Genomic DNA, 144,179 nt, shown 5'->3' on the forward strand with positions numbered 1-144,179 from the left:
GAGAGCCTTCCTCTATATAGAATGACTTCTATAAAGATCACTGAGCACATCCAGACCTTTTTCATATTCATCTGAATGTGACAGGTCCTGTCTGTTGTGTCCTATGGTCCATAGGGCTTGCTGTAGAGTATCTCTCTAAATGCTGTTAAAATATCTTTGACTAAATGGCAACTCCAATAATAGTGTACAAAATAAATAAATAAATAAAAATAAGAATAAAAATCAGAAAAATAGAAACAGGTCAGAAAAAAAGAACATGCTAGACTGATTTGCAAAAAAGAAAAATGTAGGTGACATATTACCTGAGTATACCATAGGGCTATTCAGAAGCTAAACCTCGTCCTTGTCATTTATATAGTAAAAAACACTTTTCTGTGCCAGCAGTATAAAATAAAAGGTTCAAGAGGCCCCTATATAAATTTAAGAATCAAATATTCTCTTCTAAATCAGTGGGGTCAGACATCTTTTTTTACTAGTTCAGGGGACCCGTATTTTATCTAAGGATATATACTTTTTTAAACAGCAATGTAGCAGTAGGTTTCACTTAGTCTTGTGTATACACTGTCTAATAAAAGTACTGCATTTAGTAAAACAGACATATTAGGAAAGATCTTCTATGAATTCAGTGTTTCACAGTTCATATGTACTCTGATTATTGGTATTCTCTTTCCTTTTCTTCTTTAAGGGCCACATTACACAGCCTGATATGCTGTGTAAGTGAGTGCCAATATGTAATAGAGCCTATTAGAGAGCTTGATTATTGTGCAGCAAGGGCTGCACAGAAATTGTCAATACTTGCTAAGGTGTCCCGGCATTTATAGAAGACAATAAAGATATATACTTACCTCTCTATTCTCTCTGTCCTTCTTGCAACAGACACTTAATTTCCCATCTCTGCAGAGGCTGGTTAGTCAAACACTGGTCCCGTCTTAACGAGTAATAGGCTAGCAAGCTGTCACTGCATGGACGGATGTGTCAACAGTGGCTACAGTGAGTAGAGATCGCAGAGACAAGGCCGGAGGACACGGGGGAGCTTGGAGAGATAAGCACACATCTTTAAGATTTTCTTACCGTTTCACTAGCTGTCAAATGCACAGGTTTAGACTGTAGACCAGACACCAGACCAGACTCTAAAGTTACAAGGGAACTATCAACAGGTTAAATGAATGCATATGGGGAGCAGAGGAGGAAGGTAAGAGACATATGGCTCAGCAATGTTTCCGTGCAGTTAGTAGTTGAATCCACAGCCCAGCCCAATCCACACCATTAGGAGCACTGCCCCGCCCCCATCGCGCCAAGGCGTCCTGCCTGCTCCATTAGTTATTATTAGAAGGAGCAGGCCAGCTTGGCATCATGGGGGTGGGGCAGTGCCCCAGACCTTGGATTCAACTACTAACTGTACGGGAACAGCAGTGAGGAGGAAGGCAAGAGACATACCTTCCTCCTCTGTGCCACATGCACATTAGAGGGCTCTTAGCATCTAACCTGCTGATAATTCTCCTTAAAGTCAGACAGGAGAAGAGACTTTAAAATGAAATCTTTACAATCTTTAAATCAGACTTTACACCAGACGGGTACGTTAATGTAGACCACTGACCAGATGCCTAATTTCAGACCCTAAACTAGAGAATTATATTGATCTTAAACTTCTCTTTAAATCTCGGTGATCCACTGGGTCCTGACTCCATCAAGTGATAGATGAAATGATGGACAATTTTGCTGTCAAGGGTATTAAAACACCTGCCCTTGCAAGTACCATCTAGCACCCTCTACGTCTCTACACAAACATTCCTACACACTTCAGTCAATTTACTGATGTCTGTCCTATAAACAGGAAAAAGCTTGTATCAGTGAATACACAAGTGTAATTTAAAATACATCTATGTTACACTGAGTCTTCAGTAGAAAAATAGAAAGGTGCTCTTGTTTCTGCTTTGTATTAACATTAGGAATCCTTAAGCAATGAAATGTCTTCTATAATGAATCTGAATAGCATGCCTAATTAGTATGCTGTTTTAGTCAAACATTTTGGTTGCCAGTGGAAACTGGTCTCTGTAATATAGTGAATTTCAATGTGCTTTTGATCTAGGCAAATGAAAAAATATGTCATGCATTCATGTTCTATTGATGTATTTATTTAAGTAACCTTTTTAGATTTTCTCTAACGAAATCGAGACATTGTTTACAAATGTATCCGATAACAAAGAATATGTATTATTTTTAATACAGGCATTTACATAATAATACTGTGAATAACAACAGCAAATCTTTAGACACTGAGCAAATGCATAGAAAAAATATCAAAGAAATTCTTTTAGATGAATATCTAAAATTTAAATGCACAAAACTGTGAACATGCCTCCCTATATTTAAATAGACAAAGAGATCAGTGGAAACCAATACATGGCATTCCCATTTTCCTGGTTGTCATAAATATAGCTGACAGGTCATTTGTGTGAAAAACAGTATTTCTGCTACTTATCAGAAGCAGAGTAGATTCTAGTGGCTGATCACTGTGGTATTAAATCACAAGGCTCTTAAAAGGACCCAACATTCAAAGCTTGTAAATAAAAATCCTTTAAAAAGAGTTCCTTCTATTATGCAGAAATATTACATTAATATGATAAAGTAGCAGTCATGGGAGGCAGACATTTTTCTTAAATTTAAAATGATTTTCAAGCAAGAGTTTCTTTTATAAATATCTTTAGGGGCTATGGGGGGGGGGTTGTAGTATTATACTCACCTGCACTGATCCCCTGCCCCAGCTGTTCTGACAGCATCTGGTCTATTTTGCCCTCTGATACTCTCTGTTTAAAGTTTATGTTCATGCAGTAATTGGGCAGTTAGCAGTTTCTGCATGAACAAAAGTCACAGACTGGAAAAAGCTGGCAGCAGCAGGGACCGGGCACTGCCAAAAAGACAGTGGTGGGGGATCTGGGCAAATGAGTATGATTTTTTTGTTTTTGTTGTTTCTTTTTACTACACCCAAAGGTGTATTTATATAAAAAAAAAAAAAACTCCCTTCTTATAAAACCCCTTTAAAGTTTTTTTTTTCTTTTTTTGCTATATAATTGTTTTAAGTGTAAAGAGACGGCACTCCAATTAAAGTGAAAAACGGCACTCCAATTAAAGTTAAAAAAAAATTCAACCATGTTTTATTCAACCATCAAGATTGCAACGTTTCGATTTTCTCAATGAGATCTTTTGTAAGCTGTAAGTGTAAGGGAATACCTTCAACTGACTGATCATTTGATTTTGCATAGAAAATGTTGTTTGCATCTATGACTGTAACACATAAAACGTGCATGATATGTGATAAATCATTTACAAAAGTACCAGTAAAACACTAAAGCCCCTATTACAGGGGACGACTGTGAGGAGCAAAGAGCAATGTGAGCGCTTGTTTGCTCCTCATTCCCTGATCGCTACCCCAGTTATCGCATGTGGCGGTAGTGAGCAGGTGAGAGGTGGGGGGAGTTGGACTGGGGGGGAGTTGGGCTGGATCGCTACATCGTCCAGGCAGCCCATAGCATATAGCAGCGGACTGCTGCTGCCGCCCCTGCAGAGCGTCAGCAGCACATTGCAGCTATACCAGTTCATCGTCTTTCAACATGTTGAAAGACAAACGACTACAATGACCTCGCGACATTGTTCAAGTTGGCTGATCATTGTGTTCTTTTACACAGGACGATTGTCGGCCATAACAGCCGATATCAGACGAATACAACCAATAACCGTTCCGTGTAATAGGGCCTTAAGGCTATGTTCACACAATATATTTTTATAATTAATCAGGTCAGTTTTTGCAATAATCCCAGCCGGATTGTATACACATAGGGGAACATTTATCAAATCCGGCGTTTTCTGCGCCAGACTTAAAAATGTCCCCATAGCTAAGACAGTAAATCCTACAGATTTATGTAGAGGCACTACATAAATCCCTTGCGCACCAGTGTGTGTGGCAGGAAACCTACGTCAGATCAGAGCTGGCGTAGGTTTCCTGATCATTTTTCTGCGAGAAAAATGATGAATTAAGCGGACCCTGGGTCCAAGCCCCCTGTTCCGCCCCCTCCACTCCCCTTACCCACCCCCCTGGCTTACCGGGTGGAAAATGGGCAGATGCAAATATTTATTCGCAAAACGGCCATTTGCTAAAAAATTTATTCCCATCTGGCCATACGCATTTTTAGCTAGATAAATGTCCCCCATAGTATATTGAATAGCGGCCACATAGAACTGTCAGTTCACACAATGGAAAATGCGGCTCCAGCCACACTTTTCATTGTCTGCTATGGTAAATTGGAATGCAGGCACACACGGATGCGCTCGCATCCCAATTCAAAATAAATTAAGTTCACTTACACTGGGTCTAAGAACGGCCGGTGTCATACAGTATGCGAATCCGGCCTAAGGCTATGTTCACATTATGTAAAAGCACAGCCGTTGTTGCCATCGGCAACAGCGGCCGTACTTTGTACAGTGCGAAACACAGCCTGATCTTCTATGGTATCCTGGCCGGAGCATATACACGTAGTATACGCTCCGGCCAGAATCCCATGCAGCGCCGCAAAGAACTGACATGTCAGTTTTCTGCAGCCGCAATTCAGTGAATTGCGGCCATAGAAACCCATGTCAGTTCACACAATGAAGCGAGCGGCTCCAGCCGATTGCTTCATTGTGTGCTGTGGGAAGTTCTGATGCGGGCGCACGCTGATCCGTCCCCATCAGAACTCTGCGACCGGAAAGATCATCTGGTCCGTACTTAAGTACCGGCCAGAATATTCTTTGCAGAGACCGGCCGTTCCGTGGGGCAATCAGTGGAGACTCGTAAATGAGTACTTCATTGGATTTTTCGCTGGTGTTTCCCTATTTAGGTCCCAAAGTTTGCAACAGAGTGAGGACCTGAGGGACTACGTATCAGGGTAGTTTGGTGCTCTCCCCACTAGGAGGCACCATTTGGCGGGCTTCCTTCTCTGGAGAGAGGGATATCTTGCTATTCCCCTGTTTTAAGACTCGCAACTGAGGCTCCACGGACCCCTTCTTTGCATATTCAAATTTTGTAGAGGGCAATCAGTAGAGACTCGTAAATGAGTACTTCATTGGATTTTTTCGCTGTTCTCCCTGAGTTCAGTGATTGTTGTGTTATGTTGGTCTATTTTTCATTGCCCCCGGTAGCCAGAATCCTACTCCACACTGATGAGGGGCAAATACCCGAAAACTGCAGTCTGTGGATGGATGCCTAGCCTTGATAACCCTTGTCTTATGTCGTTATACTCGCCACAGAGTTGGACTTTGACTTACAGGGGCCACCCTGGTGTTTCCCTATTTAGGTCCCCAGGCTCGCAACAGAGTGAGGACCTGAGGGACTACGTATCAGGGTGGTTTGGTGCTCTCCCCACTACGAGGGACACCTTGGCAATGGGCTTCCACCACCCTGGTGTCTCCCTCCCTGGAGACTCGCAACTGAGGCTCCATGGACCCCTTCTTTGTATATTCATATGCAGTGTGCACATAGCCTAAAAGTGTGCTTATGTATTAGATTAAAAACAGTCAAATGCCATTTTTGGTCGTATGACTAACCATCTCATATATATGAGCTTATTTAATGGCGGGAGAGGGACAAGCCACTGCCAGTGGCAGTGAAATATCTCTCCAGGAATCAGCACTCAGGAGCCCCTATGCACAGTAGATGTGACTGGCCGCTAAGTGGCATGTCACTTCAGAGACAAGGCAAGAAGTGTAAGTGTGGTGACCGGGGAATCTCACAGACAAGGCTGAAGGACACTGGGGGAAGGTTTATGTTCTTATTATTTTACACCTTTAAAACAAGGGTTGCACATACATCAGTGGGGATGACCGTGCAGCACTTGCTGCACAATAATTGAGCAGTATTATAGGCGCTGTAAGCAATCTGCTTATTAAATGCTCGCTTATCTAGCCTATTACACAGCTCAATGATTTTGCAGTTGGATTACTGTGTGCATCCCTTGTTTATAGAAAATAATAAAGTATATATTTACCTCTCCATGCTCCCTGGTGTTCTCCTACCTGTTTCCCGCTCACCACAGTCACCACTGGCATGTCTGAAGCCATCTCTAAAGAGACAGGTGACTCACTTGGCCAATCACTGGCCAAGATTGGACAGTAACTGAACAGTGATTGGTTGAGTGGCCCCTACCTGCACAGATGGCTGTGGTGGAAAGGGAACAGGCAGCAGGACACCAGGAGAGCAAATAAAGTTTATTTTCTACATACTTTCTAAATCAGACGCTGACCAGGCACCTTCTATTACACAGAGCGATGCATGGTCTGCGGTCAATGATTTTTAAATATAGCGGCAATGATCAGCAGAAGCTCAGAGCTTACTAGCTGTTTTTCAATGCTAAACTCTCCTAACATTATGAGGCCATGTCCCCGCTGCGTAAAACACTGGGCGTTCTGTGACCCGGCCGGGTCACAGAACTGCCGCTGTTTGTGAAGATCATCCTGGCCGGTACTGAAGATGATCTTCCTTTGTGCTGAAATGGGATGCGGGTGCATCTGTGCATGCCTGCATCACAATTCACCATAGCCAACAATGGAGCGTGTGGCTGGAGCTCCATGCTCCATTGTCTGACTTGTCAGGCTAGTGCGGCCGCTTTTTAATAAATAGCGGCCGCACAAAACTGAAAAATGTCAGTTATTAATGCGGCCACTAGGGATCCCGGCCGGAGTGTACACTATGTGTATACACTACGGCTGGGATTCCCTCTAACTGCACTGCACGTAAGTTTAGAGTTAATCACGGCCGTTGTTGCCAATTGGCAACAATGGCCATGGTTAATTCAAAACTTACATTGTGTAAACATGGCCTGAAGGTGCAAACATCTATTTTCATTTAATGTTATAGATGCACAATGCATTGGTTATTTGGCTAAATGTCTTTGTAATTTGGACTTATATGTATTTGTTTCCAATATTCTTACCTGTCTTTGATAACCGTCTCTTTATAAACTTAAATGCATATAACAGGGCCATCATTATTTGCAAGGGGATGCTTATAAACGTTGACCTTTTATCATACAGGTGAACTACTGAAACATTATCCTTGTTAAGAACACTCATAAGTGGATGAGATGATCCCTCTATCCTGAAGTGTAGACACATCTTAGCCTTGTGTTAATATAAAGGACAGTCAGACTATAGATTCACTCATTGTATGTTTTATGTAACATAGTTTTATGTACATAATTACTACTATGTAGTGTACATAAATGCAACCCTATGGCTGGCATTTAAGTCCGGCAGTTTTTGCAGCAGGCTTAAAAATGTTCCCACAGTACTGAGACTCTGAGATATTATGTAGAGGTGCAATGCCTCTACATAAATCCCATGCTTACCGGGGCCCCTCCATGCACAGAGCTGGAGCAGGTTTTAATTAAACTTTTTTAGCAGAAAAATGTTAAAGGCAGTGCGCTCAGAGGCCCCGCCCCCTCTGCATGTGGCTGCACCTCTTACTCTGCCCCCTCTCTGCCCCTCTGGTGCAGGCGGTGCAGATGGACCTAATGCAAATAAAATATTAGCAAATTCAGCATTTGCAAATATACTGTATATATATATATATATATATATATATATATATATATATATATATATTTGTGTGTGTGTGTGCATTGGGCCCATCTGCTCCATAAAAAGGCATTTTAGCCCTATAATAAATGTCCCCTTATGTGTTATACATTTTTAATGGGAATATCTTTTTAGTCTGTTTAATCCTCTTAACTTGGCTATAAATGACATATGGCTTCTATGAGAAAGCCCATTGGAACAAGTTTACTAATACTGGTGCAGCACCTGCATTTCATAAAAAATACTGTTTGGTCTGTCTTAGAGACAACTACTCTTCCTCAAAAAATTGCCAGCCAATATGGCTAGCAGTAAAACTGATTCCTGGATTTGGGGTGTCCTGAGTAAGGGCCCACCTGCATGGCCTTATGACTTTCTGGTGTAGATCTCCTAGATCGACCCTCGCTTACTGAGCCCATACATTGCCCATACACTAGCGATGTCCGTGCAGGCCTCATAAAAAAATTAACTCCTACATACCTCTTCACGCTCCCTGACATTCTGCTACAGTCGGGCCGCTCATGGCACTGTGTGAAGTCACAGACGTTCAGCCAATTACCAGGACAGTGCTGTGGCGCTGTGCCGATGATTGGCTGATCGGCCTGTCACTTTAGACAGTGCCAGGAGCAGGTCGAAGCTAGCAGAACGTCAGGGAGCGTGAAGAGGTTTGAAGGAGGGACAGAAATGTTAGTGGCAGCTGTGAGCAGGAAAATCAGGGAACAGGAAGCAGAACATTAGGGGAGCATGGAAACAGGCAACTATACTGTACACTTTATTATTTTCTTTACACAGCCATCAGCTATTGGCTGCTCATCATATTACATATAGTGATGGAAGGCCAGCGGTCGATGATTTTTAAACCTGCTGAAAGGCAACAATCAGCCAATGATTGGCTCTCTGGCTTACTGTTGTCTTTATTACATGAGGAAAATCTGCCTGAATCATCCTGATTTGGCAGATAATCACGCCGTATAATAGGGCCTTAACCATCTACTGTTTGTAGTGGCTCCTGAGGTCTGATTCCCAGGGAGATAGACTTTTCTGGCAGTGGCTTGCCCCTCCCCCCTCCATTGAAAATGCATACACACGCTGCTAAGCATGCATATGTATATGTCGCTCCATGTATTAGGGCCCTTATTTAGTTGGCTTTGCTGATTTTGCAATCCTCTAGTTATCTGACCTATACTTGAGTGAGCCATTAGTATTATTATTGGCATAACCTAAATTATCTATAAAGTCTATAGTTCTTCAATGGATGGTGAAGCATGTAAGTCCCTCCTCAAATCACAAAAAATATGTTTAAATAATAACATGTAATTACTCATTTTTATATTTCCATCAGTGCTTGCTTACAGTGTAGGATCGGGCCAATAATATGTCTCTTAGCCTCTGCCAAAGGTACTACATATCCCACACCTTTAGGTCATCTTCACACGTGGTATGAGACCAGCCATGGTCACAGAAGGCCGGTGACAGAGAAGATCATCCTGGCTGATACTGCAGTATTGACTGGACAATCTTCACTTCTGTTGAATTGTTGCACACAATGGAGTGTGTGGTCGGTGCGGCCGCTATTCAATGAATAGCGGCAACAGAAAACTGACATGTCAGTTTTTCGTGTGGCCGGATGGAATCCCAGCCAGAGCGTATACTATGTGTATATGCTCCGGCCAGGATTCCATTCATTCAAATACGAATGTTTTGTATAAATCACAGCCGTTGTTGCAAATTGCAAATTGATTTATGCAAAACATATGTTGCGTGTTGCGCTGTCTATCTTTTCTGGTCAATTGGATGAGGAAGAGTAGGTCCTTAGTACTTCCTTAGGTTAGTCATGTTGTGCCATATGAAAAGTTTATTTACATAGAAAGCACCTTAATATGTTCTACAAGATGCAAAAGTTCAAGAAGTTATTGCTTCTACCATTTTTAGACCAGTTAGGGACTGGCTGTAGTAGTTATTGGTTTGCAGTTTTGTGTGAGCCACTGTTTTAAGAGGTGTTCTTTTTTGAACATTATTTCTTTTTTGGTTCATGTAAAAGTAATACATTTCTAAATACCTTCAATGATGTTATATTACTGGTTGGGAGATCTCCTGGTAAGGTAATTAGTCCTATTAGAGATGAGCAAGTCAGCCAGAAATTCATTTTTCAAGCTTCACAAATTTTGGTCAAACTCGTTAACGCCTTCAAATCATCCATACAGCTATATACATTTCTGCTGCACATACCACATGCAGCAGGAACTTATATAAACGTTCCTGACTTTGAAGGGGTTTTAATTTGTGCAGGATCATTTCAATGTAATTGGTCCTGCACACATTACTGTCGAGGCTCAGGCATAATGATAGACAGCCGTGGTCTTTAAGGTAGTCAGTGACAGGACAAGAACCTGTCACTGACTTACTGCCATTTTTCGTACCTCCTTCCTGTCGGATCTTCGATCTGTAGATAGAGTCTGCTCTCAGGCTAACCATTCTTCAGTATATGCAATCAAAGCATTGCATATATAAGTCCCCTAAAGGAATTAGATATGCAATAAAAAATGCATAGAAAAAAAAGCTTTAAAACATATTTTTAAAATAACCTTAAAAAAAATCTAAAATTCCATACTAGACCTAAACAATACCAACATACTATGACTGGATAACAATGCCATACCAGACCTAAACAATACTGACATACTGTGACTGGATAACACTGCCATACCAGACCTTAATAATTCCACCATACCCCCCCCCCCCCCCCCCCTCGAAAAGACAGCAGAAACATGGTACATGAAGAGATGGGTTTTCAGGTTATCTTTGAAGGACTTCATGGTGGATGACAGCTGGATATGTCAGGGTAGCGAGTTTCAGAGTATGGGGGAGGCTCTGGCAAAGTCTTGGATGAACCGAATACAGCCGATAATCGTTCTGTGTAATAGGTTCTAATTTGATAGGTGGCCATCATTCTTTTCAATCATTTAGGAGATTCAATTAATCAATCAAGAGAATTAGGGGGAAAAAGAACGGAGTGTGTTTTATAGATATTTTTTGTGCACTGGCCACTAGGGACACATTTCTTTTGCAGGGGTCTTGCCATTTTGTTTGGGTGGGTGGGGTAAATGGGGGGTACACAATTATCACAATGTAGAGGAGATGTAGAGGGAGGAAAAAACTACCAATTTTCCTGATGATACAGTGTACTGCTGTGCACCATATTGAGTGGAGGGGTGGGAAGAGCGCAGGGTAGGGGATAAACTCACATGGGGTATTAAAATAGTTTATTTTAGGCGCATAAAATGTAGGGTATCCAGTGTTAGACACTGTCAAAGTAACCTGAGGGGTATGAATGGGTTGAAATGGTCAACTACTGGGAGGGCTGTAGTTCAGTGTATTTTGAGAGCTGACATTTTTCTGCCATGCCGGCATGTGTTTTAGTGTCCCTAAGATCAGGATCTAAGTAAAAACAATAGACATTCTTTAGAAGGCAACTGATTAGTTGGTGTGGTCTTGTGTGAAGTAACACATATCAAAAAGGGACTCATGTAAAGAGAATATGATCCTGGGATTAATCTGAATATACAGTCGGTATAACTGTGCTACCATTGAATTATTTGTAACGCTTACTTTATGTGAGGGTAACTGCTAAGCTTTTATGCCTCACTTGAGATTTATTTTTATTTTTTATTTTTTTTAAGGGAATTAAAGTGAACATGGAGAAAGAGATTGAACCCTCATGCTTCAAGTCCATCTGCTCTGTTATTACAGTATAGCTGAAGAGCCCTTGTAATTGCCATATACAGAGCAGTGATAAATATATTAATTTTCTATATTTTGTGAATTCCTTAATAATATAGAGGTTTCACAGACATTTACATCCATATCTATAGTGAATTCACCCTTTTAAATAGACTTGAGCTACTTGTTTTGTTTGACTGGCAACTGTACCTAGCAATTACATATGTGTTTTTGGCATATTCACTTTCCCCAGCTAAAGCACTGCTCAGAGCTGTATTGTGACAGACAGTCTCTTTGTGCTGAGCAGGTTTGCATTTCACACTGCTCATAATTCAGTTAGGAACATGTGTTTATTGCTAGGGTAATTTTTTCTGCAGCCTGCCGTGTAACTGGCTTCTCCTCTTACATGAGTGTTTGTTAGAAGTGTATACACAGCACTATGCTCTTGTTTGCCTCCCCCACTGTGGCTAAAGAAAAGCACAGCCAATCAGCAGGCTGAGTTCCACAAATGCTCACCTCTGATTGGTGATACAAGAAAGGGCATTAGGAACAAAGAAAAGTCCTTTCAGGTAGAGACACTGCTCAATTCTCTTCTTCTCTCTTTCCCAGTTGTGAATTTCCCCAGTTCTGCTGCTCGCCTAGTGATCATTAAGAAGAAGTAGCAATCTGTAATGTACACACAGGAGGGATCATGGGCACAATATAGGTGTATAATAATCTCTCAGCGGCAGCACCATAAAACATTGATGCAATTAGAAGCAAAGGTCATCTTGATCCTATTCAGATCGTAAGTACACATGTGTGAAACGCTGTGTCATACTGAACTGTTAACTTGTCCAGTAAAATAACTGGGAAGCTGTTTGTCCAAGATCAGAGGAATGAAAGGGCGAGTGTGCAGTTTCTCATACATCTACACTCGACATATTACCCTGGAAACTAACTCCACGCTACTAATATAGACCTAAACAGAATATTATTTTATCCATAAGACAGAAAACCTTGAGTGGATTTTACTGTATCTCTCTGTTCCATGCACTGACAGCAAGAATTAAACTTTTCCTTCCACCTCTCATATATTATAACCCATAAAGCTTGGTTGCATTAAAAGGACATTAACCCTAAACTAGACCGTTAAATGCAACCTATTTTCCCTGTTCTAAACCATTGTCAACAGCTTATTTAGGAACCCCCTCCTCCCCACCACCTCCTCCAGTTCACTACTTTATTACCAATATCTCCATTACAAGAACATCTACAAATTAAGAGGTGCGTGATACTTTTACAAGATTTGCACTTTAGCTATAGAGGGGTTATGTGCAGTTAACATTTTAATGACTGGTGTTTTTTTTTATAAAGATGACATTTGGCATTTGGATCTTTCATTTGCTTAATACTTGTACTAAATGTTTAACTTACAATATTGAGCCCCACAGGACGGCACTAATATACTGTAAGTGCATTCTGTGTACAGTGCTGCCGAATAGATTGGAGGCTTATAAATGACAGATAATGAATCCATTAATATGTATATATCTCTCTCCCAGACACATGTAAGCTCCCATTAAAAGGAATAAAAAAACCTTTCCATGCAGGCATAGCACGTTGTCTGTTTTTTTTCCCCCTGAGACACAGATGTACAGCTGCAGAGAGAACTGTTTCGCATTCATGAGTAATAGTTGTGGCAGGGGAGGAAGGGAGAGCAGTAGAAACCTAAAGAGGTTTGCTTGTGTTAAAACCGAGATGAGCATTTTCCTGATATTGCCTGTCACCCATTTTGTGTTTTCACGTCACGACAAGCAATTGAGCTCTTGATCCTCACGTGATGTAAAAGCTTGAGCTGCAACAAAATAGCTGCTTTCAGATGGCTGCTTGTTGCTAACTGCCCTTCCCCCTCCCTCCCTCTCTCTCTCTCTCTCTCTCGCTCTCGCTCTCGCCTCTTCTAACAAACCACTCTAGACTTTCAATCTATCAACAATTCATTACAGCGTTTTAACTGGGAATGTCAGCTAATTAAAAATACTAAGCATGCACAAAGATCACTTCACTGGCACCGAATGAAGAAACAGATTAATCTAAAATACATGAAACGCTCCTGTTACCAGCATCGGATCCTGATGTACACATAGAATCAGCCAGCTGTAAAGTCACAGAGGTAGGAGCATAGCCATTGGCCTCTCCAGATTGACCATAAACAGTTAAATGCCACAATGACTTGCTGAAGCAGCACAAACAAATTACAGTGTGCAGAGGATAAGGTTCACATCCCTCTGAAGATTGAGCATCACACTTAAAAATGTTTTGATAATAGGTTTATCAGATCACAGATCCATCACTGTTCCAAGCAGCAGCCCCCACCCCCTCCCCTTCTCTTCATGTGTTTTTCAAGAAAGCAGATTTGTCAGAAAAACTAGTGGTTGGGGGAGGGTGTGGGAAATGCCACTTCCTGAGAAAGCACAGAGCTGAATCCAGACCAGAGTTTCAGTCCCTCTTTTTTTCTCTCCCTCTCTCTCTTTCTTCACCCCCCCTCTCCCTCTCCCTCTCTCTCTCTCTCCCTTTCACTAATTTATCTGGATGTTAGCACATTCTGTCTTGTTACAACCGGACGCCTGTAGGTTTGTTCATAGGGATCATTACTTAACTGATCAGGATGGCTGTGAAATCTATGTTTAAAGGAAAGACGTGATTCATGTGGTGTCAATGAAATAAACCCTACAACTTTTTTTCCCTCTATCCATTTTTGGGATTTTTTTTCTCTTTCATGGATGAAATTGTGAAACAATTCCTCCTTGTGCTTTTCTCTTCAGTGTGAATCCCAGATGTAAAACTGAAAGGAAGGAAGACTGCAGAGAGAGAGAGAGAGAAAAAGGAATAAAGTGGAAAGATTCTCATGTTTATGCTAACAAGGAATATTGTGAATTACATGGTAACCCTCTGCTCGGGATATATGACTTGTTTTCTCCTTGAGAACTCATGGTGCTTAAGTAAAATGAGGAATCAACCGGGGTTTGATTTCCATGGGTTGTAGGATTCTATCTTGGTGGCCTTATTAACTAAATAAAATGACAAAAGGTAAGTTATTTGTTTCTTCTTATTGTAAACACCAGTATTGAGCATGATGTTTATCCTTGTAAAATATAATATTTACTCATCTTTGTCATTAAACACAACCTCACTGGCAGTCACCGTGGCCACCTTGGTGCAGAACACTTAAAGTGTATGTCTTAATCTGTTTCCTGTGCAGTCAGAAATACTATATGCAGCACACCTAACCATTCTTTGCTGCTTCATTACATTGCAGTTTGCTTTTTCACCCCTGGTATCCCTCACCATGTCATTTTCAAAGCAGAAAACTGATACATTTGTTAAAAGGTCACTATTATTTGTTTGAGACAATGCATTTTGTTACAAAATTAAAGTGTAAATAGTGACTTTTAAAAAGATATTGATGTGTCATGTTGTATAATACATCAGATATTTAGGTTCATTTGTGTGTTTGTGTAACCCTGACTGTGTTTACTACCCCACAGGAGCTGTAAATCAACCCGTGTCATATTTGGACAGTTAATGGAATACATTGGACAAAAGACTTAACTTTTTTGCTTGGAATAACTTGGATTTCTTAATTTTTTTATAATTAAGTAAGAAATTTGGACAACATCACAAACAAATAGACGAATGTCCACTTTTCTCCAAAATCAAGTTTATGGGAATGTAATACCACCTGTCTCATCTTCAGGATGTCAGTGAGCACTTCTACTGTAGTAAAAGGTGTGGATCCAACTGCAGTTGATGCCTATGACAGTGGTGATGACTGGGAAATTGGTGTGGGAAATTTAATTATTGATTTGGATGCAGATTTGGAGAAGGACAGACAGAAATTTGAGATGAGCAATTCAACAAATAGTGGCTGTGCTTCCAAGGACAGTGGACATTGCTTGGCATCAAGTGGATCAGTTAACTCTACCTCCTCTACATTAGCTGACAGCCTCAAATTTGCTTCAGTTCAGCAATCATCCAGCTCCCAAGGGAACAGCCACAAAGAGACTAGCAAATCAAAAGTGAAAAGGAGTAAAACTTCTAAGGATGTTAATAAGTCATTGCCTTCTGCATCTTTGTATGGGATGCCTGAGATTAGCAGTAACACTGGCAAAAGACAGCAGGAGGCAGGGCGCCTTGGGGAGGTGGCATCTTCAGCTGGCATGAATGCAGCACTGGGCCATAGTACTAATGGAGTTAGCCTTACTGCAAATACTACTTGTGGGAAAAATGTCAAAGAGGAGAGAACTGGAAGTAAAAGCCAAAGCACCAGGGGCTCAAAAAGGGATAAGGATTCTGGAAAGTCTAGAAAGGACAGCAGTAATAAATTGTATGACCTTGGGCATTCCAACACTGGAGTGAATAACCAAGCAGTTGTGCATTTGTATGGTTTTGGAGGTGGAAAGGCCCCTGGGAATGGCAGCCCTTTTCATTGTGGCAATAGCCTTGCAGGGGAGTTGGCTAAGAGTACAGTTGATTCAGGGATAATGGGGAACTCTGTACTAGGCAAAAAAGAAGAGGAAGACGAAGAAAACCACAGGAGAAATAAAAAGTTAAAAACCGAAAAGGTAAAGTAAAATCATTTATTTCCCCTTACTAATCTCTATTGACTATATTAGACTGCAATATATTATGATTTTCTTCTTTGTAATATTTAATATGCATTTGTGCCTTGTGGCTGAAAGACTCCAACCTTAACTTCTTTGTGTTCCCACTCTTCAAGACAAGTGCTTTAGAAAGAAACATTTTCGAGAAACTTTTTTATGTTTATGACTTTTCTGTCTCTTTAAACGCTGAGCAAATCTAAATGTTTAGCAAACAGGTTGCCACCTTTGCATTGTGTCTACAAATCATCTCTAACTTATTTGCATTCATTGGCTTTTATTTAGAAGAACAAGTTTTTTTTTTCTCTCCATTGTTTTGTTTCCTGTGTTTATCTGGTGTTAATGTAGCTACTATTCCACCCCTCCCCCATAATTCTTATTGCCTGTAGCAGCCAGCTCTATTTGCACAACAGGCTAGAGTATAAACAACCAGTGAGAGATGACATGGTTACAATAATCTGCTCTGTTTGCCCATTGGGTGGGGGAGGTGTCTAATGTATCCTCTTGCATTGGCAGAGCTGTGCTAGATAGGATTGCAGTGAGAAAAAAAATATATAGTCTTTTTTTTCTTCTTTTAAGTATGTAACAAGAGAGCTATTTCAAGAAATGCAAGACAGCACTGTTTCAGGCACTCCTTTGATTTCAACCAGTCTGTCTTGAACTGTGTGAATGCTAAGTAGCTTGAAAGCACATGAGCAAATCAAATGTTAGGACTGGTTATAGAGAATGGCTATTCTTGCTGCTCATTGAGGCAGGTTATTTACTAGCAGTTATCCAGAGGGCGTAAGGTTTCTCTGGGGAACTAGTGCTTTTGTTGATTGATAATTAAGGGTCAAATGCATTCTACAGGCTGTGAACTTTGGTGTGTGTGGTGCGCTTTTTTTCCTTCATGAATTAAGTACTGTGAAGATTATGCATTCTGTATTCATTGTTCGACCCATTTGTTTTAACTCTTACATAAAAAGTACATTTAACAACAAACATTTTAATTAGAGTCAATTAGCATGACAACTCCTATGACAAAATAAATATATATATAAAATGCAAAATAAAGGTGAATGTGTGCAATGACATGAATTCATTTGTATTATCCGGTTATTATTATTTTTGTACACGGACGTGTATACCGTATTAGAAATCTTTTTGTTGATGTTTTTAGAAGCACCCAATGTGTGTTCCACAATAGGAAACAGAATGATAATCTCATTTTACATGCATTGCGTACATTTGTAGGCCTTTGTTTATGCTTTAGAGCTTTTTTACTGTAGGTATTTTGCCTGTCAATAATCTGTAATGTGCAGTTTCTTAATCAGCCTTAACAGTCCAGATAAATTGCCCTAATCCAGTGATTATAATAGCACTGGTTAAGGAGTCAGGTCTTTTCGATTGGATTTAGTGGCTTCTTGGAATGTGGGAGGTACCGCCCTTTTATATCCCCTTTAGCCTTTTAATCTTCCAGCCAAATGTTCACAATCAACAATTTTGTTTAGCTGGCAATCTGTACATTTCAGAATCTCAAAGGCTGCTGTCATGGCAACAAAGATTAGCATGCTGTGGTTTCTCTGCTTCTCTTAATAATTCCTTTCACAGTGCTCTTTCAGAGATAAAATGTGTGTGAGAATTATATTTTATCCATTGTTTTGTTTTTTATGGCTCCGGTTATTAACTCTGCAGTGAATTCAATTACCAGGCAATCTCTGAAGCTTTCTTTGGCATTGAAAGAGTAAAGTCATGTTTTACATCACATTGTTGTATTCTTTGTCACCTTCCCCTCCTGGCCTGCCTCAAGCAAATATTTCCTTTTAAACCAGTCAGATTCTTGTGATATCTTATTGCTGTTGCCTTGGCTCGATAGAATTATTAGGAATCATCCAACCAACTGCTCTTAAAATGGGGAGAGATGGTTTTTCTTTTTATCTGCTTTTATTTTGTTATGGCATCTGTAGCAGATGTTATATAGACCCAGATATAAGATTGTATGTAAGCCAAAATATACTAAATCTTTATAAAGAGGTCATCAGAAACATTAATATGGATGTTCTACCTTGAAAATGGCTTGATCATTGGAGAAAAGGAGTCTTCTCAAGCTAAATGAATTATGTTCAAATGTGTGGGCAATAAAAAAGACAAGCTACACATGCGGCTCTAGACTAAGTGACAAATGAAGACTCTCATTGGGGCTGGGATAATTGATTGGTTGGTTGTCCAAGGCTTACATCACATGAAACCATTTTATATTGTCTATCATCAGGAGTGTTTTTTAGCTGCTCTATGATTGCTCAAATGGTTCTGATATGTAGAGAAAGAGACATCTGAATTAGTAGGCTCCACTTTAGCTTTTAATATGCTCCCATTATGGGAAAAAAATAGTTGTACCTTTTTATTTCATTAGGTCAAATGATAATGAGCACATATGAAATGTTCTTGTGCTTATGCGTAACTGTAAAGTAAGTAAACCAAATGGTGCATGTACTGGGGCAACATTTTTATTCCCATGGTTCAAAAGTAACTCAAATCCTTAGAAAATCTTTTGTAAGACCAATAATTGTATCAGGTGAATGTGACTTTGTATCCTAAGAATTAAGAATACAGCTAAAGTATATTCCTGTTATTCTAGATATCCACTTGACCAAAGTAATGTGTATCACGAGTAACGTTAGGAAGTTCAGTTGGAAACATCTTAAATAGTCATATTCAATTTGCTTTGTTCTTGGTCGAGATAAAATCTATTTGGAATTATATTTATATCCATGTTCTCATTTCATCTTTGTTTTGTTCATTATATAACGTAGATTACGCCTTTTTAGGCTTTTAAATTTGTTTTTTAAAGTAAGGTTTTCAGAACACTTAATATTAGATTGTTCCAGCCCTGAAATCACTTTATACTTGCACGTCCAACTCGATTAATGCATTGATGGCCTTGATTATGGTGTGACTAAGGCTTCAATGCCTTCCACATAACATGCAGGTTTTTTTTTCTCCGACCAAAACACTGGGTCAAAAAGGTCACTGACTCTAATTGAAATACAAAGTCTATTGAGGCTTCACAGCAGCCACTTCTTAAATCTACATAAGCGATTTAGCAATTAAATGCACTGCTAAATATGGGTGCCTGACAATAAGCCTGGTTCAAGATCTTAGTGGGTTTTTACTTAACCATACTATTCAATAATGCAGCATCTGAGTGCTGGCAAATCAGTTCACAACCAAAACTGTTGATTTCAACTAATACATTAGTGTCAGCCAATGACTATATATATATATATATATATATATATATATATATATATATATATATATATATATATCCTTATTTGTAAGAAAAAGTTGGGTTCTTTGCTGTGTAGCAGTAAAGAACTAAATAAAGATATGTAAAACAAATCCTGCTGAAGGTTTGCCACTGACAGCTCCCCCAGGACTAACTTGCACAGTGTAGTTTGGTGACCTAATCATTGAGATACCTTACTCAACCTTTGGCTACTGGAATAGCTTGACTCAACACTTGGGCTGAGTTCCATATCCACAAAGAGTGGTTGTGCTATTTTAAACAGCTAACACTTGGATTACAATGTAAAGAGAAGATACTTAAAAAAATATCATAAACTGTCATAGACTAGACATGGGGAAAATAACCCCAACTGCAACTTTAAAGTGATATATTGCATGTACTTCATTGGGTATAACATGATTTTATTTTAATCTATATCACAGTATAAAGATATACTTTTGTATAACAATATATTTAGCTTTAGTAACAACAAATGATATTCTTCTGCTAAAGGCAATATGAGAAAAAGTCACATCTGCTCTTAATTTCCACCTCCCTGTCTTGAACCACACAAGGGTTTTATTATATCCTTGGTTCTTTTGTGATGTTGCATACAGTTTTACTATTACAAAGTGTGTACCACATCAATGAGTGAATTTCATGGAATTGGACAACATCCCATTTCATTGATTTTTCAGAATAGTCTCATCTGTTTGTGATTTCATTCTTCTCCAAATAGCAGTATATATATGTGGTATACATCAAATCCATTATTCAATGGGAAAATTAATGTTTTTAGCTTTGTGGTCTGGTAAGTGGCAAATATCCTAATAAAAATGTTATGTCTCCACACTCCCCATCCCCCCCATTGAGGAGGTTTAGACTTAAATTTTAGTCATTCATCCATTACAACTGTGACCTGCCAGCATACAAGCATTGAAAAGGAAAACATTATCTGGCCTTTGTTTGAGGTCTTTTATTGAGGCTAATGACTGGTCTTGTGCCACCCTCAGATAAATGACATTATCTTTGAGTGGTCTGACAGGCAACAGACATGTTAATGGTGAAGCTGCAGGGAGGGTTTGTCATAGCTGTAACAAAAGGGAAAACACAGATCTTTTGACATGGTTATAATAGGAAAGCAGTGTCTTTAAAAGTGTTAAACAGTGTGCATTGGTCTGATACATGGTGTAGATATGCTTATGCTAAAAATGTGTATGCAGGGATGTCAACGTGGCCTCTAAGAGCAGCAGTCAATTGCATTTATAGTTCAACCTGTCTATTAAATTTTATTGTTGTTCACTGCTTTTATGCTGTTCATTATTTCCTTTGAGTTGTGATGTGAAGTTGTTGAAATTGTGTTATGTCAATGTCAGCATTGCTTGCTCTCAGCTCCAGGTATACACTGTCATTTTCCATGGAAACAATCTTGTTGCCTCTGCCAATTATTTAGAGTGCTTCATATATAACAATATTTGACACCTTTTGGATTTTCTCATACATAATGATTAATGATGAGCAATTTGTGGGCTTGTTACTTGCTGGCCCTCAATATTTTGGTTAAAGAACACCACTTCTGCTATATAAGACATTGGAGACTATAAAACATACCCTTATATCAACCTCCATTATCTAAATTGATTAATACAGATTACAATAGTGGGAATTTACCATTTGGAGGACCAACAAAATCTTAACGTTTAAGAAAAGGGATCAAATTTTTCTTCTGTTGAGTGCAATAACAGTTTATATAACATTTCGTTTAAATTCTTAGAATTGAATTTTAGCATTTGTCCCCTGGATCTCTCTTGTGTTTGTGATTGATGCAAAACCACCAGTAGCCTATGGATCCTATTGCATCTACAGTTACCAACTTGTACTTAATAGAGCTTGATGTCATAGTAGATGCATGTGGTTAGCAACTGTGGTTGCTTCTGCTTATGGAAAATGACAGTGATGACGCTGCCAAAATTGAATAGTTACTATTTTCTATTCACATTTGCATATTTGTTGGATTGTATGGCTTATAACTGGCTATTTCTTCTTCTTCTTCTTCTTCTTCTTCTTCTTATTATTATTATTATTATTATTATTATTATTATTATTTCTACCTATGGTAAGAATTTTAATAATATTTATGGTATATGAACATACAGAAGAGCTGCACATTCCTCTCTTGAGTAGAATATTTATCTTGATGTGAAGGAACTTTTACCTCCAGCAGTGTTATGTACATTCTTCCTTTGTGAATGACTTAAGAGGATAAAAAGGCTGATTACACCTTAGTTCTCACTGTAATTGGAATGGTATGTTTTGCATTTGAATACACGTTGTGCTCCAATTCAGGTATAAACACTCATGTTACACTGTGAAGACAACAGCATGGGGAAATGGCGAGGTCTTATTTCTCACTGAAACTAGTTTTGAGATCTTGACTGAATGGTGTCAATAGATTCTTTTATTTACTTGTTTTTTTCCAAGGCCCTTTTTTTCTGTAAAAGCTGTAAGAGGTGACAGATGTTTGAAAAGACAGAACAGTACAGAACAGAACAGATAATGGAGCCCAACATAAAAATGGTAGTCTATGATCAGCCTATTTTATTTCCCCACCTGGCTACATTTATGGGCCTTACACCACAATCCATTTTACATGTTTTTTTTTTTATTATACTTTTCATTATTTACCAAATAATATGAATTACTTTAGCTTTTAGTATCATGGGTGTTATGATAATATACTTTGTAACATATATATATATATGTATATATGTATATATATATATATATATATATATATATATATATATATATTATATATATATCATCTCATAACCTAGATTTATCTGGTAGGTTATGAAATGGAGGTGAAAAGTGCTGACTGACAGCCACAATTTTTACTATGTGCATAGTCTACACTGAAGAAATAATTGACTCTTCTTTGGATCCTTAAGGGCTGGTTTATGAACAATTGTTCCATGCAAGTGTATGAACAGTTTAAGATCTATACTCTTGTTTGACCCTCAGATGTCAGGGGGCAGAGGTTGAGGGATTAAAATCTGGTTATGTTTACCCTTTATCAGTGTACAAAAAAGAAAGGATCAGTGAATTGTGAATTTTATAAATCTATATACTAAACTTTTATTGCAGTTTATTAAATCATATACTGCATGATATTGTCTTAAAGAGATTATTAGAGATATTAGAATACTTAACTTTATTTCTGTTGAAAGCAATTAAATATTTTCCGTAGTTGCCCACATAATCTCTCAAAATTTGTTGTCTTAAAATGTCATTATTTATAGCTCATCACCTTGAATTATGACCTGTAGCTCAGTTTTAGCTTGCTGGTCACACATGCTCAGTTGCAGCACTGAAACTCGTTCCCCAATCAAGGAGTCTTTATTTTCTATCAAATTTCTTTATTTTTCAAAAAGACAATTACACACGTCACCCCATTACAAGATCTGAAGTATTAACATATCTTTTCGTCACATACATTCTGGTTTTCCAATCATTGCACTTCCTCATTTCCGCAGAAGGCAGGTTTGGTTTCTCCGGCCTTAATCTCCCTTTACTTTAGAACTGTGCTCTATGCCCCCTTTAACTCTGACATCCCTCTCCTTGCCCTGTCCTACTTAAATTCCTTGTTGATTCTCCTCTTGATCTGTGAGAGCACAGGAACAGAATAGAAAATAGGAAAGACATGGAAAGAGCAGCCCCCGCCATCTATTCTTCTATTTCACTCACCCACTTTACATTGTATAGTCTTTTCCTATATCACCTTTAGCCTCCCAGCGGTCTGGGAAACATAAAAAAGCAACTTCCAGCTCTTTACATGGCATAGATTGTAAGCCCTCGCGGGCAGGGTCCTCTTCCCCATGTATCAGTCTGCCATCTGCCTTCATGTAATGTGTTTTGATCTTGTAATGTTCTTGTTTGTTACCCCTGTCGCCTGTATAGCACTCTGGAATTAAGTGCGCTTTATAAATAAATAATAATAATAATAATGGCACAATCAGTATGCAGGATGGATAGTCGCTGGATAGTTCATGTGGCCCTTTAATTTCATTATTCATTGTCAGGCATGCTTTGCCCTGTGTGAACAGTAATATGCATAAATGATACAATCAGCTGACAAACAAACGTTTTTATTTTGTCAGCAGATTACTATCCCTGTTACACAGGCCTGTTATCGGGAACAAATGTTCCTACAAACATTTATCTGGTCAATAATTGTTCTGTATAAAGACTGAGGAGACGAGCAGTGAGGGAGCGCAATATAAAATGCGTAAGGGGGAAGGGCAGTCTGGAGTACATATCAGCAATATTTGATGGGAACTGTAGCCTGCTGCCCAAAGCCCTGGTCACTTATCTTACACTAAAAAGGTACAGATAGGGACCAACACATCACATTAAAAGGTAATTGTATATGTTTAGGATGTAGGATTAGGGTTGTACGCTTGCTTTGTGTCTAATGACCCTACAGCCTGCTTTCAAGTACGTCAAAACATCAACACTAAAACTTATGGAATCAACCCTGTTCATACTTCAGAAGACACAATAGGCATCAATGTCAGGAACTTAGTAACCTAGACAAGAACCTTGCAGGTGTTCAGACAATTGGAGAATCGTTTAGAGCTAATCAACAGAAAGGGCCATTCACAAAAAAAAAAAAAAATATATATATATATATATATATATCAAACCAGCACTAAAATTCCCCCTATATTATACAATTTTTAAACTCCTGAACCAAGGGCTGTGCATCGTATGGGGGGGGGGGAATCTTTAAATAGGTTATCCTTAAGAAATTAATAGTGGGTGGGTCCCTAAAAGCCACCATCATGGTTACTTATTACAGAAGACCATTTGCCTAGCCACACCACTGCGCAATTAGTAAAACATGGCAGAAATGCATAAGCCTCTATTGATTCTTATAACCTCCTAGGGCAAAGAGCTATGCTGTTCACATATCACCACTAATACATGGCAGTCTGCAGTTGGGTCCTCACCTCTGTTGGCTACAAATGTTGTAATTGTTCATGTGACAGGGGTTGATGGATGTACACAGCTCCTAAAATGCTGTGATAACAATTTACTCATTTACTCCACAAACACTGTTTTTTAAGGGTACAAATATTGTTAAAATAAACAGGAGGAAACTAATTAGGTAAACAATAAAAAACCAATGAAAAGTAACTCCAACGTACATTACTGCTTCTGAACCTTTTATTGAACATGCTGAAAACTGTTTTAATGAATATCATACAGTGTATGATTTCATCACACTAACCTTTCATAATGCTCTCCAGGTTACTTTCTGAAAAATGTCCTTTCAACCATCAAATAGCTTCCCATCAAAGAAAATCATTTCAAAACCTTTTGAAACCACTTTCGCTTCAAGCCTAAACTTAGAATACAGATGTAATATTTATACTCTCAAAAAGGGATAGGTTTGCAGGAAAATATCAGCCTTCGGTCTATGAAAGCTCGGATTCTGTAAACATTATGACATTTCCACAGGTTGTTAATGCTCTAGCCATGGAAACACATTTGTAGAAGGAATTATCAGTTTCTAACAACCATGAACTTTAACCCCATGAGATGGCTTTTATAGGGCACATTATAAAAGGGTTAAGTAAGTAGTAAGTTTTATTTAACAACCTGCAGTTTCAGTTTACAAAATATTCAGGCAGACCAAATTATTTTTGGATTTCCTTTCCCCTCTTTCTGGCTGGGTAATTTCAATGGCTCATGTTAAATAGCAATAATGATGTTTGAATTGGAAGGGATTGGCCTTACGGCTCTCATTCTTCATACCGAGCTGTTTGTTTGTGTGTGGTTTACCACACTACATGGATAATGCTATCCAATCTGAGCTTTATTATAACCTTATAACTGCTGTGTTTCAATACTTTTCTTGTTGTGTGTTCAGAATGGGATTCTCTTTCGTGCCAATAGTAGCTCTAATGGAAACTAAATGAACACTTTTTGTACTTTTTGAAGAATACCTCCACTTTTGTTACCCAAACTCTCATTTGCAGTTAGTGGTACTTAAAATGAAATTATATATTGTATACTGTAGTCTCTGTGGGTAGAGACTGCCTTTATAGATGTTGGAACCAGAATAGCAGTGATGTTACTGGATTGTCTGGAAAGCCTGAAGAAAAACATAATGTATATTAGTCCACAGTTGAACAACAGACAATATTCATAAGTATCAGTTTCTAGCTTCACATTTTCAGTGTCTGGTGTATGTTATATTGTATTAGTAAATGCAAATGTTTTGGATTAAAATTTTCGTTTATTTGGTAGCAATCGTTAAGCCATTGTGTCCCCATTCAGCTAAATGGCAAATTTACCTAATACTCTTGCTAAAAATATTAATCGTTTCCTAAGTGGGTTTACTGATATTTGTAAAACCCCTATCACACAGGCTGATCAGCGGGAGCAAAAGAACGCCAACCTCTCAAATCAGCACTCTCTTGCTAGCATTCCCCGCTCACTGGCAGCACTTTTACACGTGCCAACTGCAAGTGGGTTAGTTAGGGGGACATCAGGGAGCTGCGGGAGGGGCTCCCGAAACGATTTTTTGATTGTTCAGGGAACCCATAGAATATTGGCATAGTATATTGGCACATTGGTTCAGTAGTAAATTATCGGGATTCAACTTTCCTTTGGGCTATTAAGCCTATGGGCTCATAATTGTCCCGTGTTAAGTGCCTTTTACGCTTCATAATGTCATTTAGACATAATATGAAGACTCTTCAATCTCAATTTTTACCATCATGTATCTTGCGGTAAAAAGTCCAAAATGGGTCTATGCTAGCTGAAATAACAGAATACACCACAATTAACTAACTGCTTAATTACTTCATTTTTCTATATACATGATATATATTAATGATTGTAATAATCATAATAATAATGGTCATTGACGAAGCTAATTTTTGCTAGCTTCATCTTAAGAATTTGTAAAAGGGACAGTGCAGTGCTGTCCTTTCTAATGACCCTATTCCACGGGTCGTTTTAGAGGAGCAAACGAGCGCTATTAGCGCTCGTTTGCTCCTCGTTCGCCGCTCGCTGCCGCCGCTATTCAACGCGGCTGCAGCGAGCGGGTGAGTGCGGGAGGGGCGGCGGGGAGCTGCGGGGGGGCTGCTCGGAGGATCGCTGATTGTCCGGGCAGCCCATAGGATATAGCAGCGTCTGCTGCCGATGCTCCTATTCAACGGAGCGACGGCAGGCAGATCGCTGCTATATCAGTCGCTTGTTTTTCAACATGTTGAAAAACAAGCGACTGCAACGATCAGCCGACATGAACGATGTCGGCTGATCGTTGCACTCTATTCCACGGAACGATTATCGTCCGTAGCGGTCGATATCGTCCGAAAACGAACGATAATCTTTCAGTGGAATAGGGCCATAAGTCAGTCAGTAAGTGATTGGCTGAGTGGGCTGTGACTCTCCGCTCAGCCAGTCACTGGCTGCCACACTGTCCCTCAGTCAGTGATTGGCTGAGGGAGCTGGAGATAGCTGAAGACACCGAAGACCCAGAGGACAACACCGGGGGAGCATGGACAAGTATAGATGAGTGATTTTTGTGAACCTAACTAAAATAGCTACACACCTGCAATTGTTTATCTGTTTAAGTGTGGTTCTTCAGGTTCAGTAAAAAAAAAAAAAAAAAAGGTTTTGCGGTTAAAAAAAACCCCTCAAACCTCACAAACTGAATTTTTTAGCTAGTCACGCATCTCTAATAATTACTTTGTTTTGAATGTTGAATGGATTTCCACATTTGCTAAACAAATTTCTATTGGTTAAACTCATTTACTTTTTCACGCATACACTTGTCCTTACAAATGATCATTTGGATCTTTCAAAAACCTCTATTTCTTTGTGTATTTCCTAACATCTGCTTTTGACAGAAAAATCTGTTCCTTGTTTAGTGGAGGCAATCCTGAGGATTTCAGAACTTTTGTATGTTTGTACTCATTAATTGAAATGTCCTGTGATCTTTTAGACGTGTGTTCTAAACTGACAGTTTATTCTTCCGTCTCCACTTTATAACTTAACCTCATTGGCCATAGTCAAACACACAAAGTGTGGGTTAGTTAGACTAATTTGTTGAAGTCATGGACCACCCAATGAGCCATGATACTTCCTGCTTGGAAGCAATCATGTTGAGAGCAGGCAGGAACCTGAATGATAATTAGGTAATAGCATTTAGGGCATACACTGAGCCATTATTATTCTGTGTCTTTCCTACTCTGAACACAGCTGAAACAATCACATTGAAAGAAAAGGAAGGGAGGTCACTCTCAAATAAGCATCCGAAGAGTAAAGATTGAAGACCATTAGTTGGGGATCATTGCTTTTGCATGTTCTTTAAGAATTTTCTCAAGGACAAATACAACGACGTACTTGTTTTTTTGTTTATTATATTATTTTTAGCACAACGGCTATATATTTAGCACATAGATTAAAAAGGTAGTGGTGACAGGTCTTCTTTTGTGGTTTTAGGACTGTACAATTCAATAGCCTATTATATTTCATTTGCTCTAGATACATTTTTATGGAATGACTCCGGTAAATTTCCATCATGCCCACACATTTCCATTGTGCCTTGTGCTACAGATTTTGCCCATTAAACTCACACATTGCACTACATAATATTTTGTTTCTCTGGTTTGTCTTAAGCTTACGCAGTATTAAATTACCATTTATTTTACTTAACATGCAGGTCGGAGCCTTTTTTAAAATAAGCTAAAAGTCATTGTTTCCTAGTTGTATGATGTTATGGCTCAGATGTGACTGACAGAACTGCATGCATTACAGTAAAGCATATTCATTTTCATCTAGTACCCGTTTATTGCCTTGAGCACTGTAAATCTGTCAGCTCTTCACAATACTTTCACCTCTTTCTTCATTTGCTCCAGCTCCTAGTTTGACAACATTCCCCCTAGGCAGAATCCTAATCTGCTTCCAATTAGTTGCAAAATGTGACTGAAATTTCCACATTCTGACTGTACTGTGCACACATCTAGTAAGAAATAATAATACTGTGGATTTTTTTTATCACATTTTTTTTATTTTTATAAAGAACAATAATTTTCATGTTATTTTTATGGTCCTGTCCCTGATGTTGAATCCCCCCTTGCCTACTGACAAGACTTAAGATGATTTTGCACTGATCCAGCCTTCCGATCCCTAACATAATTAAACTGTATCATTCATGCATAATTCAAATATATATCATTGTGCAGCATTAGTGAACCTAAAGGATTCTTTAGGAAGCAGGGATTATTGCCCAAAAATTGGTAGATCCTCTAAAGGCACATAATCTCTCAAGTGTATACTTGAGATGACTGACCTTTTTGGAGAATTGCAATCAATACTAGATTTTTTTTTTTTATTAGTTTTATTTAATGAATTGAAAAAAAACTCTAAAATAAAAGATCACACTATGTTTTATTAACATAAAAAAGTAAACTGCAACTATGGGAAAAAGGTTATACACCATTATATTCTTATATTTTACCAAATTTCCTTAATTATTCCATAGAGTAGTGGGTTTGCTGGGCTAACAATATATGAGCATACACTTTAAGAGCTGTGGTATATAATATTTAGTGTAAGGGTACTATTACACTTCCCGATATGAGGAAGCAAATGAGTACCAACCTGTTAGGTAGGCACTCGCTTGCCCCTTATTCCCCACTCAGTTTTTGTTATTACACGCACTGATATGAAAGGGGGGGGGGGAGCAGGCAATCTTTAGGGTGGGAGGGGCTGCCTAGGCAATGTTTAGGGTGGCCCATAGAATAGAGTGGCAGTCTGCTGCTGCCAATCCTATTATACAGAGCGACGGCCAGCAGACCGTCACTAATGTTATTGTGATTTTGGTTCATGGTTTAAAACAATGTTCAGCCAACGTCATGGATGTCGGCTGATTGTTGCCTTTCAACATGAAACTATTATGGCCTTGAACAGTTGATAATTGGCCAGGTATGGATGATAATTGCTTCGTGTAATAGTACCCTAGGGGTACTAAGGGTCCTAAAAGTACTCTAAGGATCTAACAATCATCTGGGCAGTCCCTCCTGCAGCTCCCCAACCCCCTTCCCCCTGTTTGATGTCTGTGTGTAATAGCACAGACAGCGAGTGGGGAACAACAATCAAACAAGCACTGACATGACAGGTTGGCGCTTGCTTGCTCCCTAAGGCTGGGTTCACACTACATATATTTCAGTCAGTATTGTGGTCCTCATATTACAACCAAAACCAGGAGTGGATTGAAAACACAGAAAGGCTCTGTTCACACAATGTTGAAATTGAGTGGATGGCCGTCATTTAATGGCAAATATTTGCTGGTATTTTAAAACAACGGCTGTTATATTGAAATAATGGCAGTTATTTACTGTTATATGGTGGCCATCCACTCAATTTCAACATTGTGTGAACAGATCCTTTCTGTGTTTTAATCCACTCCTGGTTTTGGTTGCAATATGAGGACCACAATACTGACTGAAATATACGTAGTGTGAACATAGCCTAATATTGTGTAATAGTACCCTAAGTCCCATATTGAAGATTGGTATTCCAAGTATTTTACAACTGATGTAGAGAATGAACATCTATAAAAAGCTCATCATGAAACAATGAGATCAGTGTTTAATAGTGTAGCAATGTTATCAAACTTAACAGTGCCCCTTCAATTTTAACATAACAATGTAAAGCTTTAAGCTATTGGCCATTAGTATGCTTGCAGCAGAAAATGATTTGTTTTGTGTAAAAAAAGGCTGGGAAGAAGCTATGGTAATTTCTTATTCCCATGTCAACAGTGTGCAATAATGCTTGCAATGTTAGAAGCTTTTTGATGTCCTTTCCCACAATCATGTAAGTTGTTACTGGAACTTTCTACACTATCCCCCACAGCCTCTCTTTTTGAATATAGATATTTTTAGAACCTCCAGGTATCACAAAACTATCACCAAGCAAGATATAATATTAAAGCATAGACAATGACACAGATAGCAGTGCAATATCCTACTGTTACTGAGAGCAATGAAGCAATAATTTTAGATGTTTAGGTGTGACCAAACCACTTTGATACATGACTATGTATCTCGTAACCTAGTCTTGCTGTCTTATAAACTTTGAATGTTTTTGCTATATAGAAACTTTATTCTGACTGTGACAAGAAATGCAAATCACCCTATGTTGTATTTAGCCCCAAGTCTTGTCCTTATAAATAAAGTCTGATGATAACAGGAATTGGTAAAGGATATAGAATAATATCAAGCTGAGTGTTAAGTGGTGCTGGTAAGTTGGGAATACCCCTTAAAGTTTGAGTAGGGTTGAATAAGATAGAGATTTTTCTAGGCCTGTAACCATTACAAGGGGTTATTTGAGATTGGCGAAAGGATTTTTGTTTCCCCAAAACAGGGCCACTCTTGTTTGCATGTTTTAGTCAAATGGAAACAATACGAGTTCATAATCATAGTTGGCTTTTATAAGGGACATGACCCAGTCAATGTTTTATTGGTCTCAATAAGAAACAAAATAACAGTCTTACATACGTGGTACATCTTGTAAAAAAAAGTTAAAGAAATTATGTAAAATATCCAGGTTTTAAGGCAACTTAGGTTTGTTCGTTAGAGAGAATAGAGAGGCCTTGAAAGCTTGCTTTTTATTTTCTGAGCCATTATTTTGTTTTACCCCACTGAGAGCAATACATTTTATTTTTAGATATTATTCATTAGGTAACAGGGTATCTTATGTTTTTTTCTCATACCCAAGTCACATGACCAACATTATTTCTCTTTTACATTGTCAGAACATGTGAAATGAAGCGCAATGATCTATTAGCCATTTGTTTATTGTAGCTCTCTTTTGCATAGTAAAATGACTATCATTCAAAACTGCTCTGCTTCTAAGATGTCAATGCTTTCGACCTGGAAACAACAAAAATATGTTTTACAGTTCAAGTAGATTGTCTGTTTTGTCATTTGCGACTCTCAGCACTTCAACAGTGCAAAGTACATTTGCTTTTTTTTTTTTTACATTATTAATTTTGTAAGCAAAGGCCACGGTGCTTCTGAGAAGCATTAATGCTTTTGTTGACGGCTTACAGTTTTATAAACTCCAAATGAGCTTATTGCTTTTTAACCATCATGAGTACTAAATAATAGAAAAACCTATGAGCCTTCAGATTGGAGAGCTGCCAACCACCTCCAAGAAGAGACGGAAAAAAAGAAATGAATAGTTTAATTGTAGAGCAAATCATTTGTTTACAGATTAAAACCTAGTTGGTAGCCAACTGCAATGGACAAAGGAGTTAAGAATAAGTGCCGAGGTACAGGAAATGAATGTCTGGCTATAGATTTTGTCACTGTTGTGGTACTGAGCCTTCTTTGCACAAGGGAGGTTGGGTAATGAATTGTGAGGACACAACTTCTAAGCCTACTGTGTCTCTTAAAATAACAAAGGGGTTGGGGGCAGGGAAATGTGTTGGTTTGTTTATGCTGTCTGACTGGAACCAGATAAACCTGGTTACACCCAGCAATTGCACTTTAGTTATTGGCAGGGTTGCTTGCCTCTTTTAACTTTCTGAATTGAGCTAAGACAAAAAAGCAATGGAAAGGAATGCTTGTGAATTTGCACAGGCACAATAGTCTCTCTGACGATTGCAATTTTGTCTGTTCCCAAAGATGGGCAAAGATAACTGTGTGTGTATGGGGGGAATGTTTTGCTTTGGCTAGATTTAAAAAAGCCTATGCAACAAGATATGTAAAATGTATCTATTTAACTGTCCATTGCAAGGCGGACTTTTACCCATTAGATACTTTATGTCCTCTGAAGACAAATGTCAACCTCCCTTTATTGGCTTGAAAGGTTAAGGGGAAATATAGTGGATTGTTTTAGCCATGGTGATTTTTCTGGAGTAACACAGAATACAGAATAAAGTGATAATGAGGAAATCTATTGGGTCATGACTATTCTTCATCTCTGTTATGTTGTTATTTTTTAGAGCACATTTAGATCCTGGGTGGTGTATGTGTAGCAAGGGGTTATAATACTGTACATATAATAACAGAAATGCAAGTACAATGAATGGGAAATGTTGAGAGGGGGTCTCCCTGTCATGAAGAAGGGTATAGATTTACTTATATAATACATGGCTAGTATCTATTTTTTTTTTCTTTAACCTTTAAAGCGTAACGTTCATTTCAGGGCCATTTTTTGAAAACATTAAATATCAACAGTACAAGCGATTTTAAGAAACTTTGTAATAGGTTTTATAAACCAAAAGAGTTTCCTTCTGGACTGAAAAAGCAATCTCCCAGCCTCCTTCCTCACTTCAGAAGAAGAAGGATTTTTGTGTCCATTATGTGGCTATGGAGAGGGGAGGGGCTGTTAGGAGTGACTGAGCACGAAGCAGTCTTGCAAAGCACAACACCCTGAAATCTTCTCTCAGTAAGTTCATAGATAAGCACTGACCTTTCTGACCCCTGAAATTAGCGTTTTAGGTGCCCAGACAGTCTACAAACAGCTGACCTTAATGTCACCTCTTCCTGCTCCCTCATCTCCCTCGGCCCCTCCCCCCTCCATAAGGATAGAATGGAGAGAACAGAGCCCGTCTTCACTGGCTTCTCTGTAATGAAGACGTGTTTGCCTGATAATGCACAGATAAGAAATGAGGGGGGGGGGAGGCTGGGAGATTGCTTCTTGAGTACAGAAGGAGGCTTTTTTGGCTGATAAAACCTATTACAAAGTTTCTTAAAATTGCTTATACTACTGATTTCTGCAATAAAAAAAAAAATATGACAGTTACGCTTTAAGCATTTTAGGCCAAAGCTGATACAACACAAGAAGCCTATTGCATTTTCTCTTTAAGACACATGTCTCTGACATTGGCATACTGGATCATGCATCATGGTAAAAACTACTCCAAGCATCCTTGTTGGTTGTGTTATCTATGTTAAAGTAAGCTGGAAATTAGCTATATATGCTTAAAATGTCCAATATTTCCCCAAGGGTCTCCAATACTAAATACATATAGTTGTTGCTCGGAGCTGTTGTATACAGTGGGGTTGATTTCTCATTTCAGTGACTGAAATGCCATGGTAAGTTTTCAGCTCCCTATTAATATTCTTTATGATGCAAGCTTGTAAAACTGAGCATTGGAAGCTAATTTTCAAGATCTCAAGGGCTTTTGGCTGTGGTCCATAATTGATGTGTTCACGTAGCTGTTGTCTGACTACTCATAATTAGACAGCAATGTTATCCTGCAGCTAAATCCGTGCTGCTTATAAATCATACTTGATAAACTCTAGCATCTTTCTAGCATTAAGCTGTTCTTTCTTAACTTTTCACTACTCGTTCTTTTTTTTAATATTATTATTTTGCTTAAAAATTGTGTATTTTGAGAAAAAGCTAAAAGCCAGAGGCATTTTATGATTCTGTCATTGTGAATCAGCCGCATTTTTATCATCTTCTGGAGACCAATATGATTTGTTATACCTTTTCTCCTTGCAGCTTGTGTGATAAAATAATTAGCATATCCCTTGACAAATATGGGGCTTAGGAACAGTTTGTTCCACATGTCTTTTGAAACCATAATTCCTTCAATGGCTTGTAATGTTTCTGCCATTTAATTACTTGATCTTTCATGTGTCATATGTATTGGTTCTGCAATTTTTAATTGTTTTTCTGGGCTACCATGCAAAAAGTACCTATCCTATCTGACCTCTGCAAGTCAATACATTAAGCACATCTCCACTCATCAGCAGTCTCCTTCAGGATATTTTACATTTTATATGGTTCAATGATAAACAAGTGGTTAAACAGTTAACAGTGACATTGTATTTCTAAAGAATTATTTACTGATATATGATTATCTTTCATACAACCTCTGGCTGCTTTTGTACAAACTTTAATGTAAAACATTAGACAAATTTAAAAAGCATGATTTTTGTACCTATTTTTACAGTTTTTTTTTTTTTAATGGCTATTTTGCAGTGTAGGAACATATCCTGAAAATGGAAATACACATTATATCAATATTGGCAGAACCCACTTAGGCGGAACCAGTCAACCATCTAGTGTGGATTGTGGTGTCTCAACTCTACCCTGATAGCAGATTTTGATCGAAAGAAGAGCATATTACAATTTCAATACCTCATGTTTTAATAGCTCAATCTTTTTGATATTGTGTGTAAGTCATTGGTAAAGATTCTGGCAGTGGCTTGCTTCCTTCGAGAACACATGTACGCTCAGCTGAGCATGCAAGTATATGGGGGAAAATAGCTGGTCTGAATAAGTGTTTAGCATTAACATCTACAGTGTATTACCACTTTTACTCTGCCAAAAGAATGTAGAGTATATACAAGTAAAAGTCTGAGAATATGTACACAGCAATAAGAAGATAAAGGGGACCCTAAGGGCCCTATTACATGAAGCGACAAGACAAGTCAACGATCAGCTGAAGAGACGATCATCGGTTGATCTTTGTCTTTTGGCAAGTTTAAAGATCATTGGCCGCTAACTGTACATCACTACATGGGAGACAAGGCAGCACCATGGCCAGTGATTGGCTGATTGGCCTATCACTTCAGAAGTGAGAGCTGCAGCTGCTAAGACCGGGAAATCCCACAGACATGGCTGGAAGACACAGGGAACTTGATCAGGTAAGTATTTCTATTATTTCACACCAAAGAAAGGGTTGCATGGACATCGCTAACGATGTCCTTACAACCCTTGCTGCACAGTAATCGAGCCATTTAATAGGCTCTGTAAGTGAGTGATGATCTAGCATATAAGCACTCCCTTATTAGGAATATTGTGCAGTGTAATACAGCTCTAAGCCGTCATCTTACATATTTTGTAGCTCAGTTCTAACCATTATTTCATGACTATAACCTTATTGCTGTAATATAACCAAAATACTTCTCCCACCCTCTGAAGTAAATTTTGTAATAAGGTTATTAGGCTATATTTAAAAAAAAAAAGTCTACAAGCTGTACTTCACCCTTAGTTATTTATAGTTAGGATAAATACCCAAGATACCATATTTTCAATATTTTAGATGTTTTCACACCTACACATTACTCTGAAGAAAATGAAATTACATTGACATTAAAGCCAGTTAACAATTACTGAACATTTGCTTTCAACCTTTTCAGTATACTTTTATGTTAGACAAGTTGGAACTAAACTGCATTCCCAATTTGCATTTTAGCATTTGGATTGCTTATGAAAAAAAAAATATATGTATATATATATATATATATTTGCAAGTCCATCCTCTAGTTACTCCTCTGTAAACACATAGATGTATATGCAGCCTTCACGTCGACAATCCTCTGATTAATATCTCTTGCCAGGCTGCTACTTTACAGCAAGCATGAACACCTGGCAGACATCAAGTAAAAATAACACTGCAAGACTGTAAAGAGGTTTTTTCTTACTTTGCTTGATTTGTCACATTGCCACCAACAGCTGTTAGACCAGTGTGTATTTTCCACTGTAGATAATTGCCTTCCCTTGCCTATCCCTGTAGCATTGTTGCAGCTGGGGTGATTGAAAAAAATGAAAAAGAAAAAAGTCAATTTATAATGACCCTTGCAAATAAATAAATATATATATATATATATATATATATAATCTTAGGTACCTATATGTGTTAGGAATGTATACTAAATGTATTAAATCTAATAGTAAAAATAATATGTGTATTGGTACATAGTGTATAATCGATCCTTCCTTCTCCAAACTCTCTTCATTCTAGTTGAATATTGCCCTTTGACAGAAGAAATTCTCCATTAGACTATAGTATTGCTAGTTCTGTGTTAGCAAAGACTTTAGAATAGAAGGATTTAGGGGTAGTGATAGCTGACCGATGAGTCAGTGCAGCCAGGCACTAGGGAAAGCTAACCAAATGCTGGGCTCTATAGCTAGAGGTATAATCAGTAGAAGAAAGGAGATTGAGACTGTACTGTACGTACATTTGTACATTTATGTTCAGTTCTGGAGGCCACATCTACAAAATACATTTCTAAAGTAGAACTGGTCCAAAGATGGGCTATATTAGAAAATTTTATTCTACTGAAAGGGTAGTATTTTAGAGATGGTCGAACCTTAAGCAGACACGAGTAATCAAATGCTGCACGCTCGGATTCAGATTATCCCCAGCATGCTTGAGGTTTACTCATCGCTTTAGTACAAACTTCCAGCAGATGTGGTTGGAAAATCCACAGTAATTGAATTAAAACATATCTGGTATAACATATATCTATTTTAAGATTTAAATAAAGGAAATATAAGGACAAACTAGATGAACAAGTTGGTCTTTTTCTGCCAACACTCTTCTATGTTTCCCCCTCCATGCCACTAAGTACACTGCTTGCCCATTCAGATCAGAAAGTATCCACCATTCTCCCCACATTTCTTTCCTCATCTCTGTCTACCACCCTACCTGGGCTGTACAGTATGTTCTTCTAACGACTTATAACCAACATCTTCCATGATCTTAACCTTTCTCTCATGTCTTCAAGGTTTTACTCATATTGCACCAATTCTCTGGAATACCTTGTTAAGAAGGCTTATAACATAGCGTAATCAGGCTACCCTGCTATCACCCCATCCCCACTTTCATTTAGCATTGCCTTCCTATACTCCACGCTATCCATGTGTAAAACCTTATCCTTGTATAGACTGTAAACTGTTTTGAGAAGGGCCCTCATTTTTTTCTTAATAATTGGTGTATGGGCATATATATATATATATATATATATATATATATAATTATTATTACTAAAAGGTGTATAGATATATACACATCATACCGTATGTCAGTTTGTAACATTGCCCAGATTTCCGTCTGTAAGAAATAACTAGCAGATAACCCGTCCCTTGTAGATTGTAATCCTTCACTGCAGGGTCCTCTTTCCCTATGTACCAGTCTTCGATTTACCTCTTGTAACGTTCCTGTTTGTCACCCCTTATCGCTTGTATAACGCTCTGGAATAAAGGGCACTTTATATATAAAGAATAAAATAATAATAACTGGTATGAGTACTGGGTATCTGTTGTATTGTTTAAATGGTCTAATTGTCTATGTCCATTGATAACCATCCTTTAAGGATTATGGGAGGATTTTCATAATTACATACCTCGCATGTAAAACATCCATTTTCTTCATTACCATACTGCACTTATTCCATTTACTTTATCAGAACTGTTGTCTAGAAAGTTTTCTGGTAAGAGGGATTACAGCCTTCCCTGTCAGTCTGACACTTTCAACAGCAGGTTTTCCTGCCCTAGTTCTCAGTAACTGCTCATTAAATTATTCTCTGCAGGGAATGCTACTTCTCTGCACCTTTTTTCTTTTCTATCAAAGCTAAGCCAAGGTCATTGCATCCATAATTTTCAACAAAAAGTGGCAAAACTGAGGATAGACAACACAGTTACAAAGTTAATGGCTATACCAGTGTCGACATTTTAAGTAAAATCTCCATTTAACTGACCAATAGGAATGAAATAAAAAATCCTATACATTTGAAATCATATCAATTAAAGTTTATAATGTGCAGTCAATAAAACTCAATATTTTTTTTTAACAGGTTGATCCCCTGTTTACAGTGCCTGCCCCTCCACCACCACCAGTTTCTAACAACATCTCATCTCCAATTCTGCCATCGTATTTTTCACCATCTTCAACTATTGCTGCACCCGTGGAGCAGCTTTTAGTAAGGACTCGGTCAGTTGGTGTAAACACATGTGAAGTTGGAGTAGTAACAGAACCAGAATGCCTTGGACCTTGTGAACCTGGCACCAGTGTCAATTTGGAAGGGATTGTCTGGCATGAAACTGAAGAAGGTAGGTGTAAACTAGTATGAATTTTTATAATGTTGTGATTGAATATATCAAATTGTAGCTCAAGGAAGAGTCTTTTGCTTCCAGTAGACAAAATGCAACATATGAATTTTATATACACAAATGTGATACAGAACTCTTTGTTTTGTGATGATGGTTGGTTTATTGCATGAGGTATAGTGGAGCCTGGATGGCTCTTTGAAAAATATTACATGGGCACTAGAATTGGAACTTTAATCCAAGGATTTATTCTAATAAATATTTGGAGTCAGGAAGGAATATTTCCCATAGTATGAGACTCTTGGTATCTGCCACCAGATTTTTTTTCCTTCCTCTGGATCAACAGAGAAGGGGTATAGGTTGAACTTAATGGACTCTTGTCTTTTTCAACCTTATCAACTATGCACATATGCAACTTGTATATCGCATTGATTTTTTTCATTGAAATGATAACATTTGTGTTTGTGTTTAGAGACTCTTCCTACCTTGTCTTTGGCCTCCCCCGCTGAGGGCCCTGTTAAAATGATTTATGCATGGATAGTTTGCTGACTGTACCTTTTCAAACGTGATTAGAATTTTTATGGAATGAAGCAATCTTTGGAATATTGATTCTGGTCTCTGATTTAATATCTTTCTAGTGTTTAGTGCACCAAGTGTTTAAGAAATGCCTGTTTGTGTATTTGGTCAGCAATACCATGATGCCAGTGTGCATTTTTAGCATCTTGGGATGTAGATAAAAGAGCTTACAAGGTATAGTTTGCCTCAAAATGTAATTTAGATATTAAAGTGGATTCTGTTATGACTGCTGGAAGAGCATTTTATATTCAATCTGTAATTTAATGCATGGGTTTCTGGATGTGGCTCTGTTAAGACTTGATATATGGATGTAAAATTAATATTCCACTGTAACCTGATTTTTTTCACAGGTGACAGATGGATGTTATTAAAATGCACCTGTCACCTATATACGGTGGAAACATGAATTTTATGGTTAGAAGCAATGTAACCAGACTATAGCAATCAATTAGCGGGGAACTAATGGCTAATACATATTGCACTTGATGTGCTTCAGATTTCATTCTCATAGTTAAATTGTTTGGTAACTCTCTTGCCGATGTTGGTTAATGTTGGATCATGGCTTCACTCATGTGGCTAAGAAGGACTTTAACAATGGACTTATGCTAAGACTTTGAGATGGTAAAATCAGTTTGAACTTCGGAGATTTGCAGTAACTATAATTAGTATTTTGCAGAGTAAAATATAGAACTAAATGGATCCCAGCTTACCTTTGCTAGGCCTGCATGCAGATCAGGAAGGACACTGCCAATATAGCACCATGGGGGGGGGAAGACTAGCCCTAAATGAGTCAAGTGTATATAGATACATTCAAATTCATAATACATGCAGAAAAACATATTCTAATGTGTTTTGTCCTCTACAAACTGTGACTAAGGCCTACAATGCATTTTTTTTATGGATTTTAATATGTCCAAGTAAAATTAAATATTTTATTGGGAACTTTGCATTGGATTAATTATTTAATTATTTATTCATTTATTTATTTTTAAAATATAAAATAGCTATTTATATTTACATTTCTAGATTTTTCTATGATTTAGCCAACAGGGATAAAAAAAAAAATCAGGAAGGTAATTTATTATTATATGACCTGAGACTCGGGGAGGTGTGGTAACTTCCATAGCTAACCTTCTATAGCACTGTACACAATATAGAATTATCCAATGTCTAGCTCATAGTCCGTGTATACACTATCACTTAGCTGAGACAAAATGTATGCATGTTTTGTTCTTGTTTAAAATGTATGGCTTTGCGGAAGTCTAAAGGCTAACATTAACAATTCTTCATTTCTTCAAATTAATTAAAAAGCGACTATTGAACCCATGTTCTGCTCATCTCCTTGATGTATCTTCATGACATATCAGCTAATATAGGGATCTGACCTTTCTGCTTCTCCTGTTTTCTCATGCTAGCTAAGCAGGACTGTGATAAGATGATGTTTACCATAGTAAAGAAAAAGCAGGTTAGCTTTTGGAGGAGTTGCTCCAGTTGAATAAACTAAACTTCTGACCTTTGTTAAATTAAAAAGTGCATGTTGTTTGCTGGACCATTTCTATTTACAGATCAGCCAGAAGCAAATACTCATTGTGCTTTGTAGTCTGCAATTTAATAACAGTGAAACGTCTGAGGCAGCAGAAGAATTTCCCATGTTGCTGTAATTACAGCAGTTCACTTAGCATTGGGATGTTGGGATGAAGGCTTTGGTGCTTTTCATAGAGTAGATTTGGAGCTCTTAACCTATTCTTCATCATGCAGATACCAGGCCATGTATGATATGGGCTTATGATCCATCTTTTGTCTACCAATAGGCATCTCCCATGCTACTTAGATAATTAGAGTAATAGCTTACAGGGGATAGGGCATGAGAAAAATGTTTTACTGATCCACAGGATAGGATGGATTCCACCAACCACTGAAACTCATACTAATCACAGAAAAATGGGGTCTAGATTTTCCCATTTGAACAGGGCACAATAGCGCTTTATTATGGATCTCTTATAATGCTCAGTTATCTCTGTACATCTCATTGATGAAAGGGAAAGGAGAAGTAGTGCACATACAGTAAGTAACTACCTCTTCAAACAGGGGGCTCAAGACCCTTATTCTTGTAGTCAGCAGGGCACCAGTGGTCAGACTCCCCAGCAGTCATATACAGTGTATTACTAGCATGAAGTACGCTAAAATATTAAACTGTACTCTGGGTTGCTTGATATTACTCAATGAGGCAATAGTTATCTTTTCTCATAAGAAGTGGAAGGATACCATGCCTGTTGTGCAGCTGGGTCCACAAATAGAATTGTGTATCACCAAATAGAAGAGCCAGAAGCAAGGTGTTTGAATTGAGAATTGAGGACATATCATACATTTCACACATGTACCAAAAATATTCGTGCAGGTTATGTTGGTGCTTTTCTTTTCTTTTTTGCAACATCTGGGGACAGGACTATCTATTTGGCAAAAAGATCAATGATGCCAATGTCAAGCTCCATCTGTGCTGCACTTACCATACGGTGGAGAGCTTCAATTACTTTCCATCCCACCACAATCTATTTTAAATGCTCTGAGCTTTGTAGTGCAAAGAATGATTATAGGATCGAAGTAAAACCGGTTGTTAAGTGACGAATAAGTTGTTTTTGTCTCAAAATGTAACTAGTTGTTGCATTCATCTCTGTAATTCAAATGGCTGGATATTTCACATTAGGAATTTTGAAATGAAACACCCATGTTACTCTAGAGGGTAAGAAGAAAAATTGTCTGAGGATGTTTTGGATTTCCATCTTTTTTGATCTACCCTGTTTAAAAAGTTCTTTGCCACAAGAAAATATTGTGTAAAATTGTTCACAGATGCATAGAGGAATTTCCATAACATTTATGTTGTAACATTTGGGGCACACATGGCATGGTAGAAATTTGTGTAGTCAGATTTCCTGGTATTGGCTTACTCCCACCTGGCTTTTCATATTATGTTCATTATTCTCTAATACAGTCTTATCCTGGTTCATGTTGATAGTTTTTAGCTCATTGGTTTGCTATCCAATCTAAAATCAAACATAATGCAATTCAGCAATAGCCCTGTTATTAACAAACCCTTCTGTTTTATTTCTTCTTTCTACAAGCCTTTGAGCACTGAATTGGTTATATGAGCTCTGATCACCATAGATGTTAACTGCTGTTGTGCCTATTCCACTTCATCTGTGTAAAACCAATTGCACTGTTTGAAGTTATGTAAATGAGTTGTTTACTGCTAATTAAAATGTGTCTGTATTTGGGCCAAGGGGATCCTAAACCATATGATTGCTCAGAGCTGTGCTTCAATTGCCTGTTTACAGTTACTGAGAACATGGAATTGTTCAGCTTCAAAAACAGTGCACTAAAATAAAACACTACATTTTGAGGTTTCCTTGACCTCTACTAAATCCAGAGCTTGCTTCTGTCAGAAACGTGAGCCTGGGAATGGAATACTCTGGAGGTACTTCCTATTAAATGAGACCTGTTACTCAACTTGTCACACACTGCTGTATTTTCTCATTTCCCTTCAGGGAGATAAAGCAGCATATGCTTAGAGCTATATCAGTAGATTTTTTTTACGAGAAAAGTCTACACAATAGCCAAGTATTATAAATAGAGATCTACTATGGGTATATTTTTAGTATGTGTTTAGCGTTATCTTTAGGAGCAGACAAGATATATTTACTGTACCACAATGGTATTTACCGCCATGCACAAAAGATTAAAAAACATATATATTTTAAGAAAGCTTATACTATACATTTGATTAAAGTTGGCAAATTCAACTGTTTTTGGATAGATCAGTGGATCAAGAATTGATGATGGACTCTTTTAGACACCCTCAGACATTTGTTTTTATCAGTAAAACTAATTGAAATCTTTTTTTAATTTTATTATTTTCCCCTTTGTTCTATTTTGCTCCTGATGGAGTCTGGCACCAGAGGTATCTGGCAGGTGTTCACCCCTTGCACGTCACAAGGAATAAAATGTACATATGTATTTAAGAACTGTGTTTAAACACTGTGAATACATTCCAGGAGAACAGAAGATCTCCCAAACCTTTCTTTTATCCTTTTCTTTATCCTTCCTTCTCTCTTGGGTTATAGTAAGGTAGCGTAAGACAATGTTCACTATGATTTTCAGTAAACCATATGCTTAAAATATTTGTGAATTTTTTGTGGCTTTTCCTTTAAGCCATGCTATTGATGCTGTCTACTTTTCCTTTCTGCTACAATGATCCATCCTTCATATGGCCATATGTTGCTGGGAAGTACATTTTTCATTGCTGCAGTCAGAGCTTTGTTACAACTGGTGGTTTAGATTTAATGATTAGGAAATTACATATGAAAACCATTAAGAGAGGCTTGAGTACTTAGAACATGAGTATATTATTTTGAAATATCATACAGCATATTATAAAATCAATATCAGCGAGCCAACTTAAACTTTGTTCTCTCTATCCTGGTTGCGGAAATTGCTTTTGAGATGTTGTTTATAGGTTATATCTCTAAGAGCTTTTATGTCATATTTAGTGAAAATGTATGGAGCAATTTAAAGACCTTATGTGAATAGATGGCAATTGTGAACAATGGAATCATTTTTATACAAGCCTTGCAGAATACTGAATGGAAGTACAACATTGCTTCTCTAGCAGAATCAAGGAGGTTTGGAACACTGGAATCTGTGTGTGAAACACAATAAATTTGCATTTGTGTTTGCTTTCCAAGAAGGAAAAAGAGAAAAAGCCTGAAATGCAACATTTCTGGCACTGGTATATGAGCACTGAGGGACGTTTGGGGGAATTGTTTACCAATGGCATAAGCCAGGTTTCCTTTGGCTGTGAGGTTAGTATGTGGGGATTCTTGAGGAGATTGTCTGCTTTGGAAATTTTTATTTCAAAGATTCCATGGTTTTATTCTTTTCAGTGTATCTTTCTGTTGGGCATTCAGTCATCATCTGTAGTATGCAGGCGGACCTAGGGTTTAATTTCCCCATTGGTTTTACAATGCATTTATATGACAATTTTATTATTATTTATTTTTAAAGCACCCTTTAGATCCAGAGCCCAGTACATGTGTTACGGAGTTAAGATACTGAATGTAACATAAATAAATAAATAAATAAAAAATAAAAACAACAAGAAAAGTAAATGACAGACAAGTACATAGGGAGAGAGGACCCTGTTCAATGCTCAAAATCTGTGGGTAAGAATGAACTTGGCAATGATGACACCAATGCACTAAGATTTTATGTTCCCTAAACTTTATGTATCTCTATGGAGTAACAACCCAATCATTATAGAAATAGTCACTATAAAATTGTTCAAATCTATTACTTTATATACATTTTATGATCAAGGATGAAATACTATAGTTATATCCATAATTGGGAAATATCAGTATATATATACACCAAAGATCCCATATATAGCTTTTTATTTTTAGAGGTTGGCCAAGGAAAATTTGCTACCAGTCTAGTGTTCCACGATGTAAAGCTGTAAAGATGCAAAGTTCTGTTTCTGTATGGACCTCTTACAGGGTATCTTGTTACTGTAATACAGTGATCAAAATAGGCCTTATATCTTTAACAACTTTAGTCCCTATATAGAGGTCCTTCATTGAAAAGAACACCCTCACACTGTCCCATATGCTTATGCTACCTCTGCCCCCGTGTTAATATACTTTAATTGTAACATCTCAAAGAATCTCCCCACTATTTGGTTCACCAGAGTACTTAGTTAAAAATGACAGTAGGGAGTACGATAGATGAGTTGCAGATGACGGTGCAATTAGTAACGGATCTAGATGGTAATCCCTCACCAAGCGCTAACACCGATCATGTCAACCAGATTTGCATCACTAGTTATTCAATAGAATAACAAGATGCAAAACCTGATCTCCTAGGGGGAAACTTATCAAAGGGTGTAAATATACACCTGGTGTAAACTGCCCACAGCAACCAATCACAGCTCAGCTTTCAGCTCTGGTAGAACAAAAGTGGAGCTGTGATTGGTTGCTGTGGGCAGTTTACACCAGGTGTACATTTATACCCTTTCATAAATCTCCCCCCTAGTGTATAATCTGTTGGCAGACCTGGCTTTTAATGTCCCTACAGCTTCACTACAGGAGATGACGCATTACAAGATGTCCCTGAAACCAATGATCTGGCCATGTAAAGGGTCAACCAAGAGTAACACTCCCTTCTATTAAGCTGAATTTATTTTTTTTCTTTAGCAACGAAAAAAAATCTCTATTGAACTCTAAACTCTCATTTAAAACATTGTACTAGGGAAAATAGAATTCTCAGAACATTTAATGCTTTTTTGCGAGAACTCTCATGAAAGATTCAGCTATGCTTTCTGTTACAAGCCAAATAATACAACAAAGAATAACTGCAGTTACCCAACCAATGGTTAGAGCTGTTCTCTGGCTCAGATTGAATTATAGTATGTCTGATAATTTGTGCGTTTGAAAACTGTTCAGCAGGCAGCCATTTTTCACTTTGCAGCCTTTGTGTGCTGAACAAGCTGTCAGCATGCCACACACTTCTCACATCCACAGATTGACAGTCCTCTCCTATCAGCACACCCTGTTTCTGTTATTGGAGTTGGAGGAAAACGAGCAAAGAAAAGTAAAGTGTCAACTTTGTTTTTGTATCAATTTTGCAACCAGCTGAGACAATGTTATATTATCTGAGGTCACAGGGGCAAAATAACAAAACTTGCACCACTGGTTCTTAATGCTTTTACATATAGGTTGTAAAGCTGGTATGACATGATGGTGTAAAAGTAAAACATTAGCTATCATTGTCCATTCAGTTATAGGGCAGGGGAAAACATATGCACACAACAAAAGGAAATACTTGACAATTAAATACCTCCTTCATCTGCACTGATCAATAACATTTTGTAACATTTCTTAGAATAGAAAAGTGATAGACACTGCATTTCTCATGGTATATTATTCCATTTAAATAGATTATTTATCATGTATAGATGGTATAAAATGGCTAATGGGCTTGAAGCTTAACTGTCATTTATATGTCATTTTTCAGAAATCAAGTATCAATAGTACAAACAATTTTAAGAAACTCTATAATAGATTTTTTTTTTTTAAACCAAAAGAATTTCCTTCTGTACTGAAAAAGCTGTTTTGCAGCCTCCGCCCTCACCTCAGGAGAAGCAGGATTTCTGTGCCCATTATGCTCTATGGAAAGGGGAGGGATTGAGAGGTGAGTGAGCACGGAGAGGAGAAAAGGCAGAAAACACTATATCCTGCAGTCTTATCCCGCCAAGCATCCAGATAAGCTCTGACCTTTCTGACCTCTAAATACAGCGCTTAACGTGCCCAGACAGTCTCCAAATTGCTGAGCTGCTTCTCTCCTCTCCCTGCTCACTCATACCCCTCTACCCCTCCATAGGTTATAAGGGACTTAGCAAAGCCGTCTTCACTTTGCTCCTCGGTAATGAAGGTGACTTGGCTTGATAATGTACAGATAAGAGGGGAGAAAGTGGTAAAATGGCTTTTCAAAAAGACATTTTTTTGCCTAATAAAACCTATTACAAAGTTTCCTATAATTGCTTGTACTGTTGATTTCTGCAAAAAAATTTAAATGCCAGTGACACTTTAGGCTATGTTCACACAACGTCAAAAATAAAGAAAAGGCGCCCGATTTTGATCTTTAAAGAAACATCCATTTTTGCAGCAATTTAACTGACTGCATAGGCAATGCATGGAAGCCAATGGGAAGACGGACGTCCAATGCACACAATGCATTGAATAGCAGATTTTTTTACCGCGGAAGATGATCATTATTTTTGGACGTCTTTTGCAAACAGCTGCGTTTTTTTATTAGTTGTTTACACACAGTTTTTCTTTTGTGACCGTTCTTTCTCCGTTTTTACTATTAAATTCAATGGACTTTACAATTAAGCCACACCCAAAAGCCAATTAGTAATTCCAAACTAAAATAATGTGCAAACACCAGTCATTGCACTAAGGGGAGGCCAGACAGCTACTGACATCCGTTATTTTAGACTCAAAATAACGGACGTCATTTTAAACGGAGCTGAAAAAAATGTGTGAACATAGCCTTAACTAGAAATGTCTACATCTGTGTCATGGCCATAGATTTACATAGTCACTGGCTTTTTTGTGTGTTGTTCAGCAATGTTATGTTTACTAAAATCTACCAATGTTCCCAGTGTTGTAGGATTTATATGGTAGGATTATTAGGATCCTTAGTCTTGGTCTCAATTATATTCAGAAATATAACTATAGAGAAAATACCCCTTTTAGGGACCTAATCATCAACATGGATCACTGTTGTACAATTGTTAGATTGACGTCAGTGCACAGGTTTAGATGTCTAGACGAGGTTGCTCTTAATTAGAATCTATTTCAATAACTAGTGTAGTGTAATGCATGCAATGTGGTGAGGTGTCAAACTAGGTCACACATTGTAGATCTGTTGCTTCGGCATACCTTTATAGACTTTATAAACATAGGTACACTCTTTGCTCCCTTAATATGAGAAACCAAATGACTCCTCAGTATCTAACATTCTCTTTTACATAACACAATAATTTAAATAGTTTCTTCCCTCAACTTGCATTTATCTGCAAAACAGGGAATATTCCTCCTGTTTGTCTAGGTTTTGGTAAATTTATTACATAAACTATTTTCTAACTGCTGGTGAAATCACAAATGTGAGATGACTGCTTTTACTGCTCCCTGTTGTAAAACTGTTGGAGCAGAAAGTCATTATTCTGCACACACTAGTCTATGCTATAAATGTGTCATCTAGTTTTCATCATAGGTTCCTCAGTGCCTGGATCACTTTACCTCATTTGTATCCATATTGTAGACAAGACAATTTTAGCAGCAGCACAGAGCGTTGCACAACACTTGACTGCTTTTAGATGAGCCTAATTTGTTTCCATGAGATGCCTTCCATTTACAAAGCAACTGCTCGAGATGTGTGGAAATGAGAGTTTCTTTTTATTAGGGATAAATATGATATTTACATTTGTACATGTAAGGCCTGGGCTACACTGGGGCATTTTGCAACGCTACAGATTGATTTTTTATTTTTTTAAATAAAGTGACAGCTGCACTCTACAATTACTCCACAGTTTAATGTATTACTTTAGACAGCAGCCTTCAATTGGGCTCATGCACACCAACATTACACCTCCATACAAACCTCTGAGTTGTAACTGCCTCCACAAGCTGCTAGTTAGCCCCTAATGTACCATACAGATTAATTTTCTATTACTTTCTGTATGTGTAGCATACTCCATTTCACACTGTATTCTGAAGCTATTCTCTGATTGGTTGGGAAAAAAACTGTACACAACATGATCTGCTAGATTTGTCACTTTGTGGCATTTATTCAAACCACAGTGATTTGTCAGTTTGGTCTGGCATGTTGCTGTCACAATCATTCGTATGACCAACCCAGGGACTAGTTGATCAAAGTCCCATGTGTATGGCCAGGTTTAAACATTATGGTCTTTGCTATACAATGCATTTTAGATTTAACATTTTATTATAACTTGGTTCCATGCTCATTTGTGTTCTCCTATGAAATCCAATAAAATACCAAGGAAATATCCTTAGGAAAACCTTAAGTGTTCCCAAACCCTGTTAGGCTCTGCCCAGGGGCGTAACTAAAACTGTAGCAGCCATAGCGGCAGCTATGTGGCCCGACGCATCAGGGGGCCTGTAGCTTGCTCCTGCAATACACTGGGCCCCCTAAACTGTCATCATTTGCAGCACCAGGTGGCCGAGCAGGCCTCCCTGGAGCTGCAAAAATCTCTTTAACTAAAGCTCTCCTGAACAGCGTTTGCGGTTATAATACACTTGGTGGTCAATCGGAGGGGGGGGGGGGCAATCAAAAGCTTGCTATGGGGCCCAGCCATTTCTATATACGCCCCTGGCTCCACCTTCTCTCGTATATAATTATGATCTAGCTGAGATTCAAAAAAAGTACCCCTATTTATTTTGTTTAAGAAATCTAAGATTAAGGTTAGGTTTCCATGTTCAAATGTTTGACATGAGCCGACCAAGTTAAGTGCCACTTCTGTTGGTGGTAATAATGATTTAATCTTTAATGTTTAAATAGGTTAAATGAGATTTGAATAATATCACCCCAAAGTCACTCTGCATCTGATATTGTAGCTCAGCCCACAGGCGTGGCACTGTTTGGGGTCGGGGAAAAAAATAAATATATATATATATATATATATATATATATATACATACTCATACATACATACATACATACATATAATTCAGATGGTGCTTTTTTATATTACTGCTATTCAATTACCTTTTTTTCCAACTCAAATCTGACTATTAAATAACACTAATCTAGTATCTAGGTTTCATGCCAACATAATAGGCTTTTAAGCAGCTGTTGACATTACATTGTAGCATGGAAAGATTGCCAGAATTATGTTAGATTCGCATTTTCTTATTTTCACATATATGAATGAACAGTCTGCACTCAATTACAATATACCAAGGCCACAGGATTTGAGAGTGAGGTTTGCCTTGCTAACAGAATGTTGACAATATAATACTTGTTGCTTGATGTATGAGAGCTTTTTGGCCTGTGGCCATGTGAATAGTCAAGGCATCTTTTCTTGTTCTGTTGCTGAGGTGCTTTGGCTTACTCTTAGGATCTCTGCAAGTGCCGGAAGACTGTTCTCTATGGATCACAAGCTATGCAGTCATAATAAACAGCACACCAAGACTTTTATGAGTCCCATTGAGCATTTGTTTCTAAAGTAGATATTAGCATGTATATTCCAATGACTTACAAGCCAACCAGATGGGATAACAGATCAGAAATAGTTCTGCTGGCTGCCTGCCACCGTTTAGTGTGTTTTGATTTGAGCGGATAAGTAACCATTCTCCTTTTCCCTGTTTGCATTAGTTTTCCTGTAAGGTTTTCAGGAAAGCTAATCATTGGTTTCCTGTAAAATCTGTGCTTGTTAAATAGATGTTGCTGCAATGTGCCATACTGACTGCAAATTGTAGAAACTTATGACATCATGCAAGCTGAATGGCTTGTACAGATTGACATTTACTAGAATCACATAGAGTGAACTATCACACAAAATACAATATAAATAGATTGTCTTTTAATTGTTCAGAACTGCTTAATTTCCCACCCTTATGACTGTCACAATTTGAGTTGTCACACAAGATCTGGTCGGGACAAGGTGATGGTCTTCTTAAAGAGGTGGTCATTTGCAGAGGATTCATTTTTTTAACTATACTTTAAGTGTTTTTATTAGAAGGTTTCTTGAGGGGAGGGGGTCTTATCTTGTTGACATGGTAAAAGAAAGAATGTATCACTCAGTTGAACCACAGGGAATCACTTCATATTGTGTTAATTTGCCAGAAAATTTCATTTTCTTGACAATTCAACACTAGTCGTACAATCACCCACCAAACAAAGGTAGGATGCTGCCTTTTCTAACCTACAGAGCTTGTGTATTCATGTTTTCCTTTTCCATTCACAGAACCCTCCAGCTGGGAAAATATAGTGTGTACAATTCTCTGTGCCTTCAACTGACATTTCTCATAAATTGCAACAGAAACACTGTTATCAGCAGCTTAATAACAGCTCTACAGATCAAGTCTCAGCATGACACAGAAACTATGGTAACCACATTTTCCAGGCAGATAAAGGAGGAGGAAGGTTTAAGTAGAAAAGTAGCTGAAGCAAAATTGTAAATAGAGCCCAAATTACTTAAGAGTTGATAAGGGTTTGATGGATTAATAGTATTGTTCCGAAAAGCCTCGGCTATGCATGTGAACTATTACTTAAATCTATTAGACATTAGTCTTCTACACACAAATGTATTTCCGCAGCTCTTAGTTCTTACTGTAAAACTGACGTCTGCTTCCATATAATACAGATAAATGTACACTCAAGTCATCTTATGAATGTTATACCCTAATGTAATGTAAGCTAACTCTGCTATAACACATAAACGTATAAGGATTAAAAATATATATTTTTAATTTGTTATATATTCTTTAAAAATCGCTTAAATGTAGCTGTCCCCACCATTGCTGCTAATATTATTCTGTACAGTTAAAAAAAAAAGAAAAGAAAAGTGCTACTGGGAAAAGGGTTATATAATAAAAGAAATTGATGGGAAATTAGCCATTTTTTACAATGAATAGAGCAGGTTAGAATGGTTTATAGAGTAAAGGTATAAAGACAAATGCTACATCTAGTAGTGACTTTTCCATTAGAAAATTAACTTTTTTGTAATTTTTCTTTTTAAAGGTGCTTAGGCAACAGTATCAAAGAATGTTTCCAAAAATTAGCATACAAGTTTCAGCTCTTTAGCCAATGTAACATTTTTAGCTGTTCATTTGGATATACTGAGTGCTTTGGGGGATTGAAAGCACAAAGAGATTTTCCAACATGTCGGGAAATCTCTTTGTAGTGATTTGATCCTTCCTTTCTCTCACAAGGGTTCTAAAAACAGGAAGATGTCTTACCAAGCCTGGGTTTTACATATGAGATACATAAACATATATAGCCAGTAGATGCATCAATGAGGTCAAATGAATGAAATACACATAATATACACTGGGGCATATTCTTTGTGCCAGTACAAGAGCTTACCTTAAAACATAGGATTAAAAGAGTTTTGCTTAAAATGGCATTTATTTAGCAATGAGAAGAGACATCTAAAGGACAAATAATTCATTTGTATAATTATGGAAATGGCTAATAGAAAAATATATTTAAAAAAATGTTCCATGTAAAATTCTTCCAGAAGAAAAGGGGAGCAGTCTCTCCATCTGGGGAAAACAATTGATAAAGGTGTAAAGTTTTCTTTATCATAGGAGATATCAATCTGTGGAAGAGTTTTCCTCTCCCACTTGGGCTGAGAGAGAAACATTTCCCTTTCAAATTGTCTCAGCCATTAATGTCTTTTTGGATCAAAAAAGCAAAGGGACTTTGTTACCTCCAACCCACCCTCCTCAAAAGCCTAAATTTAAAGTCATCTGGAAGTAGGATAAAGGATGCTGATTACAAATCTGTAATTTGTAGTTTTCTACTCCTTTGTATTCACCATTGTAAGCCTTTAAAACTGGGCATGTTCATAAATAAAGAGGACTACTTGGCTGAAGAATATAATACAGAGGACTACTTAGACTCCTTTATTTGTGGCTTATAGCAAAGGAATGCAAGAACATAGAAAGATAAAAAAATTGCAGGAACAGAATCAGCGTTGTATACTCTACTGATGTATAATCTACTGATAACTTAAGTTTAATGGGCGTTTTTGAGGTGACAGAGTCCCTTTAAGTCCAACCATGCCCCTTCCTCATCCACATCCTTTCTCTTCTTTTGGTTGAATTCAGCAGACGTAACATTTTTCAATGTAACTATGTAACATGTTCATCTATCAGTGGATGATCATATACTTTAAAGCTTATCTTGCATTTCTGCAATCTTTACCCTTAATGTCTACAGTATATTTACTCAGAAAGCATATCATGGATATTTATTTAAACTAGTGTAGAACATAATGTTTAATTTATCATAACATATTTTGTTGAACGTGATTAAACTTGGCATGAAACGTTGATAGATGTTGATAAAGAACATGTTATGATAAAAAGGACAGGTGTTCTTTGCTTGCCTTGAAAGTAAATAGAAGCCTGTATGGGGGAGTGATGTGTTCTGATGCTCTTTTCTCACAAAGAACATAATCAGAGCTGCAGGAAAATCCTCCATAAGAGATGTGGCTGTTCTTCTATGACAGTAATAAAGGATTGATTTGGTACTTGGCTCATGCTTTGTTTGGACAATAACATATTGTGCATTTTATTTAGGCTATTCCACATCAATATCAAAATTTAAGAATTGGATGGGATAAAAGTCTAGATTTTAGTAACCAATATGTTTACATATCTACAAATGTATGTGGCTGTAAGTGAACCCTACTGTCCCTATATCCCCAGTGAAAAATTTGACTGTTGACTATTTTATTTTTATATCTTTAATAAGCCCTATTAAACAATATTGCACTTACATAACATCACCCTACAAAACATGATTATGATAGATATCCACAGTTTTCATACTACAGTTAAATATCTGAAGTGTTTCTGAATGGGATTACTGACAGAGGGTCCAGAATAATCCCCACCACAGTGGTTACCACTTTATATCCAATCCCTCCAGTGCTAAAAAAGGAGAGGGAGAGAGAGAGAGAGAGAGAGAGAGAGAGAGAGAGAAAGAGAGAGAGAGAGAGAGAGAGAGAGTAAATGAAAGTCGCAGCAGCTGTTTTTCTTCACGTTATATCTTTAAAATTGTATATTTCTTCTGCTGATTTTACACAATTTTTTTTCCACAGTATAATAACTTTGTTATCTGGAAGCTAAAGCGTGCTTATAAAAGGTTTGAAAATGCCAACCATTTCCTTATCAGTTCAACTCATAGCTTTTCGGTTAGCAAGGTTTGGTGTCAGTATGTTTATTGCATGTAAGAAATGATGTTGGTATTTTTCCGTTACAGCTTTGTGGTTGTATTTTAGTGCTGTCAGGCATCCCTGATGAAGTGAACAGCAAACTGCTCTCCCTGGTAAACTGCCACTTCACTTCCTCATGTGAAGCATTGAGATTAAAATCTACAAACTGACAAAATTATAGTTTGCAATGAGATATATATTTCAGATATGTGTCTGTATTATGCCAGGTTTGTAGAACATATTGAAAGAATACATAAGATGACACTACGGGGAAGAGATAGAACAAATTCTGAGAACTTATTCTCTTTGAAGCCTTTTGGAGTGTATTGGAGTGGAAATAAAGCTTCTTTTTTTCTACTCCAGTAAAGAAAGATGGTTTTAATATATCCAAGTATATTTGTTTTTAACTTATATTATATGGATGCATGGCTGTCTGCATTGGAACAATAATTTTATATACATACACAGTATAGTAGTATTATAGTAATAGTAATATATATCTATCCTAAGACAATAAGAAAGGAATTACTAAAACTGCTAACTACTAGCAGACTAGATAAACCAGGTAGTCTCCTTCTACCGACAATCTTCTATATTTCCAATCATATTTCTTGCCATGCTAAAACATCTTTTTTCATCAGCCACACATGGAATAAATGATAGCAATAAAGGGCCACATAAACAAGCATCATCCGTAAAGCTTTCTCAGCATAATAATCAAGCCTTAGAATCTCAGGCTCAGTAAACAGGTGCTGATTTACAAGATCAACGCTGGTTGCCAGTGCATTGGACTATTCAATAGGGCCCTTGCTTTACATCCTGGCAATGACCAAAAGGTCTTTTAACATGGTCTAACACTGCCCCAATAACTAAAAAACCAATGAAGGAGATTGCTTGCTCAATCAATTGTGCGACTGGGCACAGAAGATTGTTGGGTCATTTGTGTGGAAAATAAATACTGCCTGGTCATTAGCTTTAGAACCCTATTTAGTATATAAAGTTGTTGGATCATCGAACAGAAGAATCACTTTTTTGTGCCACACCTATATCCTCAGCTTATGTAAGCTCCTTAGAGTAGAGCCCTCACTATTAATGTTTAAATTTGGGATTACTTTGTTAGGCTATGTTCACACAATGTCTAAAAAAGGAAAAAAGCGTCTTTTTCACACATTGTATTGAATAACAGACGTCTTTTGAGGCGGCCGCATTCAATACAATGTGTGAAAAAGACATCCATTATTCCATAGACTTCAATGCATTTTAGTCAGGCCAATTAAGGCTATGTTCACACTGCGTATGATTCCGGGCGTAGTGCATACCGCGAATATATGCACATAGTTTTTAGGTTGATGCGTTCGCTTGAAAGTATGCGATATACGCCTGCACAATGCACACTACGTATGAGCTTACGGCCGGATCGTATACGGCGCCGTGAAAAATGAACAAGACCATTGTTTGAGGACGGAAATTTTGAAACTCACGGCTGTGGATTTCCATACGGTCCCGTACGGAGTACTTATTTCAGCCAAATTGAACTTGATTTTTCGATCCAAAAGGTTCTGTGTGATTTACAGGGCTGGGCGAAGATTTCCAAGTAAATGACCTGCCTCACATCGCTTCGAAACAAGCTAGGGAAGCATAACTGTACTACGGGTGTATGTTCGTGGTTCGTACGCATCCGGCCGCATGTCTATTTTTCCCACGCCCGTAGTTTCAGCCGCACATGTATGGCGGTGTACGAAAAGCGGCCGGAATCATATGCAGTGTGAACATAGCCTAAAATTATGCAATAACTGACGTCTTTTTAAACACAAAAAGCGGACAATTTTTTCCTTTTTTGGACATTGTGTGAACATAGCCTTAAACTATGTTGCCACAATGCTTTTTCTTGTCCGTTTATCATTTTTTGAAATTTTGAGTTAAAAATTACATCCATTATTTTGAGGATTGGCCGCTTATCAGTGCAATAACAGCTGCTGGTACATTATTCTAGTTTAGGTTTACTAATTGGTCTTTGGGTGTGTCTCTAACTGATAATGTCATTGAATTTAATAGTAAAAACGGAGAAAGGAAGGTGAAAAAAAAGAAAAAACTGTGTGAACAACTAAAAAATAATGTCCACTATTTGCAAAAGACGTCCGAAAATAATTGACATGATCATTAGTTTAACATCCGCGCAGACATCCGTCATGCCATAGACTTTAATGCATTGAATTGCAGTAAGTTGAATTGCGCCAATAATGGATGTCTCTTTTGGACGTTGTGTGAACATAGCCTTTCTCTGTAAAGTTTTATTTTATTTGCACCCTTTGTATTGTAATGTGCAAAATATGTTGGCATTGTATAAATCAGGGGAAGATAAGCAAGTATGGGTGATTATCCAAGTTTATACCATTGTTCTTGTAAGTTATAGAAATAAGCCTTAATGACCAGAACAATATTCCTACTCAGTGACTGCTTTTTAGTTATTGGCTGAGTAAACAAACCTTTAGAAAATTTCCTCAGAGTTGACCCTGGAGGGTAATTCAGTTGACATAATCTAAACACCAGACTAACAAGGTTCAGTTGACTCACTTCAAAAAGTCAAGATATTTTTATCCGGGAACTCAACTGAGTAGCCAGAATGACATTGTAAATCTTGTCAAAGCCTGCGTAATGATTGGTCTCATGCAATGCAAGATAGGTGGTGGTGATAGGGGTGTCAATCCTTTTTTTTCTCAGTTAAATAAACCCTGACTAAAAGCTAATAAAATATAAGTTGTCCCCTATGCTCTAAGTTTTAATGTATGCTCATTTTAGTCCTTACTACAGAATGTACCAGCCTGATAAGGTCTATAATATTTTATGCCTTTGTGAAATGCAATACTTATGCGCCTTTTGAGTTTTGTGTCCATTATTTCTATTTTGTTGAACAAGGCATAGATGGAATAGGTGAATAAGTAGAATAAATAAAGCCAATCCACAGTTCTGCAGATGTTATAGTAGAATGTCCAGGAGTTACTCCTACAAAATGGATGCTCTTAGCTATATCTAGGCTTTTTTCTACTGGGGCACCTCACACATTTCTAGTATCGTATTGTATTGCTGTAGGAAATATTGTGTAATATTTCTTTAGGAAATATACATTACACATAAATATATACTCTATACACATATGTACATATATGCATAATTACATACACATTACACACATATTGCATATGCACAAGTGATGAATACATTAACCACACATACATATTACACACCCACAGCTGGTTTATCCCAGCAGCAGAGAGGAGCTATAGTGAGCAAATCCTATTTCATGCCTAAATTGTTCTCTCCACTTTCTCCCTCCCCAGCCCCCCCACCCCCACTCAATTCTGTCTGTCTGGACTGAGCTGCTGCCTACATAACATCAGCAGCCAGTAAGAAGCTCTAACTGATGTAACTTACTGCAATACAGACAAAAGGGGAGACAGTACTTTATGAACTGCATGTCCTGTGTCCCTCTTCTGCCCCCCACCCCTTCACCCCACCTTTCTACAACTCAGTAGATGCTGTGGCTATATTACATTTGCTTGACACCAGTCTAATAGTTTTACAGATTGTTATATTAAAAATAATTTATTCCTGGATCAAAAGTGCATGTGAATCCAGCATAGAAGAGGTAGTATTTAGCCTTTATGTGATATTTATCCTCCTTGTAGGCGGCTTGTATTATGTTGCCTTTGTCAAAGGGCTACATAAATCTAAAACAAAAGGCATACTTTACTTCTTTTAATAACTGAAGTGTTCACCCCACAACTTACTGAGCATGCTTCAATGAAGCAACATAAACATCTTAACAACATGTTGTCAGTTCATCTAGTTAATATGTATTTAGCTTGGAAAGCAACAGCTTTCTTATGTCTTAAGCTCTTTTGCCATTTGTTTTACAAAGAACCCATTTATATGAGAAGTATGCTGGCATGCATGCAGCTGCACTAATCCTCAGTTGATTGAATAAGGAAGGATATTGTTCTTATATTCACATCTTATTTTATGCATTTTGAAATGAAAACAGAGCAACAAAATAATATTTAACGTGGTAAGAATATTTAAAAGGTTGAGTGGTGTAGGATAGCATCAGTCTTTTAGGGGCTGCTTATAGGTGTAGAATCTTAAAAGGTTTTTTTCCTGAAATATTTTAATTTTTGACGTTTATGCATTGCTCTAAGGCTCTGTTGGATCCAGCTTTATAGGAATTACATGATGAATAGTGCCTGAAAGAAAGAGTTTTGATTTTCAGGAACATTAAAGAAGACTTTATCTCTCTTGGCACTTTCCAATATGAAAACCCTTTGAGATTCTGCCAGTTTCTATACTAGAAAGTATTTGGTGAATGTTATATCTGTAGGGTAGAGGAGAAGAAATGTGAGAGATAGATGCCTGTAATTACACTTGCATTAAAATCAGGTTTAATATACTTAGTTCCTGAAGCATGAGTATATTTCATTTTTTTATTTTTTATTTTGGATGTTCCATTTCTCTGTTTTCTGTCCAATGTATAGATCTAATGGCTACGTACTTGGTAAATGCTGCACTTTCTTCCAAAATTGTAGATGTAGATGCTACATTTAACATACTTGTGTGTAGAATGCATGATGGGTTTCCGCATTAGACTGCTACTGGGGCTACTTTTGTTAGACCAGATTTAACTAATGTTGTGTCAAGTAATCTTGCATATTGCATGTATTCTTCACTCTTCACTTCCTTTTTGTCACTTATAATGGAAACATTTGTTCCTTAAATACCAATAAATAGTTATAGTATGACATAACTCTCCACACCAGTTTATGATGTTGATAAATATCATTATTTCAATAAAATTACAGTTACTTATTTTTCCCTGCATCCATGTAGTCAGCCAGGGAAGTGTAGGAAAATTTATTACAATTTGTTTTCCAGGATCCTTGGGTTTCTCTCAACTTCAGTCAAGAAAAGGGGAATAACTTCTGAATAGAATCCTGCTGTTTAAGTTAAGGCCTAATGGGCCAAGGCTGCAAAAACTGTCAAAGGGCTTGATTGATTGGCGTCTACACTGCAGTCCCCAGAGCAAAGCAATAATGCTCTTGTTTTCTTTCTGAGAGGATTTCATGTGCCACTCAGGGTTACAGATTATCTACTGGAAAAGCCGATATTGTAGATAACAGTGCATTATGGGTAGTAATTTAGACTGAAATAAGTGCTTGGAGTGCATCTGTCAGATGAGTTAGCATTACTTGCATACCTACTTGAAAAACCACAAAAATGACTTTTGTACATTGTTGTCAGAAACCTCTGTTCTTCAGATAATATGGTATAATATTTCTTCTAGCCAATCCCATTTCATTTCCACCTTTTCACTTCATTGTTTATGAAGTACACTGTGTGTTTTTTTTCCATTTCCATGTTAGGATTTTAGGCTTTCATACATGTTGCTGCCATTTTTCCAGTTTTATGATTGTATTATGTATATAAATGTACACAGGCATGGGATCAGCTTGTGAATAAACTGGTGAACTGTAGGATATATGTTAGGAGTATGTAGAAAAAAAATTCAGCTGAAACTCCTTCATAAGATTGTGCTGATTAAGGAAACAGCAAGTTAATCATTGTGAAGTACCTTGTGCATAATGTAATGATAAACCAGTCAGATATCAGAGGTGTTCCATCTGCAGCCAAGGATTATTGTGTTTTCTCACCAACTCAAATTGCTGTGCCAGCATCATTGCCTGTGAAAGAAACCCTCATAAGACAATGGATATTTGTAGTATACAATCTGTAGATGTTTATAAGCATAACATAGGCAGTACAAAAAACATGATTTAAGGCCCTATTACACGAAGCGATTATCAAACGTCCTTGGCCAATTATCAGCAATTACAGACGATAATCGATTCATGTAATAGGAGTGATGGCAGCAGACCGCCGCTATCTCCTATGTGCTGCCTGAACAATCCAAAGATTGCTCGGACAGCCCTTCCACAGCTTACCTCCACCCCCACGCTCAACCCATCCTACTTACCTGCTCGCTGTCAGCACATGTAATTGCGCCGGCAGTGAGCGAGGAAAGAGGCGCTCGCTTGCTCCCTCTGAACGCCCCTTGTAATTTAGTTACATCTATAGGCTATGTTTCCACCACAGGAAGGTGCCATACTGTATTTGGGAAAGGCAGATGTCTATTGAAATGATGGCCACAATTAACTATCATAACCATTATTTGTGGCCATCATTTGGCACTAAAATCTTGTAGTGGGAATATAGCCATAGCCATAAAGAATGACAATTATTAGTTAAAAGTATTGGCCATAATACAAATCAGTGGAAATATGTAAACTGTAACACATCTAGCTTCTAATATTAATGCCCTACAGCAGGTTATTACAAAATTACATAGCCCTTCAAAATCAATTTATGTGATCTCTTGTGACATTGGCAGTCCTCCAAAACCAAGGGCTGCACAGAACTCTGTTCTCGCCTATGAATTAATGGGAGGTACTCCAAAGTGAGGTCCTAGTAGAGCTTGTGGAAAAGAACATATCTCTATAACGCTGCTTTCAAATAACAATATAGCAAAACAACATTAATCAACCTACATGGTGCCATAGCTTGACTTTAAGCCTTGCTTGACCCATGTTATGCTTCTTGAATGAATTATTACAGATTTACTAAGGGCATATAAAGGAAAATGAAAACCGTTTAGACACACTATATAATAAGAAACATTACATTTTGTTTATATTATTTATATAGTTATAATAGATAGATGTAACTTGGGTTTGCTTCAGGAGACCATGATTAGTCATACTCCATTAGCACTGTTTAGAGAAGAGAACTAGTACCTACACCTGGCAGTAAAACATTTGCTGCTTTTTTTTTTTTCTTTAAAGATAAGGAGGTCTGGAATGTACAAAAGGGGCTTGTTGACAAGGCAGCATTTACAGGGTTCTATCGTGAGAAAAAAGGCAAGTGGAAAGAAAAAGAAGTTTAAAGATGAACTGCAAAGATGAAATATTTGATTCTATTTATTCTGAATTGATGGTACATGATAAGATGGCACATCTGCAGAGAGACAAGCCCAGGTTTTTACTTCACAATGGCATTATTTTTCCCCACAGCTTTATTCCTTCTTTGTTTTATCTTGTGATGCTTTGTTGCTTTAAAAACCTGCCACAAATCTGTTTCTACAGAGGAGCCCAGCTGCTTGCTGGGAGGAATTTGAGTACACAGGCCTGTAAAGGACATTCTCACGCAATTCCTAAGTGGTTTAGATTTCTCAGTAATGTGTTACATACAGAATTACCTTAAGTATGAAATTGAAGTAACATTGCTTAATGTGTTAATAGTAGGCTAAAAGCTTGGAATAAGAAAGGCAATGAATGCCTTGCTTAAGGGCCTATGAATTACAACAAATCAAAACAGTAAAGAGAGAAATAATGGGCATACATTTTGCTAGCAGTTCTGCCTTTAGGAATTGGGCGAGGCAGTAATGATCAAGCCATAAATCACAGGGTTTGTTAGGCAGAAACATTAAATCCCTTTAAACAAAGGAATCAATTGGCTCAACTAGATTCTCTTTCTCCTTGCTTACAGTACCAAAGAAAAAGAGCACTTTTACCATTACTTTCCCACCCAATGAAAATGTAAAAGACAGTGTCAGTGTGTGCACTTCATCACATTGCTCAATCAATTTTATTAAATAATCAGCACTTTTTCTGTAAACAAAAAAATCACATTCCTGATTAGACAAAATTCCTTGTACTGTAATCCATCTTGTATTTTTATTGATCTCTTGTTGTATAGTAACATGGGTATATATTGTTGTATAGTAAGATGGGTATTTATTGTCGAATAGTAACAAGGGTGTACAGTATCCTAGGAGAGTATGTTTTTATCTCATTACCAATCATATATCAATGTTAGTTTTAATGGTTTTCTAGTGCGTAGAATTCTCTTGAGAAACCAAATGCTGTGTCCCTTTGGGGATTTTGAAATAATGGTGACCTCCCTCCTTGATTACTAGAGCAATTATGTGCAAAAGGTCTACATTCAGTCCCAGTGGACTGAATGTATTACAGTTTGTAATACTCATTCACTTACTCAAATAATCTCTTTTTGACAGAAGGTCCCATAGACTGGTCACTTTAAGGCTATGTTCACATGGCGTCTTTTTTCTTTACATTTCATTTTTTCTAAAATGATGACTGGCATTTTGAGTTCAAAATGACGCCAGTTATTTCACGTTTTGGATGCCCATCATTACAATGAGGGATGTCTTTATATTATTCTAGTTCAGGTGGACTGATTGCCCTTTGGGTGTGTCTTTAATTGAAAAGTCATTTGAATTTAATAGTAAAGACGGTGAAAGCACGGTGAAAAAAGAAAAACTGTGTGTGAACTAAAAAATTATGTCTGTTGTTTGAAAAAGACGTCCGTGAATAATTGTTATGATCATTATTTTGATGTCTGCACAAACATCTGTTATTAAATACACTGTGTTCATTGAGCGGCCGTCATTCAATTGACTTCAGTGCATTGCATTGAGGTGAATTAAAATGCAGTTATAACAGACAACATTTTTTTTTAAAAAAGCAAACACCTGTTCTTTTTTTTTTACGTTTTTTATGTGTGAACATAGCCTAAGAGTACCACATTTATATAAAAGAAAGCATACTTTAAGTGGAATGGACATATTTTGATCATTATGGATGTAAATAATGACCATGCTCTTTATTTATGGCCATATTTTGCGCCTCCCAAAAAGTTTTGAAAAAGTTTTGTGAACATAGCTTAAAACTAGGCAGTCCAGCACAGAAGCTCTGGTGGGAATGCTGGTCTTTGTCTACTAGCAGCCGACATAACTGGTAGCCAATCAGTGGCCTCAGCGGTCATGTGCCCTGCTACTAGCATCGTAGCAGAAAGTATTTGACAACTGAGGTTACTGATTTGCTGCGGAGGTTAAGTCTCTGCTGCCAGTAATCAAAGACCAGGGAACCTACCATCAACCCTGGGATTACAGAGGTGAGTAAAGGTTGTTAGGATATTTTATTACATTTAAACATCTGTTAGGTGGATAACCTATTTAATATAATCCTACACATAACGTTTCTTAGAACTTTAGAGAAAGATGTATAGTAGCACAATTAACCCTTTCTGTACCAGGCCAATTTGCGATTTTGCTTTTTCATTTTTTTCCTCCTTGTGCTTAAAAGGCCGTAGAACTTGCATTTGTACACCTACAGACCCACATGAGCCCTCATTTTTTGCGTCACCAATTGTACTTTGCAATGACCGGCTGAATTTTTGCATAAAATATGCAAAACCAAAAAAAAATTATATGCACGACAAAATTTAAAAAAAAAATAATTCTTTTTATTTGGGGGGGGGGGGGGCTTTGTTTTTATGCCGTGTGTCCTATGGAAAAACTGACTTGTTATATATGTTCCTCAAGTCGATACGATTACAACGATATGTAACATGTATAACTTTTATTTATACATGTTGTGGTGGCTTGTAAAAAATTCAAATCATTGTTAACAAATATGTTTCTCAAAATCGCTCTATTCCCATGCTTATAACGCTTTTTTCCTTTGGTCTAAGGGGCTGTGTTAGGTTTCATTTTTTGCGCCATGATGTGTCCTTATTATTGGTACCCTGAGGCTGGGTTCACACTACGTATATTTCAGTCAGTATTGTGGTCCTCATATTGCAACCAAAACCAGGAGTGGATTAAAACCACAGAAAGGCTCTGTTCACACAATGTTGAAATTGAGCAAATATTTGCTGTTATTTTAAAACAACGGCTTTTATATTGAAATAATGGCAGTTATTTACTGTTATATGGCGGCCATCCACTCAAAATATACGTAGTGTGAACCCAGCCTTATGGCGCATATGCGACTTTTTGATCACTTTTTATTACAATTTTTCTGGATTTGATGCAACAAAAAAAAGCAATTTTGTACTTTGGGATTTTTTGGCGCTTACGTATGTTTACATCTGGAATGTGATAAATAAATATTTTGGGCGATTACACACGCGGCAATACCAAACATGTTTATTTATTTATTTTTATTTATAAAATGGAAAAAGAGGGGTGATTCTGACTTTTATTATTAACAACACCTTTTTTTTTTTTTTTTTTTTTTTAACTCATATACTAGAAGCCTCCTTGGGGGACTTCTAGTATATGCACACTGGTCTCTCATTGAGATCTATGCTCAGTGTTCTATTGCTTTTGGCTGCTGCAGCCAAAGGAAATAGAATGCTGAGGCGGGATCAGCGCCATTACGACTCAGACCCCGGCCGGTACCAGACAGTGTCACAGGGGAGCAATCTCCCCACTAGAAACCAGGGAATCGGCTGCAGTAAGTCTTCAGATGCAGCTGTCAATTTTGACAGCTGCATCTGAAGACTTATTTAGCGGACACGGCAATCATACCGTGCCCGCTAATAGCAGCGGCTCCGGGCTACATGCCGCATCCGGGACCGCGGCGGTTCCCGCACTGAACTCCCCCACCCGCGCGAGGACGTACAGTTACGTCTTTGTGCGGGAAGGGGTTAATAGCTTTTACTCATCCAATAATGTAGTCCAGTTCCAAGGGTTTTAGCTTCTGTTCATATTTCACAATCCTTTTCATCCTTTGTAATGGACAAGGGAGGCTTCCGTTGCAACACCCATGTTCTGTTACAATGAAATCCACCTAAATACCTAGTAGGGAATGATCATACTTAGTAAATGCAATTTACAGAATTACTTATTAGAAGTCTTTATGATTTAGCAAGGTCTCAGCTGGCTGCCAGCAGAGGTTTAGGAATGTGTTCTCTAGGGCCTGGTAGCAAAAGATGAAAAGGACCCAGAGCTGGCAAAAAAGCAAATAAATGCTTTGACTTTAACTAAAACATCATAATTTATGAGACTGCTTTCACACTCTCCAGCACAGCGTGAATAGATAACAGCTTTTGCTTTAGCACAGAATATTTGCTGCTTTCCAATGTGTCCCTTTTATGCTGAGCACCAAATGTCTTTCTTTTCGAACGTGAACATTTAATGTGTCATTCCTACAATAATATAAGTATTCAGACTTTAGCTCTGATCTTTTTTTCATGGCACAGCAGAGTTGGTTGAATAATTTAGTCGATAATATATAGAAAACTCTTTCTGCTTTCCTATAGGGAAGAGAGTTCTAAAAGTATAATGGCCAGCCTTAGGAGTAGGATAGAGAAAATCTATGAACAGTCGCTATGCTGGAGGTTCCTATTGTGGAGCAATAGCACAATGGATAAATTAGGTTCTGTAGTGGGTCTGTCATAGGAAACCCAATCATTGGTGAGACACCTGGAGCTGCGGGGCAATCTCAGGGGGAAGATGTTATTTAACTAGTTTCCTACATCTCCTTAATCAATCCATTTTAATGGGCTATTATTGCTGTGTTTTTCCCACATTGGAAACAAAACACATTGGACAGCCATTTCCCTTTAACTGTTCCCTGCAGCATTTTATGAGAATGTCAGCTAGAGTATTTTTCTATGGCTTTTTGAGGCTTTTAGGAGTGAATAACAATATGATGTGTATTTGATCAGTCCCTTTGTTGAAGAAAAAGAAGTGCACAGGAGTGGCTTTCAGCTATGAATACACATCAGATCTGTAAACTACTTTGCTCATGTTTCAAGTGGATCAAATTGTGAAAAGCAGTTTCTTGGCAATAACTTTGACTTCTAAACAATTCCCTTTTTGAAAAGTCCATTACATGTGACTAAAAATAAACAGGCACTAAATAATATCATGGTGCACACATTATTTGCTTCATAAGCAGATAAATTACTCCCCCCTAGGGTCAACACTTGAGGGCAAAAAAAGCTTTGTCCTTGTTCCTAAAGTATTTACTATATAAACTAATATGTCTAGAGAACGCTGCCAAGTCTATTAGATATTGAATAATTTACTTTGTACAGAGATATATGTAAACCTAGGAGAGTCAAATTATTTTATTGTGGCCACTAATTCTTAACATTTGTTGTTCTTATAGTGAAAAAACACTCAAAAATAGTTCAAAATGTAAACATAAGTTAATAACATGACAATACTTTAATGTATTCAGTCACTAAACATCAGACTTAAGGTCACCATACATCTTATACTATCATTAGACATACCCACCCAGACAAAGCCCAGGTGTGTGGGTCTCTCTTGACCATCCACTGACCTCGGTGGAGATGGGGGTCAATGGGGAGAAATCACTGACAGATGCTTTTGTTCTGGGATAGATAAGCCACGGTCAGAGCAGTCAGGCTGTGGTTTAACCCTCCCCTCTCCATAGAGAAAACAGGAATACTCGGCCATGCTCAATGTTCCTGTGTATGGGGGGGGAGTCGGTCATGGGGACAAGACGGAAGGGATAAAGGCCCTATTACACGGAACGATTTTCGGCCCTTACAGCCGATAATCATCTTGTGTAATAGAAGACAACATTCATGTCGGCTGATCGTGGTAGTCGTTTGTCTTTCAACATGTTGAAAGACCAACGACTAATATAGCATAGATCTGCTGTCGTCGCACAATAGAATAGGAGTGGCAGCTGCAGACCACTGTTATCTACTATGAGCTTCCTGGACAATCTAGCGATCACCCGGGCAGCCCCACCCGCAGCTCCCCACGCCCCCCCCCTGCACTCACCCGCTCGCTGCCGATGCATGTAATAGCGATGTCAGCGAGCTGGGAACGAGGAGCAAACGAGCACTGATAGCGCTTGTTTGCTCCACAATATTGCCCTGTGTAATAGGGCCTTAACTGATGGCAACAATTATTCTGCCTTAAGGTGTTGAAGGTGTATAGCCACCCTAACATTCCTTTCATCTGACAAAAGTAGAGTCCTTCACTGGTTTCCTATCAGTTTAGATGTATAAGATAAGACTCTATTTACATAAGCATCATGACTTCCATTTCCAACTAAGGTCCCTTAAGACTCTGTAAACATGAGCAGATAGATAGATCCTCTCCTCATAAGCCTATTACATGGTAAAAGCAGTTTAAGGGTCACACAAGCAATCGCTTTATTGTCTGGGCTGCCCTTTTCTGCAATTAGCCATCAGCTATAGATCCACTCTTGTATGTGAAGATGTATGCCTGTCACCCAATGATTCCTAAAGATGACCAGATTGGGACAATTTGATCTGCTAAAAAATAATCAGTTCTATATCTCCCTGTGTAACAGATGATGTGTGGACAATAACTGGTTGCAGCTACAGGTTGCATGAACGATCCAGCAATCGTCCACATGATTGCTGGGCGGTGTAATAGGCTTTGTAGATGTAGATCTCTTTGAGATCCTTGCTCATTTACACAGCGGCTTAGGCCATGAAACGTGGTCCTAAATCATGACCAGGTCTATTTTCAACCAAGTTCCCACAGAAAAATTGAAACAGTAAAATTCCAGTAAATACTACAAAAGTACATGTTGCTAGTTTGACTGATAAACTAAGGGCAACAAAATATCCATTGTTATAATTAACTTAAGAGACTTGGACTTAAAATAAAAGCTTTTTTTTTTTTTACTTTCTTCTGCAGCTAAGAACATAAAGTCATGCACTGTTCTTTAGTAATCCAGCTCAGATAGAATATTTATTTGTTTTTGCTAATTTGTTAATTGTGTCATATGTAAGTATAAGGCTTCAGATAAAATGTCTCTGCATGAACTTCCAATATGATATTTCTTAATCTGTGTCAAAGATTAATACACTAACATAGTTTAACCATTGCAGCACAAGATTGATTTCACACCAATTATTAAAAACCTTTCAAATGGACATCTGCTATCTTGTCACATAGCAGCGCTTTGCACAACTGTAACAATATGTTTTGACAGCATGAAAGCTAGAAGAACATTATGTTCTTTTCAATGTTTCCATTAACAATATTATCTATCAGTGTAGAAAAGCTGAATTCTTCCTTTAGTATTGAGCTAGATGTATAGAGTCCTGTTCTTTAGCCACCAAGTCACATAGCCTATTGACACAATGTAATTCATTACATCTATGGAAGGGGGATACTGTTACTATGGAAGCAGGGAAAAGGAAAGCAGCAAGAGATGCTTTTAGCTGACCAGTCAACTGGATATTGACCAACTGTCTTTTCATGAGGAAGAAATAGATGGTAGCGAAAAAGCTTGAGTCTAGTTTTCCAAGAAGCTGAACGATTTTCCCAAATCAATGCAGCTCATCAGGCTTCAGAACAAAGGCTGCGGGGGATGCGACAGTGATTGAGGTGGTGATAGGTTCTTTTGTGTTTAAGAGCAGGCAGACCCAGAGGAAAGCTAAGTCTGTGTTATGCTTTTCATTGCCTTCTCTGTGTGTTTCTTTCAGAGGAGGTCTTCAAAGATCTTGTTTTTTGTGTAAAGAATACATAAAGGCGAGTAAAATCTCCCCCCCCCCTTCCTTTGTATAAAGCCTTTCAATTCAGCATACTTCATTGGCTACATACAAGCTTATCCATTTCCCTGAGCAAAGACTAAGAATATTGAAGCACGATCATCCGGACAATAGATATTCCTATATATCGCCTGCCTTTTTATAAATGGCTATTTACAAATAATATGGGGAATTATGCTGTTTAGCCCCTTCACTGCTTAAGGAGATGTAATTAATAAATGTCAAATAAAGTCCTTCCTCCCGAGCCTCCTACAGTGCAAGCCTATCTAAACCAGTAATTTCTAGTCCTTTCAGTGATTTTAATCTGTGCTTAGTACATTAACACCAGAGCAATGTGTCTCAAAGGTTTATGACTGTAGTAGCAGCAGCTCACTAGGGCATAAAGTGTTTCATTATGTTTCTCTTTGTCAGCTCTGCCCTATCTCCTGAGCTCTATTGCAGTACATTATTTGTTCAGATAAAGCCCAATGTTCAGGGTGACTAATCGCAGCACTGTGTTCCAGATGGTTTGATTACAGGATGTGGTTAAAATGACTCTTCAAACATTTGGCTCAGCAGTAGGGCTCTTAAAAATCTCCCTGAAACTGTTTCTAGTCACCTGACACACACACACACAAACACACACATTTCTTATTTTGCCCTTTTTCACATTAATCCAGCACTTAAAATGTAAAATTAAAGAATTTTACACAAAAAAAAAACAACTTCTAAAAAAATAGCAAGTGTCCTCCCTGACATTGACACTTAAACCTTACTGTCAAATGGCTATAATTCTTGTGGTTTGTAGTTTGCTGTCAAATGGTTGTAATTCTTGTAGTTTGCTGATCCTACTTATTTACATTACGTTACCTTTCTGGTATGTTTTTGTTTAAATGGGAACATCGGTATTTGACCTAGTTTTAAAGCCTACAATTGTACTGCCTTTGCTATAGCTTGTCTTGGTATGTGTGATCTCTGCTGTTTTGATTTATTGCGTTACAAAGTGCCTTTGAGCGAAGAAAAGGTTAATTTGATGTATTTGCTTGCAAGCTTTACTATTGATCAAAACATTACCCTTCCTCCAATCCCAGTTTTCTATGTTTCGAGAAAACAAGATAATGATTTTTTTTTTCTTGTAGTAGATGATAGTGAATAAGTCGACTTTACTGGTAGTTAAAGGGAAGGAAGTATTTTATTTTATCTTCTTGGCTGTGGGTTTGAGCTCTTTTGATTGCCTTTTTTATGATTATTTTATTGGTCTGTATTTCTTAGTATTTATTAGTGTATATGCGTATTTTAAAAATGTACAGTATTTTCTTTGATCAATATATTTATGTATTTAACACTCATGTTCAAAATATGCCTTCAGTAAATTCTTAGTATTCATAGAAATGGTGCTTGACATTGGCTGTCTAGGTTCTAAAGGTTTAGTGGAAGAAACCTTCTATTTTACAGTAGCAGAGTGCTGTTATTATAAGCAGAAGAGTATTCTGAAGATATTTGACAAGCTATGATCATTGCTGGGACTGGACATCTGTGACATGGATATGCTTTTACAGTTTTTCACACCTGGGTTCCTCTTGTTAAGCAATTATCATCATGTCCAACAAGGTCATTAGTGGGTCACCAAGCTCAGCATACAAGTTAATGCAATGTCAGCACCAAAAGTCAACTGCAGATTATATGTATGTATATATATATATATATATATATATATATATATATATATATATTACTTTTTATATAAAAATTTAAACAACTCTAACATTTCCTTTTTCTATGAGAAAAAGTGTAAAGTAGGCTTTCCATTGTGTTGGAATATCAGTAGAAATATACATTTTTTTACCATGACCTTATTCTTAATTCATTTGCTCAGAGCATAAAAAACTAATCCTTGGCATAAACATGAGAGATTTGTTAGTACATCCCATCAATGTTCTTATGTCTATGAGTTTCATATTAGAGTAAACAAGAATCAATTTCTGATCCTTTTTTCCCCTAGAGATCCATATAGTAATAACTTATCTCACACTAAATACGAATGCTTAGTTGAGTGTATGTTTGTGGAGAGTCAGACACCAGCTATTGTATCTCAATGGCTACTTTTAGTATTTCACTGTCTGCATTTGTTTTACTTCATATGATTGAACTGCCTTATATCTATTCCAACTACTTTTTTATTTTTAATAGTTATTGAACTAGTTATGTAGTCTTTTATAGATAGACCTGGTCTTAGGTTTTTTTTTTTGTTTACTATTCTTTCGGAATCTTAAGTCGAGGCAATAATTTTCACATTGTAAGATTATAAACAATAATGTAAATGACAATGTTTTTAGGTACCAAAACCATTAACATAATATGTGTCTTGTTGCTGAGACTTTAGCTTCAGGTCTCAGTCACACAACATTGTCTGCAGCAAGCATCAACCAATCTCTGGTTAGCTTGTGTTGAGAATGTTAAAACCCTGAGGGAAAGGGAAATAATAAAAGCCTTTTACTAAGGATTTAGTTTAAGTATTTGTGCAAGCTTTCTGTTTTTTATTAAGCTTTGAATGCTGTACTTGTTGTGTCTTTTATGTTCTCTTTTAAAGCAGTGTTCACTATACATATGTGCTAGATCAGAGACTTTGCAACACAGCTATCCGGTTTACTCTATGGAGTTCAAAATACATAAGTAGTATTCCTGTGCTATAAATATAAAGGGGTTGTTGGTTTTAAGACACTCTAGGTCCTAAAACATTCTTGTCTGGAAAACAGCTGTTCTAGATGCAAAATAACTTAACACTTGGAGTTTAAACAGTTTCCATGCTATTTTCTGAGAATTTTTTTAATGCATATTATGATATTTAGACAAAATAAAAAAAACACTTTAAGGGTACAAACCCACTTGACGTATTTGCTACGTGAATCGGTCTTAAAAATAAGCAGGCAAAACGCAGGTTGGCTTTATACGATTGTTCTGCGTTAAAATACGCAATTGCGTATTTTTGAAGCATGAAGCTTGTTGTTAGCAAAGCATCAGTTGTTAACAACCTGTGCGAAAAACGCATGTAGCTTCATGCTTTAAAAATACGCAATTGCGTATTTTAACACAGAACAATTGTATAAAGCCAACCTGCATTTTGCCTGCTTATTTTTAAGACTGATTCACGCAGCAAATACGTCAAGTGGGTTTGTACCCTAAAACCATTTTATTGTTTTATGAGGCACCACCTCTGGTGGGGTTTTAGCTCCTATGAGATTGGTCTCAAAGAAATCATTGGGTTTGGCCCAATGATCTAATGTTTATACCCAGCTTAAGTTAGAAATGTTATTGCTTTTGACATTCATTTAGTTTAGCTACAAGATTATATATCGTTGTAATAAATAACATAGAAGAAACTCTTGTCTCAGCGATAGCATGAGAGCATATTAGGCATATATCTCTGAAGAACTCCTTAACATACCAAAAAGAAATCCCAAATTAGTAGAGTGTTAAATAGCTGAACATGAACGCATGAACGCTTGGCACACAAAGTATGTGCAAGATTTATTAAATATTACTTTAAGTTATGCACAAAGTCAGTATTGTTCAAATCTCTATGGGTCATTGGTATGAAACTAGTTCAAACAAGAACTAGAAGAATTGCCCATAAAGGGTTAAAACCTAATAATATCCACAGGCAACACCGATGGTACTTGTACAAGATGTCACTGATGAGACCTCATGAGAAACCCTTTTATAACTTTCAAACATTTTGTAGCAAATTAATACTATATAGTATTTTTTTCAACGTTAGAACAATCAGGTAATTGTTTATACTGTTATTGTGCAATGATGTAATATAACCACACTTAAGAATAACCATAGAGGCCAATTCAGTTTTTGCGTGGGCTAAAATCCCTCCAGGAAAAAAGTAAATGTTCTTACTCTTTATGTGCTAAAAGCAGGAGATTATTTGTGTATTTTTTTTTCTTTCAACTATTACATGAATTGTGCTATTTCAATGTTAAGTGAAAGCAATTATGTGTAATAATAGTAACACTAAAAGGTAGTGTTTTACAGCAGGACATGGCAAAAAATATTTCCTGCTGTCAATTCTATCTTGATTCTGCATACATATATACAGTTTCCTGTGGGTTTTAAACTGAGGTTGCTAAAACCAAAAAAGAAAGCAAGCCAACCACAGCTATTAAAAACTTATTCAACTGAATCTCTGAATGTGCTTCTGAACTGACAAACTACACAAACTCAATAGAATTTTCTTTCCATGTGCAGGAGTATTGGTTGTGAATGTCACATGGCGGAATAAGACATACGTCGGTACTTTATTGGATTGCACAAAGCATGATTGGGCTCCACCAAGGTAATCTTCCATTTTTGTAAATAGTGCTAAAGTGTGTCTTAATATGCTATTGTTTTATTTAGTTGTATGTTTTTCTGCTGTATGAATTGTATAAAATAAAAACTTATCTAAACAAGTATTTATATTTATAGGTTTTGTGATTCACCAACAAGTGACCTTGAAATGCGTGGAGGTCGTGGTAGAGGGAAAAGGGCAAGGTCTGCAGCAACAGCATCTGCCCCAGGCGGTGATACAAATTTTCCAGAGGTGAGAGGACTTCAAAATAAAAATAGAGGCGGCGCCAATGGGAAAGGAAGGCGTGGAAGCATTAATACAACTGGACGTCGGACACCCCCAAATTGTGCCATAGAGGATATAAAAGCAAGTCCTTCTCCTGTTGGTAAAAGAAAAAATAGGCCTGCCATGGAGCTAGATCTGAATTCCAGTTCAGAGGACAATAAATCAGGGAAAAGAATTCGAACTAACTCTCGTAGCATGCCAAGTACCCCACAGGGAAAAAATGATTCTTTTTTGGACCAAGGTTGCTCTTCTCCAGTTTTAATAGACTGTCCACATCCAAATTGCAACAAAAAGTACAAGCACATAAACGGACTTCGATATCACCAGGCACACGCACACTTGGATTCAGACAACAAACTGGATTTTGAGCAAGATAGTGAGGATAAAGTCTCAGACTGTGAGGAAGCACTAAGCAATGTGGCACTTGAATGCAATGAATCAAGCACAAGTATGGATCAATTAAAAGCCCCTACATCTCCTGGTTTACAAAGTGCACCTGGTACACCAAAGGGCAAAAGAGAGTTGACAAACAATTGCACCAATCAAATTAGCAATTCAAAAACTGTCAAAAATTCGGGGAAAAAGAAAGGATTAAATGTGGAACTTAACAGCCTTCCTATAATTTCTAACATGTCGGTTACACTGGACAATTGTGCATTGGATGGCAGTCTTACTGTAGAAATGCCAAAACTGGAAGCAGAAGGAATGATTGATAAGAAAAATGAAAAGAGCAAAAAATCGAATAACTGCAAGGTTGATAAAAACCTTTCAAAGCTAAAAAACACTCGGCCAATTGCTCCAGCGCCAGCTCCCACACCTCCTCAATTAATAGCAATTCCTAGTGCAGCATTTACAAACACTACTACAGGCACAATACCAGGATTACCCTCTTTAACTACTGCTGTTGGCCAGGCAACACCAAAGAGCCCCCCATTAAAACCTATTCAACCAAAGCCGACAATTATGGGAGAGCCAAGCAGTGTAAATCCTTCTCTTACATCACTTAAGGACAAAAAGAAAAAGGAAAAAAGAAAATTAAAGGAGAAGGAAATTAAAGATGCACTAAGTCCTCAAGAAGAATCTAAAGTTTGCAAAGTAGAGGATTTAAAAGGATCTGCTAAGGATTTATCTGGACATTTTTTAAAAGAGCATATTAATAAGAGTGATCCTCTTACTAATGGACTGATGGAAACTCAAGAAAGCCGAATGGCTAGTATTAAAGCTGAAGCGGACAAGGTGTATACATTTACAGACAATGCACCAAGCCCATCTATAGGAAGTGCCTCTAGGGTTGAGTGTAGCACTGTGATTAATGGACAAACTGCTATTTCACCATTGCATGTCTTGACACAAAATGGTGGGGATAGTTCTACTACAAAGACAAACAGTCCAGCGTACTCTGATATTTCAGATGCTGCTGATGATGGGGGCTCCGACAGCAGGTCAGAAGGCATGAGGTCAAAGACTAGCTCTCCTGCAGATATTTTATGTAACAAAGACACTGTTGTTAAGGGCCACTCTACCCCCATTTCCCAATCATCTCAAGGAAAAGAATCTCACTCTCCATACTACCATGGTTATGACCCTTACTATTCACCATCCTATGTGCACTCGGGACAGGCCAACACTCCAGTAAATGGAAATGGTAGCACTACACAAGGAGGGAAAAGTAAAAAAGAGTCAGAGGAAGACATAGAAAAAAAAGAAAAGAGTGAAAGCTTAGATACTAAAAAGGTTGACACAAACTCCAATAATTTGCCACCTCAACATCAATCTGTTATTACACAACGGCACCCTGCACTAGCCCAGTCACTTTATTATGGACAATATGCATATGGTCTCTACATGGACCAAAAGTCTCTAATTGCATCTAACCCAACCTATAGACAACAGTATGAGAAATATTATGAAGACCAGAGAATAGCTGAGCAAAAAATGACACAACCAGGAAGAGAATGTGAAAGAAAACCTGAGAATTCCCCTAAGGAGTTAGTTAAAGAGGAAGTTAAGCTAAAGAATATACCATCAGCTACAATTTCAAAAGCACCTTCAACTACAGAACAAGCCAAGATTAATACAAAAATCAACATTCCCAGTAAGATGGAAGAACCTGTGAAAACTCAAATCCTACAAAATCATCAGCAAGTTTCATGTGATAGCTTCAAGGCAAAACAAATGGAAAACCACCAGCTTATAAAAGAGGCAGTGGAAATGAAGTCTGTTATGGACTCTATGAAACAAACTGGAGTGGATCCGACTGTAAGGTTTAAACAGGTAAGAGATCAAATCACCATAAGTAGTTATCGGTTGGCAATGTTTAACTAGACTATTAACTGTCTTTAAACAATTCAGACTGCAGCTTTTGTAATATATAGGGTATAATAATGTTATATGGACTTGTACCCATAGTGAATATAAGAGTAACAAAAGGCATATACTTTTAATATCTATAATGCTCTTTTTAGGTATCTACTCGTTCCTAAATTATAATGATATATCATAGGGGTTTTCCAGTGAAAACGTGTTAGTGCCTTATACTCAAAAGAGACCATCAATATCTTATCGACAGGGTGCAAACACCAAACACCATGCCGATTAGCTATTCAGCAAAGCTGTACCACTGCTGAACAGAGCCATAAGGAGACATTACATTTTGTAGTGGCTGTGCCTGGTTTCTAGAGCTTAGACCCCATTAAATTGATCAGATATTACCTACTGTAGGAGAGCATTGAATGAACACGCATGATACCTGCAGATTTCCCTTGCAGGGTCTGGGAGGAGATGAGCTATAAGCTAACCTTTCATCAGTGATGGATCATGGGGGTATCTAAATGTAGGTGTTGCCTATAATAATTATAATGAGGAGAATGCTAAAAATGATCTCTACACAGCAAGAAGTATTAAGTTATTGTAAAGCTGACCAGCAAGACTAAAAAGGCTTAATTTTGTGAACATATTCAAATATAGCTATTAAGATTAAAAACTAGAAAATAAACCAGCAAAACATTTTAAGAAAAAATGGTTTAACATCAAAACTTAATTTCCTGATGATACAGTTCCTTTAATCATATGTTCTCTTTTTCAAGGAGTCTGATTCCCGATCATGGCATCATTATATTTACCAGTCAAAGTATCTTGAGCAGCAAAAAGCTGAGGAAATGGAACGAGATAAAAAAATAAAAGAGGAAAACAATAAATCTCCTAATAAAGAAACTGTATTGCCAGTTCCATTACAAGTCACAAAAGAGGAGGTCAAAGAGGTCAAGCGCCAAGAAACTCCGTTAATGGAAGATAACAAGAATAAAAATGATGATCGCAAAACGCCTGTAAATTGGAAGGATTCCAGAAATGCAAGAGTTGCCGTTTCATCACCTATGAGTCAGCAGCATCAATCCTATATTCAATATTTGCATGCCTACCCATATACACAGATGTATGATCCAAATCATCCAGCATATCGTGCAGTATCTCCAGTTTTAATGCATAGTTATCCAGGTAAGTCTTGATTATGCTTATATGTGGACTTAAAATTGTCCAATGTGCTCTTCTATCTTTTGTTAAACACATTGTTAATGTGCATTTTTTTCTAAAAATATATTGGTATTACCATTACCCAGGGTTTCAGCATGATGCCTTAAAAATATGTTCCTAGGATGAATCAGTAGATTAAAGAGAAGGATTCCAAACATCCAGTATCCAAGGATCCAACCCTGCAGATCCAGTGCTTTATTTGATTTTCAGTGCTGGGTTGCAAGAGATGCTAACTCCACTGGGAAAGGAAAATCATGTTACTAGTTCTTAGTATTGGACAGCCACATTTTTTTTCTTATTGAGGGGTTAAAAGATACCTCTCATTTGGCAGGATCGCAACAGGATCCTGTGAAAAAATCCTGCGGGTGGGCATTTTTTTCTGACATAAGCCATAGTATGCAACTCCCAGAAGCGCCGTAGACTGCATTATAAGTGTGTTAACAATGCAGTCCATGGCTCTACTGGAAGTTTCATACCATGGATCGTGTCAGAAGAGGACCGCTCACTGGTTATATTTTTTTCATAGTATCCTGCAGCTGTCGCCAAGTGATAGGTACCCGTTAAGTGGAAACTTTAATTTGTATAATTCATGTCCAAAAAAATAAATAAAAATGTGAAATTCCTTTTATTTAAATTTTTTAAAGTTTATATAACTTAAAATTTTGTAATGTCCTACAAATAACTATGACATTTTGTCACATTCTTGTTGCGCAGGAGCATATCTTTCCCCGGGCTTTCCTCACTATAATGTTTATGGGAAGGTATCAGGAAGAGATGAATCTGAGAAAGCAAGCACCAGCCCTAGCATTAACTCCAAATCATCTTCTGAATCTAAAGCACTAGATTTACTGCAGCAACACGCAAATCAGTATCGCACCAAGTCCCCAGCTGTAAGTTCTTTTTTTCTCTGTCATGTCGTATTGTTGATTGTTTATATGGTCTTCTCAGCACTGACATATTTTTACATTAATCTAATCTACAATATATAAATCCACATCTTTATAGTATGAAAACAAGTAGTAATAATAATTATAATAATAATAATAATAATTTATTTCAATAGCGCCAACAGATTCTGCACCACTTTACAATTCTAGTATGTGGAAGATTTTTTTTTGCCATTTTCCATTCTTTTTATTGGATGCTTGAAAAAGTTAATGCAATTTCTGTAAACTTTTAAAGTTTCTTATTCAGACTTTGTGTTACCACAACATGTGTTACATGTGTTAAATATAAATACTAATAACATCTATTTAGTTAACTTGCTGTAAATACAGTAGACTAAGTCGTATATGGTTGGCATAGTGACCTGAGCCTTTTTCCCTAATATATTGTTCAGGTAGATAGAAGTTCTTGAAATGCCACCTTGAGGCATGGGAATTATATTACCTATAGAAGAATGTGGGCTGCATCCTCTAATTCATATTATGCATTGGACAAACTAATGTTTTGTTGAAAATTTATAGTAGACTGATCCTAATCACCAAGATAAAGTATTTGTGGTCTAATCTTCATGTATATTCCCATTTATTAATATGCTCACCAATAACAATAAAAAAAAATTCAAAGGATTTTCCATAGGATTGATTCTTCATAGTAACATAATACTAAAGTGCTCTGTCTTTTGGTCTTACAGCTGGCAGAAAAAGCTTCAACTGAACGAGAGCGAGAAAGCGAGAGAGAAAGGGACCGTCATTCTCCTTTTAGCCAACGGCATCTCCATACACATCACCACACACATGTTGGCATGGGATACCCCCTGATACCTGGGCAGTATGACCCATTTCAAGGTTAGTGTACTTTCAGTTTCTAAATTTATGTTCCTTAACAAATCAGTTGATTTAGTTATTATAGTTTTCAAAATAAGGTCCAAATAGGGCTAGACACACACCTGTCTGAACAAAATATATGTGTTATATGTGGGAAGCCCAGGAGAATAGGACATGAGACCCTGTTGGACCCATTTGAATGCAAACATAGTCTAAAAGTGACTACATTCTGCATCTTGGCAAACATATACCATTTTTGTATGGGACTCAAAAGTGTGGCTGACCATGCTTTTGAATTCCCCCAACAAACTGTATACACTAGGCAATGTGTGAAACATAAGTACTTTTAGACTACATTCAGCACATTCAAATGATGAGTCATGCTGTGTGTGGTATATGCTGAAATCCCATTCTACAGGGTTGCAAGCAGATAACATCAATTTGTGTTGGATAAGTGTGAACCTACCACAAGTCCTACTAATGTATATCTATTTGTGTACTGTACATGTTGCCAGCGGTGCACAAAGCAGAGTAAATTGCCTTTGACCTCAATTGCTATGTGTATTGCTAATACACTTTATCTCCTCTTTATAAAAAAAATACTTTTAAAGGACTATGTTACAAAGTGCTATAAGTACTCTGCATACATTAAAGTAATTCAAATAGTGAAAAAATGTCCCCCCAGATGCATAGATTCAAAACATTCTTTGTGTTCTTTAACGGAAGTTACCCCATTAGCTTTCTTAAACCGGTTGCAATATGTAAAGTTTTTTTTTTTTTTTTTTTTACAAAATACCATATTACACCCATGTCATCAAAGGCACATACCCCCATTTTTCTAATTAGATATCACAACTTAAACCTAGTTAAAAAGAGGTTGCGTGAGATTTTCCACAGCTCCCCAGCCCCAATAAACATATGACTGTACTTTATTACTTTTGAGGGTGTTACTTACTATTATATATGTAGAAAGGGGACAAAGTTTGTGATGCATGTGCACTGCATTCAAGTGAATGTTCTCACATGGGGCTTTTCCTCTAGGGTTGACCTCTGCTACCCTTGTTGCCACTCAGCAGGTAGCTGCTCAGGCATCTGCATCCGGTATGTTTCCTACACAAAGAAGGTAAATAGAGTGTATCCTAGTAAACAATGTCATGTGTGTATAATATATGTATATAAAGCATATATATATGATATATGTACACACTCACTTATTCATACATGAACTTACAGAGTTATGAGTGGTGGAACTTTTCAGTATTGGGAATTTGGCAGGTAAATTAATAAAATCCAATTTCAATGTGTCTGCTCATTCACTATATCTTTTCAAATGCCAATTCTAGGCATTCAGACACCGAAGAGATGCTAATGAGCACAATTTGATTTGATTTCTTTTTTATGAAAGATAATTTTTTCCTTTTTTAGCAATGCCATTGTAAGATTTATTCAGTAGCCGTGAGCTTTGTAAAGTAAAATATAGCCAGTGATCCCTGTCAAGGACATCTTTTTATCCTAGTCCACATCTTGCCTTATAATAAATTAAGGCTTTTCTAAAGCAAACCTTACATAATTTAAGTTTCCTTGGAAACTGAAACAATTTATGAAGCTGTAATTTGAGCCACTGTTAAAAGAAATGCTTAAAAGTTCCCTATGTGTAGTTTGTTCTCATTTGACGTAATACATATGTACATAATGTTTCTGTGTTATGTAGGTCACCCATATCAGTAATATATGATCTTTGTCTAGTCATAGATCTAATAAGCATGTAGTTTGTCCTAAAGTAGGCAAATACAACTACAGGTGAACTATTGGATAATAATCTTAGTAGTAATGCACCACTTAATGGGAAGCTTCCAATACATTCATGTTCCTTTAGCTGTGCAAAACTATGACTTAATAGATACCATTGCTTAAACTTTGGTGTGTGTGCCCAGTGTAAAATTCCAGGTTTTGTGGGGTAGAGAAAATGTGAGGGTTGTATTAGCATAATGGCTGATTGTTTTTAAGATTTCTATCCTAATCTACCACTCTACCCCTTCTAATTACATGGCAAATAATGCTTGAGGCATATTTTTAATATAGCTTGTAATGTAGTCATGGTCAGCTGACACAAATGCTTAATATTTGGATTTCGTTGTCCAAAATATAATTTTTTAATTGTTACCCTTAATAGATTACATTTTAAGTTTAACTCAGTATTGCACAGGTTGTACTTTGTAACAACTAAAAAAGGCTTAGTTCCCACAATAGGAAAATGGCGTCTGCTTTTCTGGAAGGCCATGATTTTAGCTCCAAAATGTTTATAATCATTATTTGTAGCTGTCATTACCAATCGATGGCTTCTCTTTTGGTGCTAAAATGATGGTTGTTCGGAAAGAAGGCTGTCATTCATTTTCCTGTTGTGAGAACATAGCCAAAATGTGGAATTTCCAGAGGTGCTTTAACACCTTTAAATGTTATGGACACCTTTGCACTAATTTGTTCTATTGTTTTTTTTTTTATTTCCTGAAGCAACTTTTAATTTGTCTTAATTAGATATTTATAACTATTAAACTTCAAATCAAAGATAAGTCCATCAGAGTTTGACCAAATTTCTGCTCTCTCAGTGCTAGAGGTGTTAGCAGGGTAAAGGTTGCACAACAGTTCAAATAGTAGATAAGTGGAAGAGAGACTCTGAAGGACAGCTCACACATGCCAGAAAAAAAAAAAAGAAAGCAGGGGAAAATCATAAAAACTGTGTACAGGTACAAAGAAAATGTTAACGTCATACAGCAAACTATTGATGCTGTGAAGACAAAAGTAACTTTTTTTTAAAGACCTAATGTAAGTCTAAGTATAAAATGAAAAAAATAAATAAATAAATAAATAAATAAAATCAAAGGTGTCCATTGCCTTTAAATCATGATCTATTTGAGATCAGAGCCACTATTCTGTATAGAGTAGAACACAATCTTGCTGTTGGGTTGGGTATTAATTCCTATTCCTATTAATTTCTTGATTACAAATATATGCAAATACTAAAAATGCTGCAGACAGATACATAATGTACAGTGCAGAAAAACGGTTACAAAGTCTTAAAGCCATCAGTTACAGCATTTTGAGTACTTGAATGAGAAATGTTTCTACTTTATACCTTTTTAGTTAAATGTCAAGCTGAAACTCTTCCCTGCTGTTTGATCTTGTACAGTCTTAGATTTTTGTCACATGGATTTACAATGGCCAGTAGGTTACATTACACAGATTTGTATCTAAGATGGGAACTATTTCAACAATGAAACTTTATATGTCTGAAGTTATCACTGAGTAAAGGGCACCCAAGAGACAGCAGGGAATGTATTTCTAAACCTTTAGCTATCTTATGTTTAATTATATGTGAGGCAATAATGTGCTGTCAATGTGAATATTAGCTTTCTGGCGACCTGAATAATAAATTGATCTTTTCTTTCTCCTTTTCTTTCAGGGAATGAATACATTGAAAATGTACATTAAATCATGTGACTGGATCACATGGAAGAGCAATTTATTACAGACATCAGTTCCATGGTGTTTATATAACAATGCCTAAGTGGCAGGCAAAAAAATCATTTCATTTTTTTTTTGTTCATTTTTTCTTTTTGTAAATTTCAGATTTTTCTTTTTATAACAGAGTAACATGTTCCTGTAATTAGATATTTGTGCGTTTTATATATATATATATATATATATATATATATATATATAACACTGCTCACAATCTTGTTTTGTATATTAACATGCACACACAAATATATATATAAATATATAAATATATATTCTTTACTTTTTTTTGTATCGGTAACCAGGCTCGCACATGTGTAGGGTCTGCTGCTAAACTGCACACCAACCAGTAAAATGTATTTGTCATGTTGAATAGTGTTTACTACAAATGGCTGTTGATTATTTTCCCCTAAAAATGTAAATAATGTTATGTATCCATGTGCCTGAAATTTGCAGAAACTAATCATATTGGCCATAGGCTAAAAAAAGCAGGCTGTAATAATGATACTTTGGTACAATGTAGATGTCTATTTGGTGGCTCCCTTTAAGATGCATCAGTGTAAAATGTTACTGTAATAATTGTTTTATTGTAATTGTGTATTGTGAAAATATACATATGGAAGGCATGGGGTTGCCAGTACCACAGTTAAAGTAAATACAAGGGTTGTACATAATGTATAAATTAAAATAAGTAAATAATGAACATCTGTGAATAATAAAATGTCTCTTTTAATCTTGAATGACAAATAACCTGAAACCTGCATACCACAAGACATCTGTGATTGTTCTATTACTTGAATAGTCCTGCAGTCTTTTTTAATGTTTACAATTATCCAGTTTTAGAAGAGAGAATATAATGCCATTGCCTGGTTACTTGTTTTATGCTGTAATCTAGTTTATTTTATGTAAAATGTATATTGAATGCTTTCTTTTTATACCTGCCTTAAATAATTTGGCAATCAGAATAAAAGAAGTTGTTTTTGTACAGTCTTGTCTGTTGTGGTTGTGTTACTTTGAATGTCCTAAACTGGTGTAAAATTGCTTTACTGGGAAGTGTTTTTAAACAGTAAGATGTAAAACTGGAAACTCAAATTTTACACCAATTTATTTTGAATATCTTCTTTCTAGTTCTGTAAAGGTTGTCATTGTAGGCAACAAAAATGTAAGTTGCAACACTGAATTGGCAAATGATTTTTTGGGTTGCTCTGTGATCTGGGTTGAACATTTATTGATAGGATGAGTAAACTGTAGGTAGCCCCATATTATGGAGTATTCCCCATGGTGCATATCTATACACATTTGATTTGCAATGATAAAAAAAACATCCAAGTATGCTAACATCTGCTATAGCAAAGACCAAGTATTTACCAACTTAACTTCTCCATCTTATTCACTCAGTGTTTATCACATTGTTTAACTTGCTAGAGGATATGAAAATATAATTTAGTACATCTCAGTGGAACAAGTTAATTTAGGACCAATAAAATAGGTAAAAAATTTCCTGGGGTTAAAATACCGCCTTAGGCTATGTTCACACTACGTAAGTTTAGTAATAAAGACGGCTTATGTAGTGCTGCCTTCTAAGGAATGATCCTTAGCGCCGGTGCAAGAAACTGACATGTCAGTTTTCTGCTGGCACTGTTCACTCAATAGCGGCCGCAGAAAACCTGTCAGTGCACACAATGGAGCGTGCAGCTCTGGCCGCCCGCTCCATCGTGTGCAGCGGGAAATTTGGATGCACACGCATGTATTCGCCCACATCCGAATTCAGAGGCAGTGAAGATCATCAATATGTCTTCATGGTAAAAAAAAATAATTACAAAAACATGCTGTTTAAAGTCTCCCCACTGTACTACCCTACATTTAGTACAGAGTTACTAAAGGTAGTTTAGTAGTACAGAATATGATGGCATGATAATACTACACAGAGTTAATTTGTTGTCACGTAGTGTCAGGGCCCTGATGGACAGAAAGACACAAGACAAGTGGGCCCTATGGCTGGCACCCCACACACTGTCCCTGCCTACTGGGCGACAGTCCCTGCTCTAAAATAAGTGCAGACAGATAGACAAAACATGGACAAGTACAGACAAAAGGAGGGAAAAAAATGACAGTAAAAACAAAAAACACAGAATAGTTGGGTCAAACAGGTCGAGGTAAATACCAGACAAGCAACGTACGAAAGCCAGAGATTTTGTAACAAAGCAGGTAAAAGGGGTAAGTGTAAGTGGAAAACGAAAAAACCGAGACCAGATAACTGAAACAAAGCCAAATGCAGAGGGCACAGAAAAACCAGAAACGGAATTTAAGGCCAAAAACGTAATCTTCGGCGTAGAGGTCAAAACTTCATCCTATAGGACAGCACTGATGCCTTATAAGGCACAATCACAACAGTACCCCCCCTCCTTTTATGAGGGTAAACCGGACTCTCACTAGATGAACCAGGTTTAGGAGGAAAATTACCTCTTACAATGCAAGTCTTAAGATCACTAGGAATATCATTGTCCATCTCACACTTATCAGGCACAGTCACACCACGTATAGATTTGTAATTTACTTTTATTCTTTAAAAAAATCTCAAGTATTCCCATACTTATTAGCTGCAGTATGTCATGTAGGAAATGCTGTTTTATTTTCAGTCTCACACAGTCTGACACATTCATAGAAAACCAAGACAAAGTTCCTGTCTCGGCCAGGGATGTCAGCAGAGAGCACTGTATCAGACTGAAAATAAAACAACATTTCCTGCATGACATACTGTAGCTAATAAGTATGGGAGGACTTAAGATTTTTAATAGAAGTAAATTACAAATCTATTTAACTTTCAAACACCAGTTGATTTGAAAAAAAAAAAAGTTTTTTGCTGGACAACCCTCATAAGGATACAAATAGTTATTTTTTTAAATTATTTTATCACCTTCTAAGAGCCACAAGTCTTTTACTTTTATATCTACAGAGCCATATGAGGACTTGTTTTTGGTATAAAATTGATATAAAAAAAAGTTTTGATACTATATGGATTTCACCTTTGAGAATCGCACCTTATTCTAAAACAGAGCCCTGTCTGGCTTGGTTGCAGTGGTGGCTGGTTGGACAGCAGAGTAGGCTCTTTTACACAGCTTATTTAAAGCATGCCTGTCATGATGTATGCTGACCTGATTTGCATGCAATCCATTCTGCAGCCAGAAGTTTGGGTATCCATGGATATGACCAGTGGCAGATTGTAAGCAATTCAGGTGCCCCCCCCCCCCCCCAGGCCCAACACTTTGGAGGGAAGGGGCCATGACCGTTCAGACTGCCCACAGTATAATCTTGTGCTGCTGTTGCACATCACTTGGTGGCCTACTAAGGCATCCTTTTATCCTCTGGTAGTCCCCTGGATGATGTGAAGCTGCAGCACATTCTCTGAGTGCACGCACTGATACAATGACAGACAGTCAGGACTTTTGGAACAGTTAGTATCTATAATGCAAGCTGCCTGTGCCAGAAGACTGATAGGAGAGTGACAAACCGGGAGAGTAGCAGCAACAAGGGTACATGAGGGAGGTAAGTTTTTTTTTTCATCTATTGTTTGCATAGGACCATCTACTAACAGGAAGACAACAAAGGGGCCATATATTAACGGGGGAGGGGGGACTACTAAACAGGGGGCAATTAGTGGACTATTATATAGGGAATCGTACACCAAAAAACATCAGGCATAATCTTCATATTAAAAACACTTTCATTAAATACTCAGAAAGATCATAAAAAAATTGAGGTTTTTAGGGGGTTGCTTTATATGTTTTTTTTAAAGATCTTTCTGAGTATTTAATGAAAGTGTTTTATTACGAAGCTCATGCCTGATGTTTTTTGGTGTACAATGTAGTAGTGGTAAGGCATTGTTTATAATGAATTTTTGGGCACATATATTATTATATTTCAATATTGATACGGAGTAGCTATAGAGTTGTTTGTCCAATGAAACACTTGTACAAAAATACTATATAGGGGATAGACAAAGGGACCTAATAGTATATTAAAGTCGCACAGAGATGTGTAATATTATATGGGACCGGCATAGAGAGACCTGATATTATAGGGGTGTTGTACCAAGGGGTATAATACTGTATGGGAGCTTCATGGAGGGGCCAACTACTATATGATAGCTGCAGAGAGGGACCTAATACAATATGGAAATATTGGGGCATAAAGGGGGCCTACCCACTGCATAAGAGTACCCCATTTAAAACTAAAGCATTTAATCAGGTGTCCCCTGCTCGGTAGAGCGGAGGGTATCGAGGTAACCTAAAATCTTACAAAGTGACAGCCTGTGGGGGGGGGGGGGGGGGAATTATACTTACAGCTTCTGTCATTTTTCTTCTAGGTGTTCGGTTGAGCATTAAGCTCAATCAAGCGCCCCGATGCTCAATCGAGCACCATGCTCGACCGAGCTTCCTTGATCAACACTAGTGGTCATATTCATGGATACCCAAACTTCCAGCAGCAGCATACATAGGTATGCTTTAATTCTCATTAACCCCTTAAGGACAGAGCCTGAAATGGCCTTAAGGACAGAGACAAATTTTATGAATATGACCTTTGTCATTTTAGTCATTAATAACTTAGGGATGCTTTTACCTATCCGGACGATTCTGAGATTGTTTTCTCGTGACTTACGGTACTTTACATTTCTGGTAAAATGGTTATGCCACATAAATTATATATTAAATAGCATTAGCAACATGTCTACTTTATGTTGGTAACTTTTATTAAACTATATTTCATTTTTTTTTAAATAGGAAGCTTAAAACATTAGCAGCAATTTTCCAAATTTTCAGTAAAATTTCAAAATCAGATATTTTTAGGGACCTGTTCAGGTTTAGGCTATGTTCACACTATGTATGTGTGCGGCTGTATTTTGTATGCGGCTGTAAATGTGCGGATGAAACTACAGCCGTGGGAAAAAATAGACATGCGGCTGAAAACATACGTTCATTTACTTGGAAATCTGGTTCAACTAAAAATAACAAATAAAATTTCAAGAAAGTGATGCAAACACCTCTGGAATGCATCTGGGAAAGCAGGGAAACAGTTTACATGAATTGCTATTACCGGGGTTTGCGATCCTCTGCAGTATGCCGATGCCGATGCCTCTCATGGTTAATATATTAAATTAATAAAACACATTTTCGTTGTAATAAAGTCCCTTTCATTGTTCAATAATTAAATTTAAACGATTCCATCATTTTGCAATTAAATATACTGTTAAAATAAATATATATATAAATAAATGTATATTTATATATATATTTATTTTTTGACAGTATATTTAATTGCACAATGATGGATTTGTTAGAATTAAATTATTGAACAACGAAACTGAATTTATTTCATCGAAAATGTGTTTTATTAATTAAATATTAATTAGTGGATAGAAGAAAATAGAAAAGTAGTAGGCGCTCTAGAAGAGGGTGAGATAATCTATATGAGATAATAATCTATGTAAGATAGTATGCAATGTAGGATCATATACTTGGAAAAATCAAATATAAGATGTATACTTGAATAAATCTAAATTGTAAAAAGTTTTTTTTGCTGAAGAAAGGAGCGAGCAGCCCTCCTGAAACGCGTCCTAAGTTTTAAGGATAACAGAGCCTCTTATTCACACGCAAGCTTGTTTAAAAGATCCCGAATCGTAGCCATACTCTCCACGGCATCTATTCCAAACATCAGTTTGAAAGAGCGTGCGCTCATCAACACGCGGACGCCGTAACATCTCAGAAGACACCCCAGACGTGATACAGCATCGTGCCAACTCAGAGCACGGAAACCTAGACCTCAGGGAGACCAAATCCATCTATGGTCAGGTCACTACGGCAGCACCGCATCGGTCTACGAGAGCCGTCTTCAGAAGGGTGAGAGGTGGACTATTCCACCACCATTGTTCCAATCTATTTTATATGATTCTAAATAACAGCTATATTCACAAGACATCCGATAAAGACTACGGCCCGTATCACAACATAATATCATTACGGAGCCTTATCTGAGCTATTTTTATTGCAACAACCTATAAAATACATAGAACTTGCAAGATAGACTGTTTCTATCATTGCACAGTGGAGATTACGACAACGCTATCTTGCCGACAAATACTAGCATACGGCACAAGGATTCGGGATCACTTGTTTATGTGGATTGACCGCGCTGGGCCCGGCGCAGCCGAATTCCACTGGGCTCATATTGACATTTTATATATATATTTTATATTTTTATCTTTTAATTAACATTTCTCATCTATTGGTATTGAATTATTTTTTCTTTAAATTTATGTCTTTTATAAAAGTGCATTTGTAGACATTGATTCACCAGTCCATGAATTTTTTGTGACATATTAAATATTTAGTATTACTCGTATATATGGTCCATACTATTACAATTTAGATTTATTCAAGTATACATCTTATATTTGATTTTTCCAAGTATATCATCCTACATTACATACTATCTTACATAGATTATTATCTCATATAGATTATCTCACCCTCTTCTAGAGCACCTACTACTTTTCTATTTTCTTCTATCCACTACTCTTCTCCTAGCGCTGAGACAGTAGTGCACTCAAAGTAGGTGTTTTTCCATATACATTAGTGAGGTGCAGCGAACCCTTATCACTGTATTTCAAAATATTAATTAGTACAGGAAGCTCCATAAGCCGTTAATTCATATTGCCGGCAAAATAGCATTCTGTACTAATCATCACTTTACTTTAATGAAAACATCAAATGTTTCTTCTAATTATGTTATCACAATAGCATTATTAGAAGAAACATTTAGAATTATATGTGCGCTCAGCTGATTGGCTGATCGGCTGAGCGCACATATAATTAGCGGGTCCGCAGCACAGTGACTTCATTGTGCTGCGGACCAGCGAAGAGACAACATCGGGGTGAGTATAGAGCACTCCCCACCCCCTCCCCAGCACTGCACCCCTCCCAGCAAGGAAGGGGGGTCAGTTAACCCCTTCCTTGCTGGGATGGGTGCAGTCTGACATCAGTCTGGCCCCCAAGGGGTTAAGGGGGATGCAATACATCCTCCCTTAACCCCTTGGGGGCCAGACTGTAAGCAGCGATCTGTAAAGATGCTGCATAGTGTAAGGTGCACAACACCGCTCACAATGATGGGTGTTGTGCTCCTGTTTGTGTGTTTTTTGTGTGTTTCTCCCTTTTTGTTTTTCAGATATCGGTATCCTGGGGATTACGTCGGATTCCGTGGACTACGTCGAAGACCAGCGTTTTTTTAATGTTTTTTTTTTTTAATAAAATGGTCAATGAGGGGTGTGGGGGTGTTTTTATTTGAATAAAAAATTTTTTTTACTTGTGTCTTGTCTTTATTTCTTTACTTTATAGACTTAGTAGTGGAAGCCGTCTAATAGACGGAATCCATTACTAAGTTGGGGCCTAGTGTTAGTCGGTATAAAATGGCTAACACTAACCCCCTATTATTACCCCAGTACCCAATGCCACCAGGGGTACTGGGAAGAGCCGGGTGCCAGTGGTCCCGGAGCGTCAAAATTGGCGCTCCTGGAGCGGGCGGCAGCAGGCTGGTAAGATTTAGGCTGGGGAGGGCCTAAACCAATGGCTCTTCCCACCCTGGTGTTACCAGGCTGCTGTCGTTTGGTTTTTAACCCGGCTAGTTATAAAAATAGGGGGGACCCTATGCGTTTTTTTTTAATTATTTATTTATTTAAAAAAAACGCATAGGGTCCCCCCTATTTTTATAACCAGCCGGGTTAAAAACCAAACGACAGCAGCCTGGTAACACCAGGGTGGGAAGAGCCATTGGTTTAGGCCCTCCCCAGCCTAAATCTTACCAGCCTGTTGCCGCCCGCTCCAGGAGCGCCAATTTTGACGCTCCGGGACCACTGGCACCCGGCTCTTCCCAGTACCCCTGGTGGCATTGGGTACTGGGGTAATAATAGGGGGTTAGTGTTAGCCATTTTATACCGGCTAACACTAGGCCCCAACTTAGTAATGGATTCCGTCTATTAGACGGCTTCCACTACTAAGTCTATAAAGTAAAGAAATAAAGACAAGACACAAGTAAAAAAATTTTTTTATTCAAATAAAAACACCCCCACACCCCTCATTGACCATTTTATTAAAAAAAAAAAAAAAACGCTGGTCATCGACGTAGTCCACGGAATCCGACGTAATCCCCAGGATACCGATATCTGAAAAACAAAAAGGGAGAAACACACAAAAAAACACACAAACAGGAGCACAACACCCATCATTGTGAGCGGTGTTGTGCACCTTACAGTATGCAGCATCTTTACAGATCGCTGCTTACAGTCTGGCCCCCAAGGGGTTAAGGGAGGATGTATTGCATCCCCCTTAACCCCTTTGGGGCCAGACTGATGTCAGACTGCACCCATCCCAGCAAGGAAGGGGTTAACTGACCCCCCCTTCCTTGCTGGGAGGGGTGCCTGTGCTGGGGTGGGGGTGGGGAGAGCTCTCTACTCACCCTGATGTGTCCTCTTCACTGGTCCGCAGCACAATGAAGTCACTGTACTGCGGACCAGCTCTTTATATGTGCGCTCAGCCGATCAGCCAATCAGCTGAGCGCACATATAATTCTAAATGTTTCTTCTAATAATGCTATTGTGATAACATAATTAGAAGAAACATTTGATGTTTTCATTAAAGTAAAGTGATGATTAGTACAGAATGCTCTTTTGCCGGCAATATGAATTAACGGCTTATGGAGCTTCCTGTACTAATTAATATTTAATTAATAAAACACATTTTCGATGAAATAAATTCAGTTTCGTTGTTCAATAATTTAATTCTAATGAATCCATCATTGTGCAATTAAATATACTGTCAAAAAATAAATATATATATATAAATATACATTTATTTATATATATATTTATTTTAACAGTATATTTAATTGCAAAATGATGGATTAGATTAAATTTAATTATTGAACAACGAAAGGCACTTTGTTACAACGAAAATGTGTTTTATTATTTTAATAGATTAACCATGAGAGACATCGGCATTAGTGCAGAGGATCGCAAACCCCGGTAATAGCAATTGATGTAAACTGTGTTCCCTGCTTTCCCAGATGCATCCAGAGGTGTTTGCATCACTTTCTTAAGATTTTATTTGTTATTTTTAGTTGAACCAGATTTTCAAGTAAATGACCGTATGTTTTGAGCCGCATGTCTATTTTTTCCCACGGCCGTAGTTTCATCCGCACATTTACAGCCGCATAAAAAATACAGCCGCACACATACATAGTGTGAACCTAGCCTAAGGGTACGTGCATACTGTGGAAAGGCGAAGGATAACCCTTTGTGCATTCCGCAGCTGGCACCCGCCGGCGGACTGATGCAGGCGTGCGTCTCCGCTCGTGTCACACTCCATTCTATGCAAGGGCGGATTCTGCCCTCTGTCCAAAGAATGAACGTGTTCATTCCTTGGACGAACAACGGAATTCGCCCGTGCATAGGATGGAGTCTATGAAACCGGGGGAGACACGCACCTGCATCAGTCAACCGGTGGGTGCCAGCTGCAGAATGCACAAAGGGTTATCCTTCGCCATTCCGCAGTGTGCACATACCCTAAATCTGTAAGTGTACCCTGAGGTACTCTCACAGAGTTTGTAGAATTTCACGCCATACCATCATCTCTTATTGGGACGGTACTGGCGGAAAAAACGTGTCTGGGGGGCAGCGTACGCTACGCTACCCCCGGACACGTCACTGGATGATGAGGATGATGAGGGTGAATGGAGGAAAGTAGGATCCCCCCATTCATCCTCACTGGCTGTTTCGGTGTCGGAGGCAATAATAACGGATGCATCTGACGCCGAAAACACCCTGAGGGCCATCTTTATACGGGGACTAGTATATGGGGTATGTAAATGTGTAGTGGTGTAGTGTAAAACTTTATTTCATGTAGTGTGGTGTAGTGTAGTGTTTTTCACGTGTTTTTTTGACAGTAAGAAAATAATATCCCTACGCCAAGAAAGAAGCTGCTGATAAATGCCGCACTTATGTGCGGTACTTATCAGCAGACAGTGGCGATAGGATATAGGGGGGAAAAACGCCCCTACGCCAAAAAGGAGGAGTTGCTGATCAGCGGCGCACTTACGTGCGATGCTGATCAGCACTCAGCGGTGTTTGGGCGCTAAAAAAGAAAAAAAAAATTGAAAAAAAAAAAATTTTTTAACCCAAAGCAACTGATCAGTGAATGATATTCACTGATCAGCCTCTAGGGGGCAGTAGAGCGATGCTGCCGGAGATTGCCGAGGCCCGCCGAACCCGAGGACCCGAGTAATTACGAAGATTTCCGACGCTGCACGACCGAACCCGGAAGTGACCCGAAGAAGACGCGAGGACGGCGTGGACCGCAGATCGTCGCTCCGGATGCCCAGATCAGGTGAGTATGGTACACCTGCACCACACACACCTGTTCTGCACCCCTCAGCTACCTAGCTGAGGGGTGCAGAACCCGACAAAACTGTGTTTTTACAGTATGATCGCCGTGATGGGTCGGCCCGTACTGGCTGGCCTATCACGGCGAACGTGGGGGTGGCATCGGCGCCATCTTTCTTGGGGACACTTATGGCGATTGGTGCTATATTGGACAGCACCAATCGCCATTGCTTTCCGGGTCACCGATGACCCGGAAAGCTGTTTTCAGCTGCTATATGCTGATCTGTATTCATCAGCATATAGCAGCGATCGTCGGCACAGGAGGGGTTAACGTTAAAGCCCACCCTGCGGGGGCGTATACTTACGCCCGATGTCAATAAGGGGTTAATGTGAAAGGGATTTAAAATGCCTATATACATTCAATAACTGTCGGCTGAACGATTATTTCAGCAGTCATGGAGAAGTTAAAATCAACTTGCTAGCTTGTTGTGTATAGAATAATTTATCTGATATATTTAGCTGTTCCCTAACCTTGTTCAGTGGCGGATATAGAATCTAAATATACCCCAAACATTTTTCTTCTATAAATATTCAAAATGATAGTGCTATAGTGCAGTTGTTTTATGTTATTATTATCCATAGCCAGTTATGGCTGCCTTTTTTTTTTTTTTTATTGGCACCCCATAATATGCAGTTCTGGACAGCTGCCAAATGCATCTAAGTGCTTCCAAGCTATTTTCAAAGGGGCAGGAACTGATGTTTCCCTTTATGTTGTATAGATCTTTGCCTTTTCCTGCTCTTGATTTTCAATGCTATTTCATATAAGAATAGGATGTAAATTTTGTTATAAGAATGGGATGTTAATTTTCTAGATTTGTGACAACAAAGTTGCAAATCCCCACATGTTTTTGTGTTCTCAGTTCTTTTTTTCCAGGGCCTTTTGCTGTTTTTCTGCTCTTTTTGCAGTTTTGCTCAATTTGCAGCAGGCAATATTTTTTTTCCAATTCTGTAATAGAAACGGTGGAATCACATAACTTGCAATAAATAAAAAATTAAATGGGGATAAAACACCAGAAATAAAATCACCTATCCTAATTTACACTAAAATGAATAAGAAAAAATAGTATAGTACCGTGTTAGCAAAAAAAAAATCCATGTGATGATAACTACTTTTGAGTATTTAAAGAGTGATAACTTTAATGGGCAACAATTTTTTTTCTTATAATGCGAGCCTTTGGGATTCAAAAGAACCCTTTGTCAGACAAGTTCACAAATTACCACCATACTAAAATGAGAAAACACCAGACAAACTGGCAGAAAAATCACAAAAAACCTGCTGGGCACACTTTCTGACTTTTTTTCAGCCCCCCCCCCCCCCCCCCCCCAAAAAAAAAAAAAAAAAATCATGCAAAATTCGTATCTAAGGTAAGCCTCGATAGAAAGAGTAGATTTATTTTGCTTATGATTATATAATTGTAAATGCAATTTAGAACTTGATCTATCTTCTGTGAATGACTTACCTGAAACATTGAACCCGATGTTACTTCTTACGTTTATTTTCTTTTGCCCTTTACTTAGTTTGTATAATTTGTTATACTCTTTATACTATTGTTCTTAATAAGAATTTTATTGAAAAACGTACATAAAATGTATTGAAACAGAAAGAGTAGATTTACAAAGATATTCCTACAGAAACTAGCAGGGGGAAGGAAAAGATTACACCCCGCAACCAATATATACCTCATCTAATACATACATACAGCCAACTTAGGGGTGATTGTGATTAAATGTTACACAAGATATAAGAGGAAACCACTTTTTCTAGTCAATAAATGTTTGTGTGTTTTATGTCTATATTTTACTCATACAATCTACTAGCAAAATAAAAGACCAGCGGTTACAGCCCTAAGACCCATAGAGAAAAATAGATGTTACAGCCCTAAAACCTAAAGAAGATAAGTGACATGAAACACCAGCTAGTGTTTATAGTGTGTTTTGACCAGCCATATGTGAAGACAAAGAGAAATTATAAACATTACATGAGACACACAGAGAATCCAATATTTGTACAAGAACAGTTTTAAAGTGCACTGAGAAGCTAGGAATATGTAAAAGCTGACAGAAAAGGAAATTTAGTGTTATAATGGAGGATATACAATGTAAATTGCAAGCTATTACTGTGCTGACCATATACTGATAAATGTCTCAATGTCACTTAACAAATGCTGGTGAGACATCTTCACCATGACTGGAGATAAGCAAAGCAGCTGTAAATGTGTTTCACAAGGCTTGCGAATTTTGAGTCAAAATCATTTAGATGTGTGAATCAAATGCAAACGAATTTCAATAAAACAGCAAAACTATAGTAGCTACAATAGTGGGACTATTACAGAGTTGCAAAGTTGTTTACACATGTTTTTTTTAAAAATTGTCAAAAAAAATTCTATTTCAGCCATGGACAGCAATGGACCTTGGTGGATCTGTGATGTAATATCAATATTCCCACAGAACAGCACTGGATATTGGTAAATGGGAAGGGTAAGATGAGCCTCGTGAGGTGACACTTTCTCCCAAGACAGCACTGGACATCACTGGACCAGCAGCGTAATATGAATTTTCTTCCAGGACAGCAGTGGATATTGGTAAATGAACACAATGAAATCACCGTTTCTCCCAGGACCCCAGTGGCGTAATATCAATTTTCTCCCAAGACAGCAGTGGATATCGGTAAATAAGGGGCGTAAATTTTTACTTTCTCCCAGGACAGCAGTGGACATTGGTAAATAAGAAGGGTAAAATGATACTTTCTCCAAGGACAGCAATGGAAATCAGTGGACCAGTGGCATCAAATCAAGTTTACTTCTAGGACAGCAATGGAGGTTGGTGAACCAACGGCGTATATTTACCTCTATCCATGGACATCATTGGATGCTGGTGAATTAATGGAGTTAAGTGATACTTTCTCCCAGGACAGCATTAGACATTGTAAAGCGGCAGCTCCATCAGGGCAATGTCTTAGCCCTAGAAGGCTCTAGAACAGACAACTGGATGTGGCAGCGGAGCCTGTCTAGGGCTTTCAAGGTAAAGTTTCAGTAAAAAAAAAAAACAGTGGCACTATAAAAAAGGCACTCTAAGGCTATGTACCCACAACATTATTTAATTCCTTCCTGATGAATATTGAGCATATCATAGGTCAGGTGCTGAAGTATGCTGCAGTCTCAGGAGCTGGGCCTGTTTCATACACAGCACTTTTAGGCTATGTTCACACTACGTATAGAGACCGGCTGTTCCGTGACCCGGCAGGGTCACGGAATGGCCGGTCTCTGCCCGGATCATCTCGTCCGGTACTTGAGTACCCGCCGGATGATCTTTCGATCCTTCACCAGAAGCCAAGCCTGTCCAATAGACACCAGGATGGTATGTGAAGTTGACAGTGAGGGAGCAGGGACAGTTAAGTATCTTTTAATTAGCTTAAGCAATGTCATTGTCAAGCTGCAAAGTGCATACTTAAAGGGGTTGCCCAGGATAAAACAATCATTACCCTGTCCATAGATTATCAAAATACATTTTAGGGGCAATGTGATCACAATGTACAACTGTATGAATGGACAGTACAGGGATCTTTCTAGTGATCTTTTTATTCCTAGACCTGTTACCATGATAAGGGAAAAAAGGAGGTTTCACCATTTTACATTATTTTAACTATAAGAGCAGTGAAACTTTGCTGCATAATGTTGTGACTGACTGACCTAATAAACAAGTTTAAGGGAGACCTGGATGCTTTTCTTGTGATAGGGCATTGATCCAAAGATATATTCTAATTGCCATATTTGGAGTCGGTGAAGAAATTATTGTCCCTGCTATGGAGCGAATTGGCATCTGTCTCATAATGTTGGGGTTTTTTTGTGTTTTTTTTTCTTCTTCCTTCCTCTGAATCAACACAGTAGGGTTATAGGCTAAACCATTGGGACTCTTGTCTTTTTTCCAACCTTATTAACTATATAACTATGTAACAACAGAAAAGACATCCCCTGTGAGTCACTGAATGTACTTATACAGTCTTCAAAAACTATAGCGCTAGACACTAGTCTGTGTATAGTATGTTTTATTTAGTAACAGTATGGTGTTAATGTGCAGTAATGGAGTAGAAGTATGATTATTTTTAACCCCTTCCCTGCAATAACAAAATCCTGCATACTCCTCGCTAAGAATTATTATGACTTTTATGTCTGAGCTTATTATTTATATCATTCTACACATAACAGACAACTAAATAAATCCATTCTACATGACCGTGGGCGTAAATGTGCGCCCCCGCAGCCCAATCGCCATTAGGTTCTCTTTCCCCCTTTTTTTTCTATATCCTACCGCCACTGTGTGCTGATAAGTACCGCACATAAGTGCGGCATTTATCAGCATCTTCTCTCTTGGCCTAGGTTTTTTTTTCTTACTGGTAAAAAAACGTAAAAAACACTACATTACACTACACTACATGAAATAAAGTTTTACACTACCCTACATTACACCTTTACATACCCCATATATTAATCCCCATATAAAGATGGCCCACAGGGTGTTTTCGGCGGAGGCATACACTCTTATTGCCTCTGACACCGAAACAGCCAGTGAGGATGAATGGGGGCATTCTTCTTTCCTCCATTCATCTTTATCTCCATCATCATCATCATCCAGTGATGATGAATATCCACATAAATGTCCAAGGAGGAAGCCTTGGACTGCCCCCCAGACACATCGTCACATCTCACCCCCTGCCCCCGACAGGTAACCCCATCCCGCCCTCAGCCCCCCAACATTATGAGCCCAAGATTCCTGACTTTGTAACACAAGCAGGAATCCAAAATAATCCCACAGGCATCAGAGAAATAGACTTTTTCAAACTCTATTTCTCTGATTATGTTATAAATTTGATGGTGGCACAAACAAACTTGTAAGTACACCAATTTATAGCAAACAACCCTTTCCTCTTCTTTAGTTCATTTCCGCTGCATCAAAAGGGGTCCACGCCATGCGTGGACGCCTGTTGATGCAGCGGAAATGAAAAAATTTTGGGGGCTCCTACAGCACCTGGGCGTCAGGGTACACTTCGGCAGATTTAGACTGGAAGGGACACCGAAATCGAACCCCCAGAATGCCCCCCCCATCCTCGGAGTTAGTAGGAAGATCGTCTGGGAACTGATCTTTCCACTGCTGGATAAAGGTTACCACCTGTACGGGGATATACCAGCACCCCCTCTTCCGGTCACTCACTGCCCCAGCTACTGTAGCTTGTGGCACGATCTGAAAATATCAGAAGCAGTAATTAGAGCCCTAAAGTTTAGCAGCCATGGAGCGGACCTAGCGCTTTTGGATATGAAGGACCCCGTATCGTACCAGGGCAACAATTTCCAGTTGACGTCCCCCACACTGGAAAACGGGAGGTCCCAGAAGAAGTGCAGAGTGTGCTGTAACAGGGGGATCAGGAAGGACACCATTTTCCAGTGTGACACCTGACCTTATCACCCCTGCCTCTGCATAAAGGATTGCTACAAGGCATAACACACATCATTGGAGTTCTACATTTTCTAAATTCTTTCCCTTACTCCTATTTCAGGGGTCACGTTGATCTAGGGATTATTCGGATTGCCATTTTGGAGTCGGGAAGGAAATTTTTCCCTGTGATGAGGCTACTGTCGTCTGCCTCACAAGGGTTTTTTGCCTTCCTCTGGATCAACACTGGTTGAATTTGATGGACTCCTGACTTTTCAACCTTGTAAACTAATAATTGGCATAACATCCCCAAATAAATTAAAAATTGTCCCTTTTCCCCAACTAAATAGGCATGGCCTCCATTCCCATTACAGGCTTGCCATGATGAATTACAAAGCCCCTGTGCTGCCAGGACAGTAGAAACCCCCCACAAGTGACCCCATTCTGGAAAATACACCCCATAAGGAATCTAAAAGGAGGGCAGCGGGGATAAGTACCCCTGGTGATGGGCACATTTGTGCTCTGAAAATAAAAAAAAAATGGAATTTTTTATTTTCACACCACATGTTCTACTTATGTGCCAGTCACCAGTGGGGTTAATATACTTACTGCACCCCTTGTTAGATTCCTTGAGGGGTGCAGTTTCCAGAATGGTGTCACTTGTGGGGGGTTTCTACTGTCCTGGCAGCACAGGGGCTTTGTAAATATGACATGGCCTTCATCCTCCATTTAACCCTCTAAATCGTGCTCTGTCCCTTTGGTGGCTTGCCTTGTGCCCTTATGGCACATTGTATCCACATGTGGGATATTTTCATACTTAGGGAAAATTACCCAACACGTTTTGCATTTATTTCCTTTTTTAAACTCTTATGGAAATGGAAAGGCTAGACCAACATTTAGTGTAATTTTTTTTTACACTAAATCATTGATCTCGTCTTGATTTTCTTTTCATTTTCACAAGGGGTTAAAAAAGGAAATAAACCCAAAAAGTGTAGTTAATATACTCTGAGTACGAAAATACCCCACATGTGGAAATAATGTGCCATATGGGCACAGGGCAAGCCACCAAAGGGACAGGGTGCGATTTAGAGGCTGGAATGGAGGATGGAACCCATGTCGCATTCACAAAGCCCCTGTGCTGCCAGAACAGACAAAACCCCCCAAAATTGACCCCATTCTGGAGTAAGAAAATACCTCACATGTGGACATAAAGCACCATGCGGGTGCAGGGTAAGCCTCCAAAGGGAAGCTTTTGGAGGCTGGATTTGGCTGGAATGTTTTTCGAGGGCCATGTTGCATTTAAAAGGCTCTGTGTTGCCAAGACAGTTGAAACCCCCCACAAGTGACCCCATTATGGAAACTATACCCCTCAAGGAATGTAACAAGGGGTGTATTGAGCATATAGACCCCACTGGTGACGGGCACAAATGTGGAACAATGTGGCGGGAAAATGAAATATAAATTTTTTTTACACTATAATGTTGGTACTGTCTGCTGTTCCACATTTGTGCACGTCACCACTGGGGTCCATATGCTCATTTCACCCCTTGTTAGATTCTTTGAGGGGGTTTCCACTGTTTTGGCAGCACAAGGGCTTTGTAAATGCGACATGGCCCTTGAAATCCATTCCAGTCAAATCCAGCTTCCAAAAGCCAATTCGCGATCTTTCCCTTTGCAGGCTTATCCTGCACCTGCTTGGCACTTTATGTCCGGCACTTTATGTCCACATGTGGGGTATTTTCATCCCCATTCATAGGAGAAACTGGGCTACACGTTATGTGTTTTTTTTTCTTTTATCCCCTTGTAAAAATCAAAAATTGAAGGCTAGGCAATGTTTTAATGTAAAAAAAAAATATTTTTACTTTTCCACTCCACATTGTTCACACCTGTGGGGTCCAAATGCTCACCACCCCCCTTGTTACATTCCTCGAGGGGTGTAATTTTCTAAATGGTGTCCCTTTAGGTTTTTTTTTATGTTTTTGCACACCAGAGCATCTGCCAACCTGAAGTGGTACAGTCAAAAATGACCAAATATAACGGAGGCGTTAAAATTCACAAGGTCCTTCTTTATATCTGAGGCTTGTGGTTGCGTCAAATAGCGCAATAGGGCCACATATGGGGTATTTCTGTAAACTGCAGAAACGGGGCAATAAATATTGGGGTGCATTTCTCAGGTAATAGGTTTATAACTAAAGGGTTAAAAAAAAAAACTTTCTGGATGTGCTTTTGCAGAGTTTAGGGGGGAAGGAGGTGCAGTTTATGAAACCTGAACGATCCCTAAACAAATCTGATTTTGAAATTTTACTGAAAATTTTTAAAATTGCTGCTGATTCTTTAAGCTTACTATTGTCTAAAGAAAATGAAAGATAGTTTAATAAATGCTGCCAACATAAAGTAGACATGTTGCTAATGCTATTTAATATATAATTTATGTGGCATAACCATTTTTTGTATAAACAGAAAAGTATTAAAGTAACCAAATTTTCACATTATTTTTTTTTTTCCCATTAAGATTCGTTATAAGTATCGACTCCAATTTACCAGAAATGTAAAGTACCATATGTCACAAGAAAACAATCTCAAAATCAGGTAAAAGTAATCCCAAGTCATTAATGAATAAAGTGACAGGTCATATTCATAAAATTTGTCTCGGTCCTTAAGGCCTTTTCAAGCCCGGTCCTTAAGGGGTTAATACCCACCTTTCATATCAAGTTTTTTAGTTGATCCTGGCAACAGCTTACCAAGATCAGACATTATTTTTTACTGAATCTTGTATATTAAAATGATAGAATAATCAGATCAATTAAAAAATCCAAGGCTGTTGTAATTGGTGCTAATATATTATTGTGGCAAATCTGTCATTAATAAACCCAAATTGATATTCTTTCTTATACACAAAATCAATCTCTACTGTGACTAATATAGCTTATTGATTTCCTGTGTGCATTATTAATCTGTACCTCATTCTATTTCATCTTGACCCAAGCAAACAGACATAATAAAGGAAGATAAGTATGTAAGCTTCGGTTCATCTCCCATCTCTCCATCAAGTCAGAGTATTAACAATGTTTTAAATTAATTCAAGTAATTTATTCCCGGTTTGAAATTCTGTGTTAACATATGGAAAGAATATTCATTTTATGTATCCCCTTATGCATGCTACATATGATAGCATTTTAAACCAATTTTTTTTAACGTTAGAAAATAAATAATATAAACTTGTATCTACTATAGATGAGAGAAGCAGGCTTTTTTTGATTATTTGTATTAAGTAGCCCGCTCAGCATTTAAATCCTGATGTCTAGGCACCCTGTGGAGAAGGTGGAAACTACAAATTTTAACAGGTAGATTGAAATTATACATAACAAAGTAAGAAAAATAGTACAAAGGACTTTTCCTTTCTTGGTCAAATGGGTAAACATTTGTCCAAAAACTGTGTCAGCCAACCTAGCCAGCCTTAAAACACTGGTCCAGTTTTCAAACTGTCTAATTCTTGGAGTGGAAACTTTGATGGCCAGTGCAAATGCACCAGATGCCCCTTGTGTTCTGTCCAAATGATTTGGCTCCTTAGCAAATAAACCAGTCAACTGAAGGTGGCCACACAATGGCACACCATTCTGGTTTGGCACATGTAAGGCTGGTTTCAACTACGTTTTTGCAATCTGTTTTTTACATCCGTTTTTTTGCAAAAAACGGATGGGGAAAAAGAGGCGCATGTGTGTGCATCCGTTTTGATCTGTTTTTCCATTGAATTCCATTATTTAAAAAGCGGATAAAAGCAGCAAAAATTCACAATGAAAGGCAGGTAGCCATAGATAGCAAAAGAAACCCCCAAAAATTCTTTAAATATATTAATGCAAAAAACCCAATGTCAGAGCATGTAGGACCCCTAAATAATGGTGATGGGGAGTTAATAACTGCGGATCAGGAGAAAGCTGAGTCACTTAATGGGTTCTTCAGTTCTGTATATACAAAAGAAGAGGATGGAGCTGTGGTGGGTGGGGCCAGTACTAAGGTGGGTGGGGCCAGTACTGCTAACACATGTAATGTACTGAACTGGTTTACTATAGATATGGTCCAAGATAAATTAAATAAAATCAATGTAACCAAAGCTCCATTGTGGGGAAACTATTTGAGGGGCTTATAAGGGACTACATCCAGGAATATGTAGTGGCTAATAGTATTATAAGTGATAACCAGCATGGTTTTTACTAAGGACAGAAGCTGTCAAACCAACCTAATATGTTCTATGAAGAGGTAAGTAGAAGCCTGGATGGCGGTGCGGCTGTGGATATCGTGTACCTGGATTTAAATTTTGACACAGTTCCTCATGGGCGTCTGATGGGTAAGTTAAAATCTATTGGTCTGGAAAGTTTAATGTGTAACTGGATTGAAAACTGGCTTAATAATCGTACCCAGAGAGTGGTGGTCAATGATTCCTACTCCAAATGGTCCCCGGTAATAAGTGGTTTACCCCAAGGGTCAGTACTGGGCCCCCTCCTGTTTAACTTGTTTATTAATGATATTGAGAATGGAATTAACAGCAATGTTTCTATCTTTGCAGATGACACTAAGCTTTGTAGTACAGTACAGTCTATGGAGGATGTGCAGATCTTACAAGCTTACTTAGACACACTGAGTGTTTGAACGTCCACTTGGCAAATGAGGTTCAATGTGGATAAATGTAAAGTTATGCACCTGGGTACTAATAACCCGCATGCATCATATGTCCTGGGGGGGAATTACTCTGGGAGAGTCACTGATGGAGAAGGATCTGGGTGTACTTGTAGATAAGAAACTACAGAACAGCACACAATGTCAGTCAGCTGCTTCTAAGGCCAGCAGGATATTGTCATGCATTAAAACAGGCATGGACTCTCGGGACAGGGATATAATATTACCGCTTTATAAAGCTTTGGTGCGGCCTCATCTGGAGTATGCTGTCCAGTTTTGGAATCCGATTCATAAAAAGGATGTTCTAGAGCTGAAAAGGGTATAAAGACGGGCAACTAAACTAATAAGGGGAATGGAGTATATTAGTTAAGAGGAGAGATTAAAAGAATTAAATTTGTTTAGTCTGGAGAAGAGACATTTAAGGGGAGATAAGATTAATTTATTTAAATATATAAATGGCCCCCTACAAGAAATATGGGGAAAAGATGTTCCAGGTAAAACCCCCTCAAAAGACAAGGGGGCACTGCCTCCGACTGGAGAAAAAAAGGTTCAACCTTCGGAGGCGACAAGTCTTTACCATGAGAACTGTGAATCTGTGGAACAGTCTACCACAGGATCTGGTCACAACAAAAACAGTAGAGGGCTTCAAAACCAGCTTAGACTAGTTTTTAGACCAAAATAATATAAATGCATATTTATAGAACCTATCACCCCTTCACCTTCCCTGTATCCATCCCCTCCTTGGTTGAACTTGATGGACATGTGTCTTTTTTCAACCATATTAACTATGTAACTATTAACTATGTAACTATGGATCAGTTTTTTTTAACGTACACTAAAATGTAGTCGACCTTATTTTTGTGTCCATTAAAAAAACGCATCCGTTATGACCTGTTATTTTTATAATTAGATTCAAAGGAAAAACGGATGCATACACATGCATCTGTTTTTTTCCATCCATTTTTCTATCTTTTTTTGCAAAAAACTGATGTAAAAAAACTCATTGCAAAAACATGGTGTGAACTCAGCCTAAGCCAAAATGTCCACTGGGCATAGTTAGAGGGATGTATATTTTTCCTATACATTAATTAACCTCTTAAGGACCCATGACGTACCGGTACTTCATGGATCACTGTCACTTAAGGACCCATGACGTACCGGTATGCGGGTCCTTTAAGAGGGCGCCGCGGACCGGCCGCATGCGATCGGGAGACATGGCCTGCTGAAATACACTGCAGGCCATCTCTCCCTGTCGGCAATAGCCGACGATCGCTGCTATTGGCTGATCAGTTCAGATCAGCCAATAGCGGCAATCGGAACCTTTCCGGGCCATCGGTGACCCGATGACCCGGAAAATAATGGCGGCCACGGTTACTGTTAAAAGTAATGGTGGCCACGGTACCACGTCTGATCGCCGTAACCACGGCGATCAAAGTCCCCAAAAATGATAAATACCTGCTCTGGACCCCTCAGCTAGGTAGCTGAGGGGTCCAGAGCAGGTATTTGGCCATACTCACCGGATCCCGGGGTCCCGATCGGTGTCTTCCGGGTTCCGTGACGTCACCTTCTTCCGTTCGGGTCTTCGGCCTTTTCCATTGGCCCTTCGGATGTCCTCGACTTTTTTCCAGCGCTATAGGGATGTTCAGCATGTAGTACTTTTTTTTTTTCTTTTTCCTTCAAATTTTTTTTTTGTATTTTCCACACCCTTACACCGCTGAGTGTTGATCTGCATTGCACGTAAGTGCGCTGCTAATCAGCAACTCCTCCTTTTTGGCGTAGGGTGTTTTTTTCTATATCCTACTGCCACAGTCTGCTGATAAGTGCTGCACACCAGCAACACCATTTTTGGCGTAGTTTTATTTTATACTGAATGTAAAAAAAAAAAATGTAAAAAACACTACATTACACTACACTACATTGAATAAACTTTTACACTACACCACTACATACCCCATATACCAATCCCTATATAAAAATGGCCCCCAGGGCGTTTTCGCTGTCGGACGCATACGCTATTATTGCCTCCGACACCGAAACAGCCAGTGAGGATGAATGGGGGGATCCTTCTTTCCCCCATTCATCCTTATCATCCAGTGACGTGTCTGGGGGTAGCGTAGCGTACGCTGCCCCCTCAGACATGTCTTTTTCGCCAGTACTGTCCCAATAAGAGATCACAGTATGGCGTGAAATTCTACAAACTCTGTGAGCATACTTACAGATTTAGGGTACGTGCACACTGCGGAATGGCGAAGGATAACCCTTTGTGCATACTGCAGCTGGCATCCGCCGGTGGACTGATGCAGGCGTGTGTCTCCACCTATGTCATAAACTCCATTCTATGCACGTGCGGATTCCGTCGTCCATCCAAAGAATGAACACATTGGACTGAGAGCGGAATCCGCCCGTACATAGAATGGAGTGTGACACGGACGGAGACGCACACCTGCATCAGTCTGCCGGCGGGTGCCAGCTGCGGAATGCACAAAGGGTTATCCTTCGCCATTCCGCAGTGTGCACGTACCCTTAGAGTGTATGAAGGAAGGGACACCCGAACCCAGACCACAGATGCCACCTGATGCCCCCCCCATCCTTGGAGTTAGTGGGAAGATCGTTCGGGAACTGATCTTCCCACTGGTGGATAAAGGTTACCACCGGTACGGGGATAACTTTTATATCAGCATCCCCCTCTTCCGGTCCCTCGCTGCCCAAGCTACTGTAGCTTGCGGCCGGATCTGAAAATATCAGAAGCAGTAATAAAGCCCTAGTATTTAGCAGCCATGGAGCGGACCCAGCACTTCTGGATATGAAGGACCCCGTTTCGCACCAGGGCAACATTTTCCAGGTGATGTCCCCCACACTGGAAAACAGGAGACCCCAGAAGAACTGCACAGTGTGGCGTAACAGGGGCATCAGGAAGGACACCATTTTCCAATGTGACACCTGTCCTGATCACCCCGGCCTCTGCATACTGGATCGCTTCGAGGCGTACCACACGTCAATGGAGTTCTATATTTTCTAAATTCTTTCCCTTATTCCTATTTTAGGGGTCACGTTGATCTAGGGATTATTCTGATCGCCATTAAGGAGTCGGGAAGGAAATTTGTCCCAGTGATGAGGCTACTGTCGTCTGCCTTACGAGGTTTTTTTTTTGCCTTCCTCTGGATCAACACAGGTTGAATTTGATGGACACCTGTCATTTTCAACCTTATAAACTAATAATTGGCCTAATACCCCCAAATAAATTAGAATTGTCCCTTTTCCCCAGCTAAATAGGTATGGCCGCCATTCCCATTAGAGGATACCATGATGCAATTACAAAGCCTCTGTGCGGCCAGGACAGTAGAAACCCCCCACAAGTGACCCCATTCTAGAAACTACACCCCATAAGGAATCTAACAACGGGGGCATCGGGGATATGGCCCCCTGGTGACGGCCACATTTGGGACGTGAAAATAAGAAAAAAATTTATTTTTTATTTTCACGGCACATGTTCTACACATGTGCCCGTCACTAGTGGGATCTATATGCTCACTGCACCCCTTGTTAGATTCCTTATGAGGTGTAATTTCCATAATGGGGCCAATTGAAGGGGGTTTCTACTGTCCTGGCAGCACAGGAGCTTTGTAATCGTGACATGGCCTCCATCCTCTATTCCAGCCTCTAAATGGCGCTCTGTCCCTTTGGTGGCTTGCCCTTAGCCCATATGGCACATTATGTCCACATGTGGGATATTTTCATACTCAGGGGAAATTACCCTTCACGCTTTGTGTTTATTTTCTTTTTTAACCCTTGTGGAAATGGAAAAAAATCAAGGCTAGACCAACATTTAGTGTAATTGTTTTTTTTAATTCTTACTCTAAATCATTGATCTTGTCTTGATTTGTTTTTCATTTTCACAAGGTGCTAAAAGATAAAAAAAAACACAAAATATGTAGAGCAATTTCTCCTGAGTACGGAAATACCCCACATGTGGACATAAAGCGCCAAGCGGGTGCAGGGTAAGCCTCCAAAGGGAAGGAGCGCCATTTGGTTTTTTGAGGCTGGATTTGGCTGGAATGGATTTCGAGGGGCCATGTTGCATTTAAAAGGCCCCTGTGTTGCCAAGACAGTTGAAACCCCCCACAAGTGACCCCATTATGGAAACTACGCCCCTCAAGGAATGTAACTAGGGGTGTAGTGAGCATATGCACCCCACTGGTGATGGGCACAAATGTGGAACAATGTGGCGTGAAAATGAAATATTACATTTTTTACAGTATAATGTTGGTCTAGCCTTGAATTTATAATTTTCACAAGGGGTTAAATGAGAAAAAAAAAACACAAAATGTGTAGTGCAATTTCCCCCGAGTCCGTAATTACCCCACATGTGGACATAAAGCGCCTTGTGGGTGCAGGGCAAGCCTCCGAAAGTAAGGAGCGCCATTTGGATTTTGGAAGTTGGATTTGGCTAGAATGGATGATGAACGCCATGTCGCATTTACAGAGCCGTCGTGCTGCCAAGACAGTGGAAACCCCCCACAAGTGACCCCATTCTGGAAACTACACACCTCAAGGAATCTAACAAGGGGTGCAATGAGGATATGTACCCCTTGATGATGGGCACATTTGTGCCGTGAACGTGAAAAAATGAAAATTTTCACTTTCAATTCACATTTTTCCACATTTGTGCCCGTCACCAGTGGGGTCCATATGCTTACTGCACCCCTTCTTAGATTCCTTAAGGGGTGTAGTTTCCATAAGGGGGTCAATTGTGGGGGGTTTCCAGTGTTTTGGCAGCACGAGGGCTTTGTAAATGCGACGTGGCCCTTGAATTCCATTCCAGTGAAATCCAGCTTCCAAAAGCCAATTCGCGCTCCTTCCCTTTGGACGCTCGTGCTGCGCCCGCTTGGCACTTTATGTCCACATGTGGGGTATTTCTGTACTCGTGAGAAACTGCGCTACATGTTTTGTGTTTTTTTTTTTCCTTTTATCCCTTTGTGAAAATGAAAAATTGAAGGCTAGAACAACGTTTTAGTGTAAAAAATAAATTTGTCTTTTTTCATGCCATATTGTTCGGAAAATCTGTGAAGCACCTGTCGGGTCCAGATGCTCACCGCACCCCTTGTTACATTCCTCGAGGTTCGTAGTTTTCTAAATGGTGTCCCTTCAGGGGTGTTTTTTAGGTTTTGGCACCCCAGAGCCTCTGCCAACCTGGTACAGTCAGAAATTACCAAATATAACGGAGCCATTGAAATTCACTAGGCGCTCCTTTATATCTGAGGCTTGTGGTTGCGTCAAATAGCGCAATAGGGTCACATATGGGGTATTTCTATAAACTGCAGAAACGGGGAAATCAATATTGGGGTGCATTTCTCTGGTAATAGGTTTATAATTATGAAAAATATTGGATTACAATAAAATCACTGCACAGAAAATTAAAATTTTCTAATTTCTTACACACTTAGCTTTTATTTCTGTGACTCCCCTAAAGGGTTAAAAAAAACTTTCTGGATGTGCTTTTTTGTGCAGAGTTTTGGGGGTGCAGTTTCTGAAATGGTGTGCTTTGTGGGGCTTTCTAACATACAGTCCCCTCAAATACACTTTAATAAACCTGAACTGGTCCCTAAAAAAATATCTGATTTAGAAATTTTACTGAAAATTTGGAAATTTGCTGCTAATGTTTTACGCTTTCTATTGTCTAAAAAAAATTAAATATAGTTTAATAAATGCCGCCAACATAAAGTAGAAATGTTGCTTATGCTATTTAATATATAATTTATGTGGTATAACCATTTTCTGTATAAGCAGAAAAGTTTTAAAGTTGGAAAAATGCATTTTCTTTTACAATTTTTCACGTTATTTAGTTTTTTTTCATAAAGATTCATTATAAGTATCGACTCCAATTTACAAGAAATGTGAAGTACAATATGTCATGAGAAAACAATCTCAGAATCAGCCGGATAGGTAAAAGCATCCCGAAGTTATTAATGAATAAAGTGACACAGGTCATATTCATAAAATTTGCTCCGGTCCTTAACGCCATTTCAGGCCCGGTCCTTAAGGGGTTAATGAGAAGGGTCACTGAGATACCACTCAACCAATCAGTGCCTGGGGCAGGACAGGCCCTTATTGGCTGAGGGAGCCATTAGTGACCCAGGAGCCGGAGAAGCAGAGAGGAGACCCTGCTTTTTCAGCAGGCCATGGGCAGTCACCTTTTCAACAGTTATAAATCTGCCCCAATTTACCCCAGGCCCCAAGAGAGCAAGGAGTGAGAGGGAAGCTACATACAAGTCTTATCTGTATATACTGTATAGTGCTTCTATCCTGCCTTATTTTGGCTTCTAGTAGCAGAGCTGTCATTAAAGGCCCTATTACACCAAACAAATGTCAGCTGTTATGGCCGATAACTGTTTTGTGTAACAGAAGGCAACGATCAGCCGACATGAACGATTTCGGCTGATCGTTGCAGTTGTTTGTCTTTCAACATGTTGAAAGACAAATGACTAATACAGCAACGATCTGCTGCCGTTGCCCTGTGGAATAGGAGCAGTGGTAGCAGACTGCTGCTGTATGCTATGGGCTGCCGGAAAATCTAGTGATCACCCGGGTAGCCCCCCTGCAGCTCCCCGCGGCCCCTCCTGTACTTACTCATTCTCTACCGCCGTGTGTAATATACAGTGCTGCCAGCGCTCGTTTGCTCCTCTCAGTCACCCCATGTAATAGGAGCCTTAGTCCCTCCTTACACCTATTTGTCCCTGTCTCAGTTTATATAGAAAATTTTATTATTTTTACATGACTTTATTTAAATGTGGATAGTCCCATTATTTTTATTTTTTCCAACTTAGATATGTTATAATAAAATCCTTCACTTTAAAATAGCTTTAGTTTTTCCTGACATGGCTTTAACCTTTGTTTTTTAGACAAAACAAGTATTAAAGCAAAGGCAATGCTTTAAAGTATTCTTGATAGCCAGAACAAAAAATTCACCAATTATGCAGTCTATTCAGTATGCAATGAATGTGTGGTTCTCAATTAATCTAGTGTACCTCTAGGCAAGGACTGAATCAGCTGGCTACTGCTAAAGCAATTTGCACACAGAAAAAAACAAATTGGAAAATAAGTGTTCTACACTGTGGCTGCTGATCTCTCCAAGCCAAATACACAATCAGTATTCTGGCAGTAACCTTCTGTCATGTTATTGCAACTATCAATTTTAATTATAACAATTATCGATTAGTTGAGAAAGTAAATAATCTAATGTTCACACAAGGACTCAAGGCCGTTTTGTATGTGTCTCTCTGTTCATTATATGTAACATTTAAATAAGTAAATAAATGAAAGGAAAGCTTTAAAAAAAAAGCTTGATAGGTTTGGAGTTACATTTTCTTATTTTTATTTATTTACATTAAATTATTTGCAAACCACAGTAGACTGTAAAGTATGTATTTTCAGTTCATTTCCCAATATTGTTTTATGAAAAAATGTTTATTTTACACACATATATATATATTTTATATATATACTAGAAAATGTACCCGGCGCTGCCTGGGTATAAAGTGTCAGTGTGTCAATTAGATTTGTTCTAAGGTGCCCAGGAGGCCAAGCTAAAGGTATTGTTTCATCTGAGTTAATCAGTGAAATTAGTGTATTCCTGCAGTGCATAGTTGGAGGGGTTCTGTATACCCACAATGTATAGTTTTTAGGGGTCTCGCATATCTGTAGTGCATAGTTGGGGGGCTGTATACTTATAGTGTATAGTTGGGGGGGGGGTCCTGTATACCTGTAATGTGTAGTTGGGGGGGCTGTATACCTGTAGTGTATAGTTGAGGGAGGTCCTGTATACCTGCAGTGTACAGTTGGTGAAGGTCCTGTATACCTGTACTGTATAGTTTGGGGGTCCTGTATACCTGTAGTATATAGTTGGTGCTGTATACCTGTAATGTATAGTTGGTGGAGGTCTTGTATACCTGTAGTTTATAGTTTGAGGGTCCTGGATACCTGTAGTGTATAATTGGTGGAGGTCTTGTATACCTGTAGTATATAGTTCGGGGGTCCTGTATACCTGTAATGCATATTTTGAAGGTCCTGTATAACTGTAGTATAGAGTTGGTGGAGGTCCTGTATACCTTAAGTGTATAGTTTGGGGTCCTATATACCTGTAGTATATAGTTGGTGGAGTTCCTGTATACCTGTAGTATATAGCTTTGGGCTCCTGTATACCTGTAGTATATAGTTAGTGGAGGTCCTGTATACCTGAAGTATATAGTTGATGGAGGTCTCGTGCATCTGTAGTGTATAGTTTTGGGGTCCTGTATACCTGTAGTGTAAAGTTTGGGGTCCGGTATACCTGTAGTATATAGTTGGTGGAGGTCTCGTGCATCTGTAGTGTATAGTTTTGGGGTCCTGTATACCTGTAGTGTAAAGTTTGGGGTCCTGTATACCTGTAGTATATAGCTGGTGGAGGTCCCGTGCACCTGTAGTGTATAGTTTTGGGGTCCTGTATACCTGTAGTGTCCTGTATACCTGCAGGGTCATATTTACCATTAGGCACCCATGGTCTGGTGCGTAGGGTAGCACCTTGCAGAGGGGCAGTACCCTCCCGTTGTGTCTTTTCGAGGGGGGTATGGCGGTATTGGTCAGGTCTGGTATAGCGGTGTTATTCAGTCACAGTATGGTGGTATTGGTCAGGTCTGGTATGGCAGTGTTATTTAGTCACAGTGTGTGGCGGTATTGGTCATGTCTGGTATGGCGGTGTTATCCAGTCACAGTATGGCGGTATTGGTCAGGTCTGGTGTGGCGGTGTTCTCCAGTCACAATGTGGTGGTATTGGTCAGGTCTGGTATAGAGGTGTTATCCAGTCACAGTATGGAGGTATTGGTCAGGTGTGGTATGGCAGTGTTATCTAGTCACAGTATGGCAGTATTGGTCAGGTCTGGTATGGCAGTGTTATCCAGTCATAGTATGGCGGTATTGGTCAGGTGTGATATGGCAGTGTTATCCAGTCACAGTATGGCAGTATTGGTCAGGTCTGGTATGGCAGTGTTATCCAGTCATAGTATGGCGGTATTGGTCAGGTGTGATATGACAGTGTTATCCAGTCACAGTATGGAGGTATTGATCAGGTCTGGTATGGCGGTGTTATCCAGTTACAGTATGGCGGTATTGGTGAGGTCTGGTATAGCAGTTTTTTCCAGTCATAGTATGGTGGTATTGGTCAGGTGTGTTATGACAGTGTTACCCAGTCACAGTATGGTAGTATTGGTCAGGTCTGGTGTGGCAGTGTTATCCAGTCACAGTATGGCGGTATTGGTCAGGTCTGGTATGGCAGTGTTATCCAGTCACAATATGGCGGTATTGGTCAGGTCTGGTATGGCAGTGTTATCCAGCACAGTATGGCGGTATTGGTCAGGTCTGGTATGGCAGTGTTATCCAGCACAGTATGGTGGTATTGGTCAGGTCTGGTATGGCAGTGTTATCCAGCACAGTATGGCGGTATTGGTCAGGTCTGGTATGGCAGTGTTATCCAGCACAATATGGCAGTATTGGTCAGGTCTGGTATGGCAGTGTTATCCAGCACAGTATGGCGGTATTGGTCAGGTCTGGTATGGCAGTGTTATCCAGCACAGTATGGTGGTATTGGTCAGGTCTGGTATGGCAGTGTTATCCAGCACAGTATGGCGGTATTGGTCAGGTCTGGTATGACAGTGTTATCAAGCACAGTATGGCGGTATTGGTCAGGTCTGGTATGACAGTGTTATCCAGTCACAGTTTGGTATACCTGTAGTGCCCTGTATATATATATATATATGTACTGTATAAATGGAGTAGGGGGCCCTTTATACATGTACTGTATAGATGGAGTAGGGGGTCCTGTATACATGTACTGTATAGATGGAGTAGGGGGTCCTGTATACCTGTAATGTATAGATGGAGTAGGGGGTCCTGTATACATGTACTGTATAGATGGAGTAGGGGGTCTACCAGTTATTACTGTGGATGTTGTTAGGCAGCTGCCCTAGCAACCATTTCTCCCTGTGAAAATGAAAGCAGTAATCCTATTGGTTGCTAAGGCTCCAACTGCCGTTTCCTCTGGGCAAATCTGCAGCTAATTATATCACCTGTGTTTGCAGTGAGGAGATTTTCCCATTCATCTCTATGGGGCGCTCTTTCCCCTCCCCCTCCCCTCCTGTACATCTGGCAGGGACGGGACCTTCGCTAAAACCTTCCGGGGCACCCAATGTATCTGTGTGCCAAATTTGGGGTTAAACGGTTCAGGCGTTTGGAAGTCTATTTGGGACAGACGGACAGACAGACAGACTTTCATTTTTATTATATATATATATATATATATATATATATATATATATATATTTATATATTTATTTATTTATTATTTTTAATTGTCAACACAAAAATGTGATGGCTGTGTTCACACATGCAGTAACACAATAAAAATTTTATGTAATGCAAAATTTTATTGTTGTAGGACTGTTATAGAATTTGTGCCTTTTTTTCAGTGAATTTGACTGACAAATAGTGCAGTTTTACCGAGATTGCACAATTTGTGCCATTATTGCAGCAAAATCATGGCAAAAACACATAGTTAATGATTAAGCACCATGTGTAAATATAGCTACTGCCTCACTTCATTGCAGTATTTAATAATATAATTACTGTCCAGCTGTCTTCCATTGTATTAACGCAATAAACCAGCAACATTTGTGAACATACCCTAAAAGGCTCTTTTAAAGCGTAACTGTAATATATTTTGACCATTTAGTTTTAGTTAGCTTAGGGCATGATAAGAATTTTTGCAATATACATTAATAAACTAAAATGAACAGTTTTTAAATACATGAAGCATAAAGTCCCCATTAAGCTGTGTTAGCCTTTGACTTATTTCTGCATTCCTGCTGGACACGCCCCCTCCCTGCAGACCCGTACCTAGAGTACAGATTCTGACAGGAGGATCAGATAACAGCCCTGACACAGAGAGAAACATAAATAAAACCTCCCCCCCCCCTCCTAGCAGCACGCTCTCCCCCCTCCCCTCACAGAGATCACATAGCAGAGCTGAGGGTGTTGTGTGTGAGGAGCTGTGCAGGGGAAGAGCTGGATGGAGGGACAAGTACCCAGTGCTTCACCCAGGGAGGACATCCCAGTCATGACTCCAATGTACTACATGAGGGAGAGTGGGTGAGTCACTGGGGGGAGGACTACAAGTCCCAGCACAACACAGCTGTAGTCCTTCCATAGTACATATAATATTCACTATCAGATGTCTGCAGCAGGTGCCGCCACCTCCATGGCTTAAAATATCCTACAGTGTAATGAGAGCAGATGACTGTATCTAATCCCACTGTGTGTGATACCATCTGCTAGGGCTCTGTATCTAATCTTACATTGTGATACTGTATGCTGGGGCTGTATCTAATCCTGCTATGTGTGATACATCTGCTAAAGTGCTGGTCAGTGAATGGAGGGACCCAGCCAGGGAGATGAGGGATAGGCCACGCCCACTTTCTCTCAGCCAGAAGAAAAATTCATTTATTCTTCTGAGCCAAACAACTGGGGATATCTCAGCGAGCGTACATGCTATCAACACAGTTTATTGCTCTTTTTAAAGGGTAACACATACAGGCTTTTTATTTGAGGAATTTCATTTTTTGGCTACTGAAATTATAGTTACGCTTTAAGGCTTTGTAACACTTTGTGACTCTTTAACTCTTTAACTTTAATATTTAGCAGGGGATTTATGCTGGTCTTATATTACGCCCCATCCCCTTTTCCCCGCAGGATTCACTAAGAGGGGCACGCCCCTTAGCGAATCTAGCCAACGTACTAAATCTACACCACAAAGCAGTTCTCTGATGCCACCTGACAGGGAATAAAATGAAGCAGAATCAGAGATAACTCACCTGTACACTGCTGTTTTTGTGTTATTTTCATTTGTGAGCACTGAGAAGGGTCTTGGCTGGCTGCAGAGATGCCTTTTGTTGTTGAATCAAAGATTTGTTATATTAAAAGGAAAGGTTCACAAAGGATATGGAGATTCATAAACCATTATGCTTCCATAGGAACTCTGTGAAAAAGGATATGCATAGCACATTTTAAAGCAACCATCAACGCTTAGCTTTAATTTTACTATACTGCTGCGGCAATTTACAATTTCTATCGAATATAGAGATGAGCGAACATTCTCAGTCGAGTTCACTATTCACTTGAGTATCTGGATAGTCTCCTCCTGCATGTTTGGCGGTTTTAACTAGCCAGTAAACATGGGAAGGTGCTGGGAGATCCTGTTATAGAGCAGCTATGTTGGCTTCTGGCATAGCAGTAAGTGGCCGGCTGCATCAGATAACCTAAGCCTATACAGACCCAGATCTCCAAATGCTCCACTCATTTGCTTTCTGTTAGTTGTCAGGGAGAACTGCTGGAGCAGGAAAAGAGGTATTGTATAGCTTAAGGTAGTTAGTCAGGCAATCGATTAGGTTCACCAAACACCCAACAGACCTTTTAGGTTCTAGTAGTCTGTCAGTGTGACTGAAATAGCACTAATTCCATTTAATATGCCAGTATTGTATGGAATAGTATACTGGCATATAGCTTGCAATACTCAGCTATATCCAAAACTATACAAAAATCAGTTTTAGGGCTAGTGTGTATTTTTTTTTTTAAGCTAATTCTGTACAATATACCAGTATTGTATGGAATAGTATACTGCTATATAGAAACAATGGAAGAAAAAAGATCGGGCACTCACCGTCCAGTAGCCAGGTCCGGTTTATTCACAATGCATATTCATGAGATGCAGGGAGGGGAGGTGAAGGAGCAGGCATGCTCTCACTGAACGACTATGCACGTTTCACGCTTAGCAGCGCATCTTCCGCTCGTGCCTGCTCCTTCACCTTCCCTCCCTGCATCTCATGAATATGCATTGTGAATAAACTTGACTTGGCTACTGGACGGTGAGTGCCCAATCCTTTTTCTTCCATTGTTTCATTACATTGCTTTATCGGAGAACCACCTTCAGCCTTTCAGATTTTGCCTCAGATACTATTGCCTTTCTTTTTTTTTTTTTTTTACATCCTCTTTATTTAACATAATCTTATATAGATAAAACAAAGCTCCACTGTTCTTAAAATACAGAGATTAGAGTTTCCCATTTTTTTGTGAAAGAAAATGTCTTTGTTTCTCTTGATTATCTATTGTTCCTGAGGAATACATTAATTCTTTACCATGGGATGCACCTCCCCGAGTTCTGACCCATATACCTCTAGATATTACTTTTATGATTATATCTATGTTCTATTATCATATTTCTCCTTACTAAGGAATGGTTTGGAGGGCTCTGACTAAGAATCTGGTTAAGGCCCCCCCAATCTCTTTCCACATCCCCTATGGGGCACCTCCAACAACCAGTAGCCCAATACCCACCCAGAGGGAAAACACCTATTTAATTTTAATAACCTTATTACATATACTTTGTTATATATTTGTACAAAATAAAAATGAAATAAATTATTCAATCTTAATAGACTGCTCCATATATTACAACTTCCATGTATACAGCAGTCTTTGAGCGATCCAGACCTTATAAAGGCCCCTCTCCCTATTTCCGACTCCTCTACATTCACTCCGATACTCCAGACCACATTTATAATGTAGCCTAGGGGCATCTTCCTGGGGTGGCTATGAGTCAACAGTATTTGTACACCATGTCTTCACCACCTATCCCAGTAACCATCCATCCACCTCTCCCAAGGTACAGTCATGTGTTATATTCCATTTGTTATTGTTTTAACTCAATATTTAATTCCTTCCATCTCCAGTATTTACCCTTTCCAGATGAGGTCAGTCCCCTTGGTTGGTAAGCGCCCCATAGTAGGAATAGTCGACACCGGGAGTCTGCCCCAGTTCCCAGAGTCACCCCCGCCCCCTCCATACTATCATCCCCTTTTCTTTGTTATTACGTAACATCCTCGGTTCTCGGTGAGTGCATCCCACGTTTAAAATCACATACATTTTATTATTTATATCAATCTTCTATCTCCTTTTTGAGTGCTACATAGTATCTTTTGCACTCATCTCAGGTAATCTCTAATCTCCACTCTACTACCTTTCTCCTTACCCCCTCTCCTCCCTGTCCAACCCTCCTAGAAAATAAAAAAAAACAAAACAAAAACAAAACAAAAAAAACACATAATAACTATTGCCTATCTACTAGAGCCCAGGTGCGTGAGAGACTGTGCCGTAGTTCTCCCCCACCCAGTCTACCTTCCCATTTCATACTTCTATATAGCTTGTAATAGTCAGTTATATCCACAACTATCCAAAACTTTTTAGGAGTAGGAAAAAAAATCTGCCATACAGTATTAGGCCAGGTTCACACGGTGAATGACACCGGCTGTTCTGTGACCCGACTGCGTCACAAAATGGCCGATGTCAGTGAAGATCATCCTGGCCGGAACTGCAGTAACCGCTAGATGATCTTCATTTGTGCTGAATTGGCATGTGGGTGCATCCATGTGTGGCCAACAATGGAAAGTGCGGCTGGAGCCACACTTTCCTTTGTGTGACCTGTCAGGCTTATGCGGCCTCTATTCAATGAATGCAGAGCAGTGTGAGCAGATGTTGACAGGGATGACAGATTACACAGCCTGTTTGCCACCACACTCTGAAATTTTGGTTCAGTAGGCACTGGAGGAGATTGTGTTCACCGATCCACCCAAACATTTTCCTTCTGCTGTCTCAAGGTAGTGAGGAGGGGGTGGACTAGAAAACGACTTGTCTGATTGGTGAGGTGACTGGACCCAGCGTTTTAGACGGAGAGGAATCTGAAGCACCAGCTGCAAGAGGCAGTGTTGTGGCCAGAGGGAGACGGCAGGCCAAACCAGGTGGTCCCCCAGAGCACCCACTCGCAGAGGGGGAGGTCTTCAGCCATGTGGCATTATTTTGCTAAAAGTGCAGAAGACAAACAATTTGTCTTTTGCAAACTGTGCTGTGTGAAAATCAACACGGTACCACCAGAATGTGCCGGAACAGCTAAGCACTTAAATAGCTGAGATGAAGACTCTGCTCTTCCATGAGCACCTGGGGATCACAACACTGTCTTCCACCTAGAACAAAAATCTCTAATTGTATATATTCATACGGTTCATGTACTATAATAGCTCAGTTACCTCCCCCGTTGCATAGTGCTTTCTTGTGTTGGAGTCAGGACAAGTACCTTGTAAAGTAAAGCAATAAATTATTGTATCTAAAAAAGGCTAGAGAAAAATAACCATATAATTTATGTAAAACTCTAAACTAAAGTTTTCACAAGGCTATTTTTACTAGTTGCCTTGAAGTGTACCTGTTGTACTTTCTAAATCTAAATTAACAGTAGATGTGATATTAAGCAAGTTTGCAATATTCATTGATTAGTTTTTGTTGTTCTTAAAGAGGATGTACCACCAGGTACGTCCTCTTTAACATGACACAAGGATAGAACGGCACCGCCATGGGGAAGCCGTTGCCGTGGTATGTTTTTCGAATTTTGGCCCGGTTTCCCTGTATGGCGCAGTTCTTTCCACGGTTACCGGACGGTGCTCAAGCACTGGAAGTAGACCTGCCCACCCCCAGTGGGAATTCCCTCTCCTGTATGATGCGGCTCCTTTGATTCTAATGGAGCCGAGCCATAGAGGGGAGGGAATTCCCTCCCACTGAGGGCAGGCCGGCCTACCTCCAGTGCTTGAGCACCGTCTGGTAACCGTGGAAAGAATGACACCATACACGGGAAGCGGGCCGTGAAGGTGCCGTTCTATCCCTGTGTGAGACTAAAGAGGATGTACCTGGTGGTACATCCTCTTTAATATGCGTAAAACAAAGCTGAACTTACAAGAAATCCAGGTCCAGTATCCTGAAGGCAACTTTTTAGACTTGTGCTGGTTCGAGAAAGCAGACTAAACACAGGAATTCCAGCCAGTATAGAATGTCACATCTCAATGTGTCCATCAATCACATGACTGCCTTCTCTGTGAGGGCTGAGATGACCTGGCAAATACAGGATTTGCTTTTTTTTGAGAAAAAAAGAGTCAGAAAACAGGAAGTGTCATTTTTTCCATGGTAACTAAAAAAATAAAATAAAAAAGGAATGTAAAAAGCAAACTTGCTTTATATTACATCAACGGTTAATTTAGATTTTGAAAATTAGGTACACTTTAAATACACATTTTATAAAAAGTTCTTTTTAGCCTTAGGTTTAAAGAATATAGATAGTACTAAGATGCAATACTAGTCATAAATCTCTGAAAAGAATGGGGGTGGTTCTGTGGGAAACCCTTTTCGTGCCCATTTTAAATCCCTTGACTTGGAATAAATATATTATGTATTCAACAGGAGCCATTTGTCCATTTATTTTGGGCTACTTGAAATATGTATGTTATGTTTCGTATAAAAGAATACATTGCATTCTTTAGTAAATCCTTTGTCCTATCAGTTTGTGAAAATATGTGAACCTTTTTTTTTTTTTTAGATGGGACATGTAACAGATCAACATGTTCTTTAGCTAACACTTCAATCGGCCAAATAATTTAGCAACCAGTATAATACATACTGAAAGCAAACTAATCCTTGGATTTATTAAAGTGTTTGCTGTAAAGCTGTTTATCTTTGTCAGCACATCTGTTATAAGATTGCTGGTGTTAAATAGTGATTTATGGTGCCTTAGAAATGCATTTGTAAAAGTGAAAAGAATCATAATGTTAAAAAAGTAAACTTTATCACAGGAATCAAATACTTTTAAAAAGCCAAAGTATTGGCTTTTCAACTATATTGGTTAAAATGTTCTATAAAAAGTCTTTTCTATACAATCTCCACATGTTATTAAAATGCTTTAAATAGCAGTTGGCTACTGAGGAAATAAATAAAATAATAAAAAAATTAGTTATTATTATTATCATTATATTTTTATTAAAAAAAAGAAAAAAAAAGAAGAAGAAGCAAGCTTATATGCAAAGATATGGCATTAGTACAGTAATGTTGAGACTTTATATAAAGTAGAAACCAGAACGTTGATTACAATATCATATGACTACATCAAGGTAGCGAATGATGAAGAATAGTACATTTTGTTATGCATTAATATATACTCAAAATGCCAACATTTTATTTACTATAGAACAGCAAGACTAGAAGGGTAAAAGAGAAAGGAAGGGATAAAAGGGGAAGGAAAACTAAGAGCATGGGTTACATGTATCAATAGCCAGGCTTCTTTTGCTCTACACTTTTTTGCGCAGGGAGGAAACACCTCCCCGCGCAATGACTTGCCCCTAATAAAACATATATAATAAAGCAATTTATTAACCAAAAATGAGTCTTTGGGGTACATCTTTAAGTGTTCTTAAAGATTTCTTAAATCATAGACCAAACTGTCTCAGTAAATGTGTTCTATGTCTTTGTAACTATGATTTTGGAATACTTCATATTCTAAGGTGTCTGTTATGATTTGGTATATCTTCCATGTAAAAAGTCAAACGAGAAGTAGCTTGGCATTCAGTATAACTCATTGCAGGGGAATGGCTCCATGTACTTATAATGAAGTCTGTCTCCTGCGATGAGATTGATTAAGAGGCAAGCTTGAGAGGACTAAGCTGTGCTGCCACGCTCTTCTCCCAGCTATTGCTAGAAATGGTTGGGGATCTCAACATTGAGACCTTGACCGTACCAACTCCTTAATAATGGAATAGAATTCTGTCCAAAGATAAAAAACATTTTAACTGATAAGATAAAGCATAGGTAGTACATTAATTCGAAAATAAAAAATATTTTAAAATAATTTCCTAATGTCTCAGGTGCTTTTTTGTTTTGTTAGAAATGAGATTTTTTTTTATTTTTAATCAAAATGTATAAACATTTGGATATGAAAATGTGTACTTTTCCATAATCGGTGTAAAAATATTGTAAAGCCTGTTAGAAAATCTTGGTTACAGTTGTAAAAGAATATGTAAAAGAATATATATTTTCATTTAATTCAGCGCATACACGTTAAGGAAATAGTGCTCCCAGGCTTTCATGAGAGTCTGTATGACTTAATTATTGTTAATACATTTTGTCAACATGAATTCATTTTTTTTACAATTCATTTTTTACTTTCCAAAAATTATAACCCCCCCCCCATCTCAACCCTCCCTCACCCTGTGCCCTAGGAGGTGACACACACAAAAAAAAGAAAGCTTATTACTAATCACTTTTCTTTCCTTTTTTCCAATTTTCCCAGTCAACTTCCCACACACATAATAAGGTTCATACATTCTTAAACAACACTCCCAAGCTTCTCTTCTGGGTACTATTGGTCTAATCCAATTACGAGTTATTAATAAACATGCATGAAATAATAATCTCAAAACCTTTCTTTTTTAATTTCTTTCAAATCCTAAGGTTTGTAAAATGGCCAAGTACCGCCAGGACTGAGGTATAAGGCAATTTAACTTTTCCTTTTTCTGTATCTCATTATAAATTTCCCTCCAAATCTTCTGGATTTCATTACATGATCATACCATATGAATAAGGTCTACATCAGGTATCTCACATCAAGGGCAGTTACTGTTAATCCATTTATAAATCTTTTTTTAGAAGGAATGGGGTGAAGTACAGCCTTTGTATTATATTAAACTGTATTAGGCAATGATTCCCCGATTTAGATATCATAATAACACTACTATAGATCTAGACCCATTGAGTTTCAGTTAATCTACCAACCTTCTCCTCCCATCTCTTTAAACTTTTTAATTTCACCTCCTCTCTGCTTTTCAACTGTGTATAGATGTTCGCTATCACTTTTTTCTCAATAGATTGGCACATGGTGTTGTCAATAAGAATATCAAAGTCGAATACCCCCCTCTCCAGAAGTGTGATTTTCTTTAGTGACACTGTCACCCCCTTTCTGAGATTCTGAGATCTCTACACAGGTGTAAAGGGTAAATTTAGCGTTTTTCATAACTTTTTTCATATCATACGTCATGGTGTTTGTTCAAGTAAAAAGTGTCCTTTTATCAACTGCAGATTGTATTAAGTGGGCGTGGCCTCTTGGCATTAGCACCGTTGGCCCCGCCCCTTGACACCCATTGGTTGGCCGACGTAAAGGGGTCTAGACCTGTTCCAATGGCTGGCGAGGGGGGCGGGGCCAACTATGGTCCCGCCCACTTAACATAATCTGCAGTTGATAAAAGATGACTTTTTACTTGAGCAAGCACCATGACGTATGATATAAAATAAGGTATGAAAACCACTAAATTTACCCTTTACACCTGTGTAGAGATGTCAGAATGCAAAAAGGAGGTGACAGTGTCACTTTAAGGCATTTCTCCGCCATAAGTAATCAAACCATAACTTGACAAGTCATATTTCAGCTTTATCTCCTCTCATTTCTTAACATGACATCTTTGTATCACGTCTCCAAATCTCACAATTCCACTTCTAGCCAGGCTCTCTATCACCTCGATCCTTCTCAAATACTCATCATTGTATACATTTGTTTTGTTAGGTGAAAGCACTATTGTTACTTTCTTTGGGTCTTTTTTCTGATCCATGAACAAAGCAAAGCCAGCAAACCCCCCTTTGAGTTATGGCAACATTTTAGAGGTTTTTATTACTGTTGTGTTGTGATCTGCAAAAGCCAAAAATGTCCGTGCTGTAGACTGCAAAATCATAAAGGTAAGAAATCTTTAAATTAGTCTGAGAGAGGTAAAGAAATAAGGGAAAGCAAATGATTATGATCACAGAAGATGCCCCTTTCATTTGGGTATTCTGAAGATGCTTCCTAAGGTTGTCAGGGAAACAGGCATGAGGAAATGTCAGGTTGCACATCCGTACACTGTGCAGAGTGTGTGGCCAATCAGGAGGCAGATATGCCGGGGCAATAAGGCCTGACATCAATGTCCCATGCCTCTTTAGCCTCTGTGTATTAAAGCATACCTGTCATAAAAACAAACTTTTGACTTATTACAGAGGCACGTTAACCCTTTGAGGACTAAGCCTAATATGACCCAGTGAACCGCACAAATTTAAATTTTTGTGTTTTCGTTTTTTCCTCCTCCCCTTCTAAGAGCTCTAGCACATTCAGTTTTCTATCTACAGGGCCATGTAAGGGCTTGTTTTTTTACAGGAGTAGTTGTACTTTGTAATGGAGTCTTTTATTCTACCATAACAAGTATGATGGAACCCCAAAATGATTATTTATGAAGATATAAATTGGTGTAATCATAAAAAGAATGCAATATGGTAACTTTTGGGGCGTTCCTGTGTCTATACACTATATGGTAAAAGCGACATGATACCATAATTCTATGGCTTATTCTGAACACAACCATATGCAGGTTTACACAGATTTTCTAATGTTATATATATATATATTTTTTTTTTATGAAATCCTTTTTTTTTTGCAATTAATTATTAATAAAATGGGCCTATTGTGACGCTTATAAGTTTTATTTTTTCATTTTTCCTTTTTTTTTTTTTTCAGGGCTGTATGGAGTATCATTTTTTCCGCCATGGTCTCTAGTTTTTACTAATACCATATTTGTGAAGATCGGTTGTTTTGATCACTTTTTATATATATATATATATATATATAATGTAACAAAAATCGGTAATCCTGGCACTTTTTTCCCTCTTTTCTTCGACGGTGTTCGCGATGATGATTGTTATATTTTAAAAGACAATTACGCACGCAATGGTATTATATGTTTATTTATTTTTATATGTTTTATTTATATAATGGGAAAGGAGGTGATTTAAACTTTTATTGGGGGAGGGGCTTTGGAGTATTTATAAAGACATTTTTACTTTTTTTTTTTAAACACATTTTAAGTCCCCTTGGGGAAATTTTACATACATTTATTACATTATACACACTCATCATTGCTATGGCATGGGCATAGCATTGATCAGTATATTAGGCTCTCTGCTGATTAAGCCTGCCTGTGGCAGACATAACCAGCAGAGCATCGATCAGACCGCACAGAGAAAGGTGAGAGACCTCCGGAGGTCCGTTTAAATGATCGGGACCCCCGCAGTCACACTGCAGGGGTCCTGATCGGTAAGTGACAGGGGACTGTTCCTTTCACTTCCCCTAAATGCCGCGGTTGCACAGAGTTTAAGGGGTTAATGACAGGCTGATCACTGCAGTTTGTCATTACGGTGAGCCGGACTGCTCACTGCCCTTCATAGCGGGCTTCATAGCTCAGGTTGTACCTGTATGCCCAGGGTTGTCTGGGGACAGACTTCCTGGACGTACAGGTACGTTCTGGCTCGTCTAGGGGTTAAAAGTTATTGAAAACTGAGGCCCAGACCGCATAAGAGAACAATCAGAAATAAGTGATGTAGTGTCTCTCCCTGCTCTGTATATATGTGAGCGAGGCAGCCCCATAGACATACATTATGTAGCCATATGAAAATCCAGGGAGTCATGAGATGGGTGTGAACTGAAGTAAAGTGGGAGTGAATATCAGGTGTAGGGATCTTCCGAACCCGCCGAGGTTCGGGTTTGGCTGAACCCGAACGCTCGGCATCGGATTCCCGTTTTCTGCCCGCTCCGTGCAGCGAGCGGATACAGCGGGAGGACCGCCTGAAAAACTGGGATACAGCCTATGGCTATGATTGTATCCCAGTTTTCCAGGTGTTCCTCCCGCTGGATCTGCCCGCTGCACAGAGTGGGCAGACAGTGGTAATCATTGCGGAGGGTTCGGATTCGTACGAACCCCGTCCGAACCAGGTTCGGACCATCCCTAATCAGGTGGTGAGTGTGATAATGTGGTTGGGGGTAAAAATGTTTTACATTGAGGGACATGTTTCCCTTATATCTCCCTTCATTAAAATTTTGTTAATGGTATCCATAAATTGCTGTAATGGGGCATCACAGCAAGAAACTGGAAAAAAAAGATGTGTAATTGGGTGCAACCTGAGGTATTTAATGATAGTAACAAGAGATGAGCGGGCTGAGCTTACCGAACCCAGAACCATTTACAGGTTCGGGAAAGTGGTGGAAGCAATCCCCCGCCCCCCATAAATAGTTTCAGTTTGTTTTTGTGAAGGAAAAATAACAAGTAACTATTTCACTCTAATGAAATTACTGGTGGCTTAGTGAACCTTTTACATTAATTTTGCCAATAATTTCACTATATAGTTACTTAATACAGTATGTTTTCATTCTAATTATATTTTTTTGTTTACAATAGTAAAACTGAAACAAAAATATACTACATAATATCCCACTATAATATATATATATATATATATATATATAATTTTATTTATAAACTTACCAGCAAAAGGGAATTGCGGATACATTTATGAATGAAATTGTATACATGTTTTCATCTCAATTTTGCTATTGTAAATGAAAAATCGCAAGATTAGAATGAAAATATGGTGTGTTAGATAATTATATAGTGAAACAACTGGCGGCAATAATGTAAACGGATCGCAATGCCGCCAGTGATCCCATGAGTACGTGGGGGGGGGGATTATACACACCACTCTGGTCTTCTTTCTTCATTATTGCTGCTCAACCAATTAGTGGTTGAGGAAGGACACTGCCTTAGCTGTTGATTGGCTGGGTGGAAATTTAAGGAGCCAGAGCCCAGCACATATCAAACTCAGCGTGCCAGGCTCTGCTGAAGAAAGAAGACCTCAGAAGGTAAGTATGAACTCCCCACCACCTGCTATACACACACTGAGCCCATTCCAGCAAGGAAGGGGATCACTCAACCCCCTTCCTTGCTGGCATGGGTGCCAGCAAGGGTCTGGGGTTAAATGAGTTAAATGAGAATGCAATGCATCCTTACTTAAAAGAGAATTCCGGTGCAAAATGTTATTAAAGTATTGTATTGCCCCGCAAAAGTTATACAAATCATGACAAGGTGATGCGTCTATTTTTAGTCACCTTGCATCAATTAACTGTGTCAATTAACCCGACTCCCAGAGCTGTGCAGGCTGTGGCTGCTGGAGAGGATGATGGCTCAGTGTTCCTCCAGTGCCCTGTGTCCCTCAGTGTTCCTCTGCCATCATCCTCTCCAGCAGCCACAGCCCGCACAGCTCTGGGAGTCAGATTGTGACATCACCATTTCATCCAGGAAGTGAAGCCTTGATGCAGTAGTAAGTGAAGGGAAAAAAGAACTTCATGTGTATTTTTTATTAATAAGTGTATATTGGTGGTTTGCATAACCTTTGAGGGGCAATACAATACTTTAATAAAAATTTTCGCTGGACTCCTCCTTTAACCCCTTAGGTGCCACACTGTAAGCATTTATCTCTAAAGATGCCGCATATTTTAAGGAGCAGAACACCTGTCAAAATCATGAATGTTCTGCTGTTGCCCTTTTATTTCATGTGTGTATGTGCCTCTCCCTTTTGTTTTTCAGATATTAATATCTTGAGGATTACATCAGATTTGGTAGACTACGTTTTAAATAAAATAATCAATGAGGTTTTTTTTTTATTTGAATAACACACCAGGGGTATTGGGAAGAGTCGGGTGCCAGTACTCCTGTAGCTTAAAAATTGGTGCTCCTTGACTGGGCGGTATCAGGCTTGTACCACTAGCTGGCAATAGGTAATGGGGCAAATCCTACTTTCTTTTTTATGCCTGTAGGATTCCCCTTCTTTCTTTCCCCTAACCAACCTAATAATACCAGCCTGCTACTTCCCAATTTAGGAGTGCCCAGAGTCTTCCCAGAGTACATGGCTCTTCCCAGTATCCTTGGTACAGTGGGTTAGTAATGGGGGAGGGGGATAGTGGTAGCCCTTTTATACCAGCTTAGTAATGGATGTCGTCTATTAGATGGCGTACACTACAAAGCATGTAAAGTAAAAAGACAAAACACAAGCAAGGAAAAAAAAATATTCAAGTAAAAAAAACAAAACACCCCTTATTGACCATTTTAATACACACAAAAATCAGCGGGTCATTAATGTAGTCCACGGAATCTGATGTAATCCTCTGGATACTGATATCTGAAAAACAAAAGGAAAATACACAAATAAAAGACAGGAGCAGAACACCCATCATTTAGACAGGTTTTCTGCTCCTTTCAATATGCAGCATCTGTACAGCTGCTTACAGTGTGGCACCCAAGGGGTGAAGTGAGGATGTCCTGCTATGCAGAAGAGTCTTGCCCCCAGGGGGTTAAGTCAGGATGCCTAGCATACCTATTTAACCCCTTTGGGGCCAGATTAAACAGAGCAGAGGATGTAAAGCATGTCAACTTAACTCCTTGGGGCCTAGACTGAACAGTCTGGCCCCCAGGGGGTTAAGTGAGGATGTAAAACATCCCCACTTTACCTTCTGGGGGCCAGACAGTGCTCTGTTGGGGAGGGGGTCATAACAGTTTTCTTGCCTTCTTCTATCTTCATTTTTTTCTTCTATTCCTTTTTTCTTCTCAGTGCTCAGAAAACATTTTGCTCCATACAAATTTTGACAATGGCTTATATATTGCGACAAGTTATTATGCTTGAAATCCAAATGACTGATTTTATACCCCCTGGTCACCTACCGTTATACACATACACATGCAGTTAATTATCTGACTTTGTTATTAAGTATTTGATGAGCTGTAGATATCTTTGTTTTTGGGTAAAAAGTTACATGGATGACAGACCTGAGGAAAACCAAAAACGAGCTGGACATTACCAATAACTTACCTGCATCCATACTATTAGCTCAGTAGATTGATTGCCAAGGCCTCCTTATAAACATCTAACAATGAATAGATGACTTTAGTAAGAGTTGATGCTTGCCATACCAGTAATATCATGTAATGTGTTATTTTAGAACATATACTTAAGATATTCTTTTTCCAATCAAAGACTGATTAAAAGTAGTTTGTTTAGTAAAAAAACTGAAGCATATAAGCAAGGAAGTCCAAGTCTTCTAACCTTTATTCCAAATTTAATGCCAATGTCAATGGTGACATGATTTTATTTAAATAATGATGGTTAAACGTGGTCAAAACGGATGTGTTTGATCCGTTTTCTTTTATAATGGAAGTCAATGGAAAAACGGATCAAAACAGATGCTAATTGATGAAAAAAAACATTTTAATAATTTGAAACGTTTAATGTTTGAATCTGGGGCTAGGAACAGCGTAGACAAGAGAGAAAGGTCTCAAACAATCGGTGCAGGGATTAGTAAGTGAACCTATATGCTTTTTGTACATTTTATTTTTTATGCCATTGCTAGAGTTCCCCTTTAATTTCCTCTGGAAGACTTCATCTTTTACTTTGACTTTTCAGAGTAGTTGAGAGCTGTACTTCATCTCACTGGCTGGAACAAGGTGTTCCTGACATGAAACATTAGTTTCTGTAAAATCACGAGAAACTAACTCACTATCAATACCTTAAAAAACAGGGTGTGAACATAGCCAAAATTTGTATTCCATTTCAGCATTTTAATTAACTGAATACATTTCAGATTAATTATTTATAAATAGAATTATTTTATAGAAGGGGTACTTCGAAGAAAACATTTTTTTTAAATCAACTGGTAACTTCTATTAAAAAATGCCAAGGATTTCAGTACTTATCAGCTGCTGTATGCCCTGGTGTTTTCTTTGCAGTCTGATTTGGTGCTTTCTGCTGTCACCTCTGTCTGTGGCATGAATTGTCCAGAGCAGTAGTACATCCCTATAGAAAACCTCTCCTGCTTGAAATAGTTCTTTTTTTTTTTAACAAATCTTTATTTATGAAAAGTTTTATGTACAGGTACAAAGCTGTACGTTTTGATATGAGCAAGTTGTACAGTATAAACAACAATAGACATAACCTATGAGAGGGGGTGGGGGAAGGGGGGGATGCAACATCAGTCCAACTGTTGTGTGAGATGCTGTTTGCAGTCTGATATAGTCCAGGCATCATCCAGGGATGTGGAAGGGTCCAGTCCTTTCATCCTTGCATGGCTGGTTCCCACTGTATGGTGAAGGTGGGAGTAGAAGAGGGTGGAAGAGAGGAAGTCTTGGAGAGGAGCTAGTCCACTGCGGAGGGTGCAGGACGAAGGATGGGTTAAGTATTAGAGTCTCTTAGCTTGAAATGCATCCATGGACCCCATACCTTCACAAAATTATCATGCTTATACTCAGACCAGCTGGTAAGTTCTTCCAACCTGCATATATGATTCAGCTTATCATGCTACTGTTGGGCGGTTGGGGGGGACCCACTCAACCACAACAAAGGAATGAGAAGTTTGGCAGCCGCAATCATATGTGTGGCTAAGAAGTGTTTAGATGGACGGTATGAGGCAGATGGGGCTGCTAGGAGCACGAGGGCAGGGGTCAAGAGAATGTTTTCCTTACATACCAATGCTATAGTATTTTCAACCTCCATCCAAAAAGGCCTGATAAGGTGGCAAAACCACCAAATATGTGATATGGTGCCCGGGCCCCGCTGACAGCGCCAGCACAGCTTAGATTGTGAGAGTCCCATGCGATGTAGGAGATCAGGGGTCCTATACCACCGGGTGAGTAATTTGTAATGGTTCTCCAGGAGTTTAATGCATCTAGAAAAGCCATGGGAGTTGCCTAGGATGTATTTTTTCTCGTCATCCGACAAAGTTTGTTGTAATTCAGTCTCCCAAGCTAAAAGAAAAGGAGGCGTAGTAGAGGAGTTATCTGATAAAAGTTGGGAGTAGAAATGGGAAAGTCGGGGCTTTGTCGTAGCTCTGGTGTGGCAGATCTTATCTAACCAGGTAAGTTCTCTACAAGCTTTGTGGGATCGTAGGAAATGGGTGCAGGTCTGTTTGATTAAGTGGCTCTGTAGGAAAGTTAGTGTGTGCGATCCCATCAGGGAGTACAACTGCTCCTCTGTGGGAGGCATGTTGTCTGCCATCAGTGTGGAAATGGGAATATGGCGTAATCGTTGCCATATGGAGTCACAGGCTGCTATGGGGGACCCTGTGAGATGCGGCACTAGGGCAGCAGGAGTTAGGGGAGAGGGAGAGAGAGAGATCCCATTTGCCTCCATGTAAGCCATGCAGGCTTTAAGGGTGCCTCTAAGTAATGAGTTCGGTAATGCGGCAATATCTGCAGGTGTAGGTGACCATAGAAGCCTTAACTTATCCCAAGGGGATAGTTTCCAGGTCGGAACCTGCCAGAAGGCCACCGACTGTAGTTAGGTCAACCCACCTCTGCAGATGGATGGCCTTATAGTATAGTTCAATATCCGGTAGTCCCATACCTCCTGCTGCTTTCTTTTGAGTGAGAATTTTATGTGCTAGTCTGGGTTTTCTTTGGTTCCACAAGAAGTTGCTGAATAAGCGTTTGACCCCCTCTAAGAACTGGCGCGGAAGGTCAATAGGAACCATAGTTAAAGTGTACAGGATGAGAGGTACTATATAGGTCTGTAATAGGCTTTTTATCCCCATCCAAGCCATATATGGAATCCGGTAGGAAGAGAGATTATGGGAGATCTTTTCTAGGAGAGTTTTATAATTTAAGTCATAGAGGGTTGACAGGTTGCATGGGATGTATATGCCTAGATATTTAATGCAATTGACAGGCCAGAAAAATGGGGAGGAGGCTTTGAGAGTGGTGAGGAAGGATTGGGGCAGTGTGATATTCAGTATTTCAGATTTAGTATAATTTACTTTGAAGTTAGAGAGCATGCAAAATTCAGTTAGTAGATTTTGGATGTGGGGTAATGACTGGGTAGGGTTGGTTAGGAGAAGGAGAAGGTCGTCGGCGAAGGCGGCCGCTAGGTGTGTTGAGGAGCCCACATTCAGGCCCTGTATATCAGGATCTTGGCGGAAGCTTTGAAGCAGAGTTTCCATTACTAAGATGTAAAGAGTTGGGGATAGCTGGCACCCTTGCCGAGTTCCATTCTTGATAGGGAAGGAGGAGGAGAGTATACCCTTTGCTTTCACTGTAGCTGTTGGGTTAGTGTATAGGGTTAGGATTGCTCTTACTAATCTTGGGGGAAAGCCACATTTCTGGAGGGTAGCTGCCATATAGTCCCATGCGACCCTGTCAAATGCCTTCTCAGCATCTGTGCCGAGAAGGACGAATGGGATGCGTTGTTTATGGGCGTAATATACTGCTTGCAATACTTTGTGAGCGTTGTGCCTACCTTCCCTGCCCTTTACGAAGCCTGTTTGGTCCTTATGTATAAGGCGTGGTAGGAGTGTGCTGATGCGTTGTGCAAGCAGTTTTGCCCAGATTTTCAGGTCCTGGTTCAACAAAGAAATAGGCCTGTAGTTGGAGCATAGTAAAGGGTCCTTATTTTCCTTATGTAGCACTACTATGTGCGCCTCTAGTGATTGTGTGGGAAGTGACTTCTCATTCAGTAGCGAGTTACATAGATCAGTGAGATGTGGGAGCAGTGTATTTTGGAATTTTCTGTAGTATGCTACCGAAAGTCCATCGGGCCCAGGGCTTTTCCCCTTTGGGAATGACATCAGGATTTCTCTAATCTCAGTAGTGGTTCAAGGTTTTAGCAAGACCTCAGCTTCGTCGCCTGTGAGACAGGGGAGATCGAGGGATTGGAGGAAGGTGGAGATTTTTTGGTCTCTAGGGGTGTCAGGGGAGATAGCAGGAGGCAGGCAATACAATGAGGTGTAGAATTCACTAAAGGCATTTGCAATATCTTTTGCCGAATGTTTGATAGAGCCGTTCTGTGATTTTATGGCGTGTATATGTGTCCTCTCCTTCCTTTTCTTTATGAGGGCGGACATTAGTTTGCCCCCTTTGTCCCCATGTGCGTAGATTTTTTGTTGGAAATAGAGGTTTTTAGCTAGCTTCACATTCAAAATGTATCTCAACAGCTCCCGTAGCTTTTTTAACTCCGCCAGAACCAGCTGGCAGGTAGAGCTCTTGTTGCGAGCCTCTAAATTGGCTATCTGAGATAACAGAGAGTCGATTTCCCTGTTTCTGTCCCTTTTTACTTTAGCTCCCAGAGAAATAAAGAGACCTCGAATGTAGGCTTTGTGGGCCTCCCAGGTAATGGGCGTAGAGATGTCAGGGCTAGTGTTGGATTGAAAGTAGGAGGTGAGATTGGAGTTAAGGTACTCAACGTGTGCGGTGTTATCTAGTAGGGTTTTGTTGAGGTGCCACGTCCACTCTCTAGGTGGTAGTTGCGGCAGTGAGATAACAGACAGAACAGGGAAGTGGTCAGATAGTGTGCATGTCAGGATATCAGAGGAGAGGAGGGAATCAAGCTTTCATGTAGGAGTATGTAATCAAGCCGCTGGTGGGATTTATGGGGGGCAGAAAAGAAGGTGTAGTTTGTAGAGGATGGGTTCATTACCCTCCATGTGTCCACCAGTCCTAGCTCTCTAAAACGCCTTTTTATATTGTTTAAGGCTGCCTTAGGAGTGGCCGAACACCGGGTCGAGGAATCTAAAATAGGTTCCAATGTGAGGTTCAGGTCCCCACCGAGGATAATGGGGCCTTCCGCATACTCTCTGTTCTTCCAGCGTGCAACCAATCCAGGCCGCCTGATTTTTATTCGGGGCATATAGACATGCTAGGGTGTATGTGAGATGACCTATGTTACCTTTGACGAATAGGGATCTGCCATCACCAGAGTTATGATGGGAGGTGGGGAGGAAAGGGAAGTCCTTGTGGATAGCTATGGAGACTCCTCTGGAGGCTGTCACCGGGGCTATGGAACCAAGAAGAGAAATAGTTAGTTGGTAGCTTAGGAATACGGCCCATCTTGAAATGGGTTTCTTGAAGGAATATGACCGATGCCATTTCTTTTTTCAGCAAAGAGATGACATGGCTTCTTTTCTGGGGGGAGTTGAACCCTTTCACATTGTAGGATATTAATTTAATGGACGCCATCCACATATAACCAGGGTGACCATATGCTAATGAGTGGGTTAGATGTGCACCAGGGGTGTGGGAGAGGGAGGTAAATGGGGGAAACAACCAAAGATTGTAAACTATATACAAAAACATGGTCATGGTCAGAGGTATGCTGACCTGAACAATTGGTGTGTACAAGAGTACTCGAGTATGAAGGGGCTGGAGTACAGGTGAACATCCTGAGCCGATGCCACGGCCCTTTTCCATCCTGCCCACATGGCATTAACAAACCATAACAAATAACAAGGCACCACAATTAGTTTCAAACAAGTAATGCAAAAAGAGGGAACTGGGAAGGGGGGGTGAGGGGGGGGATATGTTGGGGTTAACGGGTAGTAAGCATTAGCAAAAGCCGCACATTTGGGGACTGGGGGGGTTAGGTAGAAGGAAAGGGAGGGGAGGAGGGGAAGGGGTACAGGAGAAGGCAAACAATAGTATAACCTGTAGTATCAGAGACTCAGTCACTTATAGTGACACAGTGAGGAGAAACAGCCATAGCTCACGCCCGGTATGCCCAACTGTTGCTGTTGGTCCCGATGAACCATCAGTGTCCACTGGGGCTCGTGGTTGCATTTTCTTAGATCTCGGCAATTTTTGCTTTGTGACTCTGGTCCACGGGGCGATCTGCGGAAGATTCGGGAGTCTGGGTTCCGTCTGAACCGGCATTCACGAGGGGACATCTACAGGGTCCATCTCTAAGAGGTCCCAGGCGTTATGTAAGTCCTCCGGAGTGTGGATCACTATTCTTCTGCCACCTTTCATGATGACGAGACCGAAGGGGTACAGCCAGTTATACTGGATTTTTGATTCTTGTAATTTCAGGAGAAGCGGTTTTAGGATGTGCCGCTTCGTCAGGGTGGATGCCGCCACATCTTGGTATAAGGAGACAGGTGTGTTCTCAAATTGGAGGCCCGGCTGATCTCTATTCGCCTGTAATATGGCTGCGGTGTCCACGAAGCTGAGAAGACCGCATATCACATCCCTTGGTGGTTCATTGGGCTTAGGCTTAGGTCGTAGTGCCCTGTGTATGCGCTCAATGACTACTGAAGCAGCTCTCTCCGCTCCTAAGAGGGAGGCAAATATTTGTTTGGCAATGTCCGGTAGGGCCTCTGTGGCATAGCTTTCAGGGATGCCCTTGAATCTTATATTCTTCCTTCTGCTCCTGTTCTCCTGGTCTTCCAGGAGCAGAAATGCGCGGTTTAGGTGGGTCTCATGCTGCCGTATAGCGTGTGAGGCTGAATCGCAGAACCCCACCACATCAGAGGTCACCGACTCTAGGTGTTCCACCCGTCCACCCACATGTCGTACCTCTTGTTTTAGGGATGTCAGCTCCCGAAGCACCGGGGAAAGAGCCTTGTGCAGGGTCTGTTGCATGACTCTCTTAAGGTAGGATCTGGAGATCTGGGTGGCATCTGCGTCATCCGGGTCCGTCTGGTTGCTTATAGTGCTCTCAGGGTCAGAGTCATCTCCCCTGCTCTCAGCGCGCGCCGCAGGTGGCGCCATCTTGGACCCATGCGCCGGGCTCTGAGGCGCCTTTTTCCCGAAGAATTTCTCCATTTCTCCTCTGTTCTTTTGGGATCTGAGATTAGCCGAGGTGTCTCTGTGCTTATCTTTCCCCTTCTGTCCCATTTAGAGAGTTGTGGTGCGCTTCTAAAAGAGGAAAAGGGCCGCTGCCGAGAGGAGCTGTGCTAGCAAGCTCCACCCCCTTGAAATAGTTCTTGTCACAGACAGAGGTGGCAGCAGAGAGTACTGTGTCAAACCAGACAGAAAATTCAACTTCCTTTAAAGAATACAGCAGCTGATAAGTACTGGAATACTTAAGATTTTTAATAGAAGTTACAAATTTGTATAACTTTCTGACAACAATTTATCTGAAAACATTTTTTTCCCTCTGGAGTACCCCTTTAAGACTGAACAGAACTCTAATATGAGGGCTATAGAAATGTATCTCAATCTTTCAAATAGATAGTTTTATGTAGATGTGTGAGGTATGAATCCAACAGAACAAAGTACCATGTTCCATTGGGTACCATGATATACAGCTATTCTCTCCTGCAAGTAATGCGTCTAAAATAGGATATCTGTAAATGGCTGGCAGGACACAAAATACTTATGGCTCCACAGTTTCTGATGGCTTCTGAGCTGCAGGGATTTCATGGTCTTCTGTACAGTCTCCTTGCACATGGCACTTAAGTATCTGTAAAAGCAACTCAATAAAGAATTTATATTGAGCAATACTATAAAAGTTTTATGATCGATTGTATGCAAAACTCAAATATCATAAATATTAAATAAAATATGAATAAACATGAGAATATTTTGAGAAAAATTATCTGATACAAAACACTGGAATATAATCTAAGTGAAATATAAAATGTGTGAAGTGTAAAAATAGAATGGAATTTATTACAAACTTTTGATTGAAAATTTTTAATAGTATTCAGGATGGGCTCCTTCACAAAGCTTTATAGGTCTTTTATCACTGGATCACCTGGATCATGTCATTCCTGCAGCACATTAATCTGGTTCTGACTTAAAATTAGTTTGATTAAAATTAGAGCAAACATATAAATGTGCTTTTCTTGTTCAGCCTTAAGTAATCAATTTAGATTTGTTTGCTTCTGTCACATTATGTAGGAATATTTAGAGCAGCACTTTCCTTAGCTCTTTCATCTGATGCCTCTTTTTTCCTTATCCTTTGGGTTTTTCTGAATCTATGACACTTTGATGAGCTGATTGAAACACTCACAAATGCACAATGCATTTTATAAAACAGAATCACAAGCTAAATAAATCAACTTCCTTGATCAATGACATAGAAAAAAGAAGTCCCCATAGCAAAAATGAAACTAGCCTTGTATTATGGCATCTGACTTTTTTTTTTGCCAAACTCACTGAACCATGCCATCATGGACCTTGTTTTGTGCACAGCAGCAGAGTCCTGATGGAACAGAAAACTGACTTATTCAAACTGTTCCTACAAGTTTTAAAGCATTGTCCAAAAACGTCATGGTTTTGCTGAAGCATTAAGATTTCTCCTCACGGGAACCATCTCTACCAAACTTTACAGTTCAGACAATGGAGTCCTTCTCCCTGCATCACCCAACCCAGACTAATCCATCAGACTATCAGATAGAGATGCGTAATTTTTCACTGCGTAGATGATGTTTCCACTGCTCCAGAGTCCATTGGTGACATTATTTATATTACTTGAATTGAATGTTTTGCATTGTATTTTGTGATGTTAGGCTTAAAGCAACACTATATTTACCAACCCACCCACCCCAAACTTCTGGTAACCCTAAGGATAAGTCTTTCTTCCTGGTGTCTTTTAAAATGTTCCTAGAGCCTTGGTAAGGGTGAAAAATTATCCTTTAATCTTCTGCAGCCCAGTGAACATCACACTGTTTAGACCAGTGATGAATAGCAGAAATCCTGGGGTCATTCCTAATGACAAGGCGGGGAGAAAAAAGGAGAGGCATCGCAGGCCTAAGGCACAGAAAATTTAGCCCTTATTGACTCTGCTTTAGATTGAAAAATTTTTTTTTACCCTAACCAAGGCACATTTTAAAAGACGTGGCTGGAATAATTTACTTTCAACAAAGTAAATTATTCTTTTTCCTCTCATGAATACCACTCACAAGTGATTATAGAAGATCTAGGAGGGAAGATATTTCACAAACTGACTTGTAGCAGTGGTATTCTATTATAGGACCATGCTGGAATTTAGTGAGCTCTTTTTCACATTTTCTTCACAAATGTTTTCAAAGGCAGACTGCATTGGAAGGGGGTAGACTTTATAGACTCATCACTAAGGGAATCCATAAAACACTTAAATCCAGTGATTAAAAGTTGCATCTCAATACATTTTTCCATGTTGTTTGTAGCAATATTAAGTCAAAATATGTATGTTTAAAAGGGTTATCCAGAATTAGCAAAACTACTTTTTTGCAGTGTCCGGCAGTGTCCTCTAAGGATGCCTGTCCTTAGATTGTCTGCTGCAACACTAAAGCAATGCTTTGCCACATGGGTAGGAAGAGATAAATAAATAAAAATACTTTTGGGGGCCAGGAAGCTGTACATACTATAGTTGGACTCCCTGAGATGCTTAGATAACCAATTGTTGGTCTACATTATGTACCTGTAAGGCCTAGGTTTTAAGGAGAGTTGTTGAGATACTATTATTGTAAACCTATTTACATTTATTTTAGGATTTGAATAGGTTTTGTATTATCAGAATTAGGCTATGTTCACACAACATAAAAAATATTGAAAAGGTGGACGATTTTTATATTTTAAAAAATGTCCATTTTTGCTGCGATTTAACTGACTGCAATGGCAATTCATTTAAGTCAATGGGAAGATGGACGTCTAATGCACACAGTGTATTGAATAATGGACGTTTTTGCCACGGGTGTCAAAATAATGAACATGATCATTATTTTCAGACGTCTTTTGTAAACAGTGGACATTTTTTATTAGTAGTTCACACACAGTTTTTCTTTTATTACTGTTCTTTCTCTGTTTTTACTATTAAATTCAATGGACTTTTCTATTAAAGGGGTTATCCAGCGCTACAAAAACATGGCCACATTCTTCCAGAGACAACATGACCCTTGTCTCCAGTTCAGGTGCGGTTTGCAATTAAGTTCCATTCACTTGAATGAAACGAAGCAGCAAAACCCGCCCAAGCTGGAGACAAGAGCGGTGCGGTCTCTGAAAGAAATTGGCCATTTTTTTGTAGTGCTGGATAACCCCTTTAAGCCACACCCAAAGGTCAATTAATAACCCCAAGCTAGAATAATGTACCAACACCAATCATTGCAGGCCAGCCATCTTAATGACGCCTGTTATTTTAGACTCAAAATAACGGACGTCATTTTAAACGAAGCTGAAAAAACCTTGTGTGAACTTAGCCTTAAAGAGATGTTCAGAACTTTTCAATAAACTAGTATTGCATTGACTTCTGTGTGTTATGTTCTATATATACTTTATTTATTCATTTCTAGCACGTCTTATGACCACTCTGCACGTGATTTGTTTACTTCGTATGATGTCATGTTTAATATCTGTTTCCTGTTCCTTAGATTTACAATGATTACAGGTGGAGTCATAAGGTGGGTAAGGCAGGTGTCAATTAGAGATGAGCGAGCTGCTCAGACTTTTGGTCCGAAAGCAGTTCGCACTCTCATCATGCCTTTGATCCCGGCCACATACTTGCGCTCACGGGAATATGTGGCCAGGATATTCCAGGGAATCCCTGTTGAATTCCCCGGAATACCCTGGCCGCATATTCGCGGGAGCGCCGGGATCAAAGGCATGATGAGAGAGCGCCGATGCCGTTGGACCAAAAGTCCGACGGTCCGCTCATCTTTAGTGTCAATCCCATGGGCTGGCTGGAATTCCACACACTGGAATATTGGCCCTTCAGGTGGAGCTAATATTGAAGCTTAGTAGAAGCTGTAGCAAAAAGGGCAACATGTAACGGAGGACAGAAGGGGATGATTAACCTTAGTGGTTAGCCTTGTAGTATTGGACTCAACAAAGTAGCTATGGTTGTAGTGACTGGTATTGTGCTGATGGTCTGGTGTATAGAAGCAAAAAAGGCCAAGAGCCCAACAGAGCCTAGATTACCATGTGTGCAGTAATAAAATATAAGTTTTAATTAGCTTAAATAAGATCTATTGAACGTGAAAATAAAGATTAAAAGCCTCTCATCCACAGCCATATATAAAGTACTATATGTCCACCAGCTGGTGGCACACTGAGTGCCTGTACTAGAGTAGCTAGACTACCTAGAACATAAGTTAAAAAAAAAAAAAAAGTGCTTTTATTAAGAAAAAAAAAACTTCCTCTAATAAAAATTTAAATCACCCCCCTTTCCCATTTTATACATAAAAATAAATAAATTAATAAACATGTTTGGTATTGCCATGTGCAACATCAAATTTTTTATCTTGCACAGTAAACGGCGTAAACACAAAACACGCCAAAGTGCGATATATTGCGGATTTCTTGTCACATCAAATCCAGAAAAATTGTGATAAAAAGTGATCAAAAAGTTACATATACGCAATCAAGGTATCAATAGAAAGAACAGATCATGGCGCAAAAAATTACACCTCACTCAGCCCCATAGACCAAAGGATAAAAGCATTATAAGGATGGGAATAGAGTAATTTTAAACAAATTGTTCTTTTTTAAAGGTTTAAATTTTTTTAAAAGCAGTAAGATAAAATAAAAGTGATATAAATGTTGTAATAGTACTTGAAGAACATACATAAAATTTCAGTTTTTCTATAAAACAAATGATGTAAACACGAAATCGCAAGCACTATGGCCTTTTAAATATGAGGAGGAAAAAAAGAAAATGTAAAAACGAAAATTAGCCTGAAGTGGTTAAAGTCAAGGGAATGCATTAAAGTCAATGGAATGACGAGTGTTCAATGCTCTATGCGCCAGTTAATAGATGTCCCCCATAGTGTATTGAATAACAGATGTTTCTGTGCAGACGTCAAATTAATGTTCATGTTCACAGATGTTATTTTGCAAACAATAAACAAATTTTTTGAGTTGTTCACACACATTTTTATTCTTACCGTCCTTTCACTGTCTTGACTATTAAATCCAATCGAGCTTTAAAAAAGAACCACACCCAAAAGGGCCTGAACTAGAATTAAGTGTCATCAGCCATCATTGCAATGACGGGTGCCCAAAATACGAAATGAAGGATGTTATTTGGTACTCAAAATTACGAACCTAATTTTGAGGGGAAAAAAGCAAGCAAAAAAACATAATGTGAACATAGCCTATAGAAGATGTGCATATGTTGAAAGATGACTTGTTTGGGCATTCATTTGGCAATGAGGTTCAGTGTGGATAACTGTAAAGTTATGTATCTGGGTTAGAGATGAGTGAACCGGGTTCAGGTTCGAGTCCATCTGAACCCGAACGATCGGCATTGGATTAGCTGGGCCTGCTGAAGTTGGATAAAGCTCTATGGTTGTCTAAAAAACATGGATACAGTCAATGACTATATCTATGTTTTCCACATAGCCTTAGGGCTTTATCCAACTTCAGCAGCCCCCGCTAATCAAATGCCGAAGGTTCGAGTTCGGATGGACTCGAGCATGCTCGAGGTTCGCTCATCTCTAATAATAACTAATAACCCACATGCATCATATGTCCTAGGGGGAGTTATACTGGGAGGCTCACTGGTAGAGAAGGATCTGGTTGTACTTGTAGATAATAGACTACAGAACAGCACACAATGTCAGTCAGCAGCTTCTAAGGCCAACATGTCCAGGAGCTAAAAAAGGTACAAAGGTAGACAAATTAACTAATAAGGGGCATGGAGTATTTTAGTTATGAGGAAATATTACAAGAATTAAGTTTGTTTAGTCTTGAGAAGAATAGTGTAAAGGGAGATATAAATATATAAAAGACTATACTAAAAATATGAGGAAAAGATTTTCCAGATAATACCCCCAAAAAAGACAAGAGGGCAACCCCTCAAATCTCTGGAGACGACAAGCCTTTTTTACAATGGGAACTCTAGAACTGTGGAACAGTCTAAGAAGTGGTCAGACTAAAATCAGTGTGGGGCTTCATCATTAAACCCACTTCCCTTAATGGACATTTGTCTTTTTTTCAACCGTACCAACTATCTAAAAATATGTATATGCAATAATTAGGGTCAGATTTATTTTTTATTTTTTATTTTGTGAAAGATAAAATTACAACCTTTTCAAACAAAAGGAAACAAAAAAAAATAATAATAATATTAATAAAATAATAAAAAGAAAAAAAATATATATATATTTTTTATCACAGTTAAGAAATAAAGAAATATTGTTAAGAAAAATGTCAATAAGTTATAGCCTTTGGGAAGACTGAATGTTAAGTATAAGATTACTCATTAAGAGTTCAACATCCTTAAAAGAACATTATTGTGGGAAGGATGCCTGCTCTTTTCAAAGTAATAGAAAATCATTGCAATGACATAATTATGTTATACAGTTAATTGAACTTTAAAACGATATCTGATATGGTATTTTAGACTATTTCAGTGCACTTTTGTCTGTTGATGTCTCATAGTTGATAGCTCAAGTCAAGCTAAGCACATAGGGAATAATAATATAAATACAATGTTATTAGAAATATTAAGAAATAACTACTATTATCATCAAGCAATCAATCTATATATATATATATATATATATATATATATATATGTTTTATCTATAGAAAAATACAATATTATTTTTGCAAATACACAATTACTTTTTGATGCAGATAAAAATATATGAAACAGATGTGGTCTCATGAACAAACAACCCAATGTAAACACTGTAAATCTTGTTCGCTTTGGAGATCATGTTCTTAGAAAATCAATGGAGCTTTGTTTAACTCAAGACAGAACCATGTTTAAGAAATTCCATGCCCCAATGAAGCCAAGACTTTAGCAAGCAAAAATAGGTATCCAGCTGGCCAGTTAATATTTACTCCAACTGGATATAATAAATTAGTTTCTGAAACCCGCAAAGTCCCTTTGACAGGTTATATTATAGAGCATCTGCTGTCAAACTGACAATGTCAAACCAGCAGTGATGTGAACTAGTGTTAGCCATTTTGAGATAAAGAAGAGAACCTTTGTATTGAGAAATTTGAAAACACTCTACTATACAGATGACCTTCATAGTCTTAAACATCTGCAACAAAAATCTATTTGACAAGCTGACGATGATTACCCTTTAATTTAGTTTGCCTTGATTTACGTCAACATGTGGCATTTATTTATACAATTAACAAGTCTCTAGAGATAGGCATATTGTGTGGAATCCATTTTGCCTCTCAGTCAGGAGAACTTTAAGCATATCTTCTGGCACTATAATTATTAGATTTTATTTGTGCTCTGTATTGTCTATACATAATTTGGGATGTAGAATGAATTTTTAAAGGGTTATTTGATATTAGAAAAGGGTTTTATACTGTATACAGTTTTATACTGTAGTTCAGCTCCATTTCACCATGATAAACAAGCTGTTGCAAAGTTGAACATATAGCCATATTTGGTCAAATATGTGAAAAATTAAACATTATGTTTAGTACTACCAAACTAGTGATTAAAATTACTTTTGAAAAAATGTCTAAAAAAAATGAGAAGGGAGAGGAAAGTGAAAATATATGATGTATTATAACATCAGATTGACCACAATTGTCTATTGATATTCTTCAAGAAAGTATGTAACAAAAACATTTAATTGGAATAATGTGTTTTAGTCATGGGAGAGCTTTAAACCCTTTCTGAATTGTGTATGTTTTAGATTATCAAAATGATTGAGAATTGTTTCCAGTTATTGTCAGGACTGGCGGTCATGGCGTCCATGCCATTGATCCTGCCTCTGACTCTGCAGGTGATGTGGATGCTCGCTCGCATTCTTGGTCATTAGGTGCACGCCGGAGAATGCAAGCATTGTAATCAATTGCTATGTTGTACAGAACTGGTCACCTGAAGGGTTAAATGTTCTCTGGAGTTTCTCCTCCTCTCACCTGTGGGGGTGGGGATTCCAGGTTGCATTTAAGGACTGCAAACAGTCTGCTAGTTGCCAGTGTTTGAGTATCTCTACACCAGGTAGTCTAGCGATTTCTTCTTTGCAGTTCTGACCTTGCTCTGTGTTTCTAACCATCGCCTTTGCCTGATCCCTTTGTAGTTCGCTACCGGTTGTTTTTTTTTTACTTCTGCTAGTTTTTGACTATTCTTAGCTTTGTGATTTTGTCCTGACACACCTTCCTGGTTTTTGACTTGGCCTTATTGACCAGTCTTCTGTGTTTGTTTGTTTGTCTGTATCTTGACTCCCATTCCCTGCACCCTATTCAGTGTATATCGCAGTCATTGTGGTTGTCGCCCCACTGTCAAGCATGGGTGGGGCAATGGGCAGGGACAGAGGTTGGGGTAAGCTCAGGGCTCATGTTCCTCTGTTGTGTTTATCCCAGCCCTGACAGTTATATTATGTAATCAATCAGGGACATCTTTGTCCCACACTTTACAAAAAATTTTTACTAAAACATATCCAATTGTGTAACTGTGAAGAAATTACTCAACCTTGTACCAACAGCAATTCTCAGGCTCAGTAATATATAGATGGGTCATTTGTGGAAAGACATTGGGGGAAAGGGTATTTTCTGTGTGTAGTGTATAGCTGCAGTGTGAGTAATAGGCTATATCATATATCATATCTACAGTATATGACTGATAAATTCCACCCATTGTTTGCTAATGTCAAGAATGATTTTTGTACAAAAACAACCTCTAGCCGAACAAAGCATTAAACCTAAACTGTATAGGTATATGGACACCCCATCTAAATATTAATTCCAGGTGTTTCAGTCACAACCATTGCATGTAAGGACAGTGGGCTATCCATTATAGTCTCATTTAAAGGAGAAGTCCAGTGAAAGTTTTTATTAATGTATTGGCCTCCAATTATAGAAATCATCAATATACACTTATTACGGGAAGTATTTCTAAAGTGCTTTTTCTACTGCACTTACTACTGCATCAAGGCTTCACTTCCTGAATAAAATGGTGATGTCCCTCCAGTGCCCTGTGTCCCTCAGTGTCCCCCTGCCATCATCCTCTCCAGCAGCCACAGCCTGCACAGCTCTAGGAGTCGGGTCGTGATATCACCATTTTATCCAGGAAGTGAAGCCTTGATGCAGTAGTAAGTGCAGGGAAAAGAACACTTTCTAAGCATTTCCCGTAATAGGTGTATATTGGTGATTTCTATAACTATTGAGGGATAATACAATACTTTTCAATGCACTTCAATTTACATAAGATTCTGTTATGAAACCTGCATGATAAAAGGGGGAGGGGGGCACCAAAGGGAAGTTGGTGAGTAGATAAGCTTGTGAGAAGCAGGAAGAAGTGTCTGTATACAGTAGGCCTGGGCTTGAACATCAGGTCATTGCCTTTATCATTGCAGGGGAGGCAGAACAACTAAAAGCTGAGGAGGCACTTGTGTAGATGGAAGCCATAAGATGTGAGTCTCATGTGAATGTGAATGTGAATATCCGCTTTGAAATTCTTGCGCTAGACACGGATAGGCTGTCTATTTATTTATTTAGTTATTTATTTATTTTAGTGTGTTAGATTTATTTGCTTTGTTTTTCTGAATTTATGTGTGTGTGTGTAATGTGTGTTTTCCTGTCTTTAATGTCAGTACACTTTCATATATTTTATACAAATATTTAAACTCAAATTTGAAAGTTATGTTCACCACTGTAAACTATTTCCTTTTTATCTCTTCAATGCATTAACATGTAAAAGGAACTTTGCAAATAGTCTATATTAATAAAATATGCTATTTTGTTGTGTTCACAGTTCCTCTACAGACCAATGTGTCACCATGGTAACAGATAACTCTTGTTTTGTCTGATGATCCTTGCATACTTTCTTCCATCTGTGGTCTATTTTCCTAAAATTTATATGGCAAATTACTGAGGTGTAGAATACAGATGGAACGTAGTATGACTGCATTAACAGACAATAACACAGAAAGCAAGGATATGTATAGTAGATATAAAGAAATAAAACATTTTGAATGAACACTGTTGGCAAAGTTGCTTAATTTTTTAATTTCAATTAAACAAAAAAGTTTTTCTTCTAGATGACAACAACAATAAAGTTGTATTTTATATGTGTAAAACACTTTATTTTATATATGCATTGTAAGAAAAGAGGCACAGCTGACTTAAAAAAAAAGAGCCATTTCTTCTAAATTCTGGTTGCTGTGGATAACAAGGCCACTTTATATCATGGACAGAAATATGAGGTCCATTGAGACATATATATATATATATATATATATATATATATATATATATATATATATTACTTGTAACATTAAGGTAAGTGTTAGTGGTAAACATTTTGTAAGCATTACAGAAATAGAGACATGTATCTGTATCCACAGCATCAGTTTGTGCTTGACTATCATTACATATGCTCTAAAGCTGAGGAAAGGAAAGCACATTGCATGTTACAATTATTTTTCTGTTCCTAAGATTGTTACAACTAGTTAAGACCCACAGGGCCTCTGCAGTCTTAATGATGCAGTTAATGATGTGTGAATTATAGACCCTGACAGCCTGTTTAATAAAAACAACACAATTGTACCAAACGGCTTGCCCAGTTACGTTAACAAATAATATATAGTATGGAAAATATTTCTAAAATGTAAAAATAATCAAAAATCCAGATTTCTACAACGCACTTCTAGTAATTTTTATAGTGAGAACTGACTGCATGTTATGGGAGTAACATGCTGTCAATTAAATTGTGTTTGAAACAACTATTAAAAGATTATAAAATTAAATGTTTATGTTAAATATTTTGATATTTAAAAACATAATCGGAAACATTGTATATCCGCCCTTTATTCTATATGTAAAAAAAAAATCTGTGAATATGGCTTAAATATAATATGTTAAACTTATTTATGTTTCTTTTAAATTCATTCAGTGCAATTCAAAGCAATTTCCACACATAGGGGCTATATTCTTGGCACAAGTATAGAAGCAAAATTAATAAACTCATTTAAATCCTATTCCATTCAAAGTAAATTAGATTCTATCTGTTTACAGCTCAATGGGTTTTAATATACATTGCCTATGCACACATATATATGAGATCTTCTAAATAATGATAGAATTTGAT

At 38.5% G+C, this 144,179-nt stretch overlaps 1 protein-coding gene across 6 annotated transcripts; it reads left to right on the forward strand.

The window, feature by feature from the left end:
* Positions 1-12,024: 12,024 nt before the first annotated feature.
* ZNF608 (zinc finger protein 608) lies at positions 12,025-82,040 on the forward strand. Of its 6 annotated transcripts, none has more exons than XM_069962635.1 (11): positions 12,025-12,112; positions 14,130-14,394; positions 14,853-15,929; positions 37,857-38,112; positions 71,873-71,960; positions 72,092-74,513; positions 75,326-75,734; positions 76,485-76,660; positions 77,407-77,560; positions 78,581-78,662; positions 81,000-82,040. In XM_069962635.1, exons 3-11 carry the CDS (start codon positions 15,063-15,065, stop codon positions 81,004-81,006), a joined length of 4,461 nt encoding a protein of 1,486 aa, XP_069818736.1. In that variant the 5' UTR covers positions 12,025-12,112; positions 14,130-14,394; positions 14,853-15,062; the 3' UTR covers positions 81,007-82,040. The 6 variants fall into 6 exon arrangements, with proteins under 6 accessions (XP_069818736.1, XP_069818737.1, XP_069818735.1 ...); XM_069962636.1 differs by lacking the exon at positions 12,025-12,112 and adding an exon at positions 13,423-13,477; XM_069962637.1 differs by lacking the exon at positions 12,025-12,112 and adding an exon at positions 13,840-13,933.
* Positions 82,041-144,179: the final 62,139 nt, after the last annotated feature.

The sequence above is a fragment of the Dendropsophus ebraccatus genome, chromosome 3 (genome assembly GCF_027789765.1).
Source record: "Dendropsophus ebraccatus isolate aDenEbr1 chromosome 3, aDenEbr1.pat, whole genome shotgun sequence".
Classification (NCBI taxonomy): domain Eukaryota; kingdom Metazoa; phylum Chordata; class Amphibia; order Anura; family Hylidae; genus Dendropsophus; species Dendropsophus ebraccatus.

Excerpts from the sequence above, each read along its gene's own strand:
- ZNF608 (XM_069962635.1), top strand. The coding sequence starts at position 15,063 with ATGTCAGTGAGCACTTCTACTGTAGTAAAAGGTGTGGATCCAACTGCA. Across the intron at positions 15,930-37,856 it reads AAAAGTTAAAAACCGAAAAG|GTTGATCCCCTGTTTACAGT; the intron begins GTAAAGTAAAAT and ends TTTTTTTAACAG. Across the intron at positions 38,113-71,872 it reads CTGGCATGAAACTGAAGAAG|GAGTATTGGTTGTGAATGTC; the intron begins GTAGGTGTAAAC and ends TTCCATGTGCAG.